The sequence below is a fragment of the Marmota monax genome, unplaced genomic scaffold (assembly GCF_021218885.2).
Source record: "Marmota monax isolate L192 unplaced genomic scaffold, Marmota_monax_Labrador192_F-V1.1 WCK01_AAM20220418_F8-fsc00211, whole genome shotgun sequence".
Taxonomy (NCBI): domain Eukaryota; kingdom Metazoa; phylum Chordata; class Mammalia; order Rodentia; family Sciuridae; genus Marmota; species Marmota monax.
The window spans coordinates 1403984-1527349 of NW_026694080.1; the positions used below are offsets into that span (position 1 = coordinate 1403984).

The window sequence follows — 123366 nt, forward strand, 5'->3', positions numbered from 1 at the left end:
CCTGGAATCAACTTAATCGGCCAATACACGGCACATGGTGGGCTTCCTCACTTGACCCCTCCAGGTGGGTGGTATCTTCAGAACTCAGGTTTGTCCCCAGGGAGTTGGCCTTGGTCCCCACAGCTCAGGGGAGGAGGCAGGCTCAGACCATGGTCTCTCGGCTGCTGGCATCATTTTCACTGAACAGAAAAGCAAGACGTCCACCTGCAGGGTCCTGGACTGGGCCTCCCCGTGCCTGGCAGAACCGAGTTCCAAGTGATGATGTTCGCCGGGGGTCTGTGGTGCAGGAGTTGAGGGAGGAGGTGCCTTGGCACCTCCCGGTAGGCAGCTTAGGAACTTCTGGCCGCAGAGCGCATGAAGGAAACAGGCCCCACGAGGAGCCTGCCCCAGGGCCTGAACACAGGCCTGCTGTTTCTCAGGGAGCAACCTGATACAGAGCCCAGGGTGAGGAGCCTGGAGACCCGCCCGGAGACCCCCCGGGGCAAGTGCCCTCCACCTAGGGCAGTGCACCTGCATCCTGCTTCCTTCCAGGTGCCCATAGCTGTTTGTTCTCTGCAGGGGAGGGACCTCCACCCTGTCACCTGGGTCTCCTGGCCGCTCAGGCCCACTCCCAGGCCTCCCAGCACCCCCACTGCTGAACAGTTATTTGCTTGGCAGAATCTGTTTGTCTTTGGGGCTGTAACCTGTCAAGAAGTCACTGGGCCCTGGGAGAAAAGAGCAAATTTGGTGGTAGCTTCTGGCCTGAGCCATTCCCACGGGGGCTAGGTGACAGGGAGGGGGCTCACAGCTGAGTCTGGGGGACGGGAAGGGCAGTGGCAGTGGTCTGGGCCCAGCCCTTCTGGCAGAACAAACCTGCTCTCGGCTCCCCTCCCTGCCCAGCTCAGGCTGTGCCTGGTGCCTCCCACCCTGTTCCTGGGAAGGGCCCTCCCTCACCTACCTGCTGTGACCCAGCCATTTCCCAGACACCACCTAGTGTCCAGCCTGTCTGGCTGCCAAGAGAGTAAGCTCTGGGGCCACTCACGGTAACCCCAGCTTTCAAAACTGAGAAGATTGCTTTGAGGCAGGGGAGACAGTGTGTGAGTTCCGGGGTCCAGGGGTGTTCAGAGAGTCAGCATGATGTCTGACAGGTGTCTGTCAGATGAAGATAGAAACCAGGACTGCACTTTGTTGTTGTTTTTAAGCCATTGGTTCTGAGATTGTGTGATCTGGGACAATTCTTAATTGAACGTATTAAAATGCACATTTCCAGTTTAACAGATCTTGGGGGAAGGGCAAGATTGTACATTTCTAGCAAATTCCCAGGTGAATGGATGCTGCGGTCCTGTGGACAGCCCTTGGTGCGACCTAGGGGCGACCTGAGACAGCCAGTGCTGCAGTGGCCGGGTCCTCTGCAACTGGCAGGAGCTGACATCATCAGAAACAGTCAAGTTGTGGCCGGGGCTCAACCAAGCTGTACAGTTCCTGGTTGAGCTCTTCCTTCTCAATGATGAGCGGGTGTCCACTGTAATTATGGTTGACACCAGCTGACTGACTGACCAGCTCCTGCTAAGCGATTTATTTATGTGAATGACCTCATTTAATCCACAGCTGTCCACAGGAGGCCATGAGGGGCAGGCAGGCCTGGTGCTGAGCTTGTGAATACCTAGCTCCTAGGGTCACAAGTCCTGGAGGACAGGTACCATAAATCAGGCCAGGAGTATCAAGTGTCTGGAGGCTTCTCTGAGTGACACTTAGCTGAGACCTGAAGAATGGGGAGATGGTAAGGGGGCGGAGGAGACCCCCTGGGCCAGATGGGAAGATGGTGGCGGACTGGAGACCCTGGTACAGACCTGTGCTTCTGAGAAGTGTTTGTTCCCTCCCAGTGGGCCTGGGGCTTGTCCCTGAGGCTGTCGCCTGTCAAGAAGGTACCAGCCTAGCCCCAAGGAGCTCCGCTCGCCCGACCACCCCTTTGCAGTTCCTTTGTGTTTATTGAACATCATGTATGTACCAGGCCCTGTTTTTGGTACCAGGAATCTAGCAGTGACCAAAGAGACAAACCCCTGCCCTCGTGGAGTTAATCCTGGTTGCAGCTGACACAGACATCATAAGTCAAGAGATGGCAAGTGCTGTGGGCACAGGGCACAAGGAGGGTCTCGATTTCATCCTGGGCAGGAACAGGCCAGGGGTCTGTGGGTGTCTGGGTGGAAACACTCCAGGCAGAGAGAACAGCAAGCCCAAGCACCAGGGTGGCGGGAGGAGGGTCCGATGGTGTCTGAGAGCTTGGCTTCCTGCAGGATGAGGACAGAAGGACAGAAGGATGGTGGGCACAGGCAGCCCTGCACCCAGCGTCCCCACCAGAGCCTTCTGGCCAAGGTGTTGAAAGTGCACTGTCGGGGACCAAGGCAGGAGCCAGGAACCAGAGAGGTGGCGGAGGGGGTGGGTTGGGTCCAGCGAGAAGAGGGATTTGGGCCTGAGGGTTACCAAAGCCTGAGACGAAGCCTGAGACGGCGGGCCACATGGGCGGGCTGGAGGGGAGGTGGGGTCCTCCTGGGATCTGCATCTAGGCCTCCAGAGGAGGTCCTGGTCCTGGGGGTCAGAGCTGCAGTCAGGGCTGTGGGGAGTCAGCAGTGAGGTGGAGCCTCGGGGCCAGTTGAGATGGTGGCTCTTGTCTGTCACCAGCAACCCCAAAGTCAGCTCTTTGCCGCTCCCCCCCTCAGACCCAGCATCAGTGCAGTTGGCCTCTCTTCTGCCCTGGCGACCCCTATCCTGTCCCTAGACCCTGTGCCCCGGTCTTCTCCCTGCTGGTCACAGTGGGTGGCTGTGGAGAGGATGAGGGCCGGATGCTGTCCAGGCCAGGGGTGGCCCCAGTCAGGAGCCAGCAGCCAGCAGCCAGGGCAGGGAGCCAGAGCCCATCAGGTTGTAGCAGTCCCCGTGGCCCTGTCCTCCCAGGACAGTCTGGGGCAGCTGGCAGGAGAGAGGAGCCCTGTCTGACTTGGGGTCACCTGTACCACGCCCAGTCACGTCAAGGGTCACTGCTGCGTGCCTCAGAGCAGCCAAGGCCCACCACCCCTGTCCTCTTGTCTCCGGGGACAGCTGCCCTGAACCAACGCATGGGTGGGACAGGGATGTTAACTGGGAATGAGACGCTCAGCTGGTGCAGGGTGTGCCGAGGCCAGCAGAGGGCACCAGGGGGCCCGGCCTCCCCAGCTGTTTCCCACACTCGCACCCAGGACAAGCTCCCGGCTCTCAGGTGGGCAGGCTTGGGCTTGACCTGAGTGACTGTTGTCAGGCACTCGGGACCTCCGTGCCCTCATCTATAAAATGGGGACAAATCCTACCCCAGAAGTGTCATGAAAATTCAAACCATCATAAAAAGTTTAGCCTGTTGGCCTGGCCCCTGGTAAGCATCCAGTATGTGGTGACCTTTGTTACACTGAGACCTGCTAGATGGCAGGGACCCAGGCACCCCAGGAATGGAGACTTGGGATATTGAACATTTGGGAGGCAGAGTCCAAAAAAATCTGTCTGGCCCTCTCCCTGGGCCATAGCTCTCTCTCCTTTCCCCCAAACTCTAGCCTTACGAGTATTTCTGGGATTGAGGTGGGAGCTGGGATGCAGGGAAGGACCGTCCCGAAGAGGCACAGTTAGAGATCTCAGCTAAGCCCCCGATCTCCTGTGACACAGGCGCTCTGCGGCCATGTGCAGGGCTCCCCGTCCGGCCAGCATGGAGGAGGGACCAGGAACCTGCCTCCTGTGGGAAGGAGCTGATTTCTGGAGACAAGCACTGCCCAGTCCTGATCAGACGGCAGACAGTGGCAGGCTCCTGGACAGGGAGGGTGTCACAGATGTGCCTGCGGTTGAGAACGACAGCCCAGAATCCCAGGCACAGGAACTGGTTTGGCCACTGTGGTTGACCACTTCCGAGGGTGGAGACGGGCGACACGTCTGCAGCCAGGTGCCCACAAGGAAACACACGGGGCCACAGCCAGGGCAGGAGGCCAAGGCCACAGGTGGGCACCAGGGTGGCCGTTGCTGGGGGCTGATGGCACCCGACCTGCACATCCCCAGCTCTGCGTGACCTTGCTTGGCTCACTGGCTTTCCCCACCACTGTCCCCAGCCATCGGTTCCTGTAGTCGAGGACACCTCACCCAGGCACCCCGGCCCACCGAGATGGAGGTGTGGGTTGGGGCCCTTGGTGCCAGGCTTGTGAAGGAAGTCTGTTGAGCCCCCTCTGTGTCCCCTGATAGGGATCATCCGGGTCTGATGAGGGCCCCTGTCTCCGATGGGGACACAGAGCCTAAGAGATGGGACAGTGAGCACTGTGGGGCGAGGTCCCGAGTGAGATCAGGGTGCCGTGCAGGAGCATCTGGGAGAGCCACCCTCCCCAGCACGTGGGAGGGGACCACAACCAGAGCACACTGCATTCCCCAGAGTCCCAGAGACCCACGGTGTCAGCCACTTCGTGCCCTGGTTCCCTCCCTGACAGCTGAGCCCGTGAGGAGAGCCAGGCCCCTGAGGGAAGAGAAAGTCAGTGCTTGGTTGGGAAACAGGATCCCCGAGCCAGGCCATCGCTGGGGACGTGCCACGGGGTTCCATCTTTGTGGTCGTGTTTGGGCCCGAGGGGCTGCGCTGTTGGCTCTCGGGATTGGTCTGCCCGGTGCAGGGGGGTTGCACCTTTGGGAAGTCAGCGTGGGGGGGAAGGGGAGCTGGGAGCCTCCTCCAGGTCTTCAGCCTCCGGCCTCCTCTGGTGGGCGGTCCTGTGGCCACTAGACCCAGCCTTCACTCTCATGGGTCCCTGGGCCTCCGACTCCAGGGACAGTTTTGTCCTGTGTAGAACGTGTTGGTTCAGGGCACGCCGCTGTTCCTGAGCGTGGACTCAACACATCTGAGCTGCACATCCGTGTGCCCCGCTCCCGAGGAACCGAGGCTCATGCAGGGCGAGGTCGCCCGCGCTCCCTCCTTGGTTGGTGCACAGACAGGCTGCAGGGCATGAGATCTCACGCCTGCACGGCCTCACAGGCAGCCTCGCCACGGATCGCTTTTACTAGATTTTTCTGTAAATCACATTTGAATTCTTTCTGTTCCGTCCTCACAACAGGGTATATGCTAATTTTCTGGGGTGTTTGTTTTGTTCTGTTTTTGTACTGGGGATTGAACCCGGGGCTTAACCACTGAGCCATATCCCAGCCCTTTTTATATTATTTAGAGACGGGGTCTCACTGAGTTGCTTAGGGCTAGCTTTGAACCCGAGATCCTCCTGCCTCAGCCTCCCGAGCCCCTGGGATTACAGGTGTGCACCACTCGTTTTCTGTTATAAACGTTTCAGTTACATATAGGAAGGAAGGCAAGGCGGTGACTCAGCCCGATGGCCTCTTTTCTGTGCCTGGGCATACCCAGGGGTCATCACCCAGGTCTCGAGGTCTGGAATGTGGTCCAGGGACCCAGCCGCGCATGTGCCTTCCAGGAGCCCAGGTGAGAGGAGCTTAGTTCTGGACACCTGAGTGCCATCGTCATTCCCATTTACCAGCTGGGAAAACAGGCGTGGCCCGTGTCACCCACTAAGAAATGGCGACCTGGTAGCTCTGTGACTCTGGACCCGGCAGCCGCCACATGCGCAGCCCCATGTGAACAGAGGATGGACCGCAAGGGGCCGGGGGCCTGTTTGTCCTGCCGCGAGGAAGGCAGCAGAGGACCAAGAGCTCCGCTGCCAGCTGATGGCCTCTCGGCCAGCCCCTGTGCCAGGACCTGGCCTCGGGTCCCACCTAACAGCTCCGTCCACGTCCTCTTGGCCAGAACGTGGCTCCCTGTCCCTTCCTTCCCCGGAGTCCTGGCTTTACTTCCTCGGGAAGAGCTGGCTCCTGTGTGAGGAAGGACCCAGAGCAGCTTCCTCGGGAAGCTGAGCCGAGCCGCGGCATGGAGGAGCCCGCCCCACGACGTGCTGGTGGGGACAGGGACGTCCCCGAGCAGACCTGAGCTGGAACAAGGTCGTGACTCCTCTGATGCCAAGGGGATGAAGGAGAGGCAGCAGGTGCCCGGAGCCCCCAGGGCGGTGGCCCCTCCCAGGCCATAGAGCCCTGAAGAGGGGTGGCCCCTGAGCCCAGCTCCAGACACAGCAGGTGTGGGGGAGGCGCACGGCCCAGGATGGGGACCAGAGGGTCCTACTGCAGCCCCAAGGTGCTCAGAGAGCAGGTCCAGGGCGGTTCCTCTGAGTGGGCCTTGCTCAGCCCAGGCCCAGGCCTGTGCGCTCCACCAATGGAGTCCCCTGGAGGAGGCCGGGCCTCCTGGCCAGGCCGCCACAAGCTGTCCCGCCGGCCGTACCCTGAGCCGGGCCTGCGAGAGGAGTGACCCTCTGTGGCCACGGCGCCTCAAGCCCTTCTTGGGGAAGAAAGCTGCCAAGTGCTGGGGAAGGGCCCGCCTGTGCCCGGGGTGTCTCAGGCCCTTGGGAAGGTCACATTGTCCCTTCCCTCGGGGCTGCTCTGGACGGGGCTGGGTTTGGAGTACGGACGGCCTGCGGCTCCCAGGGGCTCAGACAGCCCGGCGAGGGCAGAAGCTGAGGCCGAGGCCGAGGCCGTGGAGGACATGATGCAGAGGACCTCGCCTGTGGGTCCCCACGTGAGTTCCCAGGACAGAGCCCACCCCACCCTATCCCAGAGGCCCACAGGAAGCGCTGCGCCCACTTTGCAGACAGGAAGCTGAGTCCCGGGAGGCCAGGCCCCTTGCCCAGGTTTTGGGGTGCCCTCTGCAGCCAGGCCTTGGCCCCAGCACCAGTGTGGCAGGGGGCAGGACACAGGCTCCTACGTGACGTCATGGCTACCTAAGCAGACACCCAGCCTCACCGATGGCTAGCTGTGACCTGGGCAGGTGGCTGACCTGCTGACCTCGGTGTTCTTGGCCCTGACGTGGGGCTCGTCCACACCTGGCCGTGTGGACTCCGGCTCGCCCCGGGCCCCGCCCTCCAGAGGGCCAGGCGACAGCTGGGGGGCAGCCCTCGCTGTGCGGTGCCCCTTCCCCGCCCTGGCCCTGTGCCAGCCGGGCCCGCCCCACCACATCTCCCAGATGGCACCATAAAGCCACCGAGCCTGGGCTGCCCGGGAACAAACAGCCCCTCCCCGGAGCCCCACCTATGAGAGCCCGGCAGCCCGGCCCCACCAGCTGTGGGGCAGCAGGGCGGCCAGGGCCGGCCTCCCCCATCCCTGGGCCTCTCCTCAGCCTCCGCCCTCCCTCCCCCTCGTCCACGGCCCGAGGACAGCGCTCCCTGGGCTCGAGCTTTCCTCTGTGAAATGGGGCTGAGAACCCAGCACCCCCCGGACTGGCCCCGGACTACAGGCTGTCACCTGAGGCCCCTCCCCTACGGGTGCCAAGAGGGTGACCCTCCAGGGCCCAGGGGTGGAGCCCCAGAGAGCAGGGGCCTGGGCCAGGCACAGCCCGCATCCCGACCTCTGGCCCCAGGAACTCACTGTCCCTCAGCCCGATTCAGCGCCCTGCTTCTCCGGGGCCCTGCGAGGTGGAGCTCGGGCCTCAGTTTCCTGTCTGCGCAGCAGAAGCAGCAGGACAGGGAGGGGTGGCAGGGGTGCCAGCTCCCGGGCGGCTGGACCCAGGTAGCAAGTGGGTCAAATGCCTGGAGCAGGGTCAGGCGCGACGGCGCACGCCTGTAACCCCAGAGGCCCGGGAGGCTGAGGCAGGAGGATCTCGAGTTCGAAGCCAGCCTCAGCAACGATGAGGCCCTAAGCAACTCAGTGAGACCCTGTCTCTAAATAAAATACAGAACAGGGCTGGGGATGCGGCTCAGTGGCCGAGTGTCCCTGAGTTCGATCCCCAGGACCAGGACCAGGAGGGCTGAGCCTCTACCTGTTCGTCCTGAGCCCAGGTGGCCCTGCTCCCTGTTTCACGGGATGGGGGGGTGGAAGAACCCACAGGGGTGTCCTGCTCGCCAACCTCCCCTCCGCCTCAGTCTCTTCGTCTGCAGGATGAGGCAGGGCCTGCCTGGCTGGTCCTCGTGCAGGGCCACACGGGAGGACGGAGCCCCCAGGAGAAAGGTCTCCAAGGAGGTGGCCTGGGTGACTTGTTGGGGTAGCTGCCCTTGGCCCCTCTGTGTGAATTGCCAGCCGTGCAGAGGGGAGCTGGGGGGCCTCAGGTGGTGTGCGGGCAGAGGGCAGCCCGCATGGTCCCCCTGGGCCGTGACCTTGGGGGAGAGGCAGGGCCTGGAGCTCTGGGCTTCTGTGCGCAGCCTGAGCCCCGCCGCCTTCTGTCTCTGTTTTCTCTTCTGTAAACTGGAGAAGAGGCCTCCTCGCGGGGTGCCGGGGAGGAGGCTGCAGATGTAAAGAGCTCTCCCAGGGAGTGACCTCAGTGTTGCTGGGGTGGCCTGTGGGCAGCTACTGGAAGGGCCAACCAGGGACCTCGTGACAGTCTGTCGCTGCGGCCCAGAGAGGGAAAGGGACTTCTGGGGTTACACAGTAAGCCCAACACCGCTGAGGCCGGAGCCAGGTCGTGAGCTGTGGTCCAGGCTAGGAGCCACCCCAGGGAGCTCATCAAGGCTGACTGTCCAGTCCCGGCTCCCCAAAGACACCCAGATGTCCCACTCTGACCCCGGATGCCCTGGGGCACCTGGTCAGGCAGGGCCACTCTAATCAGCTCTGCCACTGCCCGGCAGTGGCGGCCACCTTGCACCGAGCCTACCTCTGTTCGTCTATCTCTGAAATGGGTCGTTGGAAAGACTGTGGTGACCCGGGCCCCAGCGCGCAGCCTGTGTCCCCAGGGAAAAGAGGTCACGCAAGCTGTCCCACCACGGTGTGTGGAGCGGTGCCCACAGGAAGCTTGGCTGCCTCCCTGTCCCCGGGCCTCCGGCCTTGTCCCCAGACCCGCTGCCTCCTCCCCGGCCTGGCCCAGTCCTGGGAGCCGCTGTCCCCAGGGGAGCCCCCCAGCCCCCAGCCTAACTGGACAGAGACACAGCCCGTGGGCGTGGGAAGGAGGCCGGGCAGGGCAGTGACGGGCAGTGACGCTGGACGGTTCCTGAGTGACACCTGAGATGCAGGCGGGTCCTGCTTCCTGCAGCTGCTGCCAAGAGCAACCCAGGCTGGGTGCTGATCCTGGCTCCTCTGGGTGACGCAGGAGCCACGTCAGGGAGCAGAGAGTTCAGGGGTCACCAGCAGGGGGTGGGGCAGCCTGTGCTGCTGGGACAAGGCAAAAGCACCGGGGGCCAGAGATGTCCAAAAGTGGACAGAACAGCTTCCCCAGGGGCCTGCTGGCCCTGTGACCCCCCTCATCCAGGGTCAGCTCATGATCACCACAGAGGGGCCATCACCGCATGGGCAGGACTGGCTCGCTCTTACTAGCTGTGTCTCCCTGGGCAAGTTAATCAGCCTTTCCGTTTTCTCAGAGGCAAATGGAGATTGTGATACCCATCTTGTAGGGTTATCCTGAGAATTAAGTGACATTTGTAGGAAAGCCTTAGTCCACTGTGCTTGCATCAGAGAAAGCGTTCAATAAATTTAAATAGTGATATTATAAGTCTGTACTATGAAGGCATGGAGACCATGAGAGACTGCAGTGAAGCCAAGAGCCAAGGCAGGAGCCAAGACAAGACAAGATCCATACTAGGTGACTATCGCTAGAGCCAACAAAGCATCACATTACTTACAAGGCTTTGGAGCCAGGCTGCCTGGGCTCACAAGTTGTGTGACCTCAGGTAACTTCCTTGACCCCTCTGTGCCTCAGCAGCTCCATCTGTAAATAGGGATTATATACTGCCTCCTAGGGTTGCTGGAAAGACTAAGGAGTCACATGTGTAAGGCATTTGGAAGAGTGCCAGGATCAGGGAGCATAAGCCCAACGGCCATGGGGCTGCGTGACAGTGAGCAAGTCCCTTCCCTCTCTGGGCCTCTATCCAGTTCTGTAAAATGGATCATGAATTTAAAAAGCTCCTCTGGGTCCAACCCCCAGCCCTGGGAGCTCCTCTCGGGGCTGCCTTGGGCTCGGAGGTCCACGGTTCTGCGCAAGGGAGTCACTCAGGGCTCCTACCAGACCACATGTGACAACCTCCAGATGCCTGAGGACAGGGCCACTGCTCAGCCGCTGCCCGTCGTCCCCACAGCAGGATGACCAGGATGAGCCCGTCACCCCAGCAGCTCGGGGGCCTGAGGCAGGGGGCTCAAGTTCAAGGCCAGCCTCGGCGCCTCAGCCAGATGCTGCTCGAGAACTGGACTGCACAGCGGCCACCCCCCCTTGGTCCCCAGCTCCAAGAAACCCGCCAACGGGGCAGCAGCTGAAGGAAGGGGCATCAGCCAGGGAGGGCTCGGTGGCCACGGCCGGGGCCCTGGGGAGAGGAGGGAACGATCCCTTCCTGCAACCTCCTGTCCTTGCCCCCGCGATGCCCAGCCCAGCCAGGCTGAGCCCCTTCGGAGAGGCCGCTGCTCAGGATGACAGTGGGGCCGGGGACAGCCCTGTCCTCTGTGGGACCCCGTGGACAGTGCTGTCCGCCGTGGGCCTCAGGCAGACCCCTCTCTGAGCCCGCCTGGGGGCCTGGGCACAGTGCTGGCCTCATCTTAGCCCCTCCTGGAGCTGGTGACAGGTGACAGAGGTCACTGCTCTGGGAGGGGACTCAGAGCCCTCTCCGGGCCTGGCTTGAGGGTCAGCCTCGCCCACTCCCGCAGGGCCACAGGGCCCCGAGGGGAGCCTGGGCTTCCTGGGGACGTGTCCTGCCTGGAGCGCGGCGGGGAGGGGGACACCCCACCAGGAGGCAGACGCTCCCTCCGCCCTCCCTGTCCCCACAGTCGAGGCCACTGTTGTCCAGGCTGTGGGCCCCACGGGAACCAGGAGCAGGGAGGCTCCCCCAGCCTCAGCCCTCCCTGGGGCCATCCCACACCCTCCGCAGATGCCCCGGCCACCGCCCGCCTGCCCCCTGTGACCCTGTCCCGGAGCAGGGCCACTTGTTGACGCGGGATGTGCCCAGGTCCCAGGAGGGGCAGCTGCCGGGAGGAGAGGGCCGCTCCTGGGCTGGGCCGCACTCGTGGCGGTGAGATGGCACCCGGTGGCTGTGTGGCTTCTGTGCCTCGTGAGCTCTTCCCCCTCCCATGGGCCGGTGGGAGCCACGGAGGGTTGTTGGTGAGGGTCGGCCCCACCCCAGCCTCCTGCCTGCCCGCGGACCCTGGCTCTGCTGTCCTGCGCAGTCCCGCCCCGGTGGCCACCTCCTCAGCCCAGCCTTTACCTGTTGATTGGTTGAAGGAAGCACATATTGAGCACCTACTGTATGCTTGGCGGAAGGCAACTCAGAGGTTGAAGCCGGTGCCTGGTGCAGGGCTGTGTGTGCCTCGGTCTGAGGCCCCTCAGTCGTGCCCCTGCGCGTGTCCCCGGAGGGGAGGGGTCTGTCCTGCTTGGCAGACCCTCCAGGGTGGCAGCGCCTTGCAGGTCCAGGACAGGCTGTGGGGGAGGCTGCTCCACTGCCCAGGCCTCGCCCAGTCCCTCCCTGCAGGGGAAGTGGCCCTTCCTGGCCACAGGCGAGGCCACAGGCCAGGTCTGGGAACCCCCAGGCTGTCACTGTGTCTGGGAAGTCGTGTGGGGAGGCCAGGGCGGGGCGTGGGATCCGAGGCCAGCGGACTTGCCCAGGGCCCCGGCTCCTGTGCAGCCAGGGCGTGGTTTTTCCCCAGTCACAGGAGAGGACCCCAAGGTCCTGGGTGCCAGGCCCAGCAGGGGGCTGCCTCCAGGCTGGAGGGACCCAGCCCGTGTCGGTGACGCCCTCTTCTAAGCTGTGGCAGAGGGCAGGGGGCCGCTGGGGCCCACGGGGACGTCGCCATCCTGGGCTCTGCCTGGATCCCCTGGAAAGGCCCCTCGTATCTCCAGCGTCCTCTTCAGGTGGACACTCATCTGTAGGATGGGACACCCAAGCCATGGCACCAGCCAGCGGGGGGGACAGAGGGTCAGTGCTGCTGGCCTTGGGCTCTGTGTTATTGAACATCTCGAGGGGGCCGTGATGGACCCTGTGGCTGTGTCACAAACCAAGGACCACAGTGGCCCTCTGTGCACCAAGTCCCTAAAGCTGTCCCCAGAACAGCTGGGCACATGCTGAGGGCCAGGCCGCCTGCGCCCCACGCTCGGCCACCAGCTGGAACCCGCCTGGCCCTGTGCGCCCCGCGTCCTCTCCCACGACACCCCTCCAAGGGGCTGAGGGGCACGCGACCTGCCGAGGACACGCAGCCAAGCACAGTGAGCTGGACTCTGTCCCCAACAGCCCCGCTGCCCCAGCTGCAGCCCAGCGGAACGTCCACTCTGCGGGCTCCGGACACATCCCTACGAGGGCCCCAAGGCCACCCTCACCAGCGGCCCAGTGACTTGCAGGCCACTTTCTCTTTGGTACCAGGGATGGAGCTCGGGGGCACTCGACCACTGAGCCACGTCCCCAGCCCCACTTCGTGCTGTATTTAGAGACAGGGTCTCGCTGAGCTGCTGAGGCTGGCCTTGAGCTCGAGATCCTCCTGTCCCAGCCTCCTGAGCCGCTGGGATCATAGACGTGGCCACCGATCCTGGCCCCGCCACCCTCTCCTCTACCTTAGTGCTCATCTTGGTGGCCCCCAGCCAGTGCCCACCGGGACTCACAGCCCCCCCCCAGACGGTGCCTCCTCCCCCGCTCCTGGTCCCCTTGCAGACAGAACCCTGCATGGGGCCATGTGGGGCGAGAGAGGGGCTCCCCCGGAAGAGCAAATCCTGGCGGTTGTCACCGGTGGACCAGTGCGCCCATGGGGCACCTGGAGAGCACAGGGGTGGGGGTCCAGGCGACAGGGAGCGGGTGGGGGAGCCTGGGTTGCTGGAGTCAGGCCGTCACGACCCCCTGCAGCCTTGAGCCTGCGCCTGAGCCTCCTCTGCCTCAGCCCCTCAGCGGGCTACGACCCAGGCTGCACTCCCGCCCTGTCCCCACTCTAAGAATGACCACAGCTGTCCTGAGCAGGGCCCTGGCAGTGCCTCGGCAGTGCCCTGTCCCTGCCTTTGAGGCACAGGAATGGGGGAAAGGGTCCTCACAGGGTCACATAGCTCCTAGGTGCTAACTCCTGCTTTGCTGTCACTGTGCTGTGTGACTTTGGACAACTCACCACCCTCTCTGAAACGCACAGAAAAGGGAGCCTGTTGGGGGCTGAGGGCTGTGACTGGGGCAGAGCATTTGCCTCGCATGCATGAGGCAGGATCCTGAGCACCACGTAAAGACAGAAAACAAATAAAATAAAGGCATCTGTCCACCCACAACTACCAAAAAATAATTTAAATAAAAGGTGGGGGAGCCCTTTGGACTCCACCTTCCCCCTGGCTCTGCCTCCTGGGTGGGAGGGGGGTCAGAGTCCCTCAGATCTTGATTGGAATGCGGCCTGAAAAGGCAGGGACCCCCTCAGAAGCGCACACCTCCAACCTTGTCCTCGGACCTCCTTCCTTTCCTGCCTGACTTCTGCCCACAGTGGCCCTGCTCACCTCCTGACACTCTGGATCCTGCTCACCGGGTGTTTACCATTGGTTCCCCGGCCCGAGAATGTCCGCTCCACGGGGGACCAAGATTGCTGGGTCCCGGGCCCTGCCAGGCCCCCATACCTGGTGTGTAGTAGGTGCTCAATAAACATTTGCTGAAGGTGTGACTTGGCGGTGGGGGGCACATAACAGGCCTGGGCTCGGAGGGAGCCTGGGGCGTGAGGAGGGACAGAAGCTGGACTGTCCACCTGGCCCCAGGGAAGGAGGGCTCAGGCTGGGGGTGACTTGCTCAGGCGGGAGGGGGCTGCCTGCTTGGCAGCGACTGTGCCCCGGTCCCTGCGTGTGACTAGGGGTGGCCTGCTCCCCCGGTCATCTCCTGGGCCAGGTGGAAGGCAGCGGCTGGACACAAAGGCCTCGGCCCTCCTGGGGAGCTGCGGCCGCTGAGGCCCTGATAAGGTGGGTAAATTTCAAAGGGGCTCCCGGGGAGGCGAGAGCTGCTGATAGCAGGGCCCAGGCTCTGGGCCTCCCCCACTGCCCGCCACCAGGTGGCCCGGCCCCGCCACCACCGCGGGCGCAGAACAGGCTGATTGTGCTCTTATCTGGGCCTGTGGTTTGCAGGCCCCGCTGCTCTGCGCTAGTGGGGGAAAGGCGGTGGCCGGCTCCCGGGTGTGTGCTGTGACGTGGGCCCCCCACCTCCACCCCCCACGGCCAGCCTGGGGGACACCTGGTGCGCTGGGGGCCGGGAGGGGCGGCTGTCGCAGTGCCCATGCGGGGCGGGGCTCTGTGGCGGCCCGGAGCAGCGCCTGGTTCTGGTTCCTGCCCCTCACCTCACAGGGCGAGCCCTGAACCCCCCAGGACCTCAGCTTCCTCACGAGGTGAGCACAGGAGGCTGTGGCGGCCACGCCCGTAATCCCGGGACTCAGGAGGCTGAGGCAGGAGGCTCACAAGTTCGAGGCCAGCCTCAGCAACTTAGTGAGATCCTGTCTCAAAATGAAAACTCAAAAGGTCTAGGACGTGGCCGGCGGCCAGGGAAGGGTGCAGCCTCGGTGGGCCGCTGAGACATGGGAGGAGCTGAACCTGACCCCTCAGGACCCCAGAGGGCTGCCGGGCTCAGGCCGTGGCACCTGCCCGTCTGGGCTCCAGCGCACCGTCCCGGGGAGGTCGCCCCAGCCATGGCCTCCGAGCTGCTCCGCGGTCCCAGCCGGCGGTGGGCAGCCTGGCCTCATCCCCTCCGGTTGTCCTACACAGTTTGATCATCCCGACTTCTCCTGTGCGCGGCCTTCCCCCAGGCTCCCTGCTGACCCCAGGCCCCGGGCCTGCCCTCAGCGGGTGTGCGGGGCCCTCTGGTGACATGGCCGAGTTCACAGGGGCAGAGCCCAGGCCAGGGCCCCTCTGTCTTGGGACATTCCCCTCCCCACCATCGAGAGGGGTCCCAGGAGGCTGTGTGTCCCCTCTGTCCCCCCAGGTGGGCCTGCGGGGTCCCCGGGCTGGCCCTCATCTCGGGCAGCAGCTCTGTCTGGTCAGGTCCCAGGGAGCCCTGGGCCTGGGGAGGGGCAAGGCCACCTCAGATGGCCTCCCAGGTGAATGGGCGTGGGCGTGGGCGGGGGGCCCAGGGATCGCGGGAGGTGGACACAGCCAGCCTGGGCCATAGGGCACCTCCCCGGGGACGGCCTGGGTCCCTGTCCCGGGTCCCTGTCCCGGGTCCCTGTCCTGTCCATGCCATGGCCCCAGCTGTGGCTCCTCGGAGGGCGGGACCAGGCAGGAGGGGCCCCAGGAACTGGGAGATGCGCAGGAGATTAGGGAGCAGTGGGTCAGACAGACGGGCAGACAGGCGGGCAGTCGGTTCTCTCCAAGGTGTCATTGTCATTGCCTGGTCACAATGGCCATTCGGGTGGGCAGGGCTGGGACAGTCTCTATACTCATAGGGAAGTGACAAAGCCCAGGGGGTGACCTGCACTCACACCGATGACCCTCAGTGGCACCAGTGCAGAGCAGACCCGGCTTCTGTCCCCTGCTCTGTGGGTCCCCACTGATGGGCAGGGGGTTGGAGAGAATGGATGTGGCAGGGCCCCACTTACCCCCTCAAGGTTTGGAAGAGCCCGATGTTGAGAAAGGACGTGTCACCCGGGTAGGTAGGAGGAAACACAGAGTCACCTGAGGCCCGTGGGTTGTTACCAGACCCACGTCTAGAGGGGGTGGCCGTGGGGCCTGGGGGGAGGGGACTGGGGGCAGCACGTTTCACCTGACGGAGGCTGGCCAGAGAGGCCGAGAGAGGGGACCGGCCTGGGGAGCTGCGGGCTGGAGGCCGGAGGCCTGGTAACCCTGGGTCCTGGGCCTTGACCCTGGGGCACAGCCGGGGACACAGCAGTACTGACCAGGAGGCTGAGGTGCTGTGAGGGGTCAGGTGACAAGTGCGACACACGTGGGCTTTGCCGGGTGGAGAGTGGGCGCTGGGCCAGGGCGTTCGGGTGCTCCGAGCATCTTCACCCCATTATCCTCCTCCCTGAGGGGCCTGGGGTCCCGGGAGGGGACCGTCCAGCAGGCGTCAGACTCTTGCCCAGACTCTCAAATCTGGAAGGTGACAGAACCCGGGTGTGAGCTGGGCCCGACCCCGAGCTAGAGCCAGGACACTGGCTGGGTGGGCCAGGTGTGGGCAGGCGCGTGTCCCCAGCCTCCCCTCAGGGGCCGGGTGGCATCCGTCCGTGCTCCTCCCCTGGTGGCCCCAGCCCGCCATGGGCTCATCACTGGTCCATCCCAACGCCCAGGCGAGCACCTGCTGTGCGGAGGAGTCCCCACCTCGCCCCCTCCTGGTGGGTCCTCTCCCCTCCCAGGGGCTCGCTGTGCCTCCTGCTGGTCTGGGTGGTGGAGCCCAGGTGCACCCAGCATGGCCCAGCCTGGCCTGCAGCTCCCTGTGGGCCCAGCCTTCAAGGGGCAGCCTTCTCAAGGTCAAGGTCTTCTGTAAAACGCCCAGGCCCCTTCCCAGGCCACCAGCGTGGCAGATCCTCTGACTGCAAGAGTGTTTTGTCTTCGTATCCGTCCATCTCTGAATAACAGACCACACTTAACAAAAGGAGAACCCGTGTCGCTCTCAGAAACGTCCAGTGCCAGGTGTGGTGGCCCACGTCTGTTATCCCAGCAGCCGCTCAGGAGGCTGAGGCAGGAGGAGCACAAGGTTGAGGCTAGCCTCAGCATTTTTTGTGAGACCTCTCAAAATTAAAATGAAAAGGACTGGGGATGTGGCTCAGTGATAAAGCGCCCCTGGGTTCAATCCAGTGCCAGGGGCGGGGGGAGTCCTGAGGTGGGCATTCTGAAGCTGCTACAGGGGTTTCATATAGTCCTCAGTGAGACCCAGGCTCATTTCGGTTCACTGCTCTACCATCCTCATGGTCTAAGATGGCAGCCACATGCCAACTATCACAGACACATTCCAGGCAGCAGATGGAGGAAGGATAAAGAAAGAAAGAATGAGCCAAGTGTGGTGCTACACGCCTGTGACCCCAGCTAATTGGGACACTGAGGAGGAAAGATCACCAGTTTGATGACACCTGGGTCAATTTAGTGAGCCCCTGTCTCAAAGTAAAAATGAAAAGGGCTGGGGTGGTAGCTCAGGGGTAGAGCACCCCTGGGTCAATCCCTCGTACGGGGTGGGGGGCAGGGAAGCTGGACAGAAGGCGACAAACGGTACAGGGCGGCTCCCTTAAGATTTTTTTGGGGGGGGTACTGGGGACTGAACCCAGGAGCACTCGACCCCTGAGCCCCATCCCCAGCCCTATTTTGCATTTTATTCAGTGACAGGGTCTCACTGAATTGCTTAGGGCCTCGCCATTGCTGAGGCTGGCTTTGAACTCGCCATCCTCCTGCCTCAGCCTCCCAAGCCCTGGGATTCCAGGTGTGCCCACCGCGCTCCACCAATTACTTTTCCTAAGTCATTTTCTGTTGGTGGGTGACCGGGTCCTCTCAGGATGGGTCCATTGAGGAGCTCACGGTTTGCTCTGATTTGTCCCCTCATACTTCATGTCCCACGATGGCATTTGAAGTTAGAGAGTAGCAGTGAGTAGGGTCTGAAACTCGCTGATCCCCCGGAGCAGGGGAGGCATTCAGAGGTGGGGGTGCTGGAGTGGGGTACCCTCAGCCTGCACAGCCATCCAGCTGCCACCCCGCAGGGCCTGTGGGACGGCAACCTGTGCTGGCTGACCCTACCCTGGGGCTAGGGACGTGGGCTACAGACCCTTCCTCACCACGGCGGCGAGGGGCCTGCAGGAGGCCCACCCAGAGCCCAGGGTAGCAGGGGTCTCAATCCCCAGCCCCCCAGCCCCCCGGAGCCCCCTCCATCCCTGGCCCAGGAGCTTAGATCACCTCCTCCAGGAAGCCCTCGCTGACCTCCCCGGCCGTCCCCACCCCTGGTGCCCAGCAGCCCCCATCAGGGCTCGGGGGGCTCTGGATTCCACTGCTGCTGGCTTGGCTGTCCCTTGGCTGTCCCTCTGAGAGCCCCTGCCCTGGGGTGCAGGTGCGTGAGCGGGTCCCCGGGGCAGGGCGCGGGCACCGGGCCAGCGGGGAGCGGCAGGGGTTAACGGTGGCCTGTGCCCTAGGGAGGCGGGCGCGTGTTTGCTCAGGTAAATCAGGAAGGATTACAGGGTGGCCGCTGGCCACTCCTCACCTGCCCACTTCCTCCCGGCACATTCCTGCACTCGCTGGTGTCCACGCTGCCGGCCACTGTCCCCGGTCCCCCGAGCAGCTGCCCATGCCTTCCACCCCGTGAGCCCCTCGGGCTGGGGTGGTCACAGTGTCAGTAGGTGCCCGGGGCCGAGGCCGGGGACCCTCCTGCAGGTTTGCGGCCCTGAGTCCTCAACCGGCTGCCCCTTGAGGGTGGCCGGGCCGAGGTGGCCACCTGAGGGCCGTCTCTGCCCCAGCTCTCCTGGCTCCTGGTCCCCCTGGCCCCGCGAATGCCTGGCTGAGACACGGCGGTGGCCCCAGCTGCCCACACCTGCTCCTGGCCCCGAGGCTGGCACTGCAGTGGACGACTCCTTGGGCACCGGGAGGCTAACGGGTGAGTCTGGCAGGAGGCAGAGCCTGCTGCGGGGAGGCCGCGGACCCCGGGGGGACACTGTGCGAGCTCAGGGCTCATCTTCCAGGCAGCAGTGACCCCGTCCCTTTGCCCACAGAATCCCCTGTCCCTGTCCACATTCTGCCCTGCTGGCCTCCCTGGGCCCAGCCAGAGCCTGGGGGAGCCTTCTGGACTGGGGAGCCCCGTGCGTGGGCTCTGCACTGAGGGCGGGCAGCCGGGAGGGGGTGTCTCTGTCACCGCCAGCCCAGCTGCTCTGCCACAGTGGGCCTGAGGCTCAGGGCCAGGGCTGGGGTCCAGGTGGGGCAGGAGGGACAGGCCCACAGGGACCGGGTCCCTGGGGAGCAAGCCCCTGGCACTTGGGGTCTGGGGAGGCTGAGTCTGGGGTCTGGGGGACAAAGAAAGCAGTCGGGTGGGGACCTTGAATGTGCTCGTCCCTAAGGTGTGCCAGGCGCCTGGGTGGAGGGAAGGGGCCGTAGGATGGCCAGGTGGGGACCTGGGACCCGAGGCAGGGGTCCCTGAGGCTGGCCAAGCATGTGTGCTGCGCGTGCAGCCCCCGTGGAGCCACCCAGTTCCCCTCCCCTCACCTGCCGGCTGCGGCCACCCAGCAGCTCAGTCCCCAGGCCACAGTCCCCTCACGATGTTTGCGTGGTCCTCCTCCTCCCTGGCCGGGGCCAGGGCTCATTTCCTGCCCCCACCTCCCAGCCTCACAGCACCCCAGTAAAGCCCCGGCGCCCCGGCACCAGCTGCTCGGCTGAGTGACAAAGCAAACAGGCCCGAGCTGTCCCGGCCCAAGGTGGGGGCCCACTGGGGCGGAGAGGCCTGGCCAGCGCGGAGCCTGCCACCAGCCGCCACAGGGGGCTGACAGCCAGAGGCTCAGCCCACGGGGCAGCTGGGTGTGGAGAGCAGGCGTCCCTGGCCGGGGCCTCCCCTTTGCGCCTGGCGAGTGCGCAAGGGTCTCCTTGGGCCAGGCACTAGGGGACATCCAGAGGCCAAGACGCGGCTCCTTCCAGACTGGACTTCTCGTGTTGTCCGTTATAAAACGATGACACTCATTCCCGAGAACCCTCTAGAGACGGGGTTCCTTGTCAACCAAGCCTGAGGGGATAGGGCTGCACCCAGTAGGTGCTCAATGGATGCTCAGAAAGGGTGGCGCTGGCAGTGAGAAGAACCAGGAGAATTCACTTGTCGCTGCGCGTACAGCATCGACGGCCCCGGAGCAGACAGAGCCCAGTTTGGGGCTCAATGGCCTGGGGTCGGCTCGGGGGACCCGGGGAAGTCAGTTGAGGCCGATGTAGACAGAGGCCCCCCTGAGTTGGGCCCGCGAAGGCTGAAGGGTTGTGGGTGCCCCTGTTGAAGGGGGCTTTGCGAAGGGCACAAAGGGACTGGGCTCTGCAGGCTGCGTAGGAGTTGGCTCGGGGCAGCCGCGTTTGCCAGGGATCTCCTCACTGATGTGGGGTGAGTGGGTCAGAAGCTTCCGGTCACACGCCCCCTTGGTCCTCGCAACCCCCACAAGCCAGGCAGGTGACAGCCCATCTAACAGGCAGACGGCCCCTGGTGGAGGGACGGGAGAGCAGGAGGCAAGCTCCAAGCCGCTGTGGGACCCTCCCCTTGTCCCCACCCTCTTCCCTACCCCCACCCCTGCACCAGAGCCAGGTGAGTGGACCGTCAGGTGGAGCAACTCTTCCCAAAGCAAACTGTGCACGGCCCAGCCTCGTCGCCCTGGGCCCTTCCTGACATTTAACTCGGTGTGCGGCTCGTTTGCAAGTTCCCACAGGAGGCCTGGTGCCCCCGCCACCGTCTCCTCCCACCTCTCAGCGGGGGGGTGGGTCCCTCTTCCCACCTCCCACCCTCCTGCCAGCCAGGGACCTCTGTGTACCCCCTGGAATAGAGGGACAGCGAGGCCTCCCTGGAGTCTGCCAGGACGGCGGCGTACCCCCACCTTGGGCTCTGGGACTGGGGAGAAGGGGCTGGAGGGATCGCCCTGGCCAGGGTCAGCCCTGGGACTTCAACAGGGGCTGCCAGGATCCAGCTCTCCCACCCACACTTCCAGCACAGCCATCCCCCAGGACTAAGGGGATGTGTCCACCGCCGCTTCTTGGCTTGGAATGGGTCCTAGTGCCATCCCCAGTTCTCCCCTTAGCATCTCGGGACAGTTTATTCTGGACTCTCCGTGTCCTGCTATGTGGCCTTCGCCTTGCTCAGACGCCCCTTCCAAGTCAGGAGGTGAGGTGGCCCGGCCAGGGCTCCGGGCTCCTTTCCTCCTTTGACCCGTCCAGAGGGCACAGACCCCCGCCTCTGTCCCCCCTCTGTGCTGGGCCTCGAGGAGGAGTAGAGCGGACTGCGCCTGCGAATGTGCCCCTGAGACAGTAGAGGCTCCTGCACCTTCTGCTGGCCCGCTGGGCCATGTCCCTGGGGGACACCTGGGGGACCTTTCGGCCCTGGTGCCTGAGCAGCGTGGGGAAGAGGGAGCTGCCCCCCAGGAGGGCTTGTGGGGTTCAGAGCAGAGGGGAAGTGGGTTTGTGCTAGAGACAGGAGGGACAGCCACATGTCACCAGGGCACGGTGGCCTCGGGGACCCAGGGGTTTGACTGGGAGGCTGAGAAACAGACACACAGGGTCTGAGCTCAACCAGAGCAGAGTGAAGGAGTGAACTGCAATTTCTGGAAGATTCCAAGGGTCTGGAAGCTGCGTTCTGTCTCCACGCGGCCCCACTACTCCCCCAGCACCCTGGGCGGGGGTCCTGGCTCACCGGAGCAGGTCGGGGGCCGGTGCGGCTGGATGGGAGCCAGGCTGACAGGCCTCTGTGGACGGCCCTGCTTGGACACAAACTCCAGGGACATGGGGATCCCCAGCCCTGAATCGGGTCTCTGACTGCAGGGGAGTCCCTGGGGCCTGCACCATGTCTCCACCATCTTCCTTCTAAATCCCCAAAGTCAGGCCGAGGAGCAAGGTGGGCGTCATGGGTTGGAGAGCCCAGTCAGGACCAGGGCCAGAAAAGTCCCAGGAGACAACCCACCCCCTCAGAGCTCAGAAGAGGAGACTGAGGCTCAGAGAGGATCCAGGACCCACCCAGGGTCCACACAGAGTGGGTCACTGCAGGACATTCCTCGTCTCCAAAGGCTGAGGTCACATCTGATCTTTGGAGCAAACTCAACATGAGGGTGTACTTGGATGAGGTGGGTCCCTGTCCCTCAGGCTGCAGGCACGTGTGCCACCCAGATCCACAAGTGTCACCACTGTGGGGCTGTGATTGCAGGGGCCGGTGGGCAGGTGGCGGGAGGGGTGAGAAGTGCCCGTCCACCCGTGGCCTCTGAACAGAGGCAGACCTGAGTCTTGACTTCAAGTCCCTGCTCGGTGGCACACGGCCACATGCCCACAGAAGGTCACAGCGCCCTTGTTTGTCAGGTGGGGACGATGCTGGCTGCCCGGGGACGTTCACTTGGCTTGGCCTTCGCCTGGCCCCGAGAGCTGGAAGCCGGGTCAGCAAGGGGGTGCATAGGGGCCAGGGACGTGCAGAGAGGTGGGACCGCAGAGCCCTCGCGGGAGCTGGGAGAGTGGATGAGGCCAGGTCTCCCTGGTGTCCTCCCTGCCCCCTTCCACCTCCTGGGCCCCAGTCCCTGTGACCTGGCCCTCCCCCCTGCCCGCACCCACCCTCCCATCCCTACATGGCCTCTCTGCACACCCAGCCCCAGGGGGACCCTCCCACGGAGCAGGACTCCTGCAGGTCGCAGTCGGTGGCCTGCCTGGGGTGCAGGGGGGTGGGCTCCAGGGCCTAGGGGGAGCCCCCGCCCTCCTCTCCTGCTGCATCCAGGGCAGGTGAGTCCCTCCCCGCGCCAAGGACCCTCCGTCCCCTCTGCCCCGAGGCCCTGAGGACAGGCAACAGGAGCGTGGGGATGGCCACAGCGGGTGCTGGAGGGAAAGCCCATCCTGGACCTGCCCAGGCCCCAGGGCGCTCTCCCCAGTGGGCAGAGGCTGGCACCCGGGCAGAGGGGCGGGTGCTAAGGTCTGGGGGGCAGCTCTGAAGGACCCTGGGGCACCCCGGGTTGGCAGGGCCTCGAGGAGAGGGGGCGGGGGCCTGAGCCCGGAGGTCAGAGAAGCCGGGCGGCCACCCAGTGGGCTGTGGGCAGTGGCCTGGGACACGCCGGCTTCTCTCCAAGGTGCTGACCAGCTGAAGGGGGTGCGTGGTGTAGGGGCGCTGGCCCAGGCACCCCTGCCCAGGCCGTGTGGCTGTCGGCGGGGCCCCAACCCCCACCCAAACCCCGACCCTGGCTCAGGGGCTGAAGGGGGGCGGCTGACTCTGGGCCGGGGGCTGCAGAGGGAAGCCAGGGGACCCTCCCTTCCGCCTGGGCTGGCTGGGGGCTGAGCAGGGAGCCAGAGGGGTGGGTGGCTGTCACCTGCCCCGCCCACGCTCCTGAGTGCCCTTCTCCAGGGGCCTGGGCTGGGCTCCAGTGTCCTGGTTGGGCCCAGGCATGCTGACCCCACACCACAATCCGCAGGGTGTGGAAGACAGGCCATGCCAGGGCCTCCAGGGGCCTCCAGGGGACTGCAGGGGCCTCATTCCCAGGAGAGGAGCAGGCTGCATGGGAGGTGGGGACCCACAGGCAGGGCTCCAGGGCACATTCTGGCCCCAGAGAGTTGGCAGAGAGGACACGGGAACAGCTGCACAAACCTGCCTTTGGGTCCCTCGGCCTCTTCCTTGGCCTGGCTTCCTGGGGGACAGGGAGGAGCACGCGAAGGGGCCCAGGGGCTAATCCCCCTGGCGGCCACCCTGCCACTGCGGGCGGCAGATGGACTTGGGGATGGCCGTCTCTGGGCCTTGGCCTCCACCAGCTGTTGCCACACTTTCTTTGTCTCAGGAAGGACGGGGGCTCGGGGGCAGGAGGGGGCCGGACATGCTGATCCTTAATCCTGACGGTGGCTTAATCCACAAGGATCAGCTCGCGGTTTGGGAACTGGAGGCATCGCTCAGGAGACGCGGGCTGGGGGCGACTCGGGAAGCTGGGAGGGCTGGGCCTGCGTCCCCAGGGCCTGGCAGACACCAGGACCCCAGGCTGATGGAGCAGGGGCCCTGATGTCAGGAGGCCCCTGGTCTGGCCCTGGCTCTGCTGTGTGACCGTGGGCAACTTCCCACCACTCTCTGGGCCCAGCTTTCTCCCTGGACGAGGAGCTCCACTGGGGACCTATCCTGATGCCAACCTGCCCCACCCCACGGTGCAGGCCCGGGAAGCTGGAAGGGGCTGTGAGGGGCTCCGCGGGAGGAGCGCTGCGGCTGACTGTGGTGGGAAGGAAGGGGCAACCTGGTCAGGGGACAACGACGCAGGTGAAAAGAGCCAAGTTGTGCCCGAAGCCAGGGACCCGGTGGGAAATGCCTTTCTCCTTGAGTCTGAATGTGGGGTCACCATGTTGGCCCCTGGTTCTGGGCCAGACCCTGCCAGAGACCAGCACAGGGACTCCTTCCCACTGTGGCCGGATTGTTCCCACCTAGAAAACAGTCTGGGCATGTGACAGCATGTGGCCCCTGGCTCTGAGGCTGGGTGAGAGGTGGACTCAGAGATGGCCCAGCCCCGGGGCCAGGCGGGCAGTGGGGAGCAGGCCAGGTTCCTGACCCGAGGAGCAGATGATCAAGGGTGCTGGAGGGCATGACCTTGACAGTGAGGTGCAGTGGGGGGCCGGGGTGGGGTGGAGGTGATCAGGAGGTGAACAGGACCCCGACCCGGGGGGGGGGACGTCGGAGCAGGAGCCGGGACTCCTCATCCCGTGGTCAGAGTCCCCGCACGACCACGTAGACCTCGGGCCAGCTGCAGTCCCCCAGCCTCACTGTCTGTGCCTATGGGTCAGGGTCCTTGCGTGTGTGTCCCCCGGCTTTGGGTAGTAAGTGGACACCCTGGGGACAGCACTGGGGAGGGGCTCACTGTGCAGCAAACTCTCCTGTCCCGAGCCAGCTTGCAACCTGGGGGTGGGGGCGCCAGGACCCCGGTGGGGCTCATCAGCCCTGCCCCCTGGCCAGCCAGCCCAGGCCCCTCAGACCTGGACCGCCGGGGGGATCTTCCTCCACCGCAGTTAAGCATTAACTTGGGTTTCAGCAGAAAGTGCTAGAACTGGGACCCAGGCTTAGTGGGCAGCAGGTTCCTGGGGGGGTTCAGGGGTGAGAAGAAGCGGGGTGTGGGGCGTGGAGGGGTGGGGATCCCCGCTGCTGAGGGAGCCCTGAGCTAGGAGTCAAAGGACCCGCATTTGGGTCATTCACCTCTCTGCACCCCGACTTCTCCCCGGGCAAGGTGGGATGAGAATAGGGCCCTAGGCTCTCTCTCCCGGGGAGGGGCCGACACGGGGCGGTGCAGACCCCTGGCCGAGGTGAGGACGCGTTGTACATCCCAAACAGCCAGTGCTGCCCCCACCCCGCCCAGCACCCCCCGACCCCCGCGATGGTGCCCTGGACCCCAGGCGTGGCCTCCCCTCCCACCTGCGGCCAAGGCTGAGCAAACAGGAGGTCACGAGGGAAGAAGCCTCCTGTTTCTTGGGAAAGCGGCCTCCCTGGCAGGAGGCCCAGGGAGCTGGCAGAGGCTGCCCTAACGTGGCAGGCAGGGGGTTCTGAGGACGTGGACGGGGCGGGAGGCTCGCGGGAGGTGAAGGAGAAAGTGTAGGGGCTCTTCGGGGGTGGAGTTGCCTAGGGTTAGGGTGTGGGCACAGGCTGGGGTGGGGACCCAGGGGCACCGAGGGCTGTTGGCGCGGCCTGGGTAAATAGCATGGGCCCATGGCACACATGAGTGTTTGCACAGAAGGACTTGAAATGGTTCCAGACCTGCCCTCTGTCCCCCACCACCAGCCCCCCTGTCCCTGCCCACCCCACCCACCCTGACCTCTTCTTCCTTGTCACTTAAAGGAGCCCTTGAAAGGAAGAGTTAGAATCAAAGGGAACACCCTTCTCTCCTGTTGGCACTCTCGCTACGGCAGGAAACTGTGGGGCTGCCATGGAAGGTTGGGAAGGTTGGGCACTGAGTAAGAGGAATGGGTAGAGGGCGCTGAAATTCTAGCTGGGCCCCATTCACCAAGTTTTGCTACCTGGAGAGGAAGGGATATCATTTCAAACCAGGTTCTTTCCCTTGCTCCATCTGCAGGGGCAAAGGCCAAGCGCACACTGAGGTTGAGCAGGTCAGTCCACACTGGATGGGCCGGGAAACACACGCCCTCCACGCTGGGAGCGAACTCCTATAAATTTGGCCTTGGAAGAAGCTATCAGTCCTCAGATGAGTCTCCTCCTCCCGCCGGCCAGATACCTTTAAAAAAGGCAACTCAAGCCAAGCACGGTGGCGCAGGCCTGTGATCCCAGCAGCTCAGGAGGCTGAGGCAGGAGGATCACAAGTTCAAGCTCAGCCTCAACAACTTAGTGAGCCCCTGTCTCAAAATGAAAAATAAAAAGGGCTGTGTTGTGGCTCGGTGGGTAAGCGCCCCTGGATTGGCCCAGTGCAAAAAGAAACGGAACTCAAACTTGAACTCTCAGAGGCCCAGAGAGTGGGCGTCAGCTGCCCCAGGGCTCCGGGCGCCACACTCTGAGACCCTTGGTTTTAACATCCGCACGGCCTGGTCATCCTCCGTCCCTCCTGTCCTTTCCCTTCCTCCTCTGCCGCAGCACCTGGGTGACCTTCCGCCTGTGTCTGGATGTGTGCTGAGCCTTGGGCCCACACATCACCCACTGTCCCCAGGAGCCTCTTCAGTCCCTGCCCCCCGAGCCGGGTGGTCTGGTGCGGCCCGGGCAGCTGGCCGTGGGGGGCTTCTGAGTTGGTGCCAAGGCCAGCGGGGGCTGGGGGCCCTGGGGCAGCAGTGAGGAGGGGGCATCGAGATGCCGAGGGCCCTCTTGTTCTCTGGAGCCACCCGGTCACCCACCAGGAAAGCCCAGCACTGGGCACCACCCCAGAGGGCCGGGGAGGGTGAGGCGGGGGGAACCAGGACTCGGGGGGGGGGGTGTCTTAGAGCCGCTCCCTGTGACTCCATTCACACCCCGACAGCCCCTGGGAAGGGGAAGGGACAGCTCCCAACTTGCGGGGGCTCCTGTCTCCACCCTGGGGAGGGACTTTCTTCTCTCCCGGGGCTGGTGATGCAGGCAGCCTTCGGTGACCTCCTCCTTCCACACCCTGCCAAGGGCGGCACAGAAGGACGGGGCAGGTGAGGCTTGGTGGCAGAGTACCCACCTGGCATGGGTCCAACCCCAGCATGGAAACAAAAATCAACAAAATTTTAAAAGGCAGGATTTAAAAAGAAAAAAAAAAAAAACACCTTGGCTACAGCAGGAAAGATTCAGGTTAGATTAGCAGGACAGGCTGAACATCAAGGGCTCCAGTCCAGCCCTTCTTCTGCTCATCTGCCCAGTGGGGCTCCTCAGCCGTCGGGGGGACTGGCCGGTCAGAACCTCCGGCTGCTCTGAGCCGGCCGCAGGGGAGGCGCTGCCCACGGCCCTCCTGCGCCTCCCACCTGCCCGAGGTTCCCGCCGGCCCTGGCCTCGCTGCCCAGTGACCCAGAAGCCCAGCCCCCAGGCCGGGCCCACTGCCCACCGGCCTCGTCCCTAACCGGCTTAGCGGCCCCGGGACAGTCCACGCTGACTCTGCCTCTCGTTCCGCAGGCGCCGCCGCCCGCCCGAGCCCCGGCGCCATGGGCAGCGCCAGCCCCAGCGCCGCGCCCCCCGGCTGCCTGCTGCTGCCCCCCGACGGCCTGGAGAAGGGGGCGGCGCCCGAGAGACGGGCCTGGAGCCCCCGCCGCCCGGCCACCCCCGACCAGGGCCTGTCCGCCTTCTACCTCTCCTATTTTGACATGCTCTACCCCGAGGAGGGGACCTGGGCCGCCAAAGGGCCCCCGGCCAGCGCTCGGGAGGAGCCGCCCGAGGAGCCAGAGCAGTGCCCGGTCATCGACAGCCAGGCGCCGGGGGGCGGCCTGGACCTGGTGCCGGGGGCGCTGGCCCTAGAGGAGCACTCGCTGGAGCAGGTGCAGTCCATGGTGGTGGGCGAGGTGCTCAAGGACATCGAGACGGCCTGCAGGCTGCTCAGCATCACCGCAGGTGAGCGGGCCTCCCTGGGCAGGGCAGGGCAGGGCTGAGGAGGGTGGGCACCACTGGACGCGATGAGGCCACCTGCCCCAGCCCCAGGCGGCCCCAGGGACGCTGGGACTCCTCACACAGCCCACAAGGCACATCAGCTGAAGCCAGGTCTGGGAGGGTTTCTGCCCAGTGTCCCCAGTGAATTCAGGCTCTGTCACCTGGCCCACCTCCTCTGGGATTCATCTCTGCTGTCCTCTCATTCACTCTCTGCTGTTCCCATGACACTCACCACTTTGCACCTGCTGGTCCCTCAGCATAGAATAATACTCTTCCCTCAAATACCTACTGGGCTCCTTCAGGTCCTGATGACAGACACCCCCTCAATGAGGCCTTCTCTGGTCCCTCTATTGGAATTGTTGCCCACAGCCAGGTGCAGTGGCACACACCCACAATTCCAGCAACTTGGGAGGCTGAGGCAAGAGGATTGCAAATTTAAGGCCAGCCTCAGCAACTTAGCAAGACCTTGTCTCAAAATTAAAAAAAAAAAAAAAAAATGAAAAGGATAGAGAATCCGGGGATGTAGTTCAGTTGTAAAGCATCCTTCAGTTCAACCCCCAGTACCAAGAAAGAAAGAAAGAAATTGCTGACTATGTTCTGACTCTCCTTATCTCTCATAGTTCTTTTTAGATCTCTCACAGCGGGCCCAACCGTCTGACATGCTGCTTCTTTCCTATCTTGTTGACTGTGTGTCCCCCAGTATGATATGCACTCCACAAAGGCAGGGATTTTCCTCTGTTTCTTCATTTCCAGAGCCCTAGTTCCTAGGGTAGCACCCTGAACATAACAGATGCTCAATAAACAGCTGTGGAACAAATTCAACCACAGGTGCTTCTTCCCAGGCCAGCCCTGTTCTAGGCCTGGGGAACCGAGTGGTGACTTAACACAGAGGTCACTATGAGGTTCATGGACTGACATTACAGAGAGGAAAGCAGGTCACAAATAGAATGTGTCCCTGGTCTGGTGGCAAGGAGGCTCTGAGGAGGAGGGGACACAAGGGGCCGAGCATGTGTGCGCCGGGCCTGGGGTGGTCATGGAGCTGATGCCGTGGGGCTCGTCCCTGGTGAATCGTCCCCCTGGCACTTTTGTTTGGGGGCTCACGTTTGAGCGTCCCTATTCGCCCTGCAGCTTTCACAAGGGAAAGGGGGGTCGTCACACATCCCTCTGTCCCAGCCCTGCTCCCCAGCGTCCCACATGGTGCCCACACTCAGGGGCACCCCCGTCTTACCATATCCAACACTTGTGCCAGCCCCGACGCAGAGCCTCTCCCAGGACGCCTCTTCCCCCACGCGAGGCCTGGGAGGGACGCGCTCTGAGAACAATGGGGACAGAAACAAATTGCTTTGACCTCAGGAGGAAAATGGGTTTATGAAGCGGGAGCAGCCTAGCCTGCAGGTCACCTGCTGGGGCACGGCCTCGGGCCATGATGTTCCCTTGGATGCGTCCATCTTTGTACCCAGCCCGGGCTCCCTCCAGGGTAGCTTCCCATGGGAGACTGGGACCTAGCCAGTGTGCCCCTCCTGGCCCGAGTCCTGTAGCTGCCCCATCACCGCCCTGCCCCTGGTCACTTCTTTCTTCCACACACGTGCATTGAGCAGCTACTATGCAGCCCGCCCATTGTGAGGTGTTGGGTCAGTGTCCTTCTCTGTAAGATGACGGGGATGGTGTTGGGGTTGTCACCTGCATTCCTGGTTAGGTTTTCCTCTGGTCTGAGGAAGGCAAGAGGCATCTAGGGAGAAGCTCTGGTGTCTCTAGCTTATTGTCACCATCCCTGCCAGGGCTGGGGCTGTCCTGAAAGGTCCTCTGGAGGCCGGAGGGGTCCGAGGGGACCGAGGCCTGGGTGAGAGGCCGGGCAGAGGCCAGGCCCTTCCCTGAGCCAAATTTGGTTCTCTGCCCAGCTCCTCCCCTGCGTCCCCTCCTTCCTGGGGTGCCTGCTTCCACAGGGCCCCCCCCCCCAGGCCCGTCTAAGTCTGGCTTGTCCCCATCCGAGGCACGCATGGCCCGAGGCCACAGTTTCCCATGGGTGAATCAGCTGTGGGTGGGGCACCCGTGGGTGGCGCCCAAGCCCGAGCTGAGGGGCCCTTCCCACGCAGACCCTGTGGGCTGGAGCCCCGGCAACGTGCAGAAGTGGCTGCTGTGGACCGAGCACCAGTACCGCCTGCCCCCCGTGGGCAGGGCCTTCCAGGACCTGGGCGGCAAGGAGCTGTGCGCCCTGTCCGAGGAGCAGTTCCGCCAGCGCTCCCCCCTGGGCGGGGACGTGCTGCACGCCCACCTGGACATCTGGAAATCAGGTGCGCGGCCGTGGGGCTCCCCTCGGGGAGCCAAGCGGGGGATGCCGAGTGGGCGGGTGAGGCCAGGATGCTGCCAAGAGATGGCCCTGGACCGGGACCGCCCAAACCAAACCCCCTCTCTGAATCTCTACCCAGGGACAGGAGCCTCCCTGGGCCCCGGGCATCTCACCCACTTAGCAGCCCCAGCCTGGTGGGGGGCAGAGAGCTGTAGCCCACGGAAGGGAAAAGGTAGAAGGCTAGACCAGGGGACGCAGGGTGTCAGAGCCGAGGGTGACTGAGGACAGCGAGAAATCCTTCTTTTTACTTTTTAAAAATTTGTTTATTTTGCTTTATTTTCCATTAAAGAAGTCATGAAGTAACAAATGTGCACATTTAGAAAAAAAAAATCGCAGTAAGCGGGCGGGGTAGCACACGTCTGTGATCCCAGCGACTCCAGAGGCTGAGGCAGGAGGAAGTTTGAGGCCAGCAATTCAGGAGGTTGAGGCAGGAGAATCACAAGTTTGAGGCCAGCCTCAGTAACTTAGGGGGACCTTCTTTCAAAATAAAAAAAAGAGAAAAGGTCTGGGGTGTAGCTCAGCAGTAGAACGTGGGCCTAGCATGTCCACAAGGCCCTGGTTCCAATCCCCAAGCACCATTGAAAAAAAGAAAATAAGGGCTGGGGCTCAGCGGCAGAGCGCTCACCTAGCACGTGCAAAGCCCTGGGTTTGATCCTCAGCACCCCATAAAGATTTAAAAAATAAATAAAAGTATTATGTCCAACTAAACTAAAATATATATATATATATATATATATATTTTTTTTTTTTAAATCAAGACCATGATGAAAATAGTAAATAGTATATTTTGAGCGTAAGCCCCCCCTCCCGCCCCGGCCTTAATACTGAGTGCTTCCCAGTGGCAGCCACTGTCACCAGTTTCCGGGGTATCTTTCCTGAGAAAGTCTATGCATCTTCAAGCAAATGTACGAATGTAGTTTTAATGCTCAAAAAACAAACCCAGGGGCTGGGGTTGTGGCTCAGTTGTAGCGCCCTTGCCTGGCACATGCGAGGCCCTGGGTTCGATTCTCAGCAAACAGATAAATAAATAAGTAAAATAAGGTCCACCAACAACTAAAACAATATTTTAAAAAAATCCATAAGGAGTCCTGTGGGTCACACTGCTCTTGGCTCCAGTGTGTGGGACCTGCTTCCCATCAGCAGACACACAGCTGCCCTGTTCCTTTGGTGGCCATTTGTCAACCCCTGCGTGTTTAAATTGTCCCCATCTCTTTGGACACCACTGTGTCCTGTGCAGATCAGCTCTTTGGAGGATGTGGTTCTTGCTCAGTGAGTCCGGACCTGTCCCTAGGGGCCTGCAATGAATACGGGGACTGGCCCCGCTCAGAACTCCATCAGAGACCCGTGCCTGCCCAGCCCAGGCCCCTGGTGGGTGGGTGGTGACCTCCTGGTCCCTAGCCAGCTGCCTCACCCAGGAGAGACCAGAGGGCCAGGTGGAGAGCTGGGGGCGGCTCTGCTTGGTGCACTTGGCAGCTGGAGGGCAGGGGCTGGTGTTTACGATGCCCTGCGCTGAGCAAGGTGCAGACCTCACACCCACTCCAGGCCAGGCCTCTGCAGGGGTGCCCCGCCCCTCCAGGAAGAGGGAAGGCCCTCTGCGGGCTTCCGTGGCCCCTGCATCTCAGCACAGGCAGGGCCTCCACCTCCGGCTTAGCTCTGAAACCCTACCCTTCACCCAGCGGCTCCTGGAAAAGCAACCTGACTGTGCACGTTGGCAGGAGGCAGGGAGCCACAGGGACCCCCCATAAGCCTACCCACACGCCTCCCTCCTCCCCTCTTGGGGCCTCTCCTGGGTCACCAACCTTCTCTCCTTGTCCTACAGCGGCCTGGATGAAAGAGAGGACCTCCCCGGGCGCCGTTCACTGCTGCGGTGAGCCAGGCAGGGCAGGGAGGCCCCGGGCGCGGGTGGGTTGAGGGGCCGCAGAGGCACAGACGGCTGCTGCTGCAGCTGCCCACTCATCGCCCCTCCCTGGCCACCAGCCTCCAACAGCGAGGAGAGCTGGACCGACAGCGAGGTGGACTCGTCCTGCTCCGGACAGCCCATCCACCTGTGGCAGTTCCTCAAGGAGCTGCTGCTCAAGCCCCACAGCTATGGTCGCTTCATCCGGTGGCTCAACAAGGAGAAGGGTGAGAGAGGGGGCGCCCTGGGGTGGGGAGGGGCTGCCCCACGTTCACCCTGGATACCAAACTTGCCACGGAGGGTCTGGTTGCCATGGTGACCTCATCTGTCTCCTGGTTAGACTCTGTCCTGTTTAGGATCCTCAGAAATTGCACAGTGCTTGCTGAGAAGGAGCCTCAGCCTTTGTCCTCAAAACATCACAGCGTCACTGAGGAGACTAAAGATGCCCAGGAACAGACACCATGTGCATCCCATATGGAACTTAACCCCTGAGCCATGTCCCCAGCTCTTTTCCTTATAGTTTAGAGACAGGGTCTCACTGAGTTGCTTAGGGCCTCCTTAAGTTGCTGAGGCTGGTTTTGAACCCAAGATCTTCCTGTCTCAGGCTTCTGAGCAGCTGGGATTACAGGCGTGTGACACCATGCCTGGCTGTAACTTGAATTTTCTAGCAGCTGCCTTTTGGAATATTTAAAAAGATGTAAATTTGGGGCTTGGGATGGATCCGATGTAGCATGCCTGAGGCCTGGGTTCCATCCCTAGCTCTGCAAAAAGAAAAGAGATATATGTAGACAGGAAAATAAAAACAGATTTGATTTTAATAATATAGGTTGTGCATCCCTAATTCAAAAATCTGAAATCTGCTCCCTCCAGGCCGCTGCGGGACAAGGAGAGGAGTTGGTGACTCAGGAGAGGCCCCAAGAGGGGAGGAGGGAGGCAGATTTGGGGTTTTCACATGAGGGATGTCCAGTGGGTAAAGTGTACGCCAATATTCCAAAATCCTAAAAACTCCAAAATCTGAAACAGTTCCGATCCCAAGAATTTCACAGGATGCTTGGCCTGTATTTAATCTGCTGGTGTAAGTTACTGTGATTTCAACGTGTAACAAACAAGCAATTTCTGAGGCATGGGGCTACGTCTTAAAACCTAGTGTGTCTTTCACACTCTGCGCACATCTCAGTGTGGACAGCCACATTTCAAGTGCTCAACAGCCACCAGTGCCTGGTGGCCACCGTATTGGACAGCGCAGGGCTAGATGGCGAGTGCGTGTGTCCCTCAACACCTAGAACCAAGGAGCCTGACTGTGGGAGGCTGGGCCTCACGGAGGCCTACCCTGACTGTGCCTGTGCTCAGTCACTTACAGAGAATCATAGTGTCCTGAGGGTTCGGGGCGGGCACAGCCACACTCTGTCCTCAAGGGACCCACAGTCTTGTATGAAAAATAGCAGTGAAATGGGCTTTGTGGGGACCTTTTGGGGACTGTATTAAGAAGGAGGGGATCACTTGTGTCGGTCCAGGAAGACTTCAGAGGAGGGCAGAGGGACAAGCCGTGGTGGGGCAGTGCTCCTGCGCAGGGTGTGCTGGCCTCCGTGTGCACTGGAGACCAGGGACGAGCCCTGGGGACGCTCCCTGGAGAGGGCGTGCTGGCCGGGCCTGGGCCTGGGCCTGGGCAGGAGGGTTCAGGATGAGGACTGAGGGTGGTGACAATGGAATGCTTGTCCTGTGGGGCCCTTCCTCAGGCTCCTCTCTAAACACTGCTGTAAGGACTCCACCCCATGGTGGCCACTGCCACCCCCTCCCATAGACAGGGGCAAAGAGCCTCAGCAGGGCCAGGGCTCCAGCCTGGGGACTGCTCCAGACCTGCTCTCTGGCCACCCTTGTGTGGCTGGGACATCAGAGAACGGCAGAGGCCGTTTCAGGAGTAGGAAGTCCAGGGGGGTGGGTGACAGGGGCCCAGAGATCTTGCCAAGTGTGTCACAGACACAGAAAGGGGCCCAGCAGGGCTTCCAGGATCCTATGCCATCTCTACAACAGGAGTGGCTGGTGGTGACAAGGGCCAGACCCGCGGATCCCCAAAGACCCCACCAATTTCCCAGACCACACTGGGAGGCTGGAGCCTGCATAGACTCCTCGGCCATTCGTGGGGGCTGTGGCGCCTGTTCTAGGCTCCTTTAGTCCTCAGCACACACAGGGGCAGGGGTGTTACGGTCCCCGAAGCCTGGCCCCCGCCCCCCCCCCCCGGGCCTGGAGCTGAAGGGAGCCAGGGTCCCTGTTCCCTTGATTTGCAGACTGACCTGTTGATCTGGCCTTTTGCTGCTGTCCCCACACTCACACTGACTGTCCGTGGGCCTTTCTGCTCCCCCAGGCATCTTCAAAATCGAGGACTCTGCCCAGGTGGCCCGGCTGTGGGGCATCCGCAAGAACCGGCCCGCCATGAACTACGACAAGCTGAGCCGCTCTATCCGCCAGTATTACAAGAAGGGCATCATCCGCAAGCCCGATGTCTCCCAGCGCCTCGTCTACCAGTTTGTGCACCCCATCTGAGGGCTGCGGAGGGCCCAGGCCTGACACCACCCTCAGGGCCCTCTCGCCCGCCGGCCTCTGCCTCGGCCAGAGCCTGAGCCTGGGTAGAACGGGCGGGCGGCGTGCTGCTGGCCAAGGTCAGGGAGGGGATGGCCCGCGATCCCAGGGCCACAGTGAGCTCTCCTGGACCCTTGGGTGGGGGTGCTTCCTCCTAGGGCCTCACTGCTCACGTGCGTCGTCCCCTGGAGGACAGAGGGAGAGGGAGAGCCTCCTTCCACCCAGCCTCTGACCCCAGAATTGCGGAGCAGAGCCCACAGAATGGCAAGGACTTGGCCAAGTTCACGTGCAGGGCTGCGCTTCTTCCTGCCACATCCCCTGCCACACCTCCGCACCGTGCCTCCGTGGTGCGTCCTGAGTTGGGGGGTCAGACGTGACCCCAGGAGTGGATAATAAAGACATGAGTGAACTGACAGGTCCCCAGTGTCGTGGAAGTGAATGGCGCAGCCTGGAGGCCATCTGCAGCCCAAAGGCTGTGGTCCCAGGGGCCTGGGGTGGTGGGGGAGGCTTCCTGGGGGAGGTGGCATTGGGCTGGCATTGCTGGATAGAAGCTTGTGTGAGATGGACCGTGAGTCCCCAGGACCAGGGGAGTCTGGAACCGGCCACTTCATCTTTCCCTCCTGATGGGCTGAGGGCAGGAGGCAGGGCCGGGGCCGAGGGGGCTCCGCCTGTGTCCTGTGGAGAGGGGGGGCGTCCTCTGCAGCCTGTGACAGTGGCAGGGAGCCCAGGGCCCTGATCTCTGCTAGGCCAACTGAGGCCGCCGGACCTGCAGCGTAGTGGACAGGGGAGAGGGGTGGGCACTTCAGTCCCCTTATGGGACACTGGCTCTGTGCAGATGGTAGGAGAGAGAGGTCGCTTCCTTGAAGTTTCTGTCCCCTGAAGGCCACAGCAGCACCATCCGCAGGGCTGTGAGTCCCAGTGAGAATCTATGAGAGCTGCGCCCATTGCCGGGGAGGGGTGTGGGCACCTGAGCTTATTTGGCGGGACACCAGCCTCACCGTCCATTCTTCTGAGCAAGTAGCTCCCTTAGCTTCTTTTTTGGTACCGGGGATTGAACTCAGGGCCACTCAACCCCTGAGCCACATCCCCAGCCCCATTTTGTATTTTATTTAGAGACAGGGTCTTGCAGTTGCTTAGCACCTTGTTTTGCTGAGGCTGGCTTTGAACTCATGTTCCTCCTGCCTCCTGAGCCCCTGGATTACAGACATGCGCCACTGCACCCGGCTTCCCTTAGCTGCTGCTGCTTCTTCATATATATATATATACATACTGTACTTGGACACAATATCTTTATTTTCTTTATATGCTGAGGATCCAACCCAGTGCCTCACACATGCAAGGCAAGCGCTCTACCACCGAGCGACAGCCCCAGCCCTTCCCTTAGCTTCTTTATGCTCCGCCCACATTGACTCACCAGCTTATGTGTCCAAGCATCTACCATGTGCCAGGTGTTCCTGCTGCTTTTTCTTTTTTTTTTTTGTCATTGACCGTCCCAATAAAGCTTTGAAGCAGAGTTCATGCCCCCATTTTGCAGATGATGCAACTGAGGCTCAGAGCAATTAAGCCACGGGCTTGCAATCACACAGCTGAGTAGCAGCAGAACCAGAAAGGGAACCTTGGTCCATCTCTCCCCAAGGACAGGGCTCTTCCTGTCCCTCCATCCTCCTGTTCCATGACTGCTCAGCATCCTCAGTGTCCACAGCCTCTGCCTCTGAGGCCAGGTTTCCAGAAAGCGAGCAGGAACGAGCGCCACCAGCCCACCAGGGTCAAGTCCTGCCCTGTCCCCTGCCTTCTGCCTCCAGCAGCTTCATTGTCTTCAGGAGAAGTTGACCTTGGCAGTGAGCCAACAGCACCCTGGCGTCTGCCAGCTGGGATGGGTCCTGGGGAAGGAGGGGCCCTGCCCCGGGCCTGTGCCTCGCTGGGCCCTGGCTGTCACCCATCCCTGGGGGAGGGGGCAGACTGGGGCCCTGGCCAGAACCAGGCTCAGCTCTGGGGAACTGGTTTTGTCTCCGGCCCGCCCTCCCCACCCCCAAAGAGTCTTGGAGCCACCTGCTTGGATGTCCCGGCTGGGCCAGGGCCTCGGCGGCCTCAGCTCAGAGGGGCCCAGGAGCAGGAGGGGTGGGGGAGTAGGGCAAGCAGTGGGGAGATGGAGCAGCTCCAGAAAGAGGGGTCCTGGGGGCCTCAGGGGGCAGCCCCTGCACAGGAACGCTTGGCAGTGACACCTCGTGAGGGGCCACAGGGGCCACATGGGCTCCTCTTCCCCCTCCACACTCGGCCCCATCAGCACCACCCCCCCAGCCAGGGGTCTCCCTGACCTCTCCTCAAGGCGCGCGCCTCCAGGGCTGCCCATCACTAAATGGAACAGTCTACGCAAACAGGACAGTGTGACTTCTGGTCTTTACTCAAAGATTCCTCTGGCCGAAACCAAGGCTTCAAATGGAAGTAGATTAGGGAGTAAGGAAGGTGGGCGGCCAGTAGATGCAATCCCCCATCCAACCTCTCCTGGTCCTGAGCTCCCCCGGGGGCAGGAGGCTGGTGGTGGTGATGATGGGGTGAGGGGCTGTGTCTGGCCCCTGCCCAGCTGCCAGGACACAGGTGCCTCAGAGACACCTCACTGGATGGGGGAGCTGAGACCCAGGGCGGGGGTGGAACACAGGGAACTGGTGGTAGAACAGGACTGGCCCGGGACTCCTGCTCTGCCCCGAAGACACCCACCAGGGATGCAGCTGGTGTCAGGGAGCTCAGGCTGGGGCTGGAGTTAGTGCTGCGGCAGGGCCTGGGGGTGTCTCAAGAAACATCTTCAGGGTAGGGCCTGCTGTTATGCCAGGGAGCCTGGGCAGCTACAACCACAGGCCCCAGCCTGCACTTCCAGAATATTTTTTCTCTTTTTGTTTTTGGTACTGGGAATTGAACCCAGGGGCACTCAATAGCTGGGCCATATCTCCAGCCCTTTAAAAAATATTTTTATTCAGAGACAGGGTCTCACTGAGTTGCTTAGGGCCTCACTAAGTTGCTGAGGCTGGCTTTAAACTCTTGATCCTCCTGCCTCGGCCTCCCAAGCTGCTGGGATTACAGGTGTGCACCACCATGCCCTGCTGGCTCTCAGAATTCTGCTTTAAAAATAAACAAACTATTCCGATGCCGAGTTCACCCTTAGACCGTGAGTTTGGGACCCTAAATGCCCCAACTTTCCCTGTCACCAGGCACCAGTACCCAAGAACCTCCAGCATAACCTCCCTGAATAGACAGGATCTGAGACCCTGGGAGGTGGAGGGACCAGCCCTCAGCCCCCCAGCCTCATGGTGGTCAGCCAGGACAGCCCCCATCCTGCTGGGGGACTGCCTCCCTGACGAAGAGCCTCCAGTACGAAGAGCCTTCACAACCCTCAGGACCCAAGATGCACGCAACTCAAGACGAGCACGCCCAGCCAGGTTGACACAATTCTGGATTTTATCCACAGTCGTACAGTCACAACTTATATATATATATATATATTTGTATTTATATACCTTTAAATTACACAATCATGTACAAAACAGGTGCATTGCTGAGACCACAGCACTTCTCGGAGTTTCACAAGTGTTGAACTAATGGAATCAGGAAGCCTAAGTGGCAGACGGTGGGTGGCGGGCGGCGGGCAGCCCTGGCCCCTCACAGAACCAGGCTGTAGAATGGTGCTAACTGGGGACAAAACACATGACTCGCCGGGCACCCCTTCCCCCGGGCGCCCGTGCAGCATCGAGGGTGGGCGGGGGCCGTGGGAGGCGGCTGTGGGCACATGGGCACCCCAACACCAGCTCTGACAAGTGGGGCTGGCCCCAGGGGCTCAGGGGGACTTCCAGGTGGGAGACCCTCCAGCGCCAGGGTCCTGAGGAGCTCGGGGACTGAGAGAAGGTGGTCCCAAATGGGGCGGTGGAGGTGCTTGCCCCAAAGGGATTTTCCAGTCCCTGCCCTGAAGGGGCAGCGGGAGTGCAAGGGCGACAGCCTAGGGTCCAGCCAGGGCCGCAGCCCCTCCCCAGGTGCTGGGAAGCCACGGGCACAGAGAGGGGGAGCCCAGGCCCCAAGTGCAGGTGTGCTGGCGCCCTGCCTTTCCAGGGTAGGTGGTGAGGGGCAGAGGCCCCGGCCCAGCTCCTGCCCTCAGGGGCGGCAGCAGCTTGGTCCCAGAGCCGGGAGGGCCATGGGCTTCTGGGATTATACCCCAGCTCTGAGGCCCAGGGCACATCTCAGGCTGCAGCAGAGACTCAGAGACCAGAAGTGATAAGGAAGGGGTGCTGGCAGCTGGGGGGTGCCTGTGCCTGGGGTGCCTTTGCCCTGGCCCTGAGGGAGGCTTGCCCTAGCTCAGGCGGCCACCACAGCTGTCACGATCCTCTGTGCCCATAGGAAGAAGAGCAGAGCCTCGTGCCAGGGCATACCACCTCCTAACAGTGGGCTTCTGGGAGACGCAGCAGGAGAGAAAGAGGACTGAGGGGGTCTGAGGGGCTGGGATAGGATGCCATCTTTACCTGGAGGCCCCGGAGGCCACCTGAGGCAAAAGGGAGGACCACAGGTGTCTGCAGTCCAGAGGCCTAGAAGTGGCACCAGCTGTGAGCAAGCCTTGCCCAGGGCAGCAGGACTTCTGAGGGCCTCGCCCCAGAGACTTCCAAGAGACTTTTCCTCTAGACTTTTCTACTCATCCACCTTTGGGGGCCTTGTCAACCTGGTTGTTCTCAAGCTCTCCCCTACACCCCCACCCCAAGGGAGAGGCTGGCACTCTGCACCACTGCTCTCACTGAAGAGAAGGACCCTTTGTCCCCTCCCACACCCAGAGTCCTTTAATTGGGACCCGTGTTTGGACAGTTGGGGTGCTGCCAGCAGGGGGAGTTCAGGGAGCTGGGAGGACAAGGAGGAAAGACTGGAGACCATCCTGCTCCTGAGGGCAGGGGTGCCTCCTTCCTGCCAAGCTCAGCTGCAGGCTTTCTCCTGTGAGTCTGAGGCTGGAAGCTCCCATGGGCCCCCAGTGTGTCTCCCCAGGCAGGACAGGAGAGGGGAGAGAGGGGTGGTTACTCCAGGAGCCTTGCAGGCACCAGCCTTGGTTTTACGGGGGCCCAAGATGAGCCCAGTGACCCTATAGTTTTGATGAACATGGAAGGAGGGTGTAGGGGCAGGCAAGATGCCCTTCTCCCCAGGAAATGGGAGGAGGCTGCTACTGTTGCTGGCTTTGCCCTGGATTGGGGGGCCCCTGCCCTGTGCCAAAGGACTTGTGGGAGGGGGCAGGGTCTTTGCAAGCTATCAAGGGGTGTGGCTCTGAGGAAGGGTGAGTGCCTACAGTGCTGATAGCCAGAAAGAAGGGCCCAGACAGGGTCTTGGTCCTCCAGATGGGCCCAGTGTTGGGAGGGCTGGCATGGGCCGCGTTGAGGGCCCACTCTCCCTTCACTCACCTTCCTGTTCTCCAGAGACAATGTCACTTCCTCCAGCTCACCCCTCTTCATGTCTGGGGGAGTCTGGGGACCCCTGGAAACCTCTATGGGGAAGGAGGGTGACCATTTATCCAGTAGTCCCACTGATCCCAAGGGATGGGGCAAGGAGGAGGAGGGCACTCCTGGGGCACAGTGGAAGACTAAAGATTGGGAGGCCTCCCTTCTTGGGGTCTTGAGGGGAGGCCTTTGAGAGTGGGGTAGTGGTGGAAGGGGGTGGGGGTGAGGAGGAAGAAGAGGTCAGGAAGCCAGGCTCAGAGAACAAGGATAGTACTGGCAGTCTGGGGTTGGGTAGGGTGGGGTGAGGAGGGTCGAAGGGTCCAGAAGATGTCCCTCAGGGCTCAGGAGACTCTTTGGTGGACTCTGAAGAGCAGATGTTGTGATGCTGGGCTAAGTCCTAAGACCCTCACCCACCCTGGGGCCATCCTGTCCCAAGCCCCACCACCCTGGCCTCCAGGTGGCCCTGCAAATGCTCTGTCTCTTTGTATTTTTTTGTTTTGTTCTGTTTAGACTTTTAAAAAAATAAAAGCTTGATCGGAAAATATGTCTGGAACTCTATGGCGAGAGGGAGGAGACGAGAGTGGGAAGGAAGGGGAGGCGGTGGGTGCGGAGTGAAGGGGAGAGGAGCCAGCAGGGCAGCTAGATGGCCTCCACGTAGTTGGCGGGATAGAGGCCCAGCTGCCCACTGTCCAGACGCCCGCGGCACCAGCCCTGTTCATCCTCCTCGCCCAGTTTGGTGAGCTCGTCTCCTGGGAAGGGAACACACACAGGAGCTTGTTGACAAGGACAGGAGCTCAGAGAGGGGCCGCGCCTCCCTCAGTACACTCGCGGCCAGGCGAGCCCTTCAGGGCCTCCACCCCACTATTGCTCCAATGCTCCGATTGTTTACCTGGGCTTAGATTCTGGCCACGACCCCGCCCCTGTCCCCACCCGACATCCACGCGCCGCTCCTGGCGCGGGAGGCGGGGACCTACCTCAGCCACCACCTAACCCGCTCTCGACCCCGTCCCCGCGCCAGGCTCCGCCCCGGCGCACTTCTCGCAAAGCCTTGCAACCCTGTCTCAGGCCCCGCCCTCGCCCCACCCAATCCAGGCCCAGGCTTCTTCCCAAGCCCCGCCTCCTAATTCAGGCCCCGCCCCCGCCCAGACGCGACCGCCCCGCCCACCGTACCCGCCTTGAAGCTGAGTTCGTCCTGCTCCTGGCCGTCGTAGTCGTAGAGCGCCCGCACGCGGACTCCCTTGGTGTCATCCTCGAAGGGGTTGGCGCCTCCGTTGGCCTCATTGCCCCCGAAGGGGTTCCCGCTCTCGTCGTCCGACCACTCGGCGGCGTAGGGCTGCCCTCTGTCGTAGCTGCTAACGCTGAAATGCAGACGGAGGACCCCTCAAGAGTGGCCCCAGCTGCGTCCTTAGTGTTAGCCCCCTCCTCCTAACCAGAGCTGGAGCACCATAGTCCACCAAGCCTGGAGCGGGGATCGGCCATATGGGAAGGGGTCTGGAGCCGGTGACTCTCAGGACCGCTCAAAACTGAACTGAGGCAGGGCCATCTGCATTATAATTTCAGCTCTTGAGAGGGAGGGTGTGCTGAAAAATAGCTGACCCTTCCTTCATCTGAAAGGAACAACACCTCCTAATGTTTCAAGAGCCAGGATGCTGAAGCCAAACCTCCTGGCATCATTTCCTGGCTCCGAGGTTTACTAACTAGCTGTGTGACCTTGGGTAAGTCACCTAAATTCTCTAGGTTCCTGTTTCTCCACCTGTCAAATGGGAATATTTACACACTTCCCAAAGTGGTAGAAGGCTTGAATGAATTAACATAAGGAAAATGCTTAGAGGAGTGGCCACTGACACCCAGCAGATATCTAGGATCAATACTTCTACATTTTGTTTATTTATTTTTGGTACTGGGAATTGAACCCAGGGTGTAACCCCTGAGATACATCCCCAGCCTTTAATATATATATATATATATATATATATATATATATATACATATATACATATATGTTGTAGTTGGAAACAATACCTTTATTTATTTATTTTTTTAATGTGGTGCTAAGGATTGAACCCAGGGCCACACATGTGTGAGGCAAGCGTTCCATCGATGAGCCACAACTCCAGCCCCAGCCTTTTGTTTTTTGAGGAAAGGCTGGCCTCAAATTTACAATCCTCCTGCTTCAGCCATCTGTTGAGAGCCACAGCTGAAGGGGCCCCAGCAAACCAAGTGTCTGGGATGACAGGTGTGTGCCACCACGCCTGGCTTGCGTCTTCTCTTTAAAGGAGATGTGCTTGCTATGATCTAGACCATTCCTTGTCTCCTCAGGAGCTCCATGGGAGACACTCACCTGCCACGGTCCCCAGCCTGGGAGGTGGACTCCACTGCCCCCGTGGCATTGCTCAGTGCCACTCCGTCTGCCTTCTTGGGTTGCTTCTCCTTCTTGGCAGTGGTGTGGGGAAGGTCTGGGTTCCACTCCTGGGGGGCAGGAAACAGTTAGGCTCAGGGGTTGTGTCTGAGGCCCCTTTCCGTCTTTCTAGGCTCCTATTCCCACACACCCTCACCTCAAACTGGGGCCAGTTCATGGGCATGCCAGGGCCGCTGGTGCTGCGGAACCATCTGAGGTCCTCCTGGGCATCAGCTCCCCGGATGGCCTGCTCCAGTTCACGGTACACATGGATGTAGCTGTGCGAAGGGAGGATGGGAGAGGTGGAGGGCACAGGTTCACCATGGCCTTGTCTCGTTCCATGCAGGGGGCGGGGCACTGCATGCCCCCAGTCAGGAATCAAGCAGGTTTTCCAGCAGGCTCCTTCCTCCACTCCACCTCGGCCACTCACCAGTCCACCCAGGTGTATGTTTCTTGGGTGCTTAGTACACATCTCTTCCGTGGCCCCTGCAGCTCTGCCCTCCCCTTCCTGTCACTGGGCCTGAAACACCCACATGCCAGCTGTGCTGTGCCCTGCGTGCCCATCCTGCCCAGGTACCTGCTGTTCTCAGCCAGGTTGAGGTGCCGTTTGATGTCCAGCAGCACCTCCTTGAGGAAGACAAGTCGCTTTTCCTCAAATTGCTGGCACTGTTCAAATACCTGCTCCATGCCCTCCATGTACTGGGGCGTGGTCTTGCCCACATCTTCCAGCACCTTCTCGTACTTCTCCTGAGTCTGCAGGCACCCAGACGGAGGGTGGTGAGACCTTGCCAGATCTGCAGCTCCCAGCCACCACCCACTCATGGCCCTCAGGTCCCTGCTGCCACCCCAGCCCAGTGGCACCTTCTGCACGTCCTGCTTGCACTTGTCCACTTTGTCCTGCAGCTTCTTTTGCTGCTCAGGTGTGACCGACTGCTCTGTCTTGCTGTTCATCTCCCGGGTCATGGCCAGCTTCTCCTCTTTGCAGGCCAAATGGTAAGCCTTCTTGGCCGCCTCCAGCTGTGGGCAGGGGAGGCAGGGGACAGGGCTCCCACAGGTCAGCAGGAGCAAATATGGTAGATCATCAGCTCCGCCCACTGCCCACTCCCGGGGAGCTGGGAGCACACAGCCCTGGCTCCAGGCATTCAGGAACAGTGTGTCCCTGCAAGCACCCTCCTGTCAGTCAGGTAATACAGAACACGCCCCATCTGTGGATCCAGGGGGCAATGTGCCCTCCTACACCTGCCTGAGGACAGTCTCCTTCTCCATGGGTCTCTCTACCCATGGGGCACTGGCCACCCATCTGTTCTTCCTGGACATGGGTGCTTCAGCCCTGTGTACAGTCCCTGAGGTTAGTGCACTGCCTGCCCCCTGCACAGACATCCTCCCTGCGACCGGCAGCCCTGACCGTGCTGCCCACCCCCACCCCATGTGGGCACCTCCTTTATCTTCTTGGCCCAGGGCTTCTGGGCCTTGCGGAAGCCATCTTCAGCCTCCTTGGTCTCCTTGAAGCCGCCCATGATCTGCTTGTGATAGGCGTCCTTCTGCCAGTTCTTGACCTTCTCCAGGTCCTCGTTCAGCAGGTTGTTCTTCACCTCCTGGTGCAGTTCGCTCACCTTGTCCGCCTCTGTCATTATGGCACCCCAGGCCCGCTCCAGGCTGCCATACTGTGGGCCTAGGGAACGGCCGTGGGCAATGAGGACCCATCACCCTTTCCCCGGTGGCCCCCTCAAACCTTTGTCTAGGCCTTTCACTTCCTTCCTGTGGCTATGGAATCGCTCCCCTCTGCTCTCCCTACATTCTATCCACCTTCCAGGGCCCCAACACAGCCACCACCTCCAGGACGCCATCTTTGATTCTCGGCCTTCACACCCTTCTGTAGCCCCACTGGTTCCTTGGGCACCGTCTGCCCTGTACCCACTCAGTGTCTCCTGCATCAGCACATGAGCGCCACAGGGTGGCCAAGGCTTCCCAAGTGTCCAAAAGTCCTGCACAGTGCCAGCACAGCAAGTGCTCTAGAGAGTTGCTGAATGGGAAAATCAAGAACCCACTGTGACAATGCCAGAAGGTCACAGGGACCAGGCATTCACCTTTGTTGCCTGCATACTGGCACCAGCCAGGCACTGTACTATGGGGTACAGGCTCAGCCCTGCCTTCAGGAGTTGAGAGTCTAGTGGGAGAGAAAAATACTAACAAATGTGTATAAACCTCAACTTGAAACTGTTCTGGGTGATGGGAATCTAGATTCTAGAGACTTGACAACTAGATACAATGCGTGATTGTGGCTTCCACCGTGGACCAGCCTGTACCATTGCTATAGTCAAATTTACTTAGGGGCCATTAAATGTCCCATATTTGGTAACTGGATGAACAAGAATATTCTTGTTCTTAGGCCCTACATGCAGAATTTAGGGGAGATGATGGCTCCAACTTCCTCTCAAATGGTTCGGAAAAAAATATGCAGGGACTGGGGTTGTAGCTCAGCGGTAGAGCATTCGCCTAGCATGCTCGGGACCCTGGGCTCGATCCTCAGCACCACATAAAAAATACATAAATGAAATAAATGTATTGGGTCCAACTACAACTAAAAAATTTAATAAATATTAATTAAAAAAAAAGAAACACAAACCAATAGATCGGCAGAGAGAGGTGGTGACTACATGAAGGGTGCCTAGGATTTCTCTGAACTATGGTTTGCAACTTTTCTAGAAACTTAATACAAAAGGTAAATAAAAAGAGCTGAACCGGGAGACCTGGTTTGGTCTAGGGGGGTACAGCCCTGAAAAGGCGCTGGTGGCTAGAGGACGCAGGGCGCCTCCAAGTGGCTGCTCCGGGGACCCGCCCTTGCGGGGGCGGTGACCAGGGTCTGGAACTGCGCTGGGGACGGTCCTAGAGGCACCTTTCTCGATGAGCTGGCGCCAGCGTTTGGCCCAGTCGGTGAGCTGCTGCGCGTATGCCTTCTCGATCTTGGCGCGCTCCTGCACGCAGTTCATCAGGTCGTTGCACAGACGGTGGCCGTCGTCGATGCGCTTCACGGTCCGCTTGTAGTTCCCCACCTGGCGGTCAAGCAGCGCGCGTGACTCCCGCCGCTCCTGCCACCTCGGCCCTGCCCTGCAGGGGGCGCCCGCCTCGCCCCAGCCTCCAGCAAACTCGCGCCCGCGGCTCCGGACTCTCTAACTTGCCGGGGTCCCAACAGCCGCATCACACCCCGCCAACCCTGTGCACCCGCATCCCACTTCAAGCATGATCTCACTGTCACGAATGCAGAAGGAATTTTATAATTTGGACTTGGGCTAGAATGAATTATTCATTTTGCTCTTGCGGAGCTAAATCTATTATATTTATACAGAGTCATATAAGCATTGAGTTGAGCTGCAACTTCTTGACACAATATTATGTTTTGTAGACATCTCATTAAACACTTATTAATTTAGGTCTGGCAGTTTTCGTTTTGCGTTTCAGGAGCCAAAAGCAGTTTTTCCCCCCAAGTATCACATACTTCTGGAAGCTCCCGAAACCTGGCGCCCCCAGAGCAGAGAGTCAGGAGGAGCCTGTTTCCACACTGTGAAAGGTCACAGGGTCCCTGGAGGTAGTGCGAGAGGGCAGAGGGGCTCTGGGATTCATGAGCAGCAGTCTCACCCCACTGTGTGGCCTCAGCTGCCAGTTGAACACTGAGGGTTTTGGAGGAGTCTGGGGGCTAGGGGTCAATGCCCGAGGCATGGGCAGGGGCCTAGCCTTCCATATCCAGGTGGTCTGGTCCCCAGGACATAGGGATCATCAAACACTCACCTCCCAGAAGCTATCAGTGGTCTCCTCCGGAGCCAGAGAGGCCTCATCGTAGGAACCGGACATGGTGTGGCCGTGGGGAGATGAGCAGGTGTGACACTGTGGCTAGCGGGCTCTGCGGCTCATGCACTGGAGGGCAGAGGGGACACAAGGGGGTAAGGAAAGTTCCCCATCCCCCCTTCCAGACTCGAGTCCCCAGCCTGCTGAAGGATGTGGGAGGGCAACCTTGGATTGAAAGGGGGCTTCCTGCCCAGCAAAAGGTTCTCCATCCCTAAGGTAACCCCAATATTCAACCTGTAGCGCCCTGTGCCAGCCTCCCCATCTCCCCCACACCTGCTCCATCCTCCTCCCCAAATCCATCCAGCTCCTCTGGGTGGCTCCTCTCAGAACCCCAACCCCAGAACCAGCGCCTGTTTCCCTTCCTGAGCTCCTGGACCCCTGCAGTTAGTGACAGCCACATACTGTGTATTCGCGCTGTGTGAATCTGTGGTTTATGTCACAGACACGCACAGCTCCTGGCAGCCAGCCTCAGGCTGATCTTTGTGCATATCCCACAGGCTGTCCCTGAGGCTGGCATCCTGCAGGGCCCCCTGGGGATTCCCAGCGGGCTTCTCAACTCTGCCCTCTCAGATGGGGCTGCTGGGCTCTGTGTGGCCCTACCAGCTTTCCTCTCGGCATCAGCATTCCCACAGTGAATTTGAGCTAGGCCCAAAAACCCCCTCCCCAGACCCACCCCCCTGGGCTTCAAAAACCCCTCCAGCCAGTGCAGTGCCTGGTCTTGGCCCTAAAGCCCCCCAACTCCCTACCGGCAACCAGAACCCACGCTCCCCAGGAGGCTGGCAGAAGGCCCTCTCTCACCCCCGGCAGGGCCACCGGCCATCAGCACTCCCCTGGTGGCCTTCATGCCAGCCCCCGCAGCCCCCATCAGCAGCTTGTAAGTCTGAGCATCTAGGGCGCAGGACCCCTTGGCCCACAGGTCAGACCACTGCGATCTGTACCGCGTCTGGGGAGGCTGTGGCTGCCCTGGATCTGTCAACTGGCATCACCATTGTCCAATCTAGGCCATGTGCTGCCCCAGGGCCGGGGGCACTCCCCTCCTCCACCAGGCCTTGCTGCCACCCCAAGCAAGAATGGCTCAATAGTGAGAAGACAGGACACGGAGGACCAGGCCCTGATCTTCCAAGCCAAGCCCTCCGGCACTAGGAGCTGCCAGCCTCCAGCTGGACCCTGGTTCTGCTCTGAGTCACCTCCCCATCTCTGTGCTGCAGATCAGGGACTGAGGATCTTGACCAGTGAGGTTGCTCAGAGAGGGTGGGGTGTGCAAGATTCAGTCCAGCCAAGTAGTCCAGGGGATCCCTGTCCCTTAGCAGCAGCTGGCCCTCAGGTTCAGGGCAGGTGGTACCCACCCATGAGTATCATTGTCAAAGATGTCCCTTTCCCTGGCCTTGGTCTCCCTGTCTGTCCAGGGCCTGGTGCTCTTTTCCCAGTGACAACCCTGTACGGCCTCCTCGTGCCTCATGGGAATGAAGGTGAACCCCAGCAGCGTGCCTCCCGCCTGTGGTAGTGGGGAAGTGACTTGGCAGAGCACGAGGGATCAAGTTATTGGTACAGTTTCTTCGGCACACACTCCGCCCTGCAATACCACTTCTAGGAATTTCCCGCCCAGCCTCAGGGCGCACAGAAATGCACAGGGTTATTTACTACAGCAGCGCTGGTCAGCGCCGAAGGCTGGAATCAACCCAAGTACCTGCCTCCAGGTCACCGGCTAAATCATGTGCAGGCCTGCGCCAAGCGCCCTGGCACTGAGTGGAACCCTCCCCATCACACCACTGAAGCAAAACGAGCGCAGTGTGCAATGGATGGACAAACAGAGAAGATTTCGAAGATGGCAAAGCAAACTGGTAACGGTGGTCACGTTCAAGGGACTGGAGCCTAGGGGACAGGGTAGGAGGGGCACTTCTTACTTTATATCATTCTGTGCTCTTTTAATTTTGCCTGTGGAAGTGGAGCATGTGCTTCAAAACCCCCTCCAGCCTGTGTCAGATGAGAGGTGAGGGTCAGGGACCAGGAAGGAGCATGCACTCTCAGCCTGGGGAAGGGGCACCATGCAGCTAGGATGGGGCATGCAGGCCAGAAGGGAATGCCCCGTGGCTGGGACCACTTTCCTCCTTGTCCAGACAAGGAGTCCAGGCACAGAGCAGGTGGGACGTGCTGGGGTCGATCCTCGGGGTCAGCAGGTGACCAGCTTCCAGGCTCTCAGCTGAAGGAGCACGTGTAGTGAAAACTGCTCCAGCTGTCAAGTCACAGCTCCAATTCTAATCTGCTGTGTGACTGTGGGTAATTCACACAGAGTCTCTGGGCCATTCTGTGAAATGATCTGACTTCAGGATGAGATGAGAGTGTGAAGCCCACAGTAGACTCAGGCTCTCTCACTGCAGCCCTGGGCAGGGTCTACACGGGGACGGGCTCAGGAAGGTAGGCAGGCAGGGTCCGAGAGAAGAGTCAGGGAGGCAGGCTGTGTGTCCCCAGTGCCCCATGGCCAGATGCATCATCCCACCCCTGCCTCCTCCACCCAGGGAGCAGGCGAGAAGCTCTCTCTGGTCAAATGCTGTGTCCTTCTGAATGGCAATCAACAGCTGTCCCTAAAGAGCTGCACCTGATGTGGCTGGCATCTGGCACTCCCTGTGGCCAAGTTGGGGACCCAATCGACTTTCTTCAGCCCATCAAGCTGGCCCAAAGCCCATCTGATTTTTCTCACCAGTGGTCATAAGGCTATCGTGACCCTGGAAACCTTTATCTTTCTTAACAGCAGCTGGTGTCCATTGAGCACATACTGACCACGTGCCTAACACCAACCCTGTCTGGCAGGTTCTACTGTAGACAAGAACCCACAGGCTCAGGGATGTGACTGTTAAAGAGGCTGACCAGGTGGCACGGGAAAGTAGAACAGGAGGCCACCCGTGTGCTAGTAATGGTGGTGGCCAGCAGGTGTCGAGGGCTGGACTGGTCCAGGCACTGTGCAGAGCACTTCACGTGGAACTCGATACCACAACAGCTGGGGGTGTGGCTCAGTGGCGCAGCACTTGTGGAGCATGTGCAAGGCCAGGGTCTGATCCCCAGCATGGGGTTGGGGGTTCCCATGGCCAGTCAAGGAGCCCCAAAGCTACCTGCCCAAGGGGGCTTAGTGACAGTTAACGTTAGGTGTGGACGTGGCCTGGATGAGGGACACCCAGATGGCAGGCAAAGCAGCATTCATAGGGAGGACTGAAGCAGAGGACTGGGAAAGGAAGACCTGTCCTCATCCAGGGTGGGCCCAGTCAGCCCAGGGCCCAGATGGGACAAAAGGGCAGAAGAGAGGCAAATCAGCTGGCTCTCCTCGTCTGGAGCTGAGACCCCTTCTGTCCTCGGACATGAGAATTCCAGGTTCTCTAGCCTTCTGACTCTGGGAGGCACACCATGGGCTCCCCTGGTTCAGAGCTGTCTGGACTGGGACTGAGCCATGTTACCCACTCCTCTGCCTCTCCAGCCTGTCCTGTCGTGGGACTTCTCAGCCTCCAGAATGACATGAGCTGAAGTCCTCTAAAAACTTGTCCCCATCCATCCACCCACCCATCCATCTATCCATCCATCCACACATCCACATACCCCCACACTCACACACCCACACACCCATCCACCCATCTATCCACCCATCAATCCACCCACCCACCCATCCATCTATACATCCATCCACCCATCCATCCATCCATCCACACATCCACCCACCCCCACACCCACACACCCACACACCCATCCACTCATCTACCCACCCATCCATCCACTCATCCATCCACCCATCCATCTACCCATCCATCCACCCATCCATCCATCCATCTATACATCCATCCACCCATCCATATCCATCTACCCATCCACCTATCCATCCATCCACCCACCCACCCATCCACCCATCCACCCACCCATCCATCTACCCATCCATCCACCCATCCATCCATCCATCTATACATCCATCCACCCATCCATATCCATCTACCCATCCACCTATCCATCCATCCATCCACCCACCCATCCACCCATCCACCCACCCATCCATCTACCCATCCATCCACCCATCCACCCATCCACCCATCCACCCACCATCCACCCATCCCCTACTGGTTCTGTCTCTTTGAAGAACCCTGACTGGTACCCCTAGGCAGGGAAGGTGGGACTGGGATTTGATCCCAGAGTTCAGATGCAGGGATTCAGTCCTCTCTGGGGCCATGGCTCTTTCTGCACTAGTTTTTTCTGATCCTCATCCCCCAGAACCCCTGGCAGGGATCAGGAGGAAGCAAGAGGCAGGGAACAGGAAAAGAGAAAACAGGAACGGAGGGAATCAATGTTTTATGTGACAGTCACTGGGTGTCCTCCCACCCAGTGACTCCAGAGGAGAAGGCAGGAGGACTGCAAGTTCAAGGCCAACCTCAGCAACTAAGCGAGACCCTAAGCAACGTAGCAAGACCCTGTCTCAAAATAAACAATAAAAAGGGCTGGGGATGTGTTCAGTGGTAAAGCATCGCTGAGTACCAAAATGAAATAAAATAATAAAGAAAAGACCTTTGAGGGGCAGGGACCTTGTCCCATCTACCCCTGGCTTGAGGAATTCTGTATCCCAAAGAGATACAGAATTAGGAGAGGGAGTCCAAGTCCCATCATCCTTTGCTTCCAACCCCCTGCCAGGAGAAGCCTCCTGCCCTTTTGGTCATCCCTGGGGTCCTGTGCCAGGGTCTCCACCTCCCCTGTCCCCAGGCTGTTCTGCCCTCAGCGTAGCCTCCTTCCCCCGACTCAGAGCACAGTATCCACAGCCCAGTGACCCCCTGGCCCCTCTCCACTCTCCTTCTGAATCAAGTACAACCATTTTTGAGCGCCTACTATGTGGCAGCCCCTCCATATACATCAGCCGTGATTCTCACAACAGTCCACAGCAATGGCGGGGACAGCCCTGTTCTACAGACTGGCATCTGTGACTCAGAGTTCAATAACCTGTCCAAGGTCACACAGCGGGGAAGAGGTGGAGCAGGTTCTGGACCCAGGATTGCGTCCTTCCCATGCCACCCCGCCAGGCACCCAGTCTAGCACTGTGGTTTCTCCTGTCCTCCTAGCCTCTGGTCTTCTATGGGGAGCCCACATGGCCTCCTCTCTCCAAGTTCCTGCACACATTCCAGCGCTCCCTGGTCCTCGCTTCCCAGAGAAGCGCAGGCTCACTGAGTTGAGGTGCGGCCACAGGAGACCAGCCTCTGTTGAGGCTCCACGTGGAACAAGGACTCTGGTTAGCTGTGAGGTGCTGTCCCCGCTCCTCCTTGTGCCCATGTGCCTGAGGAGCCCCCTGCCAGGCTCCTCCCTGTCTGGGGTGCCTGCCATCCCCTCTTCCATCCCCCTCTCCCCCCAGAGCCCTACTTCCTGTCAGGGGCCAGCCCTCTCTGAACCCCAACCTGGTCCACCTCTCCCTGCCACCTGGGGCCATTCTGAGTCACACCCCATCGGCTGGGAACAATGCCTCTTGGGCTGGGGGTGGCCGCTGCTCTCTCTACAGCCCAGAGATGCCCCAGATTCCCAGGGTCATCAGGAGCACGGTCCACGGGGCCAGAGAAGAGGACTGGACACTGGGTTCACATCCTGGCTCTGCCACTTCCTGGCTGTGCCCTCAACAAGTCATTCAAACTCCCTGTGCCTCTGTGTCCCCTTGTGGGGGGGCAGACGCAGGAGGAGTGAGTGGCCGTGCACAGGAGGCCGGGTCAGCCTGGCTCCTACTGCCTGCAGCAGAGGCCTCGGATGGACAGAGGCTCATCTCTCCTGGGGACCCACTGGCCCCTCGGCTCACACCCCCAGGACCCCTTCAGGGCTGCTGGACCTTACCTGGGATCCCTAGGCCCCCAGGTCCCCTGCAAAAGGAAGACCCCAGGCCTGGCTGCCTCTTGTTTTCTCTCTAGTTCTAAGACCAGGAGGGGACCTCCACCTCCTCTGTGCTGAAGTCCCTGGAGTCCCTAAGGGGACTCCCTTCAGCAATGGTAAGGAGGACAGGGAGGACGGAAACACAGACGGGAGGTGGTGTGGGGCTGGGGGTCCAGGGAAACCCAGGGCACAGCCGGAGGGTGGGTTCAGGCGTCCCAGTGAGGAAAGGGTTGACGGCTGCCCACTGTAACTAGCCTCACGGGCTCAGCTGGCAGCCCCCCGGCTGGCCTTGGCCCTGCCCTTCCCCATCCCACCCTTAGCAGCCCAAGGCCGCAGACTCACTCTCGCCCCCTCTGGAAATGCACCCAAGGGGCAGCTCCCATGCCCCCTGCTCCCAACCAGGGGACCCAGGCTCTGCTGCCCACAGGCCTTAGGGGACCCCCAAGGCTGAGTCAATGGCCACAGGCTACAAGACACCTCCTTTAGGGGACCCTCATGTCAGAGCAGGCAAAGCCACACAAGAAATATAGCCAAGCTATGGGGCAGGGCAGAGCAGCCTGGCCACTGACCTGCGGTCGCGAACAAGCACCAGCACCTGCCTCCAGTTCCCAGTAGGATGGGGCCGTATTGCCCAGGGTGACAACCTGCTGGACAGAGGGCCCTCTGGGCGGCCTTCCCTCTCTGTCTCATTCTGTTGCCACTTCGGGGGTCCTGCGGACACCTCCCACAAGAACACACCCTCCTCTCAGGATGGCTTCTGGGGGCCAAAACTGAGACACCCATAAATGCAGAAGCAGGAGAGAGGCCCCCCAACTCTCTGTTCTGGGCACCTCCTTCCTCAAGACCAGCGGTCACTCACATGGGCCCTGTGCAGGGCTCTGTCTGTCTGTCCATTGATTCTGTGGCCACCTAGAGAGCAGAGCAGGCCTGGTGCTCTGGGGGCCCTATAGGCCACGCCCCTGTTGGGGTGGGGGGCAGCATGCTTTCCCCAGAGCAGAGAACCAGGAATGGCCAGAGGGGGCCATTGGCCTCTCCCATCAGTGGCACTGGGAGCTCTCCTCCCCCCAGCCTTGCAGAACTGTTCTGGCCGGAGCAAAGGCAAGAAGCAGAGACCCAGGCCATGCTCAGTGTCCCCTTTGACCCCATGTCCCTGGCTACTGCCTGGGGTTGGCATCCTCCATGAGGAACAAATTCCAGGACCCCTTTAGAGCACAGGTGCTGAGGGCCAACCCCCAAGGCCCGTCCTCACCTCAGAGGCTACAGAAGTGAAAGGGCGAGGACATTCCTGAGCCTTGGCACTCCCATGCTAAAGGGTCTGGAGGGACAAGAAATCAGGTAAAGGATAAAGGGTGTTGGAAGGTGACAGGACTGTGGAGAAAAACAAGACAGGAAGGAGTCTGGGAGGGGTGGTGGAGGCTGGGAGTGGTGCTCTTCTATGCAGGATGGTCAGAGAAGGTCATTCCGAGGTGACATTTGAGCAAGCACCTGAGGGAGCCTTGCAGAGCATGCAGCCAGAGGACACTGCTGTGAAAAGGCCCTGGGGCAGAAGCAGGACCGACACAGTCAAGGAACAGGAATAGGTGGGTGCCGGCAGGAGGAGGGGTGAGGTCAGGGAGGTGGGGGGAGCTGAGGATGCAGATGATGACTTGCGCCGCACAGGTCAGAGGAAGGGCCATGACTTTCTCCTAGTGAGATGGGAGCCACTGTAGGGCCGGAGAAGGGGGATGTGATCTGGCTTCAGTTTCCCAGGCTCACCTGCGGCTGGGGAGGACAGTCTAGAGCGGGTGAGGAAGGCAGGGAACTGAGGCCTTGGCTGCATTCTCCTGGTGAGGGCACACAGGGCTCAGCCAGGTGGTAATGCCAGGAGGGGGCAGCAGGGGGTGGGGCTGGATGTGCAGGGACACCTGAGCCAAAAGGATTTGCCAATGGTTGGGAGGTAGAGAAGGAGTCGAGGGTGGCTCTGGCCTGAGCGGCTGGCAGATGGAGTGGCTGATGGCTGGCATGGGGGAGGGCTGGCTTTGGGAGAAAGGAGCCCAGTTTTGGAACCTTGAATGCCCATGAAGAGCCTCATCTCCTCTGAGCTCCTGCGCTGGGGGTACAGGAGGACCAGCCAGACTGTGGCCAGAGCGTTCTACCAGTCCTGGCCCAGGCCTCTGAGTTACTCTGGGCCTCCCTTGGGCTCCCTGTGAAGTGGGGACAGCTGGTGGGGGAGGCAGGTGCCCTGGGCTGTGTGAGAGAGAGACAGGGACAAGAACAGGCCTGGGGAGGCCATTCTAGCAGGCTGGCTGCTCCAGAGTCTCGGAGAACAAGAGTAGGAGACCGCCAGCAGGAAAAGACAGAGCCTGACAGGAGCAGGGGGCCATAAAAAACCAAGGGAGGCAGAGGTGGCCTGGAGCAGGGAGGGCAGGAATGGGACGGTGGCCTAGAGGAGCTTGCTAAGAGGACCTACCCCCAGGCCTCACCAAGGCCCTCCCTGGGGGTGGAGGCAGCACCTGACTCACACAGGCCAGCGAGCCAGGCGCTGGAGGGGGTGGAGGACAGATGTCAGCCCCAGGCCTGGTGGAGGAGGGCCATGGGGTTCAGAGCAGCAGGACGGGGGGGGGGGGAGGGCGCCAGTGTGAACAGGCAGCTCTGTAGCCCCCCGCCTGTCCTCCACCCCCCAGGCCTGCCCTCTCCCCTTCAAGGCCTTGGACCCCAAAGTGGGAGCCTCCCTGGCCAGCGCTCAGCAGTGTGCACCCAACATTGACAGAAGCCAAACAAACCTGTGAGCCTCCATAGGTGTCCCCTACCCATAACAAGACCCCCTTGGGTCCCTTATCACATCCTCTGACCCCAAGTGCCCAGGGGAAGGAGAGGCCTCACTCACTGGGGCTTAATAAAGGACCCAGCCAAGCTCTCAGGGGTGCTGGGGGGAGGAGACCGGTGGAGAGGGGGTAGGGTCTTAAGCTTACCAGGGCCGCATGCCAATGATGCCCTCAGGCGGGGATCTCCTGCCCATGACCGCCAAGGCCCCAGAGCTCCAATCAGGGCAAAGCCGGCAGCCCACCTCCCACACCTGCAGCCCCTCCAGCCCTCTCCTGCCCAGTGCGGGGGCAGAGCGCCCAGTTCCTCCCCAGCCCCACCCCACCCCTCCCGAGCAGCGGGCAAAGACTCCTCCGCAGTGCCCAGCTCCCCTAGCAGCAGGAGACTGTCCCCAGGAGCAATGCAGCAGAGGGACAGCAGAGAGAAGGGGAGGGAGGGCCAGGCACCCCCACCCCACCCAGAGCCCGCTCTTCTGTACCCAACATGAAGACCCTGGGGATGCGCAGAAGGGTCCTTTTGGGGACCTGGGGTGAGAAGAGTCCGCTTGGTTTGCGGGGAGAGCAGAGGGGGAGGGGCTGAGCTTGGAGCAGGAGAAGGTGTCTCTTGCCTGAGTAGGGGGCTCAAGTCCAGTGCCAAGACCATCCAGGGTCACCTGAGAGGGTGGTCAGACCATCCAGGGTCCCCTGTCCAGGGTGGGAGGTGAGTCTATTTGTTCCAAATGTCCAGAACCTAGCAGAGCCCTGAGTGGGGGTGGGTGACCACTTCTCCCTGCTCCTGCCCCCGACCCTGGGGAAGGGTGGCACTGTGGGTCCTGGAGGTTCCAGCCCTCCTCCGCCCTTTGCCCTCAGGGCGGGTTGGGGGGCATGTCTACAAAGTCAGGACCTGTGGCTGTGGTGGAAAGGCGACAGGGGACAGTCCTCCTGATAAGGGAAAACCCAGGTCCTGACCAGAGCCTCTCCAGATGCTGGTTGTGTCCCAAGCCCACTCCCCAGCAGGTCACTGGCCCCTGTACCTCCCACCTGCTCGCTTCCTACCAGGTGCCGCTGGCAGGAGGACAGGCGCAGCCCCTTCTGCACGCTAAAGCCTACCTGGGCAGATCCGGGCACCAAGCCTGCGGCAGGCGGGACCTTACTGCTCCAGCTGGGTCGGGCCAGTGCCGGAGGAGCTGGCCGTCCTCCTTCTGCTCCGTGGTGGCAGGCGGGGAGGGGGCCTGGCGCCGGGCTGGGGGCTCTGTCCTCTAGGGTCCCCTCCGCCGCTCGCTCGGGAAGGCAGCAGCGCCAGAACTGCAGGAGCCAGCTCCCCGCCCCCCACCGCCGCCTCCTCCCGGCTCCCTCCTCCCGACCCGCCTCCTTCTCCAGCCACCCACCTCCTTCTGCTCGTTTCTATGGCAACTGGGCAATGCTCCGCAGCGACAACCTCCCTCCGGTGTACGCCAGGGGACGCCCGCCCTCCGCACCGCGCGGCGTCTACAGGGGCGCACACACCTCCCTTTACAGACAGGCTGCCGGGGACGCGGCTCGCCGCCCTTTCCTCCATCCCTCCCCCCAAGAGATCCTGGCTCCCAACTTCCCTGCCGGACAGCACCTTTTCATGCACTCCCTTTGGGTGCTTAAAATCTTAGGGCATGCTGCTCTGTAAAACACTGCTATTTTCTTAATTATTTATTCTCTAATTCAGTTATTTTGAGTCTTTTTTATTCTAAGCCAGGCTGACTGTGACATGCTCATCTATAATTTCATACCCATTTTATAGATTGGCTCTGAGGCCCACAGCAGTAAAACGTCCAGGGTGTTTGAACACTCGGGATTCCTCAGGACTGGCCACTGCAGGCCCTGAGGCCTTGTGATTGCAACTCTGATGCTCCTCCCACAGGACAAGGCCGCCACACATCCCTCAGAGCTTACATCTGGGCTTGCACTGCTCATGTGTCGGTGCCTGTGTGCACCCCACAACACACTTGCAGATACAAACGCCATTACACGTATTTGCACATATGCATTTCCAGTCTGTGTGTCTACCTACACATGTGCACATAGCACACATACACATGTAGCACTAACATCCACACACACAGATCTTTAAGACCCCCCCACACACACACACATCTACAGGCATCAGAACAAATGCACACAGTTGCACACACACACACACACACACACGCCCTTGGGAGGGACCATAGGAGTAAAGTGTCCTGTGGCTTCCATCTTCCCCGAAGAGGATTTGACTGTCAGCTCCACTAATCTGCCCAGTGCAGTGTCTCAGGCTGCTGCTGGCTGGGGGGAACTGGGGGGAGTGGAGAAGGGCTCCACCATGACCCCCATTCTGAAAATCCTCCTTCTGCTCCAAACTAGATCCTGCTTAGAGCCCCACACCCAGCCTAGGGGACTCACACAGATCCCCTCCACCTCCTTCATCGCTGCCCAGTCCTGGCACTTGGAGTTACATGCGTAGAGTGAAACAGCGCCTCTCCCTCTTCAGAGGGAATTCTGGAATTTAGACGGCCCTGCTACTCCCTCAGGAGGGACAACATACAAGGGGGGAGAGCAGCAGGAGACTTGAGATGGGACTGGGATCCAGGGCGCACAGAAGGACCCAGCCCAGCACCACCTGGGGGCCTCAGGCAAGGGGCAATGCAACCCCTGTGCCCCAGGGCAATTCTAAGGACACCGCCACCCCCAGAGAGGGCAGATACTGCAGAACAGAACCAGAAGCTCTCCGAACATGAAGCCAAAGCGTGCCTCTGAATAAAAATGATAGTCTCATCCATATTCATCACATCTAAGATCCTTCTCAATCATAAGATTGCTGCCAATTAAACTAAGACATTGCAAGAAGCATCCCAATATTGGAGATGGCAAAATGGAAGGGGGACATCATCTTGGAATAGATGAAATAGGGAGTTTCGTTCATTCAACAAGTGCTGACTTGGCACCGCTTTGTGCCAGGAACTGTTTAAGGTGCTGAGATGCAGAGTACCAACACAAAGCCCAGCCTCAGGGGCTGGGGTACAGCTCAGTTGGTAGAGTGCTTGCTTCGCATGCACAAGGGCCTGGGTTCCGTCCCCAGCACCACACACACACTCACAAAAAAGCCCCGCCTTTGGAGGGGAGTTACTGAACACTGTCCCAGTTCCTGGCCTCTCCTGCAGTCACAGCAGCTCAATATGGCAAGGTCACTGGACTGACTAGAAACAGGCTTAGAGGTGGATCAATCATCCCGGGTGAGGGAGTCAGTAAAGACCTGGGCTGGGATTTGAACCCTCGGCCTGACAAGCCTTTTCCATGTGCCACAGAAATTCCATTAAGAAAGACCTCATGGGAAACATGGCCACGGCCGCTAGTTTCTTAAAGTTTCACTCAAATTAACTTCTTATCCTTGGATCAAAGGCAGGATAGGCTTTTTTTTTTTTTTTGTGGTGCTGGGGATTGAACCCAGGGCCTTGTGCATGCAAGCTCACCAACTGGGCTCTATCCCCAGCCCTCAGAAAAGGCTTGTTTGTACTTAAAAGTACCAGTCAAGTTGTGGGAATGAAGACCCCCCAAATGACATCAGAGATGACTTCTAGCCTTGAGAAAAGACTAACCCCAGTTGTCCCCAGGTCTGTGGGTGCTCAGCAAAGTTCAGGAAGAACCCAGGACAGGATGGTGGGGAGGCCAGGCCCCCCAGAGCGGAGGCTTCCTGGACAGGGAGGAGGCCTCAGCCTGGGTGGGGAGGAACTGAGTTCCCAGGTGCTGTAACAGAGCCTGTGGCCCACCTGCCAACCCCAGCCCGGGATCATCTTTCTCCTAAAGAATGGGCTCCTCTGGGGGGACACCAAAGATAGCCCACCCCAGTGAGTCTGGCCCAGCCCCATCTGCCATCTGGCAGAGCCAGAGTCCTGTCCTTCCACTCTGGGATTCTAGAAAGACCCCATGGGAGAAGCTGACCCCTTCTGTCACCCTCTCCTTCCTCAGCCCAGAGAGCATCCACCCCCACTGGCAGCCTAAGCTGGCTCCATCTGCTGCTGGGAAGGCCCTGAGTCACCCACCTGCAGCCCTCTGCTCCCCCACCTGCAGGCCAAGGGACAGCTCCTGCCCCATGCCTCACCTCAGCCCCTCTTTGTGCAGCTTAGTCATGCCCAGCCTCACAGTGGGATTGGCCCACACAGGAGAAAGGTGTCAGGCCCAGGCCACTGAGCAGCTGCCCTCATGCCTGCCAGCTCCTCTTTGCCTAACCCCCAAATTCACTGCCCTCCCTGATCTCAGCACAGCTATCCACGTGTTCCCCACCACTAGGGCAAATGCAATCAGGGCTCATTAGATGCTGCTTTGCATCCTATTTGCATAATGTTCCCATGACTGTCAAAATGCCAGAGTCCTCCCCAGCCCCTACCCATGCATGACGGGCAGGACTGGCCAGCTCTGGGCAAATAAAATGGACAGGGCTCCACTGAGGGTCTCAAAGGGGGCTGAGCAGATGGGTGGGTGCTGGGGGTGGGCAACTCAGAAAGAGAAAATGTCAAGTGGCCCTACAGGACCCAGAAGCGGCCAGGGATCCTCACAGAGCATCTGCTGAGTCCCAGCAGCATGCATGGAGCTTTTTACTCCACTGATTCACAGTGAATCGTTATATGGTTGTGGAGACTGAGGCTCAGGACAGTTAAGGCCTTGACACTCAAAGCTTGGGTCCAAGACTGGGCACATGGCTTCGTGTTAGAGTTCATGTTTAAGTGTGCACGAGGCCCCTGTTTCCATCCAGGGCCAGTACTGCAAAATAGACAAACAAGCCAGCAAGAACCCGGATCTAAGGAACAGCAGTTTGGCATCACCTGTTATCTGGTAAGAAATGCAGACTCTCTGGTCCCACCCAGACATCCTGCATCAGAATCTGCATGTTCACAAGATCCCCAGAGTCAGGTGTATGAGAAGTACCAGGTTGGTGGACGGATGAGTAGATGAATGGATGGCAGGTGGAGTAAGCTAGACAAAGAGGTCTTAAACGAGGCAAGGTAGTCAAGAGGAAGGAGGGAGCCAGAGGATTACATGCCTGTATTCCCAGTGACCACGGAGGCTGAGGCAAGAAGATGGCAAGTTCAAGGCCAGCCTAGGCAACTTATCGAGATCCTGTCTCAAAAAGTAAATAAAAAGGGCTGGGGTGTGGCTCAGTGGTAGAGCAACCCTGGATTCAATCCCAAAATACACCCCCAAAAAAGAAAGAAGGCAGGGGCTAGATCCTGTAGAGCCTCGGAGCCCATGGCGAGGACTCTAAATTTGATTCTAAGTGTAAAGGGAAGTCACTGGTATTTTATTTTTAAGTTCAATGGAAGGGCTTAATAGCAGAATGGAGATAGGAAAGGGAAAGTCGGTGCACTTGAAGTCGAACAGTAGAAATTACCCAAATCAGAACAATAGGCAGAAAATGGACCAAGTGTGGGGGAGAACAAAGCCTCAGGAACCCGTGGGACTGTAACAAAAGACCTGACATCCGTGTTTTCAGAGTCCAAGAAGCAGAAGAGAAAGAGTGGGGACTAGAAAAGTATCAAAGAAATAGTGGCTAAAAAAGTATATTCTAAATTTGGCAAAAGATAAACAATGGATGTAAGAAGTGACAAGGAAACAATCTGTAAGCAGAGAGAAATAGAGAGAGAAATGACACCTTATCTAAAAGGGTAAAATGAATGACAGCAGATTTCTCACCAGAAACAATGGCAGCCAGGAAGCAGTGGCAGACCCAGGACCCTGTATCCAGAGGAAATATCTCAGCCATGCACGGGCACCCAGGTGTTCCCAGAGGAAGGTGGCAAGATAATGGTCTTCAGCAGATTTTAGAATGGCTAAAGGGAGTTCTTGGAACAGAAAGGAAAGGATGAAAGAAGGAATCTCAGAGCATGGGGGGAGTGGAGAACAACAGAAAGTAAAAATGTGGGTAAATAGAGATCTATGTTATGTTTGAGGATTGAAGCAAAAAAGAGGATGTGGTCAGATGCAGAGGAAATAGTCAAGACAATTAGATTTAAATGGGGAGGATACAGGGGCTTAGAGTGTGGGTGAGTCTCTACACTTTCCTTGAACTGGTAAAATGTTGACACCAATAGACAGATGGACAGATGGATGGATGGGTGGGTGGATAGATAGACAGACAGATGGACTGATGGTCAAACTCATGGATGGATGGGTATAAAGACATACAGATATAGGTAAATATATATGGTAACACCTAGAGTAACTACCAAGAAGTTTATATACACACACACACACACAAACTACAGATACATCAAGAATAGGCCAATCTACTTTTTAGCGATTAAGGTCAGAACAGCAGTTGCTTCCAGGGGACCCAATAGGAGGGAGCATCCCTCTGGCCACTGGAAATGTCTTCTATCCTACTTCATTTAAAAATATATGTAAACTTATGTTATACTTCAATTAAAAACAAAACAAACGGCTACAGGTGTATCTCAGTGTCAGAGCCCTTGCCTAGAATGTGTGAGGCCTAGTTCCAACCCCAGCACCACAACAAACAAAAATAAACAACGAAACCAAAAACCAAAGAGGCTCTTGTATCAGTCCCGGTGAACCAGAGTGGGGAGACGGCAAAAGCTGGGAGCCAGGCACCTGCTAGAGGTGGAGCGGCAGGACTTGCTGTGGGTTGGAGGGACTGTCCCCACACCACCAGCCACAGGACAGTCCTAGTCCACTTCCTCACCTCTGGTACCTCAGGGAACTAAATTGGGCCAAGATGCCAGAATCATAGTCCCATAGGGTCACAGGTCAGCACCAGGCAGGCTGCAGTGTCCCGGGCCTGCTCCAGCACAGCCGGCAGGGCTAGCAGTGACCTGTCCAGCTAAAGAGCAAACAGATTCTCAAAGATCGCGTCTCTTCCGGAGCAGCGTGGCGGCACTGCCATGGGAATATGTGCCATGGTAAGCTCTGTGCTTACTCAGGGAAGTTGAGGCAAGGGGACATTTTTTGAGATGTGTGTATGATGCTGGGGACTGAGCCCAGGGCCTTGGGCACGCTAAGCAAGTGTTCTGCCACTGAGCGACATTCCAAGCTCAAGGGGGATGTTTTTAAAGGCAAGAAGAGAGAGATTACATCAGATATTTTGAAACAGTATTCCTTGGCCAGAGGATTATAACACGGGTGGTGGCGGTCTGAGGCTGAACAGTCAGCTCTTGGGTGGACGTCTTTGCAGAGTATTTTGTGTGTGAAGTTGTCGTTCTGGCAGAGTCTGTGGCTAGCCCTCGTTACCAGGCACACAGGCATGTGATCCCTCCCTTTAGAACCTCCCAGCTTTATCTATTTTTGTTTTGTTTTGTTTTGTTTTGTTTTGGGTGGTACTGGGATTGAACCCAAGGGCACTTAACCACCGAGCCTCATCCCCAGCCCCTTTTGTATTTTGTTTCATTAGGGTCTCACTAAGTTACTCAGGGGCTTGCTAATTTGCTGAGGCTGGCTTTGAACTCTTGATCCTCCTGCCTCAGAGTCTCAAGCCACAGTAATGCCACTTTAACTCTCACAACTTTTGCAACTCGTAGCTCCTCATTTCTGTCTACCAGTTCCAATTCACGAGCACTTTCTCCCCCGTAATCCCTAGACTCTGTCCTTAGCTCTTTATTACATACAAGGACATGGAGCCCTAAGAAGCTGAGAAACGTCCAAAGACCTAAGCTCATGGCTACTCGAATCAGGCCTTTGGATTCCAAATGCAGCGCCTCTTCCAGGACTCCACGGGCTTTAGGAACACCAGGCCCTCCCAGAGGTTTGCTCAAAGTATAAATTCCGGCTGCAGCCGTGTAGATTCAGATTCAGCAGGGTTATCAGTCGTCTGTTGCTGATTAATAAAGCTCCCAGAGTTTAGTGACTTAAAGCAGCAATGATTTATTATCTTATTCTATGTTGCCTGAGCTCCACTGGATGGTTTTGCTCTTGCCTGGCCTCAACTGAAAAGTCCAAGGCGGCTTCTTTATTCACACACCTGACTGACCCCCAGCTGGGACAGCAAGGGTACCCGGCTGGGTGCCTGTCCTTGTCGCTCTCCCTTCCTCTCCTGGTCTCCCTTTCTCCCATCACAGCCTCTCCAGCAGGGTAGCTGGACCCGCTCAGACAGTAGCTCAGGGCTCCGAGAACCAGCAGCCAAATGACACGTGCAAGCCCTTCTCCAGGAATCCTCTGCAGGTCAGGTTTTCTGATGCCCCATTGGCTGGAAGAACTTGCATGGCCACACCCAGATGGGAGGAGCTACACCAGGGCGTGAAGTCTGGAGAGGCTGTGGGCCCAGGGAGGGTAGGAAGCACTAGGTACTCATCCACCCCGGGTCTGGGGGGGTTCCAAGAATTTGCATTTTTTATAACCTTTCCCCATCGTGATGCCGGTGCCGGCTACCCTATAGGATGGCCATCAGAGAGACTGTTCCCCTGTTCTGGATCACGGAAGACCACAGACACCATCACCATCACCACCCTGGGAAGCCGGCGCACCTGGATCAGACAGACAGACAGACAGACACACACACACACATACACACACATTCACACACTCACTCATACTCAGATACTGGATATTTTTAAAAAATTTTATTTTACTTATTTATTTATTTTTTGCTGGAGAGCAATTTGAACCCAGGACTGAGGCCTGCTGGGCCTGGGCTCTACCCCGAGCCTCCTGCCCACACACTGGCTTCTTCCCCGGGCCTGGGCTCTGACTTTCAGCCCTGTCTCTGCCCACCTAAGTTGCTTTCCTCTGGGTGTCAGTTTGAAACTAAGCAAATTGGGCAGATTAGCAAATTCTATCCTCTTCACCACCAAGGGACTCTATGTATTTCTTCACACAGGAACCCCAGGTCTTGGAAGATTTCTGCCTACCAAATAACCTGCATGCTAAGTAGTTTTTTAAATAAACTGGAAAACAAACAACTTTTTTTGTTGTTGTTGTTGCCATATTGGAGATTGAATCCAAGAGCACTCTACCACTGAGCTACATCCTCCGACCTTTTAATTTTTTACTTTAGACAGAGTCTCACTAAGTTGCCAAGCTGGCCTCAAACGTGCAATCCTCCAGCTTCGGCCTACAAGTTGCTGAAATTACAGGTGTGCGCCACCATGCCCAGCAAATGACTCTTTACTCAATTAATTACAAGATAGAGTTTCCAGGAAGCCTAGGATAGCCAACGTTTCTACACTGAATTGAGAAAGTTTCCATCAAAGCAAAAAATCTGAGTTTCTACATAGATTTGACTGCCCCAGCTTGGAAAATGTTGAATTTGGATACAAATTTTTGCAAAATTCAAAATACTGAGCCCTCTCTGGAGCTTAGGGGACCTCCTACTGAGACTGACAGGACACATCATCCTCTAAATCACAGTTCATCGAGCTCTATGTATCCTGTGTGCTGAGCCCCTCTTGAGGCCCCCCTGGGCCAGGAGACTGCCAGGGGCCACCGGGAAAGCTGCATGGCCCATTATAGAAGCCCCGCGTGAATAAAAAAATTGAATAAAATTGGAAATTCAGTTTTAAAAAAATCAATTCCTCAGTTTCATTAGCCAAATTCCCTGTGCCCAATAGCTGGTGGCCACTAACAGAACAGCACTGATGTAGAACATTGCCACCGTCAGAGGAAGTGCCAATGGACAGTTCTAGAAGGTATAGTTGAAAAATACCAATGCAGGCATACCCCAAAGGCAGGTCCTGCACATCCCATTCTAGTTCTGTGGCTGCCTTTCTTGGAGGAAAAAAAAAAAGCCCAAAGGGTGCAAAATCACACTTAGGGAAGCAGCCAACCTTTCAGATCATGAACTATATTTAGAGAGATGATTAAGCTCTTGATAAAACAGCGTTAACAATAATACTTAAGAGTCAGCCAAACTTGACTCCTGCCGGGGCCCGGCTCCCCTCAGGACTCAAGGCCGAGGGGTGAGGGCTGGGCTCGGCCTCGTCCTCACACTCAGAGGCCTCGGACCTGCAAGTCCCGTACTTAGATTTTGTGCTATTTCTGTGTCTATTTCCGAGAAAGAGCTCACCGAGCAAGAAAGAGCTCAGTGTGCAGCAGATGGTGGGGACGCCTGGTCAACCGTGGAAGTTTGGGTGGCAGGCTCTGTTGGGGCCTCACAGCCATTCCCCTTTGCCCTGGTTAAACAGGGTCCTGGTTGATACAGACGGGACGTGGGGGGGGCGCCCCTGGAATGCCAGCTACTCAGGAGGCAGAGGAAAGGCCATCACAAGCTCAAGGCCAGACTGGGCAAGACCCTGTCTCCAAATAAAAATTTAAAACTGGGCTCAGATTGCAAATTGGTGCAGCCATTGTGGAAAGCAGTATTGAGATTTCTTGGAAAATTGGGAATGGAACCACCATTTGACCCAGCTATCCCTCTCTTTGGTCTATACCCAAAGGACTTAAAAACAGCATATGACAGGGACACAGCCACATCAATGTTTACAGCAGCACAATTCATGATAGCTAAACTGTGGAGCCATCCTAGATGCCCTTCAGCAGATGAATGGATTAAAAGATGTGGCATATAGACACAATGGAATATTATTCAGCAATAAAAGAGAATAAAATCATGGCATTTGCAGGTAAATGGATGGAGTTGAAGAAGATTATGCTAAGTGAAGTTAGCCAATCCCAAAAAAACAAGTGCCGAATGTTTTCTTTGATATAAGGAGGCTGATTCATAGCGGGATAGGGAGCGGGAGCATGGGAGGAATAGACGAACTCTAGATAGGGCAGAGGGGTGGGAGGGGAAGGGAGGGGGCAGGGGGTAATTGATGATGGTGGAAAGTGATGATCACTATTATCCAAAGTACAGGTATGAAGACGCGAATTGGTGTGAATATACTATGTATACAATCAGAGAGATGAAAAAATGGGGCTCTATATATGTAATAAGAATTGTAGGGGCTGGGGATGTGGCTCAAGCGGTGGCGCGCTCACCTGGCGTGCGTGCGGCCCGGGTTCGATCCTCAGCACCACATACAAACAAAGATGTTGTGTCCGCCAATAACTAAAAGAAATAAATATTTAAAAAAAAAAAAAAAAAAAAAAGAATTGTAATGGGGCTGGGGTTGGGGCTCAGCAGTAGAGTGCTTGCCTAGCATGTGCGAGGCCCTGGGTTCGATCCTCAGCACCACATAAAAGTAAATAAATAAAACAAAGGTATTGTGTCCAACTACAACTAAAAAATGAATATCTTTTTAAAAAGAATTGTAATGCATTCCACTGTGATATGTAAATAAAAAAAATAAAAATAAAGAAAAACAGACAAATAAATAAATAAATAGATAGATAAATAAATAAATAAGGCTGGGCTGGGTGTAGCTCACTGGTTTAGCATCTACCTAGCATGCATGAGGCCCTGGGTTGGCTCCCCAGTACCGAAAAAAAAAAAAAAAAAAGGTGACTCAGGCCAGGCACGGTCACGGACACCTGTAATCCCAGCCAGTTCAAAACCAGCCTCAGCAACTTAGGGAGGCCCTAAACCAGTCAGAGAGACCCTGCCTCTAAATAAAATATTTAAAAAAGGCTAGAGACGTGGCTCAGTGGTTAAGCACCCCTGGGTTCAATCTCTGGTACCTAAAAAAAAAAGTAACTCAGGGTGGGGATGCAGCTCAGTGGCAGAGCATGGACTTAGTGTGTGCCAGGCCCTGGGTTGTATCCCCAGAACACACACACACAAAGGCTCGTGGGAAATGCTACTCGGTGTAAACCGGGGTTTCTTGACTTGGACACCATGACACTTGGGCTGGCTGCTGCTTCGCTGTGGGCTGTCCTGCACGTCACGGGTGTTTAGCAGCACTGGCCTCAATTCACTGATAGAAGCAACACCCACCCCCAGTTGGCAGACATGCCAAAAAAGTAAACAGACATTGAAATCAGCTGGAGGACTTGTTAAAACACAGATTGCTGGCCTTGTTCCAACATCTCTGATTCAGTAGGTCTATTATAGGGCTAAGAATTTACACTTCTATCAAGTACCCAGGAGATCCTGATGCTCTTGGGCAGAGACCCCATTTTGAGAACTGCTAAGCCATTTGTGATACTCCTGATCTTTTGACTAATCAGACTAAAGTGAAAGTGCTGAGAGACTTCCAGAAAGTTTCCTTGTTGATGAAAAGAGAAATTTGGGAAGAAACGGTCTCTTGTCTCTGGACCTTGTGGAGTCTGCGCATGATATCCGGTGCGATGGCAGCCATGTTGTAACGCCAGAGGGAGCTAACTTGAGGGCCAAACCTCCTCACTGAGGAGGAAAAGAAGTTGGTTCTTTGAGGTTGAGTCACAGAGTTAAACAACTGGAAGCCACCTTTCTCAGGAGATCCTTGTAAGAGGGATGACGAATCTTTCTTCTTGTTTAAGCAAGTATTTTCTAAACTTTCTGCCTGGTTACCTAGGAAACCTCACACCAACTAAATCAAAAACTCTGAGGGGGTGACCCAAGCACCAGTCATTTAAAACATATTTCCAAGTCTCACAATGGATGACCATGTTTGAGGACCCTCACTCCTGGAACTCTGGTTGTTAGATCATCCACACCAGTGCTACCCAAAGCCTGTTGGAGAGGGAGAATCCCAGTCCCCTCCTCACTCCGGACCTGCTGAAGTAGAGTCTGTATTTTAACAGGGGACATGTGGGGCTGGGGATGTGGCTCAAGCGGTAGCGCGGTCGCCTGGCATGCGTGCGGCCCGGGTTCGATCCTCAGCACCACATACAAACAAAGATGTTGTGTCTGCCGAAAACTAAAAAATAAATATTAAAAAAGAAAATTCTCTCTCTCTCTCAAAAGAAAAAGAAAAAGGAAAACTGATAAATTTAAAAAAAAAAAAAACAGGGGACATGTGATCCATGTACGCAAAATTTGAGAAGTGGTTTAAACCGTTCCAAGTTGCTTTTTTTCTGGTTTTGGCTTCCTTACCATTACCATCTTCATCAAGTCTGTAGGGTTAACACATCTGAACCCAGAAGTCACGTCTTCCAACTGTTCCATAGAATTCTTTCAAGAGAGACCTGAATAGAGGATAGGAAGGGCAGCAGAATACAACAGACACTACTATGGCAGTATGTAAAAACGTGGATGTGTAACCGATGTGATTCTGCAATCTGTATACGGGGTAAAAATGGGAGTTCATAACCCACTTGAATCAAATGTATGAAATATGATATGTCAAGAGCTTTGTAATGTTTTGAACAACTAATAATAAAAATAAAAAATTAAAAAAGAGAGACCTGAATAATCTTTCCAACACTGCAGAGCACGTGGCATGTCTCATATGTTCGACCACATCTATGATGCTACGTTCACACCCTGATATCATGAGCTGACACTGACTGAGCGGATGCCATTCATAAAATCTTACCTGGATCACCCAGTTTAGCACCCAGCACACACCTGCCCCAGGTACTGCACAGAACTCCATACCCATGCAAAGCCAACTCCCCGTCCTCCCCCCACCCCGCCCCGGCAGCCACCGTTCTATTTTGTCCCTGTGAATTTGCCTTCTCCAGGTTCCTCACGTTAAATGGAATCACTTATCCGTCCATTTGCCTCCGGCTTCTTTCCCGCAGCACAGCGTTCTCAAGATCCTTCTGCATCGCGGCAGCTCTCAGAATTGTCTTCCTTTTTAAGGGTGAGTACCTTTCCATTTTATGTCTAGACCACGCTCAGCTTATCCACTCATCTGTTGATGGCTTGTCTTGACCTTTTGGCCACCGTGCATAATACTGCCATGAACACTCACGTTCCAGAGTCTGAGTCCTGGTTCTCAGTTCTTTTGGGCAAAAGCCAAAAGCAGGATTGCTGGATCACACAGTGATTCTACGTGTAACTTTTTTGTTTGTTTGTTTGTTTGTTTTGGGGAATGAACCCAGGGGCACTTAGTCACGGAGCCACATCCCCAGCCCTTTTTAATATTTTATTTAGAGACAGGGTCCCACTGAGTAGTTTAGGGCCTCGATTGCTGAGGCTGGCTTTGAACTTGCTATCCTCCTGCCTCAGCCTCCCGAGTTGCTGGGATTACAGGTGTGTGCCACTGCACCTGGCTCTATAATTAACTTTTTAATGGACCAACAAACTTCTCCACAGAGGCTTCTCCGTTTTACATCCTCACAAGCAATGCACGAGGGTTCTCATTTCTCTCTCCAACACTTGTTTTCTGTTTTTATAATAATAGCTGTGTTAATGGGTATGCAGTGGTGTCTCATTGAGTATTGATTGGCATTTCCCTAATGATTAGTGACACAGGACAGTGATTTATGTGCTTGTTGGCCATCTGTTTATCTTTGGAGAAAGAGCTATTCCAGTCCTTTGCCTATTTTTTAAAACTGGGTTGTTTGGAGTTTTGTTGTTGGATTGTAGAAGTTCTTTATTTATTCTGGATAATAATCCCTTATCAGATATACGATTTGTCAATGTTTCCTTCTATTCCCTGGGCTGCTTTTTTGTTCTCAACAGCGTCCTGTGATTCACAAAAGCTTTAATTTTAATGAAGTCCAATTTATTTTTTTTCTTTTGATGCCTGTGCTTTTAGTGTCATATCCAAGAAACCATTGCCAAATCCAAATTCATGATGATTCTCTTCTATATTTTCTTCTAAGAATCTTATAATTTTAGTCCTTATATTTAGGTCTTTGGTCTATTGAGTTAACGTCTGTGTACGGTGAGGTAAGGTCCAACTTTATTCTTCGCATGTGGCTACCCAGTTTTCTCACCTGGGAGACTATTTTTTTTGCAGTTCTAGGGCCTCATGTGCTTGGCAAGAGCACTACCGCTGAGCACCAGCCCTTATTTTGGACACTTCAAAAACTCTTCAGGTCCAGGCTGTACCCCAGGATCTCTGTGGTGAGTCCAGGCATTAACTCAAAGTTCCCGGGGTGATTTCCATGAGCACACTGGCCGGACACCCATGGTCCACTGTCCTGAGATCTTATTCTTGGGGCCGTCTTGTCCTACCCTCTCTGTTCCCAGTCTCTAGCCTGAGGAGTCACTCAATATGCTGGGCCCAGGGGTGACTATGGGAGAGTCCAGCCCTGAAATTTCTCAAATAAACGGGCTACCCCACCTTGACGGGTCGGGCTAGGTACATCTGAGGGGCTGAATGGGAGTCTGCCATGGGTTCAGCTCCAGGGCCCCTTGGGAGGCATAGGGACAGATCAGAGCCCACTGGAGACAAAGGGATGGGCAGCCGTCCACGCTGCAGAACTGCAGAGACCTGGCCCCCAGGGCAGCTCCAGGACCGGCCAGATGCAGCTGTGGAGCAGACGAGGGGAAGCTCAGGAGGGAGAGCCTGGGGTGCAGGTGAGCAGGCCTGGAACCCCGGGAGGCCAGGCTCTGGGAGAAGCCTCCCAGGGAGCAGGAGTGACCTCAATGTCCGTCTGCCATGCCCCCCCCACTCTCCTCGTCTCTCACCTAGAGATGCCTGCAGCACCTGCCTGGCCGGCTGCTGGGAGGGAGGGTGACAGGATGGGAGGGCCCCAGGAACAGGCCAGGATGTCAGCCCTGTGGTCCAGCGTCACCACCTTTCACCTCAACAGTCCCCCGAGAGATGCACACCACCATCTTTACCTGCCAGCTGACGGGGAGGGGAGGCCAGCAGCCTCTGTGCCAGGTCCTCTCCACCTGCCTCCCCATCGGGCTGGCAGAGATCACCTGAGCGGCTGGAGCCTGGGCCTGCAGCCCAGAGACCCCCGGACAACCCGCCACAGCCTCCTGGCTCCCAGGGGGGACGTCAGGCGTTTCCATGTGACCTTTGCAGGGAGCAGAATGAGCACGAGAAGCCGTTGGCCTGGCGCTCCTCATAATTACCCAGCAATTATCGCATGAGCCACTGGCCAAGCTTCAGCCCAGGTGCCGAGTCCTCCCCGTCACAGGCTGTCCTTTGTCCCAAGGCCTAATCACTTGCATCTGGACGGCTCGCCGCCTGTCACTTGCCAGCTCCAAACACAGGGCTGGGCGACAGGCAGTGGGTTCAGCCCCATCGCAGAGATGGAGAAACCAAGGCTGAGCCCCAAGGACGAGTGGCCTGTGTGCAGCTGAGCTCCCCACCTGGGCCCCACCTGCAGACTCCTGGGCCCCAGTGAGCCACAGGGGTCCTTTGAGTAAGTCTCCTTTAAAAGCAGGGGGAATGGAAACCACTAGAACTCGGGTGTGATTTACAAAATAGCTTCTAAAACCAAATGTGCAATAAAATCTCCTTTTAAGATGCACAGTCAAGGGGGCTGGGGTTGGGCTCAGCGGTAGAGCACACCTCGCACATGCAAGGCCCTGGGTTTGATCCTCAGCACCACATAAAAATAAATAAATAAATAAAGGCATTCTGTCCTTCTACAACTACAAAAAAATTTAAAAAATAAAAATAAAATGCACTTTCAAGTTTGGCATGGTGGTGCATACCTGTTATTTTGGCAATTTGGGAGTCTGACGCAGGAGGATTAAAAGCTTAAGGCCAGCCTCATCAACTTATTTTAAAAGTTAAGAAAGGATTGGGGTGCAGCTCAGTGGTAAAGCACCCCTGGGTTTGATACTGCAGTACTCCACAAAAATAAAAAAATAAAGTGCCCATTCAAGTTGGGCACAGTGTCAAACACCTGTGATCCCAGCTACTCGGGAGACTGAGGCAAGAAGATGACAAATTTGAGGCCAGCCTGGGCAAATTAGTGACACCCTTATCTCAAAATAAAAAAAAGACTCGGGATGTAACTGAGTGGTAAAGTGCCCCTGGGTTTAATCCCCAGCACAAAAAATAAATAAATAAATAAGGTGCATCTGTGCTGTCTACCCTGAGAGTCTCCTGTAACACTCAAGTGTTCTCGTTTGGTTTTGCTTTTTAAAAGTTCCCTTGTGTGAGTTCAATCACCAACCCAGTTTGGAGAATATTAGGGGTCACAGGAAATAATTCCTTAATTTTTCTAGTTCCTTCTCTCATTTAACATTCCCAATGACAAAAACTTCCTTCTCTTGCACGTCTAAATAGTCACTGGAACAGATGGGAGTCATTCACATGTTAGTATAAATAAATCCACTCAGTGAACTTTCCACCTAATACCTCCCTGAGATCCTGCATGTTTGGAAGGGAGGAGAGAGTGGACGTTAGGAGCGTTGACAGAGGAGAAGAGAGAACAGAGCAGGGCGAGCGAGGGAAGAGAGGAGCTCCTGACAAGTGTTCAAAGTGAGGGGCGCGTTCCTATAGTCCCAGCTGTGCGGGAGGCTGAGGCAGGAGGATCTCTGGAACCCAGGACTCTGACACCAACCTGGGCAACAGAGCGAGACCCTGTCTCCCTGCACACTGACTGCAGCTGGGGTCAGGAGAGGTTCCCGGAATCGGTCTCTGAACACAGGACACTGAGTCCCACACCTGGCGCCAGGTGAGCCAACGGCCCCCAAGCAGCCAAATGCAACTGTGAACTTTCCCCAGATCTCAGTGGCAATACCTCCCAAGTTTGAGAGGTGGGGGGCGTTGTCATTAATTATGGAGCCCCCAGGATGGGGCGGCTGTTCTGGGGGCTCACATGCAAGGCTGCGAGTGGCCCATCACTACTTGAAGGCCAGGTGTGCATCAAGGGCCTCCTTGGCCGCAGATGTTCTCCTCCCCTGCAGATGCCAGAGGGTGGGTGGGCAAAGCTGGGAGCAGGCCTGGGTCCCATCATGAGAGGCGGCGACAGAGAGGCGTGAATCTCCGCCCACCCTGAGTCTGTGACTTCCCAGGAAAGCACGAACCTCCTCGGAACTGGCCCTTGGAGCCGGCCCTCGGAGCCCAGCTGTCCCTGTTTAAAGATGACGCCGAGGATCCTCCTTCAGATCCAGAGTCACCGGCTCCTGGCCACCACCAGCCTCCAGGGAGAGTGACACCCTGTCCCTGCCAGAGCTGGGGGAGGAAAGGCCGCCACAGGACTGGACCATGGCAGAACTACCAGCAGAGGCGGGAGCGCGGGGAGTGAGTGGCCTGGCTGGACCGAGGTCGGGGAGGACACCAGGCGGGACAATCCCGTGATCCTGGAGCTAACACCCTCTGCCAGCTCAGGCGGGGAGGGGGTCAGAAGGCTGGGAGAAGCAGGCCTGCTCAGAACCCCATGTCTGTCCAGCCCTGCAGGAAGGGTCCAGGACACTCAGCAAGCCACCAGGACAGCCCTGCGCAGCTCCAGGTGACGCTGAAGGCCTGAGCTGGGAGTCCCCACAGCTGCAGAGGGGAGGACCCCACGGGAGGGGCCAGGTGGCAGGGCTGCCCTGGCAGAAGCAAGGTGGGACAATGACCCTAACTAGCCTCTAAAACTGCATCCAGCAAAGGGGGTGTGGCTGTGGGCACAGGACACCAGCACCACCCGGAACGGCCACCCAGAGGGCAGGGCACCACCTTCTGAAGATGCAGCTGACCTGACTGGACTGTCGTGAGCATCAGCGTACTGTATTCTCAAAAATTGCTGAGAGTAGATTTTAAGGGTTTTCCCCACATACAGAAGTGTGCAATGTGAAACATGTGTTCATTGGCTTGACTCAGCCATTCCACAACCATAGAAATTTGGGAACATCAGGTTGGACACCCTAAATATAGACAATTTTTATTTGTCAATTAAAAATAATGAGGATGATAAAAAGAGGCCAGGGCCTGCCTATAATCCCAGCAACTTGGGAGGCTGAGGCAGGAGGATCTCAAGCTGGAGGCCAGCCTGGGAAACTTGTCAAGATCTTGTCTCAAAATAAAAAAATAAAAACAACTGGAGCTGGGCGCAGTGGTGCAGGGGCACGTACCTGTACTCCCAGGGGCTCCAGAGGCTGAGCAGGGCTATCTCAAGTTCAAGGCCAGCCTCAGCAACGTAGCAAGACACTGACTCAAAGTAAAAAATAAAAGAAGAAGGAGGAAAGAAACAGCTGAGGTGCCAGGTTGGGCCGTCCCCCACGAGGCCGGAAAGCCCTCTTTGGGGACGTGGTCACATTCTAAACGTGGGGTCCTTGCGTGGTGCTGCACCCTCAGTGGGTGGAATCTTGGCTTCCAAGAACAACAGGGTGGAAACAGGAGAGGTCCCACTCACTGTCACACCCTGTGACAAGTCTGCGTCACAGGCCCAGAAATCCTGCTTCCCACAGCGGAAAGGCTTCTGCAGGAGCCACCAAGAGTCCCATGAAGCTTTCAGCTACAGCTGCCCTCCCCTCCTCGGGTTCCTTATGGCAAAACAAACAAAAGGCGTCACCACCCTGTCATCTGAAGGGGCCACACAGCGCACACCGAGGGGCAGGGAAATAGCTCTGGCACCCAGGGGGCTCCCAGGTGTCTCTTGGGACCCTTGCCCCGTGTGGAGGGTGGACAGGTGACTCTAGTGCTCCAGCTGCTAGCCAAGGGCCAGGGAGGGGCTCGGGCAGAGGTGGCCCTGACACCGATGGTCATGAGCCTGGCGCCATCTTGCTGGCCCTGCCGTTCTCACTCTCCCCAGGAGGAGACCAAACTGAATTCCAGAGGAGCCGCTCCCAGACGGTGAATTATTACCAGGGCGCAGACCTCTGGGTGCTTGAGGGGGACGACAGAGGGTGCTGGAGGACACCCGGGCACTCCCCACAGCTCCAAGGGTGCTTTGGACCTGGTGGTGGGAGTGTGGCCTGCTGATGGCATTGCCCTTGACCTACGGGAGCCGCCTCCCAGGATCACACTCCTCCCTGGAGTCAGCCTGCATGAGTGACAGGTCAACAGGGGGTCACAAAGGCCTGGGCCCCCTGCTCAATCCTGGACAACTCTCAAGAGCCAACCCAGCCTGAGGGCTTGTGGGGGTGGGCAGAAGCCTCTTCAGTGACCTCTTCTTCAGCCCAATCCACATCCCTGAATCCTGCCCTTCCCCAGAGCCACCTCCAGCACCCAAACCCCCTACACCCACGTCTTCTGCATCCAAACTCCACTCTGTTTCTCCAGGGGCCAGACCAACAGCTCCCAACAGTGAAACAAGGGAGAACAATTGTCACCTCCCAGGTCATGGATGACCTCACCGAGCAAAAGAGCACATTCCACAGGACGCTCCAGAACAGACAGATCTGATCCACGATGACAGGACGTGGAACCGTGGCTACAAGGGCAGGTATTCCCCAGGAAGGGGCGTGAGGGAATCTTCTGGAAGTGTTCTGCATCCTGTTCCATGAACACCGACGTGCATGCACGTTAGTCCTCGATCCAAAAATTCACCAACTCCCAGGCCGCAGCCCAGTTAAATCAGAAGTTGAGAAACCCCTGGCTGGGGTCTGGGGAAATGGAGAAGAGACGCTGTCCCAGCACGTGGAGCAACTGAACCAAGGCTCCACGGCAGGAGGAAAGACGGGGTCACATCAAAGGGACCCACAGAAGACAGCATCCAGGGAGGCTGCAGGTGGGAAGGAACAGGACAGCCCAGTGTGTGGTACCTATTAGATCTGAGGCGAGAGCTTGGGAACAGGAAGGCCTTGGACTCCATCCCCAGCACTGTAAGGGGGGGGAGGACCATGGGCAGCAATGTCACCTTGCTGTGTGACCCTGGGGCAGTCACCTCCCCTCTCTGGTCCTAGTGTTCTCCCTGCAGTTGAAGGGCTAGACGAGGCCTGGGGCTGGAGGGCAGGCTGCCTTCATTCATGTGTGTTGCTATAACAGATCCCACAGACTGGGTCATTTACAATGAACAGGTCCTTATTTCTCACAATTCTGGAGCCCACTAAGTCCATGATCAAGGTGCCAGCAGCATCGGGTGGGGACTTGGGTGCTGCCTCATCCCATGGTGGAAAGCAGAAGGAAAAGAGGCTGCAGGCTCACAGCTCGAGCCCACTCTCGCCATCAGGCATCTGCCTGCAGCCCTCATGGACTAATGGCCTTGGGGCCGCCCCTCAGTGCTGTTCCAGTGGCGACTGGAATTCACCGTGGGTTTGGAGGGGACTTCGGTCACACCCTGACAGTCACACACCTGGGGCCCCAGGGCCCTTCACACCCCAGTCCTGCTCCTTCCTCCAAGTGACCTGCGCTCAGTGTTCTTACCTACAAGGCGGGGATGATGGCCCCCATGTCACCCAGAGGCTGGGACACGGCCTCCTTCCTCGCTCTCAGCTGAGGACTGCACTGAGTCTAAGGACAGCACCACACTGTCCCAAAGCCCTGGTCCCCTGCACCGTGCTCCCCGTCCCCCGTCCCCCCAGGACCAGGTCTCCCTCACCGCAGAGCCTCTCTGTCAAGTGAGACGCGCTGTCATTTCCCTCATGTAAGAGAAACAGGCCCTCCCCAGACTGGGGGCCCTGCCCTGGCTCAGCCCTGGGTGGTGGAGGCTGCCCGGGAAGGCCCGGCCACCTCCGGCCTCCACTCACTCCCTCCTGGGCCTTTCCAGGCAGGCTCTGGCCCCCCAGCCACCACCGACCCCACAGTGAGTGCAAGTGACCAGGCCCCTGGCTGGTCTCCACTGCTCCTCCTTGCCAGGCACCCCTCCGCCCTGACCACGGGGCCACCTCACGTCACTCCTCTGTGCCCCCAGGTGAGCCTGCAGGCCGGGGCTCGAGTCTGAGGCCTCTTCTGTTCTCATCCCATCCAGTCCTTGGTGACATTGGGGCCACCGTCCTCAGCTCTGCCACTGACTCTGGCCATGACAGTCCAGCCACCTCCTCAACCGTCCTTGGAAGAGGACAGACAAACCTGATGTCCCAAACAGCACGCCAGCTGCTCCAAGCCAGCCTCCTCCTCAGGACCCGCAGGGTCGTGTGCTCTGGTGTCTTCGCGGCCCACACCCTGTCCACCCCACACCCCGTCCACCCTCCTCCAGCTGGAGTCAGATTCCTGCCATTGTCAGGCCTCACCTTAGAAGCCACCTGTCACAGCCCACCTGCCACCACCACCTCTTCTGGCTCATGGGACTCTGCCACCTCCTGCCAGGTCTCTCTGCTTCCCCCCTCACCCCTGCCGTCTGTTTGGCAGACAGTGGCTTCAGTCATCTTTTAAAAACATGAATGTTTATTGATGTGTCACACCCCTGGGACTCATCCTTACTGAAAACAAGATCCCAATGCTTTTGGCTGTCCTACAGGTGGCTACAGGAGGGCTCCAACCTGTTCATGATCCTCACCTCTGGCCTCTCCCCCACTCCCCAGTCTTCTCTGGGCACTGTGTCCTTCCACTGTGTCCTTCCTGGGTCCTCGAACACATCAAACTCTTTCCTGCCTCAGGGCCTTTGCACTTACTGTGGCCCATGCCCCACAGTTGACATTAGTGTTGTACATTCGACAGATCCTGAGCAATGCAAGATGATGTGCGTCCAGTATTGGAGTGTCATGCAGAACAGTTGTCTTGCTCTAAAAATCCTCCGTGCACCACCTAAGTCACCTCTCCCTCACCATTAAATCCCTGGCAACCACTGACCTTCCACCACCTCCAGTTTCGCCCTTCCCGAGGTCATGCAGTTGGAATCCTGCCATATGCAGCCTTTTCAGATCACCCTCTTTCACTCAGTGCCATGTGTTAAGGTTCTGCTGGTCGTCCCTTGGCTTGATCGCTCATTTCTTTTGAGCGCTGAGGTTACTCGATTGTCTTCACCTACTGAAGGACATCTCGAATGCTTCTAAATTTTGGCAATTAAATTCCTTAACATTTGGGCTGGGGGTGTAGCTCAGTGGTAGAGCATTCGCTTGGCATGCACAGGGCCCAGGTTCACCCCCAGCACTGCAAAAAAAAAAAAAAAAAAAGAAGAAGAAGAAGAATAGAAATGTCCTTGACATTGACAACACACAACAGCATGATAATGGCTAAAGAAAACCCTGCCTGGGTTGAACCTAGCCATTCCCAAATTTGACCATGCACAATTCGTGTGCCACCCCCTACCTCCTGGGTGCTACAGGAGCTCATCCCAGGAGGACTAGCTCTTCTCTCAGTTGAGGTGACCAGTAAAGGATTCTCCTTGAAGAAGAGGAGCTGAGGACATGGGGCGGGTCCTCAGGTTGGTTTCTAGAATTCAAAATGTCTACTCCTCGATACCCCAATTGCAGTGTCTAAAGACATCCCCACACAGATCCACAGGGGAAAGGGCACCTGCAAAATGACAAACTCATCTACAGCCGGGAACGGTGGCACATGCTTATAATCCCAGGGACTCAGAGGACTGAGGCAGGAGGATCTCCAGTTGGAGGCCAGCCTGGGAAAGTTAATAGAGCCTTTCTCAATAAGAAATAAACAGGGGTGTGGATGTAGTTGAGTGGTAGAGCACCCCTGGGTTCAACCCCAGTACCCCTCGACACACCAATTACAAATCATATATCCAACAAAGGTTTGACATCCAAAATAAATAACTAAAAATTCAACAATAAGATAGTTATACAATTAAAAATTGGGCACAAACTATGAAAAGACATTTATCTAGAGAAGATACATAGCCTGCCCGGCATAGAGGTACATGCCTACAATCCCAGCTGCTCTGGAGGCCAAGGCAGGAAGATCACAAGCCCGAGGCCAGCCTGGGCAACTCAGAGAGACCCTATTTCAAAACAAAACATGAACAAAGGGCAGGGGATGTAGCTCAGTGGTAGAGCACCCTGGGTTCAATCCCCGATAAGGGGGGGCGGGGAGCCTGGTGCGGTAGTGCACACTTATGACCACTCAGTGACTCAGGAGACCAAGACAAGAAGACTGTGGTGGCCCACGCCTATGATTCCAGTGTCTCAGGAGGCTGAGGTGGATCGTGAGTTCAAAGCCAGCCTCAGCAACTTAGCCAGGCCCTAAGCAACTCAGCAAGACCCTGTCTCAAAATAAATAAAATTGGCTGGAGATACGGCTCAGTGGTCCAGTGCCCTTGGGTTCAACCCCTGGTACAAAAAAAAAAAAAAAAGAAGAAGAAGAAGAAGAAGAAGACTGGAAGTTCAAGGCTGGCCTAAGCACCTAGTGATACCCTGTCTCAAAATAATAATAATTAATAATAATAAAAAGGTCAGAGGATGTAGCTCAGTGGTAGAGCACTTGCCTAGGATGCTTAGGGCCCTGTGTTCAATCCCCAGCACTGGGGGGGGGAGGGGGGACTTGGCAAAAATGAGGAGAAACTGGAATTTCAATGCATCCTGGGTGAGAATGAAGAACCATGCAGGCTGTAAAACCATCTGCAGCCCCTCACAAGGTTAAACACTGAGTGACCATATGGCCCAGCAATTCTGCTCCTAGGTATGAACCCAAAAGAAATTAAAAGATGTGTTGACACAAATACTTGTATATAAATGCTCTGTAGAAGCATTATTCATAATAACCAAAAAGTAGAAACAACTTAAATGTCCACCAATGGATGAAAAGATAAGTAAAATGTGGTATATCTACACCATGGGATATTATGCAACCATCAAAAAGAATGAAGTAGTTATATGCTACCCATGCACAAACTCTAGTGACATTATACTAAGTGAAAGAGGCCAGTCTCAAAAGGCTTATATGATTCCATTTATATGAAACGTCCAGGAAAGGCAAATCTATAGAGACAGAAAGTATATTTGGTGGTTGTCTGAAGCAAAGAGTCTATTTGGTTTCCAACACATACAAAGTAAAAACAAAAACAAAACATCAATATCTTTTAACCCTAACTATTTAGAATTGTGGATACCTTTGCAGGTAGCAAGGGGCTTGTGGTGGGGAAGGGCCCCAGGGTCTTTTTTCTTTTTAAGTTTTTTTTTTTTCTATACTGGGAATTGAACTCCAAGTGCTTTACCACTGAGCAACATCCCCAGCCCTTTTATAATTTGTTTATTTTGAGTCAGGATCTTGATAAATGTTCTAAGCTGGTCTCAAACTTGCTATTGTCCTGCCTCAGCCTCTCAAGTATCGGAGATCACACACTGTGCCACTATGACAGATCAGAGGTCTTTCAGACCTGTGACAATCACATGATTGAGATATATGGTGGTGAGCTACATGGTGGTGACTTGGGTGTGAGCTCTTGATTAATTTGTTAAGATGTCTAAACTATTTTATACAGGTTTATATTTTTTAAACAGAAAAAATGCTCAATGGTCACCTTTGGAGATTGCTAGAGCATCGACTCATTTCTCTAAAAATTGCTGAATAAAAAGAAAAACTGGCCAGGCACAGTGGTGCACGCCTGTAATCCCTGCAGCTCCGGAGGCCAAGGCAGGAGAATACCAAGTTCAAAGGCAGGCTCAGCTATTTAGCGAGGCCCTAAGCAATTTAGCAAGACCCTGTCACAAAATAAAAAATTAAAAGGATCGGGATGTGGCTCAGTGGTAAAGCGCCCCTGGGTTCAGTCCCTAGTACCAAAAAAAAAAAAGAAAGAAAGAAAAGAAAAAGAAAGACGGGAGCTTTTGTGTTATAGGCACCAGATATCAGAATAGCAAAGGGAAATTTATTTTTATTATAAGTCTAGCTGCTAAACAAAATGACCAAATTAGAAAAAAATCGCCATCTGGCCGGGAGTTAAAATGCCACGGAAATCAAACCCTAAGTTGCAGTAAAGGGGGGTGGCCGCAGCGCTGGGGGCTCCTCGGTGCCCTGCGCCCCCGCACCCCAGCTGCCACCTGGAGTACTGACCGCTCCGGCCAGCCGCCTGGGCAGGCGCACACGAGACCGGTGGGTGCATGAGCCACGTACGCAGTTTCCCGTCTAAAACGCGGGCGCAACCGCTGCTCAGCGCGGCCCCCGGAAGAAGCCTCCAGACCGAGGTCCGGGCCAGGGCTCGCAGCCTCCGCCGCCGCAGCCCAACTGAGCGACGGTGCGGATCCGCGGGGCCAGCGACCGGGAGGCCTGAGCGACCGCAGGGACCGGTCCCCGCTTCGGGCCTCACCAAGCCCCCCGCCCAGGCAGTCTGGGGGGTCCCCATCCTACGTCCCTCAGGAGGCAATTCTTGACTTGGTTCTTCCGGTCGGGCTTGAAGGCTACTGTGACTGATCGCCAGTCCCGGGCCTGGGCAGGGTCACCGGAGCCCAGTCAAGACAGCTCTGCGCTCACCAGGCCCGCAGGGACCCGGGGGGCGGAGCCACCAATGCCCAGGCCCCGCCCATCCAGCCCGAACCAATAACAACGGGCGGGGAGGGGCCGGGGGCGGGGCCGGGGCCGGGGGAGGGCCAGGGGCAGGGATCAGGCCCCTGTACAGTCCGTCTGGGGCAGGGCCAAGTGGAGCAGGTGACACGGTCCCCAGTCACCCAACACCCCGGGAGCAGACAGCTGTGGCAGCCTGGCGTCTGATGGAGATGCTGATAGAGGTGACACCAGATACCCTGCTGTGGGAGGGGTTGGGAAGGGGAAGCAGAAAGGGAAAGAACCTCGTTCAGACCCACAGATGAATCACACACTCACAGAAGGACGCTGGCTGGAAGCTTTAAGCCCCTTTGCAGCCTCAGTTTACCTACCTGTAAAGGGATCGCTGTGAAAGACGAAGGAAACTAACACAGTGCCCAGCACATAGTATGTGCTCAACAAATATAGAAGTTGAGGCTGCCAGGGGCTCTAGGGTAACCAGGGTGTTAGGCGGCTAAATGCTGTACAGACCCATTGCTGGAAGCTCGGAGGCAAAGGGACAGAGAGTGTTTCCTTCACTGAATGGCCAGCGCTCAGTTCAGGTCGCAGGACATCACACCCAATACGCACTCACTCAACAGTCAACGGAACAAATGATGAGAGTAAATCCACAAACCAGCAACCCCCAAGTCCATTTATCAGCTAAGCAGAGGCTCCCGAGCAAGACTCTGAGCTCAGTCTGTCCCTTTCCTGGCTGTGCAACTGAAAGCAACTCACTTGGCCTCTGAGAACCTCGGCTTCCATCTGCGAAATGGGAATATTGATAATTTAATTAATGATACTCTTCCCGTAGGCTTGTGACCAGGCTCACAGCAGAAAATGGGCAGTGCCCTATTATCAGGTGGGGCCCCAATCTCCCAGCAGCTGTGGGTGCTGCCTGCTCCCAGCTGCCCCTTCTCCTGGAAGTGGCCCTTGGCTCACAGGAACTGCCCCTCCTGGAGATGCTCCTCTGCGGCTGCTGGCCGGAGGCCAGTGGAGGCTGCTGGAAGACCCAGGAGCATGATGGAAGCTGGCAGCGGCGGAAGTGGAAGGAAGGGGGCAAGTTCTGGGTACTTTGAAGGCAGAGCCAGGAGGATTTACCGATGTCTAGCAAGAAGATTCGAGAAGACAAACGAATCCAACTACCAATTTATAGAGGGGACAGAGGAACGTGCCTAACTACACCACGGGGATGGGAGCAACCCAGGGAGCCTGCACATCTGTTTTCCCCAATAGACAAACTGCAAAGAAATGAGAAAAAGCCGGGTGCGGTGGCGCATGCTCCTAATCCCATCAACTCAGAAGCAAGGCAGGAGGATCACAGGTTTGGGGCCAGCTTTAGCAACTTAGTGAGACACTGCCTTAAAATAAAAAATAAAAAGAACTGGGGGCCGGTCGCAGTGGCACACGCCTGTAATCACAGCAGCTCGGGAGGCTGAGGCAGGAGGATGGAGACTTCAAAGCCAGCCTCAGCAATGGCAAGGGGCTAAGCAACTCAGTGAGACCCTGTCTCTAAATAAAATACAAAATAGGGCTGGGGATGTGGCTCAGCGGTCGAGTGCCCTGAGTTCAATCCCTTGTGCCAAAAAAAAAAAAAATTGAAGACAAAGCTACAGATTGCAAGAGACTAGAGCATATCAAGCAATCAATCACAATGAGTGGACTTCGGATCTTAGCTTAAATGAAACACACACACACACACACACACACACGAAGACATGGCTGAGACAGGAGGGAATGTGAATAGTAAGTGAATATTGGATGATATGAAGAAACTATTACTTCCTAGATACAATAATGGATTGTGGTTATGTTAGAAAAAGTCTTAATCTTTTAGGTATCTTTATATCTAGATATATTTAAGGTGAAATGATATCTGAGATTTGGTTTGAAATATTGGGAGCAAGAGAAGTGGAGATAGAAATGTTTATGTTTATAAATGTTATGTTTATAAATGTTTATATTTTTCCATAATAAAAAAAATTACAAATAAGAGGTACATGAGGACCTGGATTCAATCCCTAGCACAAGAAAAAAAAAAATCAAAGACAGAATAGGAAACAGAATCCAAGAGAGGCGCTAAGTGGCCCAAAGCCCCCATGGTGAGTAAATATCGGGGCTGGGATCTCAGCCTGGACCCCAGACCCCTGCACCACTCAGCTGCCTCTCTGGTCTGAAGGAAGATGGTCAAGATGCAGGCAGACCCAGGGTGCACCCAGGCAGGGAAGCCCAGAGGTGGCAAGCAAGCTGGGTATGTGCCATGCCTGTGAGGAGTGGGAGAGCCCTGGGCCACCTGCCCCCGGAGGTCCACTGATGTGGACCATTTAAGATGCCAGCATCAGCAATCCAGACTGGTTGTCCTGCCAGGCTCCTAGCCACGTCCTCCTTGTGTTCCCACACAAGTCTCCTGCCCAGCCCCTGAGCCCAGTCTCTCAGGCCAACTTCGCCCAGTGGTCACTCTGCCTGGAATGCCACCTTCTGTTCCTCTGAACCCAGCCATCCTTCCAGGCCCATCGCCTGCAGAACAGCCACCGGGGTTTCTGGAGCACATAGACCCCAATCCCTGAGACAAGCCACGATCTCCACCTATGGATGTCTGACAGCACTGAGGTCCCCGAGGAGGAGCCACGCTGCACAGCTGCGGCTTGTGGCTCAGTCATGTGCTTACTGTGACCTCAGGCAAGCCCTTTAACCTCAGCTGCCTGGGGGGAACTTCATGAGGTTACTATGAATACGGAGTTAATAAATGTGGGTAAAGTTTTTGTTTTTGTTTTCTACCAGGAATTGAACCCCAAATCACGTATTCACTAATCCACATCCTCAACCATTTTTAAATTTTTATTTAGAGACAGGGTCTCACTAGGTTGCTTACAGCTTAAGTTGCTGAGGCTAGCTTCAAAACTGCAATCCTTCTACCTCAGCCTCCCAAGCTGCTGGGATTACAGATGTGTGCCTCCATACCCAGCTGCCTGAGCCCTCTTTTGTGTCCCCTGGACACCCCACATTCCCCATGCTCCTTTCTGCAGCTCCCTGACACACACTTTACTGTCCCACCACAGCTTTTGGGTGGGAGGTGGGGGGACAAGCCCAGAAGGGACCAGTTAGAAACCAGTCACAGATTAAAAACTCTCCAAACCCAAGTTAGCAGCATGTGATTCAAATGAGAACATTTATTTCTCAAATGGGTTAGCATTATTTACTGACTCAATCTTTGACCATTGAAGCCTCCTTCGTCTCACGTAAATAAATGAGAAGGGCCATCATTTTATCATTCCTCAGCAGCGCTAGGGAGCCCAAATCCACAAATGTATGACCACTGTCTAAGCAGCATTCAGAAACAGCGCACAGATGCAAAATTCAAAACATCCAATTTCTAAAAATGCACATGCTAATGTTCTAAAATTGTCGCCTTCAAGCAACATCCACTGACCCCTCCCCCAACACAAAAGAAGAGAAAATTAGGACCCTTACTGGCTCTCCCTCTCTCTCCACCCCTCCTCATCCAGCCTAGAGTGGCCAGACCAAGTCAATAAAAACGTAGGACACCTAGTAAATCGAGTTTCAGATAATGACAAATTTTTTATTTGTGCTGGGGACTGAACCCAGGGCCTCAACCATGCTAAGCCTGAACTCTGCCACTAGCTACGCACCCCAAATAATTTTTTTTTAGTACAGGTATATCCCATGTACTATATACTTATGTAAGTATATAGCATAAGTATATACTTATACTAAAAAACAAAAATAAATGTTTTTATTTATTTGAAATTTAACTGTGCATTCAGTGTTTATTCGGCATGCCTACCCCAACACCCACCATGCATTTTAATATTAAGTGATGTTTAAACCTTAGCCAAGGTCTGCTGGGTGCGGTGGTGCACACCTGCGATCCCAGAAGCTCAGGAGGCTGAGACAGGAGGATCCTGAGTTCAAAGCCATCATCAGCAACTTAGCAAGGCCCTAAGCAATTCATCAAGACCCTGTCTCTAAATAAAATACAAAAAGGCTGGAATGTGGCCCAGTGGTTAAGTGCCCCTGGGTTCAATCTCTGGTACCAAAAAAAAAAGAAAAAAGAAAAACCAAACCTAGCAGCCCGGCTCCTATCTGGTGTGCTTACTTCTCCCAGCCCCTCCACCTGCTTCCCCTGGAGGGAGTACCCCGGCCCCCTGCAATCAGTGAACTCCCCCACTCCTAATGCCCCCCTCCAGTCCCTTCTGTCCTGCCAGGCTCACAGTCAGTTTTACTTCCCCAGTGAGGTTTTCGGCCACCAACTCATTCTTACTGGGGGTGCATGCAAATTTCGGAAGGGGCTCCTCATCTTCCATTGGGAGAAAACTGCTAAATATGACCTGAAATTGGCTGGAGAGACCAGTGGTCACTCGCTGCACAAGTACAAGCTAGGGCTTCTCTGTGCCTGGCCCTGGGGACATGGGGAACAGGACGCGAACCACGCACCATGGACTCCACAGCCCAGGGGGAGACAGCAGTGGTCCCAGGAGAGGAGAGCAGGCTGTGGAAAGGAGCTCTGTGGTTGGGGCTCCCAGCCCAAGCTGCAGAAGCTTCTGGAAGGAAAAGAATCCTCGGGAGATGAGGGTGCAGCCTGTGCAAAGGCCTGCAGGCGAGAAGCATGGTTGGGGGAGGAACTGAAAGCAGGTCAGAGCAGCTGAAGACGGAGGGAGGGTGAGACCGAGGGAGCCCGGGGCAGGGAGGGGAGCACAGTCACATCAGGGAGACTGCAGGGCTGTCAAAGGAGCCACACGGGCCAGGAAGGGCTCTGCAGATGGTGATGCCCTTCACAGGCACAGGCCTGTGGTGAGGCAGAATTCTTGGTGGCAGTCCCTTTCCCCGCTCCTCCACACAGCAGGTCTATGAGACTTGCCCAGAGCTCACTGGGAAGACCCCAAAAGCTGAGGATACCCTGGCTTGAGCCTCCCCAATCCTTAGATGCTGACCTGGATTTCTCCCTCGAGGGCTGCCACAGAGGTGAAGAACTCTGGTCTTAACATAGCATCCCAGGAAGACTGTGCCACCAGGAGGCCCAAGGAGAGCAGGACTGCCCACCACGTGCTCAGGCCTAGGTAAGGGCCCTCACACCACGGCCCGATCAGAATCTCTGGAACTAGCAGGCTTGCAACACTTTTTTCCCAAAACCATGGCTGCCCATCAGGCCCAGGGCTGGGAAGGGTTAAATGAAACTGTCAGGTTTGGGTAGCTCTTTGGTCCTGGGGAATGTAAGGAAAGTTCAAGGGGGGCTCACCCTGCTCCTTCAGTCACCGACTGTTTCCCAGAGTCCCCATCCATTCATTCCACCTTTCATTCATTCTGCAAAGGTTTACTTGGTGCCCAACCCTGGTCAGGTGCAGAGTGGTGACAGAGATGAATCAGAGTCCTAGCCTGCAGGCACTCCTGTCCAGAGCACCACAGTCAAGACGTAAATAAGCAAGCCTCCAGGCAGCCTGGGTCCAGAGCAGAGGGCAGGAGGGAGGACCTCACCTGGGGTACCAGGGAAGCTGGGGGGGGGGCTGGTGAGAAGTGATTTGGACACTTGATAAGAAGGGCAGGAGGGGGGAGAGACTTCCAAAATCATTGAGAGACAGTCCAGTTTGCACTCCAGCTGTGCCAGGGCCCCTGGGCGAGAAGGGTTATTTATGGTTGTACCTAGAAAAAGCAGCTACCTGTGTCACTGCCCACGGGGTGCAGAGCTGGGTTTCAGAGGGGAGAGGACAGCCAGAGCTTAAAGCTCAGGTTTGAAGCTGGACCTGGCCAAGCTCTGGGGTCTGCCACAGCGTTCCTCATGTCCCCATGACCCCGTAATCTGTCCTCAGCCTCGCAAAACGCAAAAAAAAGGGAGAGAGCGCGGCTCCAACAGGCAGCCCACGGCCTGGGGCGGAAGAAGGGCAGAGTCCAGCAGACCAGGCTCCTGCGGTATCCGCCGGCCTTTTAGCTTCACCTCCTTCTCTCTCTTTCCCCCTCCCGTCCCGTCGGTGGGGGAAGGGGTGGAGGACAGAAGGAAGTACCTGTAATCTAAACCAGACAGGCGCGGGCGCATCAGCGGCTGTGTTTCTCCCCGGCCCACTCTGATCCATAAATAGCCTACGCACCCGGCCGGCACCAGCCCACCCACCCAGCTGGTACCAAAAACATCACCACCCCCTACGCCCCAGCCCCCGGGGCCAGGAGGCCCCCGCTGCCCAAGAAAGCTATTTCCTGAGCTCTCCCCAGGGCAAAGGCCTCCGCCACCAGCTCCCTCTCCCGAGGGGTCCAGAGTGGGGACATCCTGGCACTGCCAGGGTGATACCCGCGCACCCCGGCTGCAAAGCATCCCCAGCGCGCCCACCTCTCTCCAGGTACCTGCTCCACGCACCCCGCGCCCCCGACTCCCGCCCAGCCACACGTCAGTCGCGGCGCCCGCCGCCACCAGCATCCGGCAGCCAGACCCGCCGCCGCCACCCCTGGTCTCTCTCCCAGGGCCAGACCCCTACCTGGGGGCAGGAGCGCCGGGCACCATCGGTGGCGCCGCGGGGCGAAGCGGGGCGTCTGGGGCCCGGCCTCAAGCCCGGACGACTTCCCGGGGGAGGAGGAGGAGGTGGCGCTGCCGCCGCCACCGCGTCTCTCCGGGATCTCTCCGGGGCTGGGGAAGGAGGAAGGTCAGAGCCCGGGCGGCGGGGAGCGGAGGGCGGCGGGGAGCGGAGGGCGGGGGCCGGCGGCGCGGATTAGAGAGGCATTTTTAGCGAACCAATGGCAGCGCGGCCGGGGCGGCGCGGTGGCTGCGCAGGTGGCCGCGCCGCGGTGCTGAGGAGGCAGCGCCCGGCTTAGCGGGCGCCGCGGGAGGGGCCGCGGGCATCGGCGACCCCGGCCTGCAGCCCGGTCCCCGGTCCCTCCCCGCGGCCGCGCTCTGCGCCCGGTGTTGCTGCCTGCCACTTTACCGTTCCCACCTCCCTGGCCTTTCCTCCGGCCTTGTCCGGGGGTCTCCGGTCCCTCCTAGGACCCGCGACTCCTCGCGTGGTGGGTGTATGATGAGAGTGTTGGAGGGCTGGGGGGGGGGCGGAGGGCTATGGAGTAACGACCCCCTCCACGTCACCCCCCCCATGCTCCACTCCCGCCCTCGGACCCCTGGGGCAACTGGGATCAGGCGGTGTGGGGCCTAAAAGGTAACCCAAGGCCTTCACTCTTCCTGTCTTGAACCCTCAGTGCCTCCCAGGGTCTGCACCGGGAAGCGGGGCTTCGAGGTGATTCATTCATCACAGGTCCATCCGGAGCTCACCCGCGGAGCTCACCGAGCGCTGGGCTGCAACAGAGTACAACAAACCAGGAGCTCTGCCTTTCCGTGGTTGACATTTATGAGGGAAGACAGATCTCAGGGGTATAGGAGAATATTTAAAAGTGGCATGCACAAAGGAGAGGCAGAGGCAGGAGAGGGAAGAGATGGGGAGGGGGTCGAGGCATCTGGGAGGCTTCCCGGAGGAAGCGTTTGAACAGGTGCTGAATGATAGCTGAGATTCCGATGAGCCAGATGATTCAGGAGGCAGGGAAAGGTTACTAGGAAAGGCAAAAGTCAGGGGACATTTGGCAGGGGCTGCGATCCTGGACACCCTCTGGGTAAAGGGTGGGCTGTAGTCTGAGGCTAATGAAGTCCCCCACACACATGCACACACTCCTACCCAGGTCCCAGCTATCCCAGTTCCAGGTACCTTTTGTCCTCACTTCAACCTGCAATTTCCTATTGGCCCCAGGGGGAGGCAGTCATGAGCATGGGAGGAGGGGACCCAGAATTCACTCAGTCTCTTGCTGAACACTTAACTCCTCTGGAGTTCAGCTTCCTTGTCTCCATAACTGTGTGGCAAGTTGCTTAACTGATCTGTGCCTGGGTTGCCTCATTGGAAAAGGGCATTGCAATGGCACCTACCTCTGGGGACAACCTAGGTGAACTGATTAGCATATTAAGTGCTGTTAATTTTGTTGCATCCATCATGATGATAACTATGCCTGCTACATAGAGTTATTGGAATTAGACAAAGAGTATAAAGCTTGGAGCCTAGTAGGTGTGCAAAAAAAAATGGCACCTAGTATTATCACAGTCACTAATTGCCTACACCCCAGATTTCCCCCCTTTTGGTTTAACATAGCGCTGTGGAATTCCCCTCTTTAGACAGAGCTGTCTTAATGGAAAGAAGCTACTTCCCCTAAGAGGATCTTAAAGTGCAATCCAGGATGGCTAGAGCAGAAAATCTGTCCTTCCCCTTCTCATGCTTCAGCCCCGCTCTGTGTCGCATTGAGGGCTTTGACGGAGGTGGGATGAGCCAGGATGGGTGGGTTTTAGAAGTCAGTGAATCCAGAGCGTTGACACTTGCTGATGAAGGACACTCCGTGCCCCTTGGCAGCCAGACGTTTGGTGGAGAGTGGCAAGAGCAGGAAGGGGGCATTCAGAGGAGGAGGGTAGTAATGCCTAGAGCAGAGAGAGAGGCTGGAGGCTCCAAAGCAGGCCCAGGAGCTGTGGACAGGATCAGGCATGCAGGAGGCCAACTGGGAGGCTTCCTGGAGGAGGCAGTGTTTGGAGAGGTGCTGATTGACAGCTGAGATTCTGATGAGCCCCACGACTCAGGAGGCAGGGAAGGTTACTAGGAAATGCCGGCAAAGTCAGGGGACATTTAGCAGGTGACTGGAGCTGGGGTCCTGGAGCACTTCTGGACACGCTGTCGTCTGAGGCTACAGGAGGTGATGAAGCATGCTCAGTCTGGGGAGAAGAGAGCAAGATGGGCGAGCTCTGTTACCAGGCAAGGTCTGCCCAGGATGGAATTCAGACCTTGGCCACCACAAGCCTGGAAAACATGAGAGGGGAACACACACACACACACACACACACCTGCCCCGTGTAATCCAAAATAAAGTGTTATTTTAGGAATTGACACAGAACTTGCACGCTTCCTAAAATAAAACTAGCTTCCTTCGACCCTTTTTGATTGCAAAACTTACGTTCATCAGAGATGAATTTCCCAGCGCCCAGGTTGCCCTCTCTCTCCTTTATTGTTCAGGCCCTACCCAGAGAACAAGGCTCTCTCCCTTTCCCAGGGCATTTTTCACTTTTCCAAGACTTTTTCCCATGTCTTCTCTCCCAACACCTCTCCTTTCTCAGTCCCGTTAAAATCTGACCAACCCCGGTTCTCATGGGTCCCTTCTTCCCAGTATGACCTCCAACTTCCCACGGGCAGGAGCCTCTTCCCTTGGACTCTGCACCAGGCCTCCCTGAGGAGTTTCAGATGCTGATAAGACACAAAGGACATGTAGACAGAAGGACAAACCAGCACCGAACAAGCATGTGAAATAAATAAACCAACGAATGAATTATGGATTGGTAATTAATACTGCATGTCTGAGAGAGGGAGGGTGACGGGGAGGATCTGGATTCTCTTTGTTCCATCCCACATGGAGGTTTCAATGAGGAGGGAAGGTTTTGAGGAATTTCTCTATTATAACACACCTCCAGTTGGAAAGGAAGGGCAGGGATCATGTCCCAATTTTGGCAGAACAGGACTCTGGGAGCCCAGAGAGGGAAAGTGACTCATTCAAGGTCACACAGCACGCCAGTGACAGAGCTGGGGCTATAAACAGATCTTCTGACTTCTGGTCAGGTGCTGTCGTCACCCGATTCTTCTGCCTCCCCCACAAACCTGCATGGAGGTTGGGCAAGACCGAGCAGGAGAGCGATTGGCCCTGATGCCCATCACAGGGTTTTATTTTCTGAGCTGGCTTTCGGCAGCACGCACAGAGAGGAGCAGGACACACCTGACTGATAAAAATACTTAAAAACAGCCTTACAGGTCCTCTGCCCTCGCCTTATCCACCCACCAGCTGGCTTCGCACTTGCAAATTAGGCTCCGTCACCTGCCTGGTGGACACAGGCTGTTGCCAGCTGTGCCCTGAATCCGGAGACCAGGGTGTCAGGAGCCTTGGAATTGTGGCTTTCTCTGCCTCTGACTCATGTCTGGGAGTTTAAAATGCCCTGGAGAAACACCACCTTGACAGAACCCTCAATCTTAGGAGGTGCCCAGATTTAGGACCCAGACGTAGCCTACACTCAAGAGAGGGTTCACCCCAGGACATACAGACTTGCAGACACAGAGCCCTTTCCCTGGACGAGGCACTTTCTAAGCTTTCTGCATGTAAATTATGGGGATAAGCATGATTACTAACCCCCTGTTACAGACAGGGAGACTGAAGCCAGAGAGGTTAGGTGACTTGCCCAAGGTCACACAGCTGGTAAGCAGTGGAACTGGGATTCAAGGCCAGGCAGGCTGGTTCCATGCTCTTAACCCCACAGAAGGAAAGGAACCAACGTGGATGGAGGGTCTTACTATGCACAGGAGGATTTGACATACATGATCGCATTTGGTACTCTTAAACCCATTCTACAGATGAGGAAATGGAGGTAAGAGGGTCCTTTAGAGAGACCTCTCTCAAGGCATAAAAAGGAAGGACATTTGAGAATGTCCTTAGGGTATCCTCTCAGGGCCAGGCCTCAATGGCCTGGACACCATTGCCACCTAGTGGCACTGTACCTTAAATACCAGCAGAACACCTATGGCCAAGACTCTGTGTCCTGAACAGGAGAGCAGTGTGGCTCGCTAGTGACCATCCTTTCTATTTGGGCTGTGGCCCTGGGCTGAGTTCACATTTGTAATGTCATCCTCAAAATTAATAATTGGGGGAAGGGAAGTCTGCGTACTGGTTTTTCAGGGTCCCCAGGGCTTTTGCACGCTTGGTTTTGTCCTGTCACCACACAAAATGTTACTTTGATGCTCACATTAAAAAAAAAAAAAAATGTTGGGGCTGGGGGTGTGGTTCAAGCGGTAGCGCGCTCGCCTGGCATGCGTGCGGCCCGGGTTCGATCCTCAGCACCACATACAAACAAAGATGTTGTGTCTGCCAAAAACTGAAAAATAAATATTTTTTAAAAAATGTTTATATTGGGCTGGGGATGTGGCTCAAGCGGTAGCACACTCACCTGGCATGTGTAGGGCGCTGGGTTTGATCCTCAGCACCACATAAAAATAAAATAAAGAGGTTGTGTCCACCGAAAACTAAAAAATAAAATGTTTTTAAATTGGAACTTGAAGCCAGGGGCACTTTCCCACTAAGTTACATTTCCTGTTTTGTTTTTTTTTTAATTTTTCATTTTCAGATAAGGTCTCGCTAAGTTACTGAGGCTGGCCTCAGACTTTCCATCCTCCTGAATCAGCCTCTCAAGTCACTAGAATTACAGGCATGTACACCCCCACACCTTTTTAGAGGAGGCCAGTGAATGTCCCCACGGCATCAGTGATACAACATAAAGATGATCTAAAATTTGAAAGAATCAGAATTTCTTGACGGGGTCTCTTTGCTGGTGTCAGAAAAGTCTGACTAAGGTGGCACAGTGGGTGCTCCGCCAACAGTGGTGGGGACCATGCCTGGTCACCGGTGCTCTTCCCCAGAACATCAGGATCCTTGCTGGAAAGAGGACACCGGTGCTTCTTGCAGAAAAGAGACTCTCCTGGTTGTCATGGCTCCTCTCTGGCTCCTCAGGCACAGAATCTGCGGTGGCCCTAAGTGCAGGCAGGCCTCTGTCCCCCTCGGCCCTCTCTTTCCTACATGGCCCCCACCTGAGGCAGGACGGAGGGCCCCAGGCCCCTTCTGCACACGCACTGCCCCTTCCCACAGGCCTGAATGCAAAGCAAGGAAGGCAGGCCACCGCCTGACTGCAGAACTGCTCAGGACAGGCAGAGCCCCTGTCCCACCCTCACATTACAACACATCCCCAACCCAAGCCCCTGAGCCCTGCTGCCGGGCCTGGCCGATACCTGAGCTCAGGGAAGGCAGCCGCTGGCGGGTGGACAGAGCTGGGGGCTTCCTGGGTGGACCTGCGGCCTCCGATCTGCAGCCCCTCTCCTCGGTGATGGGGGGTCACGGATGCAGGCCTCATCACTCCCCCGAGGACCTCTGAGTGGGGCGGTGAGATGGAGGGCAGGACTCCAGTGAGGTGACCTGCCGAATGGTCTCTCTGGATGCCCTTTATGACCCCATGTTGACAGTAGGGTTTGTTGTGGGCACAAAGTATGTTGGAGATTCATCTAAGGCTGAAGCAAAACTGAGCCAGACCAGAGATGTGCGGGGGCTGAGTCCCCAGCCACGTCACATCCCGAGAGGCCGAGGGCGGCATGTCCCACCAGGCCACCATCCTATACTCTGGGAAGCACCCAGAGCCCTGCGCCCACTCCAGAAGTGGGGCCCCTCACCCTGCCTGGCTCCCTCTCGTCCCTCATGCTGGGACACGGGCCTCCCTGCATCGTCACCCAAACTCACACAGCAAATACCGACTGGCCATTTCCACATCTGAACACAGCCCCTTCATGGGACAGCCCTGTCATCACCCCACTTTACAGATCAGGACACTGATCACGCCAGCCGCTCACCACCTGAGGCCAGAACATAACAATGACCACGCTGCCTTCTGCTAGTTGGTGAGTCTCCAGGGATGTCCAGGCCTCAGTCTCCAGAAGCTGTGTATGTCTGTGGGGAGCCACTCCAAACGCACACACCTGTAAGTCCTGGTGCACCAGGGGGATCTGAATGGTCACTGCAGTTGGGCTTTTCCTCACTCGGATAATGAGGTGTGGCCCTAGGAGTAGGTGACACCCAGAGGGGTTGAGCTACACTCGCCTGTTCCTTTGTAATCCTACCCCTTTGCCCTTTTGGGGTAGAATATTCCATGGAAATTCCCCTTGTGTGTTCCTTATATAAGAATAAAGAATTCCGGTGGCTCTCTCCTTCCAAGCACCCTTAAGGTCACAGAGCCGTCTCTGGATTATTGAAAGGGTAATTCTGTGTGGCTGCATGCTTTCTTTGTTGTTTTCTTCAGTTATTGGAATAATCAGATTTTGTGAGCCCAGCATTAGGTTGCCAGCAAGGATAGATGGCGATATATCTTATATTATAAAAACAGATCTTAGATGGGCACCGTGATGCACACCTATGATCCAAGTGGCCTTGGAGGCTGAGGCAAGAGGATTGCATGTTCAAAGCCAGCCTCAGCAACTTAGTGTGGCCCTAAGCAACTTGTCGAGACCCTGCCTCTAAATAAAATATAAAAAGGGGCTGGAGATGTGGCTCAGTGGTTAAGTGGCCCTGAGTTCAGTCCCTGGTATTAAAAAAAATTATAATTCCAGATGTGATAAGTTATGGATTTTGAGAGATTATCCTAAATTATCTGGAGAGGCCTGATTTAATCACGACCCAGCCCTGCTAGCAACTTGATTTTAACCCTAACTTATCTCAGACTTCCATCCTCCAGAACTGGGAGAGAACAAATGCACGATGTTAAGCTGCTGAACATGCTATTGTTGTTACAGCAGCAGTAGGAAACTAATACACACTACTAGACTCCAACTCAAGGTTACTATTTCCATCTAACAGAGTGAGAAACTAAGACTTGGGAAGCTAAGTGACTTTCCCAAGTCCACACAGATAGTAACAAAGCCGGGATTTGGATTTGGACTATTCTAATAGACCCTGTTGCCTTGCTGACCAACGTTGGAACCCAAACCCATGGCTCTGGCTATTTCTACGTTATCTGCCGTATGGCTTGGGGTGCATGAGTTACACTCTTTGTGTCTCAGGGTTTTTTTTCTGTAAAATGGTGCTGTAACCATCACAGAGCTGGCTGGCAGTAAGTAGGCAGCCATTTTATCCATTATTGTTCTCTCTTATCCTAAATGGCCTGTAGGTTGCCCTGGCTCTTCCAGTCACAGGGCCGGGGACCCTCACAGAAGGCTCTGGTCCATCTGCCTCTGTGCCAGTACCACCTTCACAGATGACACCCTCCCCAGAAGCCAGAGAGATCAGGGGATCAAAGCACCGGGTTGGTAATAGGAGCTGACAGCTCCCAGCCCAGACACCAAGTGCACCTTCCACCCCCAGCCTCTGCTCTGTCTGCCCGCGAGGTGGATACTGCAGGGAGACGTTGGAGACATCCTAGGGAAAGGCGAGTGTGCTCAGGCTCTCGTCCCTCTCCAGAAAACAGACCCAGGACAGCACACATAGCAGGTGAGTCTCACATGTGACCAGGTTCTCCCGTGAATCGGGCAGGGCACTGGTGAGTGAGCGTTGGCAGGGCCTCTCCCTCTCTGGGTCTCTTCCCTGCTCTGAGCACAGCCAAGCATTTGATTCTCACAATGATCACATGAACATGAATGAGGTGCTCCCCGATTCTTGAATTTTTATCCCTGGAACACTCCTATCTCTGAGAGATGCTGTTATCTTTCCCATTTTGCAGATGAGAACAATGAAGCCCAGGGTGGGGAACAAGTTGCTTTCTAGATGGTTCTGATTGCCGGCCATTTTGTCCAGTTTGGTTTCAGAACCTGATTTCTGAACCACCTGAGACAAGAAGACTTCTTGGGCCTCAGAGTCGCCAGAACCCTCTTTTAATATGCAGCTTCCCGTGCCTCTTCTTCACAGCTTGTGATACAGCAGGGCTGGTGACACCCAGGAACCTGTCACTTTTAAAAGCTCCTCAGGGGACTCCCACGTGGGAGCTCAGCTACACTTAGAGAATCAAAGCTGTAAGATGTTTGCAAGTTCAAACAAATTCCTTGACATCAAGTAAGGCAGGAAGAGACCCTGAGATGACAGTAACTCCAACATCCCAAGCCTGCAGCTCTTTGTCACCCTCCACCATCGGAGCTGTGGTCCCAGCCCCCCTTTGTCACTCATCTTCGAATCCTCGGAGCCTCTGGGGGCTCGCGGAGGATGCAGAGCGGCAGGCAGAACTCAGAGCTCTGTTCCTCCTTCCCAAGAACGAAAGGCACAGCTTGTGGAATCTGTCTGGAGGCAGAAAATCCACTCTTCACCTTGAAGGGAGAAAGCCGGGCACAGAAGACAGCTGGAGCGGGCCCAGGGCCGGCCCTCCAGTTTGCAGTCTAGGGCTGGGGAAGGGGGACTGCCATATGGCCGCAGCCTGGCTGGAGCTCCCAGCAGCCCCCAAACAAAGCGGAGGCATCCAAGAGGACAATGTCCTGCCCTTTACTCCATCAGAATGTCACGGCCCCAGCGGAGCCAGCAGTGGCTGGAAGTCTCTGGGAATCAAAGAATGGCTTTAGGAGTGACCCCGACACCTGATCTGCCTTCCCCTTCAGCTGTCCAGGCCCTGCAGGATGCAGGGAGCAGATGACGGCTTCCAGCCGAGGTGAGGGGGCCACCAGGAGCCTGCAGAGCAAGGCACCCCCAGGAGCGTTATTCATGTTTGGGCCTTCTTCCTGCTCCATCTGGCCCTCCCTGGCAGAGCTCCCGGCTCGACTTACCCCTGGCAGGGCCGTGTGTCCTGCCAACCCTCCGAGGGCCCGGGAGGGACGGGAAGAGATGGGGCGGGGAGCGGAGACGGGAGCCAATTCTTTCCCACAGTGCTGGACCACACAACCCGGAGCCCCAGGAGGACACTGCACATTTGGGCCGAGGCGGAACCCCAAGATTCTTTTGTGTCCCCTACCCACCCCTGAGTGACCGTAACGGTGCAGCCCTCAGCCCGCATGGGGATGGGGCCTGCACGGGCGGGCACTGAGAGGGACCAGCCTGAGCTGGAATCTCTGGAGGTGGCACCAGCCATGCCCCCTCCTGTCTGTACCTGTCACTCCCCCACCAGGGGCTGGTGTCTGTTTCTCCTAGAATCCGGCCTGACCTTGTGATACTTTGGCCAACAGAAGGGCTCAGGGGTGACACCTGACCCTTCCTCATTGATCCTTAGGAGGCTTAGTGGCTCCTGCTTTAATGCTCTCTGGGGAAGCCACCTCTATGCTTTAAGGAAGCTCAAGTTACCGAGAGACCTGTCCCTGTGTAGGGAGGGAGTGGCCACATGGGGGTGGGGGGGGACTTGGAGCCAAGTTTTCTTGCCCTTCTACCTGCTCAGTAGTGACCTTCGAGTCGCCAAAACCACAGATAAGGTTTACAACACAACCAGAGACCAACAGCCAGCAAGGCCGAAAATCCAGATGGATGAGGACAAGCTACTGATAGTCACAAGACCATGCATCTGTGGGGGAGGACTCAGAGGGAAGCCACGGGGCAGCATCCGGTGGACAGGAAATCAGGAGACCTCAACAGGCAGCAGATATTCACCAGAAGGCAGGAGCCAATTTAAGGACTCCCGAAACTGGGTGACCAAGCCCAAGGGCCAAGGGTTCTGGAGGGTCTGGGGAGCTCACGGGGGTCTGGAAACAGGCACGGCAAGGCCACCTGCTCCGCTGGGCCAGGATCCACCCTCAGGAGACACTGCTGGGCATGGCATAGAATTTGGAGTAGAATAGGGACAACAGAAATGAAGGATGGAGCCATGTGAGGTGGGGTACGCCTGTAGTCCCAGGGACCTGGGAGGCTGAGGCAGGAGGACCCCAAGTTCAAGGCCAGCCTCAGCGACTTAGGCCTTCGGCAACTCAGCGAGACCCTGCTTAAAAAAATAAAATAGAATAAAAGTAAAGGGCTGGGGATGTAGCTCAATGGTAAAGCACCCTGGGTCCAATCCCAAGTATCAAAAGAAATAAAGAGAGAAATGAAGGACAGGAAGAGAGTCTGAAACAAATGGGAATGGCAGTTTCTGATTTATTGTCTCTCCTCTCTGGCCCTCCCTTTGTTCCTCATATCAGATGAGCTCACAAAGATCTTCCTAGTACTGCCTCCTAGTGGCTCAGGAGGCTGAGACAGGAGAACAGCAAGTTCAAAGCCAGCCTCAGCAAAAACAAGGCTCTAAGCAACTCAATGAGCCCCTGTCTCTAAATAAAATACAAAATAGGGCTGGGATGTGGCTCAGTGGTTGAGTGCCCCTGAGTTCAATCCCCAGTACCAAATAAATAGAAATAAAATAAAATAAAGGCATGCTGTCCATCTACAACTACAGAGAGAGAGAGAGAGAGAGAGAGAGAGAGAGAGATTAGAAACAGTAATCAACCCAGTATCAGCGAGTGTCCTAGATCCTGAATTGGGTGTTGAAATATCATTTCCCCTGGAAAGATATCTGGCTTCTGGAGAAATGCCTTGTTTCAGGTCTAGATCAGAAAAGTACAGGATACAAGGTGAGCGGGATCCACTAGATGGACCTGCCAGCAGGAAAGCTCCTGAGGACTAACAGGACACGTCAAAGAGACCCAGAAGCCAGGGGGAAGAGGCTCCAGCTGGAACATGGGGGCTTAATAAGGATAAGAATTACAATGGATTTAAATCAATCAAGTAGATTTAAATCTATGGGTTCATAATGCTATTAAAAGATAATTGCCAAGAATTTATTAATTTTGAAGAGTGGTAAAATTTTAAAGAATGGATAAAGAATTTATCCTGCTTTAAATATATATGTCTATATGTGTGCGTGTGCCTGAGTTTAAATATAAATGAGACAAGGCAGCTCCTTATAGAAGTATGACAAGGAATAAATTAAAAAGAAACAATAGATTAGATATCATCTCTTTGGGGGATGTGGGGGACCAGGAATTGAACTCAGGGGCACTCAACCACTGAGCCACACCCCCAGCCGTATTTATTTTATTTAGACATAGGGTCTCACTGAGTTGCTTAGCGCCTTGCTTTTTCTGAGGCTGACTTTGAACTCGAGATCCTCATGCCTCAGCCTCCCGAGCCACTGGGATTACAGGCGTGCGCCCCAGTGCCCAGGGGGATATCCTCATTTTGATGTCTTCAGTGAATTGGCTGGTACATGGCATCAACAGCTGCTACACAGAAAAGAAACAGCCAGAAATTCAGTCCCTCCTAAGGGAAGGTCATACCGCTGCCTGATGTACTGCCAAAGGGATCTGAGTCGAGTCTGATGATCCCCTGGAGCCAGCGGCCAGTGTGCCAGAAATACTGGGAACTGAGGAACACATCGAACTGCACCATGTGTGTGTAACCAGCAAAACCCAGACTGCAAGACCTGACCACAGGAGCGACACCCGTCATGCCCCTGTTCTACTGGCTGGAGTAAGTCACAGGTCCTGCCACACCCAACAAGAAAATGTTATCCAAGAGCATGACTCATGGGTATGGGTCACTTAGTGTGTGTTGGTCTCTCTCTCTCTCTCTCCTTTTTTTTTTTTTTTTTTTGATACTGGGAATTGAACCCATGGGCAAATAACTCCTGAGCCACATCTCCAGTCCCCTTTTCTTGCATTTTATTTAGAGACAGGGTCTCGCTATGTTGCTGAGGGATTCACTAAGTTGCTGAGCCTGGCTTTGAACTCTCCATCCTCCTGCATCAGCCTCCTGAGCCACTGGGATTATAGGCCACCATACCTGGCCAAAACTAGAAAAATTCTAAAGGAAAACAGGAAAAAAAATTCTTGTGGCTTGATATAGGCAAAGGTATCTTAAGCAAAGAAATTGAAGAAAACCTCAGAAAACCTCAGAAGATGGAGAGATCTCCCATGCTCCTGGACAGGCAGAATTAATATTGTCAAAATGGCCACACTACCAAAAGTGTTATATAGATTTAATGCAATTCCTATTAAAATCCCAAAGACATTCTTCATAGAAATAGAAAAATCAATCATTAAATTGATTTGGGAAAATTAAGAGATGCAAAATAGCTAAAGCAATCCTTAGAAAGAAAAGTGAAGCAGGAGGCATCTCAATACCAGACCTTAAACTACACTACAGAGCTATAGTAACAAAAACAGCATAGTATTGTCACCAAAATAGACTTGTAGACCAATGGTACAGAATACAGGACACAGAGACTAATCCACATAAATATGGTTATCTCATACTAGACAAAGGTGCCAAAAACATTCACTGGAGAAAAGATAGCCTATTCAACAAATGGTGCTGGCAAAACTGGAAATCTGTATGTAGCAAAATGAAATTGAGCCTCTCTCTCTCTCTCACCCTGCACAAAAATCAACTCAAAGTGGATCAAAGACTTAGGCACTAGAGCAGAGACCCTGTGGCTACTAGAAGAGAAAATAGGCCCAAATCTTGACCACGTAGGCCTAGGATCTGACTTCCTTAACAAGACTAACAAGACTCCTAAAGCACAAGAGTAAAATCAAGAATCAATAAGTAGGATGATTCAAATTAAACAGCTTCTTCTCAGCAAAGGAAACAATCAATAATGTGAGGAAAGAGCCTACAGATTGGAAGAAAATCTTTACCATATGCACCTCCAATAAATGATTAATCTAGGATATATAAAGAACTCAAAAAACTGAACACCAAAAAACAAATAACCCAATCAATAAATGGGCTAAGAGACTGAACAGACACTTCACAGAAGAAGAAATACAGTTGATGAACAAATATATGAAAAACTGTTCAACATCTCTAACAATTGGAGAAATCCAAATCAAAACTACTCTAAGATTTCGTCTCACTCCTGTCAGAATGGCAGTTACCAAGAATACAAGCAATAATAAATATTGGTGAGGATGTGGTAAAAAAGGCCAACTCATACATTGCTGGTGGGACTGCAAATTGGTACAACCACTGTGGAAAGCAGTGTGGAGATTCCTCAGAAAACTGGGAATGGAACCACCATTTGACCTAGCTATCCCACTCCTTGGTTTATAGCCAAGGACTTAAAATCAGCATACTATAGTGACAAGCCACATCAACGTTTATAGCAGCTCAATTCACAGTAGCTAGACTATGGAACCAACTTAGGTGTCCCTCAATAGATGAATGGATAAAGAAAATGTGGTATATGTATTCAATGGAATATTACTCAGCTTTAAAGAAGAGTGAAATTATGGCACTTTCCAGTAAATGGTTGGAGTTGGAGAATATCATGCTAGCGACGTAAGCCAATCCCACAAAACCAGAGGCCGAATGTTTTCTATAATATGCAGATGTTGATTCACAATAAGGTGGGGGGCAGGGGGCACTAGGGAAGAATAGCATTGTCTTAGATTAAGTAGAGGGAAGTGATGTGGGGGGGATGTGGGGATAGGAAAGATAGTAGAATGAAACAGACATTATTGTTTGTATATATGTGACTGCATGACCAATATGATTCTGTAATACGTACACTCAGAGAAATGAGAAATTATATCCCATCTATGAATGATATATCAAAGTGCATAAATGCATTCCTTTTACTATCATATAAAGCTAATTAAAACAAATTAAAAAAATTTAAAGATCTCTTAAGCATGGGCCATTAAAAAATTAATAAATTAAATGATAAATTTAAACTTCTGGCATTCAAAAGACACTACCAAGCTGGGTGCGGTGGCACACACCTATAATCCCAGCAGCTCAGGAGGCTGAGGCAGGAGGATCACAAGTTCCAAGCCAGCTTCAACAATGATGAAGCACTTTAGCAACTCAGTGAGACCCTGTCTCTAAATAAAATACAGAAATAGGGCTGGGGATGTGGCTCAGTGGTTGAGTGACTCTGAGTTCAATTCCCCGTACCTACTCTCAAAAAAACAAGGGCAAAAAAACGAACTATACATTTAAAAATGGCTAGGACAGCTCTCTCTGCTTTCTGATCACCATAATATGAGCGGCTTCCCTCCACCACACTGTTTCACCATGATGTCCTGCCTCACCTGGAGCCCCGAGGAATGGAGCTGGCCTTCTGTAGACTAAGACCACTGAAACCGTGAGCACTCAAACTTTTCCTCCTCAAAAAAATAAATTAAATAAATTAAAAATGGCTAGGACAGAAAATATTATGGGATGTATATTTTAACACAATTAAGACCGTTTTTTTTTTTTTTTTTTTTTTTTGGTATCAGGAATTGAACCTGGAGCACTTAACACTGAGCCATATCCCAAGCCCTTTTTAAAAAATTTTTATTTTGAGAAAGGGTTTTGCTAAGTCACTTTGGGCTTCTCTAGTTGCTGAGGCTGGCTTTGAACTTGTGATTCTCCTGCCTCAGCCTCCCGAGTCTCTGGTATTACAAGCATGCACAACAACACCTGGCCAATGAAGACATTTTTAATGAATAAAAGACTTGAAAAGACCTTTCAACTTGGTGCGGTGGCACACACCTGTAATTCCAGTGACTCTGGAGGCTGAGGCAGGAGGATTGCAAATTTGAGGCCAGCCTCAGCAACTCAGTGAGACCCTGAGCAACTAAATTAGTGAGATCCTGATTCAAAGTAAAATGTGAAAAGGGCTGGGGATGGGACGCAGTGATGAAGCCCCTCTGGGTTCAATCTGTGGCACCAAAACAAACAAACACCCCCCCCCAAAACAAACAAACCAAAAAAAGGCTTTTCAGAAAAGAAGATATTTGAATTACCACTAAACACACGAAAAAATGATTAACATTATTGGTCACTAGGGAAAACTATAAAAAGATCCCACTAAATACCTATTAGAGTGGTTTTAAAAACCGATCTTTAAAAAAAATCATGACAACTTTAAATGCTAGTGAAGATGCAAAGTAACTGAACTCTCATCTATTGCTGGTGAGAACATCCAAGGATTTGGCCACTTTGGAAAACAGTTTGACCGTCTGATGCCTCCTGTGCAGCTGGCAATCCCACCCCTGCCTATTTACACCCAAGAGAATGAAAACAAATGTCTATACAAAAGCCTGTTCACCAACATCTATAGTCTATTTGTTGGTAGCCAAAAACTTGTAAAAACCCAAGTGTCCATCAAAAGAAAACTGCATGAGTAAATTTAGTATAATAATTCAACAGAATACTACACAGCAATGAAAAAGCAAGAAAATCTAACATAGGCAGCAATAGGCATGAATGTCAAAACCACTGTGCTGGGCTGAGGTTGTAGCTCAGTGGTAGAGCACTTGCCTAGAACGTGAGAGGTGCTGGGTTCGAGTCTCAGCACCACATATAAATAAATAAATAAATAAAGGCATTGTGTCCATCTTCAACTAAGAAAATTTAAAAAACAGTATATTGAGTGAAATAATCTGTAAACAGGAAAAGAGTAGTCCACATGACTTAATTTATATGAAATTGTAGAAATGAGAAATTTTTCAAAAAAATTTTTTAATTAAAAAAATTTTGAGACAGGGTCTAGCTAAGTTACATTGCTGAGACCAGCCTCAAACTTGTAATCCTCCTCCTGCCTTAGCTTCCACAGTGGCTGGGATTTCAGCCTGAGCCACCACACCTGGCTTAAGGAAATCTAATCCAGAAAGAAGATCAGAGGTTGTCTGGGGCCAGGAAGAGGGAGGGATTGAGTATAAATGGCACAAGGAAAATACTGGGGAGCCGTGAAAATGTTCTTAATAGCACAAGGGCTATTTGTCAAAATTCATCTAATCAAACACTTAAAATGGGTGAGTTTTATTTGGTATAAATTTTACCTCCACAAAGTTGATTTTTTAAAATGGCCTAGACTGAACTATGGCATCTAGAGATGCCATAATGAGGCAGGATGATGGGTACCATTGAGGGAACCAGGGACCATAACTGGTGTGGGATAGTGGGGGGCAGGGGGGGACTTCTGTAGAGGTGGGGGATTACAAGGGCATGTGCATGATAAGTATTCACCACACAGGGGCTGGGGTTGTGGCTCAGTGGTAGAGCACTTGCCTAGCATGTGTGAGGCCCTGGGTTTGATTCTCAGTACCACATATAAATAAATAAAGTAAAGCTGTTGTGTCCATCCACAACTAAAAGTGTTTTAAAAATAGAATTCACTACACAAAAAAGAAAATTCACTAAGTTATACCTTTGTTTTCTGTGTTCACGTATCTGTTTTTATTTTATAATATTTATAATGAATTTAAAAATAAAAGTAATACCAATCACTAACATTTCTTGAGTATCTTCCATATTCAGGGCCCTGTCCTAAAGTAATCCTTCCCCCAAATCCATGGGGTTGGTATTGCTGTTATCTCCAGAAAAAAGGGAGAGGAAGCTGAGGCCCAGAGAGGCCAAGCAATTTGCCCAAGGCCCCACAGCCAGTGGCAGAGCTGGATTTTGGTGTAGGCCAAGTAGCTCCTAAGTCCGTGCTCAGAGGTAAAAGGAGGCTCTAATGGGGGTTAGGAGTAGAAACTTAGGAGGGGAATGTGGCCGCAGGCTCTGCTGAAGAAGGAGGGTCCATAGGAAGAGGATATCGAGGTAGGAGTTTCAAGCCAAGATGTACACAAGCTTCGCTTGTTTCTTTTTTTATTTTTTTGCTTCTGGGGATTGAACGCAGGGTTGCTGTACCCCTGAGCTACAACCCTGATCCTTTTTATTTTTACTATGAGTCCCATCAGATTGCCCAGGCTGGCCTCAAACTTGGATCTTCCTGACTCAGCCTCCTGAGCTACTGGGATCATTGGCATGTGCCACCAGGTCCAGCTTCACTTGTGTCTTTAAGAAATCTTTCCCGAGTCCCTTTGTGTGCTAGGCACTGCTCCGGGCTGCTGGGCCCCACGGTGGGCATTACAGGCAGAAATCCCTGTCACCCAGGCCCTGACATTCCAAACTCAGTTTTTCCAGCTCAGGGCCTCACCCATGCTAGGCACTTGAATACGTGGTTAGCCAGGTACAGTGGCTCACGCCTCTAATCCCAGCAGCTCCGGAAGCTGAGGCAGGGGGATTGCAGGTTTGAAGCCAGCCTCAGAAATTTAGTGAGGCTGAAAGCAACCAAGTGAGACCCTGTCTCAAAATTTAAAAACGGAAAGGACTGGGGATGTGGCTCGGTGTTTAAGTGCCCCTGGGCTCAAAAAATTAAAAAAAAAAAGTGTTGTTAGACATTCAAACCGAATATAAGGGAGTGGGAGAGATGCTCCAAGGTTCACAGGTGGCAATAGAGGACCCAGACCTGACGGCAGTGGGGGTCACCTCCAGGGTGGATCACCCCAGCAAGAGCAGGGACAACAGGCAGCAAACGTGAAGCATTTCCTGAGTCCTGCTGTGTTCATCTTGACCCTGATCAGAGTCAAAGTGACAAGAATAAGGCGGGCAGGTGAGGCCAGAGTAGCCACCCTCAGCAGTGACAGCCAGAGGTACAGTCACCTTGCAGAGGTCGTGCACGATTTGCCCTGGTGCAGGGCATGGCCAGGCTCCACTGGGAGAAGAAATCAGTCCTCTGTCCCCTGGCTCCAGACGCGGGTGACTCAAAGTGCCCGTGTGGTGGGCCTGGGTGTATCGGCAGCCATCGACCCACATTCCCAACTCACGTGTGTCAGGGGAGCTACAGAGGGAGACTCGCGACACAGATGGCTCTTTTTAGGAGGTTTCTGCCTGAGTGGAAAGAGGGAATGTGCTTAGAAAGCTCTTCTAGGTGTGGGGAAGGGGGATGTGGGGAGAGGTGAGGCCGGGGAGTCTGTTGAGGAACGTCTGGTTCGTGGTCACAGCCAGAGCCTCTCTGCAGCTGGCCTGCCCCCAAAGCCCCCAGGAGCTACCCCACATGGTGCTGCTGGCGGTGGGGGCCACTGTTCCCCTAGGCCCTGCTCCATTCCTGCTGTGACAGGAGAGGTACTTGGTTTGTTTGTTACTGGGGATTGAACCCAGGGATGCTTAACCACTGAGCCACATCTCCAGCCCTTTTTAAAATGTCAGTCATTTATTGATTGATTCATTGATTGATTATTGTAGATGGACACGATTTATTTTACTTATTTATTTTTATGTGGTGCTGAGGATCGAGCTCAGGGCCTCACCCATGCTGGGCAAGAGCTCGACCACTGAGCCACAATCCCAGACCCTTATTTTTTGAGACAGGGACTTGCTAAGTTGCTTAGGGCTTCGCTAAATTGCTGAGGCTGACTTTGAACTTGTGATCCTCCTGCCTCAGCCTCCCCGAGCTGCCGGGACAGAGATTTTATTAAAGGCCCAGGAATTTCAAAAGGAAAGGAACTTGAAAAACTTTGAAAGCCATAGCTTAGCTTACTCATTTTTGAACCTGGGGAGAACCTGCCCCCAGGCTTCCCCAAGACTTAGACCCCAGCTTCTTCAATAGAGGACCCCTGGGGACTTGTAGATCTCTCCCAGTCTCTGGTTCTGACTGCATGAGAAACTCCTGCGCCCAATACCTACATTCACCAAAGGACACTATAGCGGAAAACTGAGAACAACCATCGACCTAGCCATCGACTGGCGAATGGATAAGCAAACTTAGAATCTTTTTACGATGGAATAATACTTAGTAACCAAAAATACCTATTGATACCTACTAGAGATAGGAGGGGGAACACAAAGTACACACTGTGGTGATAGCAGTCAGAATGAACACGTGGGAATGGGCAGGGGGTTGATTGGAAAGGGAGATTCCCGGGATGTTGACCATATTCTGTGACTGTGTCTGGATGGCAGGTAACGTGGATTTATACACAGACACACACACACACCCACACACGCGCGCGCGCGCGCTAGAACGCACTGAGTTGTAACCTAAAAACCCGTGCACTTTACTATATGCTTATTACACACCAAGAAAAAAGGAAGAAGTAAAATACTGACAGCTGGTCCCACCCCCAGGGATGGATGTGACCCATGTGGAGTGTGGCCTGGTCAGCGGACCTTCGGAAGCCTTCCAGGGAGTTCTGATGAGCTGCAGGGCTGACCCCTCCTTGCCCTGCTCTGCACCCAGGGCTCTGGTGCCCTGTCCCTGCCCTTGGCTCCCTCAGGAGACCTCATTGCGAAAGGGCAGCCTGGGGCAGTGGGAAGCCTGCAGGAAGCCCAGAGAAGGAAACGTCCATTTCTCTAAAAACCTCAGGGGAGATGGTTTATTTCTGTTTTGGGTCCCACGGATTGAACTCAGGGGCACTCAACCACTGAGCCACATCCCCAGCCCTATTTTGTATTTTGTTTAGAGACAGGGTCTCACTGAGTTGCTGGCTTTGAACTCGAGATCCTCCTGCCTCAGCCTCCCAAGCTGCTGGGATTACAGGTGTGCACCACGGAGTGGGTTTATTTGTTTTCTTTTGAACTCGCTGCAGGTGATTATACCTTCATCTCCTGGGTTAGATCTCATAGCAATAGAGTGGGGTGGGGTGGGAAGGGGGTTGGTCTTTATAAAGGCACTCTCTAAACCACACCGCACCTTTAATACCATCACTACTGCTTAATTGCCTCTGGGGCTTTTTGTTACCTGTTGAAGAAAATTTGACCACCTCCCTGAGGCCACGTGCCTGTGGGACACCAGTCCTAGCCACTATGGCCGCCTGTCAATCAAGCTCTCTGTGGCCCCCAGGCCTTCCAAAGACATGTTTCCCCTTCCCAGTTCTCATCCGGAGCCTGATGCCTGCTTTGGGGCTCTCGGCTGAAACTTCACTCCTCACTTAAATCACTCTCTGCCACCACCTACGCTCTGACTATGTTCTCTATAGGTTTTTTTTTTTTTTTGGTACCCAGGATTGAATCCAGGGGCGCTTAACCACTGAGCCACATCCTCAGGCCTTTTTAATATTTTATTTAGAGACAGGGCCTCCCTGAGTTGCTTAGGGTCTCACTGCTGAGGCTGGCTTTGAAACCCCAAGCCTCCTTCCTCAGCCTCCTCCGCTACTGGGATTACTGGCATAATCTCTGGCTTTTCCATAGTCCTTGACATACAACAGGAATATCCGTTGCTTGGGGTGTGATCTGTGTATGCTCCTGTCCCCGTTTTAGCCCCACCACATGGGCCAGTGCCAAAGCCTCAGAGCCGAACTGCTGAATGGAAGTCAGCAAACTCCATAACGCGGGCACTGCCATCTGAGAAGGCTTCTGTAACGGCAGAGGTTCTATTATTCACTCCCTTCATGACCGCCTTCCATTCCCTCTGCTCTCCAGGAGGCTGCTGTTTATCCCTGAAATATTTAAGTGCAGTAAGTCACTGTATTAAAGGCTAGAGAGGGCACAGTCCCTGCCCTCAAGATAGTGCATCCAGGGATGGATATGCCCCCAGGAGCAGCACCAGAGAGGGGGAGGTGGAAGTGCTGTGGGTTCTTCCTCCTTCTCTCCCCTCTCCACATCGTCTCCAGGGGATCTCAGATCCTCACAGCATCTTGGATGACGTCCTTCCCTAGCCTAACCCAACTCTCTCCCACAGGACACAGGCTTAGCTCTATCTGAAATCACCCGAGAACCTGAAAAATCTGTGATGAAAGGCTAGGGTTGTAGCTGGGTGACAGCGTCTGCTTAACGTGCACAAGGCCCTGGGCTCCATCCCCAGCACACACATACAAATGTGACATGAGGTTAACAGCTTAACTGTGTACAGAGTGAGTCATACCAATAAATCAGGAATCAACACTGAAAAGTAAGTAATAAAAATGAAAAGACAATTTATAAAAGATGGAACAAATATTCTAAAAAGAAAAAAATGTTTAACCACATTAGTAATTATATATATATATATATATATACACACACACACACACACACATTTAAAAAGCAGAAAAATTAGCATTTCATTTTTTAGAATGGCCAAAAAGCATAAGAATGATATCCTTCAATATCAGCAGGGATAATGAGAGTGAGCTTTTTTTTTTTTTTTTTTTTTTGATGCTGAGGATTGAACCAAGGGCCTTGTGCATGCAAGGCAAGCACTCCACCAACTGAGCTATAGCCCCAATCCCCTAATGAGAGTGAGCCTTAATAACTGCTGGCATGAGTGTAACTGATAATGCTTTATGTAACTCAACACCATGCATGTAAGAAGCCTGAGATGCATGCTTTCTCACTCAGTAGTTATACATTCAGGATTAAGCTAAAGAAAAATACTGGGCAAGGGTGCAAATATGTGTGTAGCATTGCTTATGACTGTGATTTTTTAAAAATAGTTATAAAGCGTTTATTCAACACTGGATTACTATTCAGTCATCAAAATTGTAATTTTTAATATGAAAAGATTCATGACATTCTTTTAAGGAAAAAACAGCTTGCAAAACATATCATACATTACGTACAAAAATCCTATTTTTGTTAACTTTTTTTTTTTTTTTTGTACTAAGTATCGAGCTCAGGAACACTTACAACAGAACGACGTTTCTAGTCCTTTTTATTTTGAGTCGGTGTCTCCCTGAATTGCTTGCGACCTCATTAAGTTGCTGAGGCTGGCCTTGAACTTAGCAGTCCTCCGGCCTCAGCCTCCCGAATCACCGATATTACAGGCGTGAGCCACTACGCCCGGCTTGTTAAAAGTTTTAAAAATAGTAATACATTTGTGTGGGTGCATGTGAGTTTGGAAGAACATATACTCAAAACAATGATTATCTTTTGTTGGGGAACTATTTTTCTTTGTGTATTTTTTTATTTATCTGTGCGTTTTCTCTCGTCCTACTCAAACAGCATATACCACTTGCATAAGTTAAATTACCGATGGGAAAGACACGTGTTTCTAAAGACACCGTCTAAATATAAGCGACCATTTATCTGTTCATAAAGCACGCAGGCTCCCAAGCTCCTGCCCGGCGGCGGTTTCCTGGCTCCTGAATCCCAGAAGCCGATACTGGTCGCCAGAGCCTCCCACTCTTCAGGCAATGCCGAGGACACCCCAGGCAGCGCGCGGGTCCTGGTTGTGGGCGGGGCCGCGCAGCCCGGAAGAGACGCCGCGCCGCGCATGCCCCTTCCTTTCCAGCCTCGGCCTCGGACCCTGAAGCCTCCGCGGTGAGTTCCTCTGGCGTTCGGGTTCCATCTGCCACCATCGGGCCGTCCTGTCGTCATAGCGGCCGTGTCTCCCTAGGGTTTGGACCGAGGACCTCTCTGCCCCTCTTGGCACTCCTATTTCTAAGCGGCGAGAAGGGTTGGGGGTGTTGTTCAGGGAGTTAGAGGGGTGCTGGTAGGCGAAGTTCGGCGTCCGGATGGCGGAAGACGGAGGAGGGGAGTTTGAAGCCCCAGTGTGGCGGGGACCAGCCAGGCGAGGCTAGGGAGGCCGTACCCCACCTGCACGCGTTTCCTTCGCTGGAGGACCTTTCGCCTGGCCCTGGAGCTCTAGTTTGGGGTAGGGAATTTTAGGGGATGACGGTTGCGGGAACCTTAGCCCTTCTGTTGGGGGTCAGTGATCTGTGAGGCATCGGTGGGGGGGGCTTTTCCACTTCCGGGTCCTGCTGCGTGCCTTAAAGTGCAGATGGGAGAATCCCCACTGGGTAGGTCTTGATGACCCCCCAGGACCGCTAGAGTACCATGTCTGCGTACTCCCCACTGCCTGTACCGTTGTGGTTGTCAGAGCTTGTGAAGTTGGATCAGATACGTGTCCATGTCCCTGTTTTAACGTCCTGGCCAGTATTCCATCTGAAACATTAGGTGGTGTGGGAGAGGGCTGGTCTCCAGTGAGTTTATTCTGCTGTTTTTTTTCAGCATGTCTTCTATGGTGTGTTTTGAATTGTCCATCCACTGGGCAGTGATTTTGTGGTCACTTAGGGTCATCAACTTGGTTACTGGGATCCTAGCTACATTGCTCAGAAACGTTCTTCATGATCACTTTCTTGCAGATGTTGATGCCCAAGAAGAATCGGATTGCCATTTATGAACTCCTTTTTAAGGAGGGAGTAATGGTAGCCAAGAAAGATGTCCACATGCCCAAGCACCCAGAGCTGGCAGATAAGAATGTACCCAACCTTCACGTCATGAAGGCCATGCAGGTATGGACTGGGATGGAAATGGGGAGATTTCCCACTAACGTTCAAGGTAGATTCCAACAAGAGATCAGGGTAGCTGCTTGCTTCCTTGAAGGACACTGATGTAGATATATGCTGTGAAAACTTGTCTCTATCCCCTTTGAAGTGCAGAGTTTCCAGCTTCTAATTATGTTCTTTGTTTTGTTTTGAGATGGGATCTCTCACTATTGCACAGTCTGGCCTTAAACTCTTGTGTGGAGGGGATCCTTGTGCCTCAGCCTCCTAAGTAGCTGGGACTACACACACTCGCCACCATGCCCAGCCTTGTTATGTCTAAACAGGAGTTTTCTGCCTTAGTCTCTCAAGTCTCGAGGCTACGTGAAGGAACAGTTTGCTTGGAGACACTTCTACTGGTACCTTACCAACGAAGGCATTCAGTATCTCCGCGATTACCTCCACCTGCCACCTGAGATTGTGCCTGCCACTCTACGCCGTAGCCGACCAGAAACTGGCCGACCTCGGCCCAAAGGTAGGTGCCTAATTAATGCCACCAAGGGCCTGCTCTGAAGCTGCTTTTTTCCTGAGGGAAACAGTGTATGTGAAATGGTATGATCTTTTGTGTGGGGGACAGAAGTGTTATTAAAACTTATCATTGGTGTTAGCTTTAGAGGGGAGGTGGCAAGGGCCTTTGGTCAAGTTCTAGAACCTTTGAACTGAACCCAGGTCTTTGTCCGTTGATGAAATTGCATTAAACATGAGTAGAATTTTGGTCTTTCTTCCCAAATGACTGCAAATATTCAGATACGTGGCAGGTCATTCAGTGATTATTTTCTAGCAGAATGAGATTGTGCTCAAGAAGTCCAGAGCAAAGCTCTTTACCAACATGTAAAAGAAATGAATGGTTTCTTGGCAAGGGGAGCAAACATTTTGAAAACGGGGGAGAATGTATATATAATTTGGGTGTGAAATAGGCTCCCTTATGAATAAAGTTATCTTCTGGCTCCTGAGATCCTTACTGGCTCACAGTTAGCATTTTTGTCAGGGTTCTGGTTACTTGTTATTAACTTGGTAGGAGCTGCAGAGAATTTCTTTTTTCTTTATTTTGTGCCTGAGATTGGACCCAGGGCTGCTTTGCTGCTGAGCTACTTCCCTACTCCTTTTATCTATTTTTAATGTTATGAATTAGGGATTGAGCCCAGGGGTACTTTGCCATTGAGTGTGTGGACAGCCCCCCCACCTTTTCCTTGGGGACGGGGTACCAGGGATTGAACCCAGGGGTGGCTTAACCACTGAGCCACATCCTCTGCCTTTTTAATATTTTATTTAGAGACGGAGTCTTGTTAAATTGCTGAGGCTGTTTCTGACCTTGCGATTCTTCTGCCTCAGCCTCCCTGATCACTGGGCTTTTAGGAGTGCTCCACTAGACCAGCCCAGCCCGGCCTTGTGAATACTTAGAGCAAAGGTTCTCTACCTAAGAATGAAAATGCTGTTGTCCTTCTGTAATCCACAAATTCTGATTTAGTCGGTCTATGTGGACCTGACGTTTGCTTTTGCCATTCACTTAAGAGTCAAAAGTTTTGTTTTTTTTCTACTTCAAAAACAGTTTGTTTTTTAGTTGTATGGATTCCATTGGCTAGAGAGAATGCTGAATTAAATTTAATATTTTACGGGGCTGGGGATGTGGCTCAAGTGGTAGCGCGCTCGCCTGGCATGCGTGCGGCCCGGGTTCGATCCTCAGCACCACATACAAACAAAGATGTTGTGTCCACCGAAAAATAAATAAATAAATATTTAAAAAAAAAAAATTTAATATTTTACATGTTTGGGAGAATTTTTAAAGGTAGACTTTACCTTAAACTTCTGACTGGGAATGTAGCTAAGGGGTTGTCTAGTGGCACAGGATCCTGTGATCTACCCCAAGCATAACATGCAAAAAACTGTGCCTTAGCCCATGAAGTCACAAGTTTTCAATTCTGGCAATATAATTACGTTCTTGTTATTATTACAGCATAATTATATATCATAGATTTCTATAGGTGTTCCACATCTGGGACAATGGGGGAAATAATGGGTTAATATATATATACCGCTTATGAGGTGTGTATAGAAGCCCAAGAGAAACTAAAGGATTCTTGGTGACCTCTACATTATATAATTACTTTTCCAGTCATATACTAAATTTTTCACTTGGAAAGATGGGGAGAATTCAAAATTTGGATATTTGTGTCAATATTTCTAAAATTGCCAAGTGATTGGAAAATGCCTTTATGTGGAGAGACTCAGTAGAAGAAAACCAGTTTTCTTGCAGTTCACCAGAGATGGAAGAGCCATGCCTCAAGAAACAGAGTTCCCATGCTGCTGTGTGTTCACGGTGTGGTTTAATTTATGTAGGTCTGGAGGGTGAGCGGCCTGCAAGACTCACAAGAGGGGAAGCTGACAGAGATACCTACAGGCGGAGTGCTGTGCCCCGTGAGTAATGGCATCTTCTGTATCTGGGCTGTTGGGGAACTCAAGAACCTGTTAGGAACACTTCTTAAGGGATTTTAATGGATTCTTCAGCCCTTACAGGTACAGGAGAGGTGCTTGATTTCAGTCTCCACATCATCAGAACAGCAGGAGTCCTTTGGAAATCAAGCCCTCTCAGGAAAGCCACATGCTTTCCTTTTTCCTATTTGCTGTTTTGTAAGCTCCTTGAGGGCAGCGCTCACTCAACTGTTTTTGCAAAAATAATGTGAAATTAGCAACTGCTTACATTGACCCAGAGTGACAAGTTCACTGGGTTGGGTGCCTTTTGCATGCCAAGCACTATTGTAGGGACATGTCTGTATAATAGACAAAAGGCTCAATTCTCATTGAGCTTTCAGTGCTAGGGAAGATGGGTTTGTCAGGTGGTCTGGGTGCTGTGTGAGAAAGTTAAAGCAGAAGTGGGTGGGTGTTGGTCATATTCAGTTGGGTTTTCAGAGTCTTTGCAGAAGTAAGCAGATATCTGAAGGACAGGACAGAAGGGGAGTCAGCCAAGGGAGCGTCCCAAACAGAGTCCCTCAGAGGGCACCTAGCTTGTCAAAAGAGGGAAGATAAAGATGTCATATGGGAAGAACTTACAGTCATTCACTCTGTTGCAAAAGTTGTGATATAAAAGCAAGTTCCAAAAAGAAATTCTTACTTCTACCACTCTTACCTGCCACCTTGTCATCTTTTCTGGTTCTTCGTATGTGAAGAAGAGAGCACTTGGCCTGAGCGCCTTACAGGGGGAGAGGGTGAATTCTTCCAGCTCTTGGTTCAGAGGAAGTTGGTGATGGCTTGTATTAGAAGTCATGCCACATGGGGAACTTGGGAACTGTTCTTCAGAGAATGAGACAGTTGAACTTGAGCCACAGGGTCCTCCCTTGAGAGTGAGCATAGCTTGGCGAGTGCAGAGGTGGGGAGAACATGGTGGCTAGTTTGGTGAGAGGGCTGGAAGTAAGCAGTCAGGACCCTGAGGTGGAAGTGGGCTGAAGGGAAACTCTGCTTTTAGTGGTATTCATTGAAACCACGTTATTGGCCCTGGCTCCCCGCCCCCCTTATTCTCCATGTGACTTACATATGAAATACACATTTCCTAGCCATACAATTTAAAAACAGGAGGAAATGGGTTGTGTGTTATTTTAACATGAAACCCTTATAAACATTGATATTTTATATTGTTTTGTTCCCAAGTCTTTGAAATCTAATGTGTGTTTCGAGCACATCTTGACATAAACTCCTGGCTGCCTGTAGGATAGCCAGCACTAGATCTTTGATCTTGTCTCTCCCATTTTGCAGCTCTGGGCCCTTAATTGTCCTTAAAGTTTTCCCTTATTGAGCTCCCTCTACAAGCTTAGTGCAGGATGGGAAGTGAGGGTCCTTTGTGGCTACAGTGGCCTTCCTGGAGAGGTGAATGGTTTGGGCTGAGTTTTGAAGGGTGGTATAGTGAAAGCTGACTGTGCCCCAGGAGAGGGAAGGTAACAGTGATTTCACATTGATGTTTCTCTTTCCAGCTGGTGCTGACAAGAAAGCCGAGGCTGGGGCTGGGTCAGCAACCGAATTTCAGTTTGTAAGTATTCCCCCATTTGCTACTATAAATAGTCACTCTACTAACCTCAGGCTTGAGGCTTTACCAGTTCTGGGGATATGGTTTGGGTGGGGAGTCTGTTGCCTGTTTTTTCCCAAATAAGTTTTACATTGAGGAGGACCCAGTATGCAAACTTTAGTAAATATATGTTGCTGATGTGAGTCTCAAAAATCAGTACATGTGGCATGCTGGTATTCTGTTTTATTAATGATGGTAGTAACTCCCTGAATTTTTAGAAAGTGAAATTTGAAATTGAACAAAACACTAGAGATTGAGTGGACTCCAGAATAAAGTTGGTCTGAAATCTAATCGTGTGATCTAGGGCAGGTTCTTTCCTTTTTTAAAAATTTCTTATTTTAGTTGTTGATGGGCCTTCATTTGGGCCTTCATTTATTTATATGTGGTGCTGAGAAGCGACCCAGTGCCTCACAGACGCTAGGCAAGCACTCTTCCACAACCCCAGCCTTTGGGCAGGTTCTTTTCTGCTTCACTTTCTCATGTGTGAAACAGGGATGCTAATAGAGCAATAAAGGTACTGTGAGGTTAGTTGATCCAGTTGAAATGCAGGTCCTCCTATGGCAGGTCTTCTTGTGGGCTGGGTGGCCACATGCCCATTCTATCAGTGAGGAAGTAGGCTTAGATATTGAATGGCCCCGTAGCAATAAGGGGCAGGGCTGGGGTTTATGGCCTGCACTCTCTTGGCTGTTGGCTTCGTATCTCTCTCCAGTGATAATGAAGCCAGAAAGCATGAGAGGTACAACCCTGCATGCTACTAATGCTGACTTCATGTTATTTCTCTTGCAGAGAGGCGGATTTGGTCGTGGACGTGGTCAGCCACCTCAGTGAAGTTGGACCGGATTATTTTGTTTTGAATAAACTTGTAGCCAGAAAAAAACTTGTGTATCCATTTTTGTGTGTGTGTTATATAGCTTTAACAGAAATGGCTTAAGGATCTGAATGTAAGTGGGGCAAGATTGGATTGGTTTGGGGAGTTGTCCTGTCTGGCATGACATCATTGTTGCTGATAGGGCTGTTGTGCTTGGCTTTGCCTTGTGCCCTCTGCTCTATCCAGCACCTTCCTGCAGAGTTGTGTTCTATGGAACCCACGCCTCCCTCACAGCCGCGCTGACTCAGTGCTACATGTGGGAAAATTGCTCTTTGTTGGCCTGGAATTGAGATTTTGTTCTGAGTATCTTGAGAGGTTCTGGAAAGGATTAAAGGAAACAAATACTGTTCTTGGAATTCTGCACAAACAATTTAAAGGGACCATGTGCAAGGAATAGTGTTTAGGCAAACGGTTTTACTAATACCAATCTTAAGCCTATTCTTGGAATTCTGCACAAACAATTTAAAGGGACCATGTGCAAGGAATAGTGTTTAGGCAAACAGTTTTACTAATACCAATCTTAAGCCTCAGGATTTATAGAATTAAAGTGCATTAAAATGGCTTGAGGGCTGAGGCTATGTATGGCTCAGTGGAAGAGTGCTTGCCTGGCACATGTGAGGCACTGGGTTCGATCCTCAGCACCTCATCCACCTACAACTATGTATGTAAACTGGCTTGGGCTATAGCTCAGTGGTAGAGTGCTTGCCTTGCATGCACAAGGTCTTTGGTTCAATCCCCAGCACCACACACACCCACACATAAACTAATAGGGAGTTGGAACCCTTGTTATTCCAGGTCTTCCCTTTGAAAGGAAAAATTAGAATATTTTTCTGAGGATTTCATAAGTGGTGACCCAGTGTAGCACTTGAGAAATTGGATAAGGGCTGTATGTCCAGTTTCCTGGGGGTAATGCCGACCATCATAGTGGTGTGTCAGAGGGGCTTTGATGGGAAGTGAAGTAGACTGAAAGGATTTTTACAGTGCTTGGCACAGTGTCTGAAGGACCTTCAAATGGCCTAATGAGACGTTAGGAACACCCTTGCAGACTTTTGTAAGTGTGCTACTGGGGTTTGGGGTGGTAGGGTTGTTGGGGTTTGAGATGGTAAGCTCAGCTAGGCAGTGACTCAGGACAAACATACCAAGTTTCAGCCAATGAAAATAATAATAGAAATACCTCTTTGGACTCTGGGGACTTAGGAATAATTTGTGAAGTACTATGAGCCAAGCTTTGTATGGAGATGGACAGTTTGTAAAAACCAAAAATGGTGGTATTGTGCTGGTACCTGACCTTGGGTCTTGGTAGGCAGTTGTACTTTAGACCACTAGGTGGCAGCTGATGGCAACTCCAAATAAAGCACTTCACAGTCCTGGGAGGTGAGCTTTGGAGTCTGAACCACCAATAAATAGAAGCTTGCTTTGGCAGGAAGAGGCAGTGTTTGGGGAAGCTAGTTTCAGCACGGCCTTGGCTGCCCTGCCAAAGATTGCTTTTTATCCAATTTTTCTGCTGGCTCGAGGATGTCAAGTGGTTTGCCCGTGTTCACACGCCTTGTGATTGTTTAACCTGGATTCCACTATGAAATATTAGTAGCTCCCGCCTTTCTGTTTCCCACTGAGATCAGTGAGTGGATGGACTTCTACAGCCTTGGTGATTTTCTGGCCCTAAAATGTCACTGTTTTTCAAGTAGGGCTCTTTGCCAACCTCTTCCCTTATGATTTAAATTAGTTCCAGAATATATTCTAGATCACCCCTGACTCTGGATAAACCCCAAGGAACCTATAAAGTAGTCCAAGCAAGTGGATAAGCATGCTGTTGGAGGAGAGTCTTGCATCCTCCAGTCCCCTCCATTGATAAGTTGAAATTCCCCTATCAGTCATTCCTTAGCTGCTCAGGGATCATTGCTGGTAAGTACTCTAAGAAACAAGCTCAAAATTTGCCCTCAAGCACCTTATATATTGGTTATATATTGAGTATAATACCAAATACTACCTAAGTGGTAAATCATAACCAAACAATTTTTTTTTCTTTTTTTGTACTAGGGATTGAACCCAGGGGTGCTTAACCACTGGGCCACATCCCTAGCCCCTTATTTTAAAAGTTTGAGACAGGGTCTCATTAAGTTGCTGAAGCTGGCCTTGAACTTTGAATCCTGCCTCAGCCTCCTGAGTCGCTCTGATTACAGGTGTGTGTCATCACATCCATCTCCAAACTGAATTATAAGAAAATGTAGCGCAGGGGAAAGAAATTAAAGGGAAGCAGCCCAATGGGGTTTTGTGGGACAAAGGAGGCATGAGAGCAGATGGGGCATCTTGAAGAGTTTTATTGTAAGTGCCGCCTCGCTTGGGGAGAGTGGGTTAGGAAAGACAGTGAGAGGCCCAGCTGGAGGACTGCGTGGGCACAGCCACCACTAAGGGAAAGCTTTGGGGAAGGTTTTGGCCTCTTCCAGGGTTGCTTTCTAGGTCCATCATAGCTTGCTTCTGCCCTCCAACCCCTGCCTTACCAGCTCATTCCTACCACACAACCGTCACGAAAAAACAAAGAATTTTTAAAGGGATTTTGGAAGTTGATAGATGAAGGGTTTTTTCCCCCCCTAACTTAACATAAACTTCCTGATATGGTCACAAATCTCCTTTCCCCGAAAACTACAATTTCCTTATAACTAGTGCCAATAGCAGCTTCAATTCTCTGTGACGTAGAAGGCAGCCACCCTGCCTCTGGTAGATGCTGGGAGACAAAGAGGTGAATATAGAATCAGTTTAAAGGATTTCCCAAGAGCCAGGTAGAGGTGCACACCTGGAATCCCAGTGCCTCAGGAGGTGGAGGCAGAAGGATCAAAAGTTTGAGGCCAGTCTAGGTAATTTAACAAGACTCTGTCTCAAAAAAGGGTGCTGGGTGTGGTGTCACATGCCTGTAATCCCAGCAGCTCTAGAGCCTGAGGCAGGAGGATCGCTGGTTCAAAGCCAGCTTCAGCAATTTAGCAAGGCTGTAAGCAATCTAGTGAGACTGTCTCAAAAAATAAAAAGGGTTGGGGAGTGGCTCAGTGGTTAAGTGCCCTTGGGTTCAATCCCTGGTACAAAAAAAAAAAAAAAGGCAGGGAGTGGGGAGTGCTGGGTATGTAACTTCAGTGGTAGAGCACCCCCAGGTTCAATCGAGTATGGCAAACAAACAAGGATTTTCCAAGAAACTCATTTTTGAGGAGATCCTCTGGCCCTGAAGATAAGAGGTCCTGCTGAGAATATTTGCTGCCTAGTTCTTGGCAAGGGTCCTCAACAGGGTGGAGGAATTCAGTGCAGATTGTTTTGCATTTTCTAATTTTATTCAAATGGAATTATATAATATGCACTCCTTTTAGTTTGGCTTCTTTTACTTAGCAGCACTGAGTTTCACAATGTTGTTACAGATATTTGTAGAGGCTTTTTATAGCTGAGTATTTTACCTGTTGATAGGCACTTGGGTTATTTCTACTTTTTGACTATGGTGATTAACGTTGCTGTGAACATTTGTGTGCGGTTTTGGGTGAACCTGTGTTTGCAGTTCTCTTAGGTATATACATAGGAGTGGAGTGGCTAGGTTCTGTGGTCCTGGGTAACATTTTGAGGAAAAGCCAAACCATTTCCCAGAGTGGCTGTACCATTTTACATTCCCTTTTGCAGGTTATGAGTTTTAATTGCTTCTCATCCTTACTAAGTCTTGGTTTGGCCAGTCTTTTAATCTCAGCCATTGTGAAAGTTTGGATTTTTTCCTACAGATGACAATTCACAGAATGAAGACGGGGTAGAGGTGGTGGAGAAAGGGAGACTTTGGTCAAAGGGTACAAATTTAGGAGAAGTTTTTATATCATATTGTACAGCATAATGACTATAGTTAACATATTAATATATTAAGATAACATATAATCATATATTATACATTATATCATATTATATGTCATACATAATATATTTCAAAGTAGCTATAGAGGATTTTAAGTGTTCTCACCACAAAAAAGGATAAGTATTCGAGGTGGTAGATAGGCCAACTGGCCTGATTTTTCTCATTTCAAAATGTTATATTTGCAGGGCATGTGGCAGATGCCTATAATCCCAGCGGCTTGGGAGGCTAAGACAGGTGGATCGTGAGTTCAAGGCCAGCCTCAGCAATGGCGAGGCAAATGCTTAAATCCTTACTGCAGAAAAAAATCCACATTCTTTACAGTGGCTGAGATTAAGTGACTGGCCAGACCAAGGTGCGGTGAAGGTGAGGATCTACCTGACTGAGTTTGGGTCTGCATGGTGACCACACAGGGGCACTGAGTGGTCATGGGTGAAGCGCTCTGTCACTGGGGACTACAATACACAGCCTGCGGGAAAGGGAGAGGAAATCCATCATTGGACTGCTCAGTTCTAGAAAGGAAACTGGGACAGAATGAGCGCATTGGTGTGTGTGGGGGAGAGGGATGAAAGGGATTGTTTAAAAAGTTTCAGCCATAGAAAGCCTGGAGCCCATTTCTATTTAAAAGTGCTTTATTAAATAGAAACCCGTGATAAATGCATGGCATGGATCCAAAAGAACAGCCACTTGAAAAATAAGCCCTGCATGGTTTACTGACATATCAAAGAGGCCATTGTAAGAAAAGGGAATCTTTAAAAATAAATAAATATTAAGTGAGAGAGGATACTCGAGCTGAGGGACTAAGGAAGCCTCAAAATAGGGCAAAATTTATGGAAGCAGTGAATCCAACGGGATTTTAAAATTCTGAAGAGTCCCTGAAAGAAACGTCCAAATAAATAGTTCTAGTTTATTGAAATACACGAAAAGTTGGAGGTCAGTTTGAGGATCTGGAGGCACCAGTTCCTCAATATGCAAAAAGTGTATGGGGCTGAGTAGCCAGCTGATTCTGATAGCTTGCCACTATTACATAGAGATCTCCTCCTTCTGTTAAAGCTAAAAATATTTTTAAAATTTATACTGCAGTGGGGGATCCAATCTAGGCCCTTAGGCATGCATTCTAGGCAGGCATTCTCCCACTGAGTTATACCCCAGCCCCAAAGCCATTTTAGTAAGGAAATTTTCAAACATAAAATAAACATGATTATAGTAAACCACAGTGTAACCATCTCTGAGATTCAATGTTACCAACATTCCACGCCATTCTTTTTTATCCTCAGTCCTTTTTTTTTTTTTTTTTTAAATTGCCAGACAGGGTCTTGCTAAATTGCCCAGATGGCCTCAAACTTGCAATTTTCCTGCCTCAGCCTCTGAGATCACTGGGATTAAGCCATGCACTGCCCCACAAAAGTGGGCCCATTTGTCATTCTTGTTACATGATACCTGCACCCTCTCCCCACCCATCCCATCCATAATTTGATGTGTTTTTTAAAAATATTTTTTAGTTGTAGTTGGGCACAATACCTTTATTTTATTTATTTATATGTGGTGCTGAGGATCAAACCCAGGGCCTTGCCTTTGTTAGGCAAGCACTCTACAGCTGAGCCACAACCCCAGCCCTGGTTGTTTTTGTAAGTCAGGTGTGTGTGTGTGTGTGTGTGTATTTTTTTTTTTTTTTTTTTTTGCTTTACTGGGATTGTATCCAAGGGTGCTCTACCACTGAGCTACATCCCCAGCCCCTTTTAATTTTTAAATTAAAAATATATATATAGGGGGCTAGGGATGTGGCTCAAGCGGTAGCGCACTCGCCTGGCATGTGTGCGGCCCAGGTTCGATCCTCAGCACCACATACAAACAAAGATGTTGTGTCCGCTAAAAACTAAAAGATAAATATTAAAATTTTCTCGCTTTCTCTCTTTAAAAAAAAAAAAAAATATATATATATATATATATATATATATATATATATATATATTTAGTTGTAATATTTATTTTTATATGGTGCTAAGGATCAAACCCAGCATCTCGCAGGAGCTAGGTGAGTGCTCTACCACTGAGCCACAACCCCAGCCCTCCCTTTTATTTTTTAATTTGTGATAGGGTCTAGCTAAGTTGTCCAGACTGGCCTTGAACTTGCAACCCTTCTTCCTCAGGCTCCCGAGTAGCTAGGATGACCGACATGTGCTTCTCAACCTAGCTGTTGAATCTTTTTTATTGCTCAACAGCATTCCATTCCATGGTATGGATTTGCCACAATTTGATTAATCATTTACCCAACCAAAGGACATCTTGGTTGTTTGGGGTTACCATAAGTAAAGCTGCCACATATTCATGTTCAGGTTTTTTGTTTTTGTGGTTTTGGTACTAGAGATGGAACTCAGGGGCACTTTGCCACTGAGTCACATCCACAGCCCTTTTGACTTTTTTTTTTTTTCTTTTTTCTTTTTTGAGACAGGGTCTTACAAAATTGCTTAGGGCCTCTGTAAATTGTTGAGACTGGCCTCGAAATTGTTATCCTCCTGCTTCTGCCTCCTGAGTCACTGGGATTACAGGTGTGCACTATCACGCCAGGCTTCATGTTCAGTTTTCTGAATAAACATATTTCTTAATTTCTCTAGGATAAATGCCCAGGAATGCAGTTGCTGCTGGGTAGTATGGTTGTTGCATATTAAGTTTTTTGAAGCCAGGGGCGTTTAACTACTGAGCCACATCCCCAGCCCTTTTTTTTTTTTTTTTTTTTTTCCATTTTTTCATGTTGAGACAGGATCTTACTAAGTTACTTAAGGCCTTGCTAAATTGCTGGGGCTGGCCTCCAATTTGCAATTCTCCTGCCTCAGCCTCCTGAGCTGCTGGGATTATGGGCATGCACCACCACGTCCAACTGCATTTTAAGTTTTTTTCAAGGAACTACCAGACCCTTTTCCAGGGTGTATCATATTACAAAAGTGATCCAGTTTCCCTTCATCTTTGCCAACATTTAGTGTTTGTCCCTATTTGTTTTTAAATATATATTTTTTAGTTGTTGATAGACTTTTATTTTATTTATTTATATGCGGTACTGAGAATTGAACTCAGCGTCTCACACAGGCCAGGGAAATGTGCTACCGCTAAGCCCCAGCCCAGCCCCTGTCCCTATTTTTAATTTTAGCCATTCTGATGTGTGTAGTGATATTTCACTACAATTTAATTTACTTTAATGACTAATGATAATAAACAACTTTTTTTTGAGAGAGAGAGAGAACTTTTTAATATTTATTTATTTAAGTTTTCAGTGGACACAACATCGTTGTTTGTATGTGGTGCTGAGGATCGAACCCGGGCCGCACGCATGCCAGGCGAGCACGCTACCGCTTGAGCCACATCCCCAGCCCAATAAACAACTTTTAATGTGCTGTTTTGCTATCTATATATCCTCTTTGGTGATAAGTCTATCATGTTGTTTGCCCATTTTCTTTATTTTTTTTTTTTGCATTTATTTAATTTTAATTTGTTTTTTTCAGTTATACATAACAGTAGGATGATTTTGACATATCATACATACATGGAGTATAACTTCCCATTTTTGTGGCTGTACATGATGTGGCATCACACAAGTCATGCATTCATATATGAACATAGGAAAATTAGTCCAGTTCATTCTACTGTCTTTCCCATTCCCCTCTCCCTTCCCTTCCCCCCTTCCCCATTGTCCAATCCAGTGAACTCCTCCTTCTCCACCTTTTGCCCATTTTCTAACTGAATTATTTTTTATTTTGGTACTCAGGATTGAAACCAGGGGCACTCAAGCACTAGCCATATCCCCAACCCCTTTTTTTGTATTTTAGAGATAGGGTCTCACTGAGTTGCTTAGGGCCTTGCTAAGTTGCTGAGGCTGGCTTAGAACTTGTGATCCTCCTGCCTCAGCCTCCTGAACTGCCGGGATTATAGGCGTGCCTGGCTCTAACTAAATTATTTTTTAACCATTATATTTTTAAAATTCTTCATATATTCAAAGTACTTTTCCTTGGTCCGATATGTGGTTTGCAAATATTTTCTTCCAGGCTTGTCTTTTCAGCCTCTTTATGGGTCTTTCACAGAGCAAAATTTTTTATTTTCATGTAGACTAATTTATCATTTTTTCCTTTTATTAATCATGTTTTTGGTGTCAAGTGTAAGAAATTTGTCAAGAAGTAAAACTTGAAGTTTTCTCTGAAAGTTTTAGATCTTTCATGTAAATCCATGATACATTTTGAGTTATTTTTTATATTAGGTATGAGGTAGTCCTTATATTAGGTTGAATTTTTTGTTTTTGTTTTGTTATGCTTATGGATGTCCAATTGCCCAGCACCTGTTGTTGAAAAGGTAATTTTCTATTAATTTTTATTTTGGTA

The 123366-nt window shown here is 54.4% G+C and overlaps 3 protein-coding genes across 4 annotated transcripts; 2 read left to right on the top strand and 1 right to left on the bottom strand.

Annotated features, from left to right (window-relative positions):
* The first annotated feature begins 27130 nt into the window (after positions 1–27130).
* Spdef (SAM pointed domain containing ETS transcription factor) lies at positions 27131–34803 on the top strand. Its single transcript, XM_046464389.1, has 5 exons — positions 27131–27533; positions 29663–29860; positions 31736–31783; positions 31894–32040; positions 34176–34803. Exons 1-5 carry the CDS (start codon positions 27131–27133, stop codon positions 34352–34354), a joined length of 975 nt encoding a protein of 324 aa, XP_046320345.1. The 3' UTR covers positions 34355–34803.
* Positions 34804–37818: 3015 nt separating this feature from the next.
* On the bottom strand, positions 37819–87335 carry Pacsin1 (protein kinase C and casein kinase substrate in neurons 1). Of its 2 annotated transcripts, none has more exons than XM_046464556.2 (10): positions 87170–87335; positions 46028–46153; positions 45138–45294; positions 43678–43913; positions 43103–43258; positions 42819–42994; positions 42399–42519; positions 42185–42312; positions 41014–41201; positions 37819–40592 (listed from the first exon to the last, which is right to left on the bottom strand). In XM_046464556.2, exons 2-10 carry the CDS (start codon positions 46088–46090, stop codon positions 40483–40485), a joined length of 1335 nt encoding a protein of 444 aa, XP_046320512.1. In that variant the 5' UTR covers positions 46091–46153; positions 87170–87335; the 3' UTR covers positions 37819–40482. The 2 variants fall into 2 exon arrangements, with proteins under 2 accessions (XP_046320512.1, XP_046320513.1); XM_046464557.2 differs by lacking the exon at positions 87170–87335 and adding an exon at positions 55846–56036.
* A 21794-nt stretch (positions 87336–109129) lies between these two features.
* On the top strand, positions 109130–115140 carry Rps10 (ribosomal protein S10). Its single transcript, XM_046464391.1, has 6 exons — positions 109130–109205; positions 110030–110179; positions 110513–110684; positions 112547–112624; positions 114172–114227; positions 115050–115140. The coding sequence occupies exons 2-6, from the start codon at positions 110030–110032 to the stop codon at positions 115089–115091; spliced, it is 498 nt and encodes a 165-aa protein (XP_046320347.1). The 5' UTR covers positions 109130–109205; the 3' UTR covers positions 115092–115140.
* Positions 115141–123366: the final 8226 nt, after the last annotated feature.

Coding starts and splice junctions, on each gene's coding strand:
- Pacsin1 (XM_046464556.2), bottom strand. CDS start 46,090: ATGTCCGGTTCCTACGATGAGGCCTCTCTGGCTCCGGAGGAGACCACT. Junction 43,259..43,677: donor GGGCCAAGAAGATAAAGGAG/GTGCCCACATGG, acceptor CCCTGCCCACAG/CTGGAGGCGGCCAAGAAGGC. Junction 40,593..41,013: donor CGAACTCAGCTTCAAGGCGG/GTACGGTGGGCG, acceptor TTCCCTTCCCAG/GAGACGAGCTCACCAAACTG.
- Spdef (XM_046464389.1), top strand. CDS start 27,131: ATGGGCAGCGCCAGCCCCAGCGCCGCGCCCCCCGGCTGCCTGCTGCTG. Junction 29,861..31,735: donor CCTGGACATCTGGAAATCAG/GTGCGCGGCCGT, acceptor CTTGTCCTACAG/CGGCCTGGATGAAAGAGAGG. Junction 31,784..31,893: donor GGGCGCCGTTCACTGCTGCG/GTGAGCCAGGCA, acceptor CCTGGCCACCAG/CCTCCAACAGCGAGGAGAGC.
- Rps10 (XM_046464391.1), top strand. CDS start 110,030: ATGTTGATGCCCAAGAAGAATCGGATTGCCATTTATGAACTCCTTTTT. Junction 112,625..114,171: donor CAGGCGGAGTGCTGTGCCCC/GTGAGTAATGGC, acceptor TTCTCTTTCCAG/CTGGTGCTGACAAGAAAGCC. Junction 114,228..115,049: donor CAGCAACCGAATTTCAGTTT/GTAAGTATTCCC, acceptor TTTCTCTTGCAG/AGAGGCGGATTTGGTCGTGG.